Here is a 121273-nt window from a genome sequence, read left to right as displayed (position 1 = left end):
ATATAAAGTGAAGTTGGAGATAAAATAAGAAAATATTGTGGGAAAATAATTGCACATTTTTAACTAGGAAATTATTTTTGTTTTCAATATAAATACAACACATACTGCACAAATTGTACACTGCCAAAATAAATTTGACCATTTTATTCCTGTCCTATTGTCCAGGACAGACATAAAAACATCTTAAATCAAGGTATAAAATATTGTTTTCTGAAAAAAAAGTGAGATGATGCTTAAAATATGAAACATATCTGCCAAAAATAAGCTTGATTCTACTTTCAATGCTGGGTAAATATGAATTAAAAAAAAAAAAGAGTTTATTTTTATTAATTCACAGATATTTTACTTGTTTTAAGCAAAAACTTATATAAATATAATAAATTATATATTTTTTCCAGAAAACAAGAGTGATTTTAGGTCATTGTGCTTCTCAAGTAAATGTATCTTGATTTAAGAATTTTTAGATATTTGTACAAAACAAGACAAAAATACAAAGAAATTATATTTTGCTGTGTAGCACAAGAACTACGGTATGATGCTCCACTGAACACGAACAATATAAATCAACATATAAAATCAAGATAAACAACATGTGTTAAAGATATGCAGAGTCAGTGATTTTTAAAGAGAATAAAAAAGCGTCAGATGAAATAATCCACACCACGTGCTCTCATTCACAATTAATCTGAAGACTGAAGGCTAAGCGTTTGTCTCCAGCTGTTTTACTCATCAATGACTCTCAAAGGACTCGAACCTGCTCTTCCTGCACACAGAGGGCAACAAATAAAAAGCTTGAAATAAACCTCTAATAATGGAGCTGAAAGATCTGCTGGAGTGCACCGCTACAACCTCCTATAAGAAAGAACCTACAGCGTGTCCTCTCTGACCTTGCCTTCCATACTCACAGATAATGGGACAGAGATAAAGTGAAAGATCAAGTAAAGGTACACGGGACTAAACATTACCTTCTTGAGTTTTAAAGGAAATATTAGCAGGATACCCACAGTCCTGTCCAAACGTTTTCACTTTCAACATCATACAGAAACTGGCTCAAGACAAACAAGAGAATCGTGAACTACTATCACAAAACAGAAAACTATATCATTTTACATACAGTGAAAGCATCCGCTTGAAGGCTTTATGGCTATAATCATTTATAAAAATGATCTTTCATGAAATTGACTTGGTGCGAGTCTCATTTCGGTTCAAGAATGTTCTAAAATTGTGTGCTTATAGAGCTGTACCAGAGAAGAATAATAGAAGCTGATCTCACTGTTCCGCATGAGAGAAAAAAAACGTCTTTTTTTAAGCCTCTGTTTAAGACGTTTTTTACTCAAATTCAGTCATTTTCATCACCATTTGACATTATTATGGACTTTTTCCTTAAAAGCTGAGATGATTGTTACACAGCGCGCACAGTTTCTATGTATGTACCACTGATCTATATAAATGACTGGATTGCTCATGACGTCATTACACTGAAGCTACCGCGCCGCCATGTTGGTACGACCAAAACGTTCTATTCAATTAATAGGAAGTGATCACATATTAATGATAAAACAGTAACTTAGCAGTCCCCGTTTTTATATGTAAAGTCTCACATTACATTCTTACAACGCAAATGTCTTAAGCATGTAAATGGTTAATGATTTAAAGTCAGGATTTTCCTGTCTTATTAGATATAGAGTGAGTTACGTTCATTTTTTCATTACATCAGATCAGCAGACAAACGAGACACCTCAACATATGACAAATATGCTTATTCTGAAATCTCAATACAGATAGATACAGGCTGTATGTTCTTTAAGTCATGAAGCTTTATTTCTAAACATTTACACATGTGCCATACGTGTGCAATACACACTCACCTCATACATTGATTTCTATATGTCGCTATTCTGTCCAAAATAAACATAAACTTTGGAAAAAACATCAGAAGTAACAATTAATTTAAACACACATGTGAACTAAAAACTTATTGTGTGCCTAATAACCTGAAAAACAGGTTTTTTTAGATCGTCATTTTGACTAAGTCAATGGCGCTCTCTGTCAGTTGGGCATACCAAGATGGCGGCGCGATCGCTTCCGGTGGCTTCACCTCCTGCCATTGATTTAGCGTTCAAGGCGCAATCCAGTCATTTATATAGATCAGTGGTCTGTACACATCTTGTGATATGAGGTAATCGCTGTTCAGTTTTTGATTGGCTGTTCGTAGCTAAGAGTCTGGTCGAATGATTCTAACCCGGGGTTAAGTGCAGTGCGAAAAGCCCTTTTATGTACTTCTCAGAAATATTGTATTCTTTATGTGCTAGTCAGAAGTATGCTCAAAATTACACTTAAGTATACTTGACTTGAGATATGCAGTACCTAAAATCTACACCAAAAGTACAGTTAAGGGGATATTTCAAGTATTAAAAAATGTCTAAATAGGAACATAGTAGTATACTTACAGTGCAAAACCTATATTTAAATAATATACTATAAGTATGACGTTAAAGAATACTTAAAAGTACACTTTTATAAACTAAAGAGTCAACCAGTCTTTCCTAAGCAGTATTGAAATGGTACTCACAGTACAAGAATACTACAGTACTAGTACACTGACTTACTATATAAAGTATAATTGACAATATACTTGAACTTTACTTAGGTACGCTTAAATTAAATTTGAATTATACTAAGTTTTTATATAAGGGACATTCAGTACTGACAAACGGTTGCCCAAAATCTAGATAATGAACATGGGCAAAAATAAGGTACAAATACACACTGGACTGACGTAAAAGTACCTCAAAGCGGTCACATTTCGTTCTGGCGGTGGAAATACAAGCGCATGTTCTTGTTCACTTATAAATAAATGCACAATGGTGGAAAGATTTTCAGGACGATGTGAAACAGGACTTGTGCGTCATGTCGTGTTTCAATCGGGACAGTCGCCAGCGGATGGTTACAAGTGTAAGAATTATCCGACCCAGTCTGGCCGTCACACATGTACACCACTGTTTACCGCAGCCCGGGACAGTACACATGACCCCTTTGCCAGGCATAGCGGCGAGTCTTATTTCCCAAGTGGAAAAAATAAATGCAGACAACCAGAGGAAATGCACGTGCGTCTGTGCCATTGCGTATTTGTCACGGTTTACGTCACGGCTCCCCAGACTCCATTCTCTATAATCCCACTCTTTTGCCAATATTTCTGCTCAATCTGGTTTCATCGGGTCAGGATTAGCAGAGATTAGTCAAATGCCTAGCGGCTGGCGCACACATGCACACACTCATTAATGATGTTAATGTCTCTGTCATAAGAAGAGCAACACGCCCACTAACATTGTGTCGATTTCACAACTGTTTTTTTTCTCGTTCGGTTTATTCGCAATAATTACACAAACTGCAAATACAAATCTGTCTGTCTGAACTATTTTTCTAAGCAATGGGATTTACGTTTCTTGTCTGGCGGATGATCAAATCCAATAGATTTGAATTGCAGACGGACCTGAGTCTATCTAGAGACCAGCAAGTCCCAGCTGCAATGAATGGTCTGCACCGCTGCATCAACCTAACAACGTCATAGCAACCATTTAAAGAGATACAGTAGTCTACCCAAAAATGAAAATTCTGTCATGAATTACTCATCCTTAAATTGTTCCAAACCTGTTTAAATGTCTTTGTTCTGTTGAACGCAAAGAAAGATATTTGGATGAATGTCAGCCACTGAGATTTCTGAGGCACCATTGACTACCATAGTAGAAAAAAAGACTGCATATTTTTGTTGTTAAACACAAAATGAGATATTTTGAAGAAATTAGTTCCGGGGCACCTTTGACTACCATTTTTTGACTACCTCAAAAATCTCAGTTGCTCACATCTTTCCAAATATCTTTCTTTGTGTTCAACAGAACAAAGAAATGTATATAGGTTTGGAACTACTCGAGAGTGAATAATTCATGAGAGAATTTTCATTTTTGGGTGTAGTATCCCTTTATGAACATATTAGAAACCACGTGCTTACAGTTACAGAAAATTATGTTAAGGCATAATTTACAAAATCCAGGAATGTTTAAGAACATATGTAAGTGAGTGTATGTGAGATGCCATAACTTGCTAAACAATGCAATATAAAACATGTAATATAATAATATTTGAAATTTGTATGTACTTGAATTATTATTTTGAACTATGTATTGTAAAGTAAAATTACCCAATATGTATGCACAGACACTATCGTTCATGCACCATTCTCTATGCTATTTGCATCAACTTTTATCAAATTTTATTAACCACTGTAATATGCACATCTGCAATATTTCGATAATTTTAATATATTGTGCAGCCCCACCGAAAACACTGTACTGATGTTTTCTGTACAGCAAAAGATAAATACCACTCAGAACACCTTCGCAACCACACCAAAAAACCTCCCACACAACACCCTATCACCGGCGCCGCAATTATATCATAAAATGTACAATTCATCTCTCTCGCTTACTTACTCTGTGAAGGCAATCTGGTCAGCTGCATCAAGATCATTAAAACAATTGTCAAATCCGGATACAACACATGTGCATTGGACTCTTCGTGATGATGTTTCAGACCTCTCATTAGCCAACAGTACACCTACACAGACAGCATTTTACAACATGTCACACTATAATGCACATTAATATGTTATTCATAAATAATTAAAGGGGTCATTTTACGCAGCTAAAACGAATATTATTGTTTGCTTTAGATGTATTACAATGTGTCAAGGCTGGCGTGGAAAGAACCCAATTGCAGGCAGGCGTGAAGGGGTTAACACAAAAGATTTTAATTAATAACAAATAAAACACCCACGATGGGGAAAAACTAAAACTAAACAAAGGCAAAATACAACAAAACAAAGACTTCCCACGGGGGGCCAAAACAAACTAAACAGAACACGACACAACGTCTTAAACAGGACAAGGTATAAAAACTAAGGGACCAGGAAACAGGAACACGACACGACACGACACGACACGACACGACACGACACGACACGACACGACACGACACGACACGACACGACACGACACGACACGACACTGGCATGACTTACCGTGTGACAGGTATTCATACACACACACACAACGCAAGAGCCCAGGACAATGAAACAAGAGGGCATTAAATAGGGTAAGACAAACGAGGGATAATGACACAGGGCAGGTGGGAAACATTAGACACGGCAGGGAGGCAATACACGAAACGAGAGGGGCGGGGCCAATGACGAGACACGAGAAAACACATGAGATGTCAAAAACATCTCATGGCTTTCCCACATATAACCTAAGGGCTCCGTCCCGATCCTGCCACATGACTAGAAATACAGAACCAGGAAGGCAGGACCGTGACAACAATGTGTATACATGATTTAAGGTTAAAAAACACTGTATTTTCCACATACCGTGCATGTTTGTATCTCCTCTTTGCCCCGCCTCTCTGAAACGCGAGGATATTTTACAAAGCTCATGGCTCTGAAAAGCGAGGTGTGCTATGATTGGCCAGTTCACTACTGTGTAGTGATTGGTGGAATACTGCAATTGTGTGAGGGAAATGTAACGCCTCTTACCATATTTGGAACATCAGGTTCCAAAGCAATTGTACTGACAGGTACGCCCACCTCACTTGTGTATACATTTGGGCGGTTTTAGTCAAATCACTCCACGAGCTGACGTCAAGTTGTGGGGGTGTGGTTACACGAGGCGTTTCAGGCAGGTCTGGGTGAGCATTCGCTTCTAGATAAAATACATCTTTTGTTCCGACACTTAAATTTTTGCAATTTCACGTGTCTAATACATGCATGGGCAACTTATAACACACCAAAGACAAAGAAAAACACGTACTTCCGGCGAATGACTCCTTTAAGACTCATGGGCTAAAAATAATTTATAAGTTTGTTTACTGCAATCCATAACAGTTGCCTCTTTCTCACATCTCTGTTAGAAACATGAAATTGCAGGTTACTTCTGTACTGTTCTTAAAGGTACAGTTCACCCCAAAATAAAGAAGGTCATCATTTATTCACCTTCATGTCGTTTAAAACCTGTATGTGACTCTTTCTTCTGTGGAGCACAAAAGAAGATATTTTGAGTGATGTCTCCGAGGTTTTCTCTTCATACAATGGAAGTCAATGGCATCCAGTGTTGTTTGGTTATCAACATTCTTCAAAATATCTTCTTTTGTGTTCTGCAGAAGAAAGAAAGTCAGACAGGTTTGAAATGACATAAGGGAGAGTAAATCATGACTATCCCGCATATCTGACAGCTCAGTTTGTACATATGTATTATAAACTTGCCAATGTGAATTGCTCGGCAACTGATGTTTGTTCATTCTTTAACCAATTAATAAAATACAAATTAAATTTGAAACAAGTATGAACTTTTGTAAAAACTTACAAATGAATCAGGATTTCTGCAGGAATACATCTGCACACTGCATAGGTTTTACGTGCAAAAAATAAATGGCATGTCTGAAAGCTGCGTTCCATGCTGATTGTGTGCAACGTGGATTTTCCATCAAGAGGAAAAAAAACACTCAACATATACAGTGGTTGACCACAAGGTCACGCCGACACCAACATCACTCAACTTCAATCATTTCAATCAACCGCCCTTACCCGCTGTTCTCATACTCGGGCTTAATGGTCTTTTTCTCGCTCTGACCCTTCTCAGGCAAACATTTCTTGTTTTATTTTGCTGTTAACTAGCCTTGCTCCTCTGCCACCCTGCCCCAGCCCTGCCATGTCCTCGCTGAACCACATCCTTTTTTTAATCTCTCCACTGAGCACACAGGACCAAAGCTCAACAGGCTCATTAAATGGGTCAGAGTCTATGTGTCAGTCTCACAACTCAAACAGGTTCTCAGGTAAAAAGAACCAGCACACATTCATTCAGCCTGCTTTTCTAATGTGACTGTTCAACTACCTCTGCTCATTTTCCTCTGGACGGCACTGTGGACCCTCGCCGCATGGATGCTGCCGTGTTACCGTGGCAACGTTGCATCTTGACGTGAACGTGGGCTTCAGGTGATCATCCGGATGCTTTACGGCCGGTCTGTAGTGACAAAACACATCTGCCGCTCGCAACTCCTACAGCATATGTAGTGACACTCCACGCCATCAATCTTCTAAAATGATTCTAAAATGTGAAAAACTGCAGAGAAAAATACATACATCACTTTTGTAGACGCTGAAGCTGGAGAAAAAAAAATCACTGAACTGCACTTTGAAAATCCCAAATAGTTTACAGTACAGTTTTTATTTATCAAGTATCTTGTATAAAAAATATTTGTCTCTTTGCTCCGTTGTGCACCAGCAGTTTACAGTTTTTAAGAAAGTTCTGTGGTTAGGTTGTTTCAACAATCTTTAAGAAAGATTTAAGCAAAAATATATAGAAAACAGTGCAGTGCTCTATATTTTGTGATGTAGTAATGTATTCAACACACTGTGTTTGTTGTCATTTCCCTTTAATAGATCAGAAAATTAATTCTGTCTGTCTCTAAATCTTGCATTGTGTGTAGTCCTTTCGATCGAGAGAGAGAGAGAGAGAGAGAGAGAGAGAGAGAGAGAGAGAGAGAGAGGTCGTAAAGGATGCTTGCAGTGTTTCGCGTGCAGATGATCGCGCGTCTTCTTTTCAGTCGCCTCAGATGAGTCTCGCACCAGTCGTTCCCGATGGAGTCACACACAACAGTCTGATGTAGCGTTTTTTAACAAGTGGCAGGTTCAAGGTTCGAATTCCCGGCAGCATGAGTGCGGATTGCGAGAACTATTATAACGCGGAGAACGTGTTTGTCAGCGCCTTCACGTGCCCCAAACCTGAGGGCGACGAGCGCGCGATCTTCTGCTGCGGGTTCAATGACGTCAAATACTGCTGCGACGATCCCAACAGCTTCTTCCCATACGAGTATGGATACATGTGGTGGCTCAGGTAAGATCGCTAAAACTTTATTACAGTTTTATTTCTTGAAAACACCACCGTTTGTCCACTGCTGTCATTATTAGCCCCCACTGTCGTAAATAAACTGACTAACATCAGTACATAAACCCTATTATGAGAAGCGATTTGTGCACCTTATACAACGTTTTTGAATGTGCATCATTTTTATAACTTCCGGATAAACACGGGAAATGTCCGAACTGAAGCCATGTTGCTTTCATCCAAAATTAACCATCGTTTTCAATGGACATGTTTAGTAGTTATGACATGTTTAAACTAATCATTATAAAGTAAATTACAAAATTTGTTTTACTAAAATGCTATTTTAAATCTTATTAAATAGTTAAAATTGCTTTCGTACTTTTGTAAGGAAAGTGATATAAGATTAAGCTTTAAAACATAATTGAGTCACTGAGCTTGAGTGGGCTTTTTTTCTCCTTTCTAAATTCTTTTCCTGGTGTCTAGGAAGAGGCTGAACAAATTCTTCAGCAGGAAACCATGGCAATATTCGTCATCAGAGATGCACAAGCAGTATCCAAAGACATTAGCATCATACTTGAGGGACAATAAAGGATGTTGTTTTCTAAGGTCAATGTTTGCCAGCTCTTAGAAGTAAAAAATCTGATACTTGAGTACAGAAATTGTGGATGTATGGAAGTAATGTATAAGTTAATAAATATTGATGTAATGAAAATTATTGGTGTCTTTTTTATTAGATTTTGGATAGGATTAAATATTAATGTTCCTTAATGCAATCATGTTTTATTAAATCCATATCCTTTTGTTTAAAACAAATAATTTCTATTAACTTGTATTTTTTAATGATAAATAATTGTTTATTTAGATCTATATATATTTGTTTGGATAAAGCAAATAATTACTAATACATATTTCTTAAATGAGAAACAATTGTTTGATTAAATCTATATCTATTTGATTTGAGAAAACAAATAATTATAAATATTATTTCTTAAATAAGAATTTTTGTTTTGATTAAATCTATATCTTTTTGTTTGCATCAAAAATAGAATTTAAATTAATTGACTTACTTCAACAAGAAATATATAATTTGTGATAAGTTGTATGAAATAGTTTTGATAGACATAGAAAATACTATTTAGAGCAAGTTATTTATTTTTCATTGGATCAACTTATAAAATATAGATGTGAATCCTTACCCTAAATGTTTTAAGTTGTTTCAATGAAAACCTTTTTTCAGTGTACAGACAACTGTTTAAACAGCTATTGCTAATACACATATACAAATTGTATTTCTATACTGTTTAGGGATGCACCGATACCAGGGTATCGGCCCGATACCAAGCTCATGTACTCCTACTCGTAATGACACACCGATACCAAAGACCGATACCTCACGTGACATACATAGAGCCCTATGATTTCCGCAATGCGGAAAACGCGGACGGAATCGAGGAATCCAGGCATAAAAACAGAATTTGCTGTACAACACGGAATGACACGGAATCTGGCAAATGTATTATTTCCTAACAAGAAATTAGCGCGGAACCGCTAACAGCTAACGAAATATTCAGATACTGTTTAAATATGTATTCTGCTTGTTTTGCGTGACTGTGTGTGAAATAGTGGTGCGGTTGTGTGTACTGAACCTGAACGCATTGTGTTTGTGAAGCTTTCAGAGCCAGCGTTTCACTGCACGAGGACACGAACACATAACAAACACCATTTGCGGCGATCCGTCAAAATAAAAGTCCGGTTGACTTGAACAAGTTATAATACACTCACATTTTACCACACCACCCCCCTTGAATTTTTTATAATTCAACCACAGAGTATATTGTTTACTTTAGCAAACTGAAGTAAATGTGCTAATAAAATTGTGCTACTTATCATAAAAAAATTGAACTTAATTTAAAAATAGTACTTAAATTTAAGTTGACCTAAAAACAAAAGAAAAAAAATGTACCAGTAAGATACTGGTTTATTAACATAATTGTACATTATACAGGCATCGGTTATAGGTATCGGTATCGGCGAGTACCAGAAAAAAAGTATTGGTACTCGTACTCGGTCTTTAAAAAATGGTATCGGTGCATCCCTAATACTGTTTTTTACTTTGTGTTTATTGCTAAAATGTTTTTTTTTTCCTTTAGAAATAACCTGAATTACATTTGTGTTTTGCACATGAATGCAAACGCTTTGCTATGTAATACATAGTATTATTTATTTTACGGTTTTATTTTGTTCACCACTCTGTTTCTCTCGTTCTTATTTTCTACCTTTGCTTTTATTTCTAATTGTCTTTTTAAAGCTCTTCTTCACACACGCATCAACATCATTTATCGATTTCAAACCTGCATGAATTTATTGCTTCCATGGAACACAGAGTTCTGCTGCTATTCTCTGCAATGAAATGTTCAGTAAAAACACTTTTCTCTTCAACATGCTTCAGTTATTCAGAAAAGGAGCATTTGCAGTATTTTAAGTAAGACGCTCATTTCAATGATGGTGACCTCAAATAAGACGTTTTCTTCTTTTTCCTCTCTATCGCCATCTTTGTTTGAAACAAAAAATTGCAGGGTACTAAAATACACACTCATTTCAAGCGGGTTAAAAACATGTTTTCCTGCAAATTCTAACTTGACAGCTCAAATCATTATTATTATATATTCTCAGCTTTAAGAATATCTAAATGCTACTCATCCTGTACGCAATAAAACTTTTATTCGTTTCTCTCTCTCTTTGCAGTTTGGGGGCTCTGGTGGGTCTGTCTATCGCGGCGGTGGTGCTCCTAGCATTCATCATAACTCTCTGTGTGCTTTGCTATCTGTTCATTGCCACTAAACCCAGAGGACTGGACAACGGACTGCCTCTGCGAGCTCCAAGTATGAGTCACACAAATACACAACTACATCTTTTTTTATTATTAGGTGACACTTTTCCTAAAGCATTGTACATTTGAGGAAAAACGCATTCATGTATTTTCCTGTTTACTGAGCAAATCTGTCAGACTAGCTGGACAATCACGCATGAAAAAATTCAGTTCTAAAGCAGAGTTCAGCAGGTTCAGAGTCTCTTGGTGAGGCGGTGAAAGGTTGATAATGGCACTGGCGATGCTTTCAGGATGAGAGAAGAGTAAACGGTCTGTTATTGGAGGAAGCGATGGTCCTGATGTTGTCACTCAGTCTCCTGGGAAATCGTCTATTGTTGAAGTTTTTTCCTCAAACAGAATATTTGTGGGCATGAGGAGATACAGAAGGATATGGGAGTTTAGGTGGCAACACAAACTTTCTAAAATGCCAAATCGATTGCTTATGTGCAAGAAATGTTTTCAGACCGGCGAGAGTCTCACATCAAATATCACGAGTTCAGCAAGGGCATTCATTTGTTGGAGTAAAGCTATTGGCATCACGCAAGGTTCATGATGGATGTGCGGACCGATGTTTTTATTAAAGTTTATAAAATAAACCGACAAATGGCACACAGCATAGGCATTATTAACAGCAGTTAAAAGACCTTTCAGCAATAAGAGGTTGGCGATTTTGTCTCTGTCAGTTGATTCTTTGTCTTTATTAAAGCATAAAGGTGCTCAATAAAGCTCTTGTCACTATTTGTGACTGCAAAGATATTGACTGCAAAGGTAAACAGAGAACCGGCATTTACCTTAACTTTTTTGCAGTTAAATATCTAAAAACCACTAGGCCAGTGTTATATACAGTATTTTGTTTATTTGAGTACTTGCAATATCTCAAATGTTTCCAACTATTTGTAAATCGTGAGAAAATTGTCATTTTAAACAGTGACACGAGGCCGTATCTGGCAGTCGTCTGTCAATGGCGTCAAATCCGCGTTACCAAAGACCAGAGGTGTAAAGAGTACCTGAAAACCATACTTAAGTAAAAGTACAGATACCTTGCAGTGAAAATTACTCCATTACAAGTTACAAGTCACCAATTCCAAAACGACTTGAGTAAAAGTCTTTGAGTATCTGATTTTAACAGTACTTGAGTATTTTACTCATACTGAATGTAGGCTCAAAGCAGCACTAGTCCTCAACACTTAAGAGACACATCAGTGAAAAACTAGAAACAGTTGATTTGTGAGGTGAGCAATCGCATTTATTTTCTTAAATCATAATAAGACTGAACACCTCAAAATTGCAACAAATCATGGTCGACACCATAACCTACGTCATTACAAACACCCTAAGTCTCATTTAAGCTCAAGTGCTCATAAGTAAACCAAAGTCCTTCAAAAAGGTCTCTTCAATATAACAGATAAATAAAATAATGTTAAGTAGAATTAAAAAGTCAAAGCCTTTTTGCACTGGACATGCTGGTTTGGGCCTCATGGCCAGCTGCAGTCATGTCCTCATTTCACATACACTGTTAGCCCTTACCTGCCATTTCTACAGTAATACATTGGCAACACTGTTGCCAGCTAGTTACTGTAGGTGTTTTACAGTAAACTACTGCAATGGCTGTTTGAAGATACATTATTAAAGAATCTATTAACGCACTTAAGTCACACAGTCTTAGATGAACAAGTGTAAATAACAGATGAACACAATAAATCTGTCAAGATTTCACCAGAGGAGAATTAAACACAAACATCAATAACATCTTCACATATTACAGACACCACTTTCACTTTATTTCTGTCATCTGTGTAAGATCTTATTGAGATTTAACTCTAGTTCATAGTGGTTCAATTATGTTTTAAGTCACCATTATGGCGATCAGTGTTTGCTTTGGTTGGACTCTTTGACTTTCTTGTAGCTTTAAAATGTACACTTATACAATAACACTGAAAGGGACTTTACAGGAACCGCAACTTTATGTTTGCTTAGTAACTGAAGATACATCTGAAAGAATTCAATCATTAAATAATAATAATATAGCATTTAAGATTTATTAAGATATGTTTGGTAAAGTGATTACATGTTATAATGGAAAGATCTCTGTCAGAAAATCTTTCTTTGCAATTGAGACACAGTTAGACACTTGACATACAAACCTCATCAATGGTGACAAACAATCATGAATGAGTTTTGTACTATGTACCCAGCATGCATTGCAGCATGAAGCTGTTCAGTTGATTGTCACCATTGTTGAGATTCATATGTGAATTGTTCATTTCTCTGTGTCCGACTCATTCTATAGGTTAATATTTTGTCTATATAGTGTGAGAGCACTTTTGAAAATTGAAATACTATACATTCTTTTTACTGGTTTACATCACTTCATGGCAATAGTCCCACCATATGGTCAAATTTTGAGCAAACATGTTTAGAGCACATTTAGGAAGAGTTAGTTTTAAAAACAAGAGCTTTTGTAGATGTGTGACCTACAGTAACTAGCTGGCAAAAGTGTTGCCAATATATTACTGTAGAAATAGTGGGTAAGGGCTAACCATGTATAAACCGCCAGCGATTGACATCTACCTGATACTGCACTCATATTCATATAAAGAAGCCATGTTGACAAGTTTTTGTAAGTTATGGCAAAATCCACAAGATTGAAGTACCTTCAATGCCCTGTGAATGGCAATATTAATTATAAGATACGTGGCATGCAAAATGTAATGTGTAATTGCATTAGTCATTACAAATGTAGTGGAGTAAAGAGTACATATACTTGTTCAAAAATGTAGTCAAGTAGAGAGTAAAAGTTGCTAATATCTTTAATACTCAGTACAACTACAAAGTAGCCAAAAAGATACTTAAGTAAAGTAACTAAGTACATTTACTCCAATACTTTACACCACTGCCAAAGACACTAGATGGAAAGCCTACAACCTTCATTGGAATGCAGGAAATGAGACTATAGAGGCTGTTATGGCGCCATTCCACTGCATAGTAATGCACCTTTTTTAGTACTAAAAGCCTTTAAATATGAGAAAATTGCTGCTTGGCTAGGGGGTTGTGTTTTTACACCCTAAGTGTTTTCATTTTTAGCCATATGGATTTTAATGCAAAGGTCCAATGTGTATTTTTTTGGAGGATCCATTGACAGAAATGCAATGTTATATACATAACTATGTCTTCAGAGGTTTATAAGACCTTACATAATGAAATGTTATGTTTTTATTACCTTTGAATGAGCTATTTTTATCTACATACACCGCGGGTCCCCTTACATGGGATTCGCCATGTTGTTTCTATCATAGCCCTAAATGGACAAACTGCTTTACAGAACGCATTTCGGCAAAGCAGCGAAAATGTGACGACGTCTTAGTGCTGTGTCAGTCACTGTAGTGCTTCCAAAGGTAGGGGTGGAGTGAGCCGTTGGTTGCATTTCACAACCTCACCGCTAGATGCCGCTAAATTTCACACACTGGATTGAAAAGGTTCAAATGTCACGCTTGATTCATTTCTGACTTCTGAGAGAAGTTGAATGTGCCGACACAGTTTGGCTATAAAAACATTAGTAAAGATTATTTAGTTGTTTCAGTTTGTTATTTGGCTTATAAATGACAATTACACTTTTTGATAGATACCTAAAAAAAGTCTCTTTATTATAACTTTCCCTTTATTACAACAGGTGGTCTAATAATCTTTTTAGCACTGTATGTACCTTATGAAGGTGATGTGTTGAATCACAGTTAAAGTGGCATATCAAGCTCTTTATGCTGAGCTGTGACATTGTCCAGAGACCTGAAGTGTAATTATTGCTTCTGTTAACACTTTAACATGCAAAAAAAACTAATTTGTTTCACCACTCATCAAAATGAAGTGTGTTCTTATAATAACTACTCAGATATGAGAGGGAGAGAGAGAATGAGAGAGCGACATTAAAAACACACACGCTGGTATTAGACGGTTCGTTACCAGTCGACAGGCTCTCAGAAGATCTCGGTTCACAAGTTTATGAAAGCCTTAAAGCCAGGCAAAAAGCGCTGAACAGATTCAGATGCTTTTGAAATGTTTATGTAGCATGCTGTTGTAAGGTAGAGAGATTGGGTTAAACAAAATGACTTTTTCTTTGAGATAGTTTCAGATCACTTCATTATTGACCTGTTTTTCTATTCAAACTGAAAGCATTTGCATTGATTTTAAAGACAAGTACCACTTTGACGCAGTGTTTTCAGTGCTACTTGTGCGTGTCGTTCGCCCCTCGCTTTTAAAGAATTGGACCACACAGAACGCTTCAACACTTGCATAGCAACACTCATGGCAACCACCCCAGCGTCATGATGATGTAAGTTTTGCTCAGTCTGCAGTTATCATCAAACTTCAATTTGTAAAGTTTTGACGTTTATAAACTATCCTCAACATACACATTGTTCGTCTTCCCAAACTCTGAAACGAGCATATCCCTTCGTGTAATTTAGCAGACACTTTATAGTTTTCTTTCTTATTGTGTAGCGGATAAAAGGGCTTCGATAAAGGCTCTGCAGATCGATGCTGTTTTTCTTATTCTACTTGCCTTTTTCAAAGCCTCGTGTGTCTTCCTTTCTCCTGTCTGCACAAATGCCTGATTTAAAAGGAAAACATGGGTTATAAAATACCTGTGTTAGATATTCAGGCAACAAATCTTATGTTTCTTCAGCATTTACACAAGAAAACAGCCCAACCCACAAGCAAAATAAGATACATGCCACTTTTCCTTTTTCACAAAGATTTGTTTGTCATATTTTCCCTTTCAAAGTGACATAATGACCCTCAAGGTTACACTGTACGAGATATACTGGCCAATGAGAAGAAATAAATCGAAAGCTTCATTCATGTGATGTATAGACCGTAACATCTGATGTGTGACAAAGAGACCCAAAATTCATCCTCATGTCATTCAAAACCTGTATTTTGAAAACCTGGTTTTGTGTTCATACAATGAAAGTCAACGTTCTTCAAAATATCTTCTTTTGTGTTCCACGGATGAAAGAGTCATTTACCGGTTTTGAATGACATATAAGTGACTAAATGATGACAGAATTACTGTTTTTGAGTGAATTATCCCTTTATTGCAGTGTTTTGTAAATGGCATCATTTGGGCTTCCAGTTGCATAAACTCAAATATCTAGCTGATATACTCTCAGTTTATCCTTGGAAATAAAAGCTTACATACACATGATAATATTTAGATGTTATGAACACAAGTAAAGTGGATTTTGTTATTATTATCTCTGGTAGTGGCTCTTTTTTATAACATGCCCTAATTTGACTCTTATATATGGTAATGGATTTCTTAAAAACTGTTGTGTCCTTGAGCAAAATACTTAATGTTAAATTACAGCAGGTATAAAATGAGCAGATGATTATTAATGAGTGTATCAGTTCATTAGAGACCCCTGTAACTCACCGAAAAACATGAGTAACTCATCTGCATTTCTCTAGATGGCTTTTCTATCCACAAGCTTCCTATGCCCCGTGACGCTTTGCGCGAATGATGGGTTGTAACTTCCGGTTCAATGTAAACAAACGCGTTTCTGCTGTACTTCAAGTCATTCGTTTAAAGCAAAATGTAAACTTACACATTGACAGCACTACATCAACATACTGTCCACCACTTTACAGAGGAATGGGATGATGATTTTAATACTTGATGACGGATATTTAGCAATTTTATTGATTCAGTTGTTATGACAGTAAATCATCATTCTTTTGCATTTAAAAGCGAACTGCAAAGCGTTACACGGGCCACATGCACATATCATAAAGCTGCTGTATCGTCGGCTGGCCATTAATCTGATAAACGTTATACAAAAGATCATGTGCAAAAGCTGCCTTTTTACATTTTTAAACATTATACGTTTTCCTTATTGCACATTACATGATGTGATATATTCCAAAAGATTTTTGACAACAAGTTGGTAAAACACAAGAATCCTTGTAAATCCAGTTTACGCACAGTGCACAGACCATACAGTTCACTGATGATTTCATAAATCTATTTGAACTCTCTTTTTAAACTATTAGCACATTAGTTTCATGATTGTTATCTATTTGTTTGAGATAAGCGGTCCACATTTTAAAGTTCGTCTTTTAAAAACTGTACAGAGTCCCTCACAGGAGCAGTCCGTCTTGACTTAAGATCTGTGTATGAAGCGCTCTTTTTTTTTTTTTAAGACGCGAAATAAGCTTCACGTGGTTGTAAATGCAGCCAGGAACAGCAGGTGTCGCTCATTAGTTTTGAAATGACTTTTTAATCCAACAGTATTACAATTCAAAATATGAATCACAGTCTCCCATCCAAAGTGTTGCTTTGCGTTTTTGACGATATCCTTACAAATGAATTAAACCATTCGAACATGGCCCTGTTGGCTGGGCTAAAACTTGCAGTGTTTTAAATGATGCTGTATAGATTACTGTATATGCAGGCAGGGTGATGACGTACTTCCATTAAAATCTCAGCCGACTAAGGGTTTGGTGCTTATATTGGTGTGTATAAGAATAATTTTCACTGTATTCATCCTTGTGCCTTTCGAAATCTGTATGAATCGTTCTTCTGTGGAAAACAAAAGAAGATATTTTGAGAAATGTTTCAGTGGTTTTGCGCACTGTCCACACAACTAGAAGTCAGTGGGGATCAATGTCGTTTGGTTCTCAAAATTCTTCAAAATATCATCTTTCGGTTCTGCAGAAGAAAGTCACGAGTACATAATGAATTTTCATTTTTTTGTTGCACCATCCCTTTAATAATAATGAAAGAATTGTGTACGTGACGTGTATTGTATAATACAGTTAGAATCATTACTTGAGTAAAATTGTTAATGAAATCAGTAAATCTTCAATCTCTCATGAATGCAAAATGCATATTCGTAGTTTTCTATTGGACCTTAGTTGCTACAGTATGTGTTTTTCATTTCTAGGTTCTAGTCCCAGTCCTCAGGAGGGCCCGAGTCACCCTAGTGCACCATCAGGACCGCAGGGTTTCCGCAAGCATTTCCTGGGCGGTAAACTGGACTGTGACAACCAGCCACCCGACCCAGACCGTCTGTTCCAGCGCTGCTTCATGGCCACGGTCACCACCATCAACGTAGAGGGTCCTTCATAAATACAAGAGCTGCCCATACAAAGAGGACATTACCCGTAAGTCACCTGTTTTATCCAGTGATCAGATGTTTAAACCTGGAAGATGTGGTGTATTCCAACAAGTGCTGTCGGACAAAGTAAATGATATCGGTGAACTGCCTCAATGACTTGCCTTTAAACTCATTTTAAACCAAAAAAAGAAACTCTTGTTTCCTAGAAACAAACTTTGTGAGACTCTTTGAGAGGCGTTCTATCAGTATCTGAACTTCAGGAGGTAATAACGCCGCGTTGGAGCTTTGTTACCCTTGACTCAAACTCATGTGAAGTGCTTTCTCAACAGCGGAACTGAAATGAACCAGATGAAAAGTGTTTCAGGTTCTTGCTGTGGCCATCAAAAAGAGTTGACGAAGCTCATTACACCAGCATGTGTCCTCTCCCTGTTCTAATGCCTTTAATTCAGCTTTGAGCTCAAGTTCAACTTCAGCAGGACTCCAGACTTACAAAGATGTTTTAATTGTACTGCATTTCTTGATGTGTTTGAAGTGTTGCTTTGTTGACACGTTTGGCACCAGACTTGTTAAAAGCTGTTTTTCCAAATGTTACACCTGATGTTAAATGTTAAACACATTTTTGCTTTGAATGTAGAACTGTGGTTTCTTTTAATGAGTAAAGAAGATTTGTGGCTTTTAGTCCATGTGTGCTATCTAGTGTACATACAATAGTGGGCAAACGTGATGTCCGAAGGACATATTTGCTTTTTTAATATTTGCAGTGTTTGCTTTTAATGCCCCCTCAGGGGCCCGTTCTTCGTACGTGGCTTACTACATCCAAGATCAAACGAAATATCCGAGATGACCTAATCCCGCTAATCATGATCTGGATAATTCGGTTCTTCGAAAACACCTGTTGTTGATGATTATCTGGATTAAATTGTCTGGGATCATTGGACGCTGTTTGAAAAGGCAGCATATATCGATAGAAGAACCAGTGATGAGCAGGGCTGCTATTGGCTGGTTGTTACGTCAAAAGACGTACAGTAGTTACGTCCATATTATTTTACCGCTGCATGAAGATTATGACAACATTTTAAACCTTATTAACTCTTCAAACGATGCACAGACAGATTACTTTCAGAGATATTTATTAAATTTTAAAGCAGTTGTAAACTGAAGTTGTATAACTGATAAATTAACTTTTAGTTTTTTTTTTATAAATTCTCTTTTGTAGTGGTTAATTGCAATGCGATGGTGCCCCCCCCACAAAATAAAGTTGGATAAACTTAGTAGCAGTTGCAGGAGTCCACATCATCTGAAAGGCATACATCTGCTGAGTCTGCACAGAAAAGTGGTACAGAGATGAGGAAAATATGATTTTGGTGCTATTTTCTTGCTTTTAATGTATTGTGAATTATTGATTTCTCTCTACAAAAGGCACGAGCCACATCCATGTATAAACTTTTTAAAGTCTTTAAAGGTTGAATATATGCAAAAAAAGACAAAACTTCAATACACTGACCTTACCAATATGAAGAACACAAACCTCAAACTGGTGATTTAGTTTTAAAAAGATTGGAGATTTAGAAACTATTTCTATATTGTTTACTGACCTAACATCTCTTATTGCAGGTAAAAGATGACACTGATACCTGCCTATTATCCATGAAGAATCAAAATAAAATGCATGTGGGCCTAAGCATGTTGGTGTTGTTTTTAATTTAAGTATAATAAAGAAATGGTATTCCAAAAGTTCTATCTCATGATGCACAGTGTAGTGGTTTAAGTGTAGTGGTTTGGAGATCATCATCATTAGGCTGCGCCTCCATCACAGGTCTCCTCTCTTTTTTGATAGGTGTAGTGTAGCACATGCAACAGTACCGGCCCTGTCAGGTTCATTCCTTAGACGTTTTATACACTGAAATCCTTCATTCCTATCAGTTGCCCAAAGGTCATTTCACGATCCTGTCCTGGCTAGAGCTGCAGTTTAACAGGTTTGGGTCAGGGAATGGTGTGTTCAAAGACGGTCCCATCCGAAATGTGACTGAAGATTGTTGACTCGTGCAGATTCAGGTCACACACCATCTAAGAGATTTAATCAGTCAGCTTCCCTATCGATTCAATTCCTTTTTGCTTAATACTATTACTATTAAAATGAATATTACCTGCAAATATTATCATTTATTTTCAGAAAAGAACCCGAGGCCTCAGAGGCATATGACGCAGTCTATGACAGTTCTGAATGATGAAGGCGAACAGGGTTATTTTCCTCTCTCTTTCTTTCTCTCTCCCCCACCCAACACCTTCACCGTCTCCACCCTTTTCCTCCTCTCTCTGATTGATAACCAAAACAGGAGCAATGTGCAGGACACGTTTACCTTCATCTCTGTTGGCTGATATTAAAAATACACATCTGACCTCTGTTGGCTCTATTAAAAACTAATTTCTGATAAAGACTATCATTCGCTACGGTTTCAGCAGCTGATATTATATCAAACAGATAAAGACCTTTCAGCATATGCACTAAGAATAAAATCAGATCTGTCCACAGATGTAATATATTCCCAGAGAAACAGCAGCTAACTGTCGAAGAATCAGATCACACCTTTAAACAGACGAACACAGAGTTACATGTCTGAGGTGGTGTGATACACATCTAACAAACCAAATCTAACGTTACATTACGCAATACATTTTCATTTGTTTGTACACATTTACGGCACACATCTAAACACGTATTACAGTCTGTTTTATTGATAAAATAAGCAAATTCAGTCTAATGGGTCTCTTTTCCACCACGGTAAACCAAAGGTCCAATATACTGTATGCTGACACTAAATTGAGCTGTCAATAAATATCGACTATTATCCACAAACCGTTCCCACAACTAAAATATGATGAACATGTCAATAATATTCTGTAACACAGAATACAACTCAGTGTTTTATTTAAGTGTGAGTTTACTGCACACTGTTGTTGCTAAGGAATGGAGACGAGAGACAATAAAGGAAAGAAGAGTGTCATCAAGCACCAGTCGGCTGTCCAAACCTTGTGCTCTCATGAGCTGACCCTCATCGCCGGGACCCGCTCGCCCGCGGGCACATTGACACACGTGTCAAATGACTCAGCGGTGAACAATACAGTGTTTTAAAGGAGCCGTGTGCAGTCATCTAAAGCACTGACCTGTCGTTCTGTGGACACAGCATTCCACCTGTTCTGTTTCAAATCAACTGAACTCAATTGTTGTACAGTCTTCATTTAGTTTATTTACTAATAAAGCAGGAAAATGTTGCTCTTTCAAAGACTCGGTTTCATTTAAGTCCCACGTTTATCCTAAAAAGGAAAGAGGTGTGTAGTGCTTTACATTCAGTCAAGAGTATGGATAGAGGAAAGGAGGTCAGAGGTTTCACTGGGTTCGTCGGGTGGGCATCCTCTGTGTTTGGGGGATAAATGATTATAGAAATACATAGCATATTTATAATTGCCTTATCAGAGAGACATCTCATGTGTCCGATCCCACTTTCATCACATCCATTATCCTGGGTGAAAGATGCCTTTTGGTGAGGTGCTGCTGATAATGGCCTTTGTATGGTTCCTGCCAGTGTGACACATGGTCAGTTGTGCACCTCAGCCTCATTGGGCGTTTCGGCCCTTTATCACAAGACACCCTCAGCCAAGGGAGGCCCGCCGCAGGTCGATCAGACCTGGACAAACAAACCAAAATAACGAGTTTAATCCTTATTCTCCTTTACGTGTCTCTGTTAGGGCCCACCTGGAACCTTTCACGCCTCCTCTGCTTGCTTTGAAGCTCGGGAGGGATCGTAAATGTCTCATGGAGGGACCACGAGGTTAGCAACGCTCTCAGGGGAGAACCAACCTGGCCACTGGAGCCAGGCCTGGCTCTGGTCCTTTGATGTTGGCATCAAGAGACCAGGACCAAAGGGAGTGGGGGTTTATAATGGCTCTTCTTTTAATGATCCAGACACAAGATCCAACTATTTGGCCATGCCAGGCTCTACAGGTGTAAAATAAATGTAGAGGTCAAATCATCTGGATTTGATGAGAATTGTTTGAGTTCATAATAAGATATTTAATAATATTGACTTTTGATTGCGGACTTGACAAATCTGAGCTCAGTTTGACACATTATTGACATCTCTTCTGGAACTCTAATGACAGACATTTGTAAGATTTCTAACTCTTTTTCTCAGGAGAAATATCTGAGACACAGTTGAGACTTAATGCAAGTCTCTATTTGTTCTCTATTAAATCTTATTGACACCTAGGAGAAATAAGTAAAATGTTCAAGAGATTTCACTCATGTTTTTCTTCCGTATGGGCGTGTAAAGACCAAAGTGCTCCATAATATAAAACAAAACAACCAATAGTAACAAAATTAAAAGCGGTGGACGAATTAAATTCATCAGATTGAATTCAAAGCTAAGGAATAAAAGTGTGTGGAGATTGAATATAAAAAAGGTATTTAATGCAAAGTATAATTTCTTATCTTTGTCAGGGGGAATATGCCCCAGACATATTGACAGACTTTGTGAGATTACATATATTTCCCTTCTATTGTGCTACTTCTGATTATGCAAATTCATATTCATATTAGATTCTGCTCTACATTCTAATACCGAAGTTTTGTAACTCCGAATGGATTTTAAATATGCAAGACTTCAACAGGTCAGTAACGTGACATGTTTGCAGATCAGGAAGATTTTATTCCTGCTTTATTCTTCTGTGGTTTTTTCGACCTTCTCAGCTCTCAGTTCCCATAACAGCGCAAATGAACATGCTGATTTTTTATCAGTTCTTTCATCCCTTATCTCTACCACACTCCCTTTGTTTATACACTTTTCATCGTGGATTTTAGAGTCTGGCGGGTTTACAGAGCGGTTTGTTTGTTCATTCAGAATGCATGATGTATTTCCTCGCTCGTGCTCAGGGTTTGTGCCTAACATGAAATGTGCTTCATAAATCAATGAATGTGTGGCACTTTTGTGCGTCATCCTGCATACATTATACCACAATCAGTGGCGTTGACGCTTGAAAACACACAAAAACAGCATGTGGATAAACACATAAATACGGATGAGATATGGATAAGATGAAGCTTCTCGGTTATGAATATATTCAGAATTTATTTCAAATGGTCACGTACCTGCATGTGACTGCGCACATTTGCTTGATGGTTTTGAGTTGCATACACATTCTGAACCTCATAAGGGTAAAAAAGTGATGACAGATGACAGTTTTATTTTAGCATGAAATATCATTAAAACATAAGATGGTTAAAGCTCATTCTTTCTGTGGCCTCCTACATTGATTTGCTTTAGTTATCATCATCATTGCATCAAAGAGCAGAATAGGACCCTTTTAAGAACTTACATCTCCCTAGTTTAAAATTGTATTTTTATTCTTTATTTGGCACATTCTTGCACTAATGAAATGTATAAAAATGTTCGGTCCTTAAAACCTCCGTGCAAGAGCGATAAAAAGATTTGAATCTGTCCTTGATTACGTCCTTACCAAATGTTCTGCTTTAAGTGTGTATAAAAAACAACCGCACAGTTAAGCCTTAAGAGACAAAATAGGTTTTGGTTATCATGTATGCGTTTATGCAGTTCAGACCTCACGTTGTGCATATTGCAGTGATCAAATGTATGATTTACATGTAAAAAAAATGGCATACAGATTGCATGCTTTTCACCTGGGCCACAAAAAATACAAGTAAAAGACAAATACAAGTAGTTTGGTTGCTCACATGGTTCCATTAGATGGGGCGTGTGTTATTCAGCGTATCAGAACATGAGTAAGTGGTCCTAAAAAGTGGTCTTTTATTGCTGAGTTCCTCAGTGCTTCTTTTTTTTATAAATCACCCAACAAGCCTAAGAAATGCTTCCGACAGTCTCTGATCATTGAATCATAGCTTGCACCAAACTAATCTCACACTTTGTGCTTTAAACAGACTTGAATTAGCATCTGTTTCTTCAAAGACATCGATTTCTGAGGTCTGAGCGTTGACAGATTTCAGAGTTTCTCGGAAACTAATGTGACACTACAGCTCCACCTTCCTCTTGATGATAAGCTTCCGAACCATATCCGCTATGCGGGGGCGGATATCCTTCACGGAGACGTCATGACCCCACGCATCCACCACTTTACCATCTGTGTCGATGAGGTATTTCCAAAAGTTCCAGGTTGGCTCTTTTCCTGATGCATCTGTGATCAGAAGAGAGCAAATTAATCAGCAGATCAGATGTAATGCGAAAACGAAATGTTTCTTTAATCATATTTTGTTGTGCTATGTAATATAAGGATGCGACAGATATACATAAGCAAAACATACATACACGTTACATCTCAAAGAGAACAGATTCTTAAAGGTAATATCCTATAATATCAACTTCCTCAAGAAATATAATTTGCTTGCTTGCTCTTTGAGGTTGCAGTAACATCGACCTCTTGCTGTGGTTTTCAAGCCTAGAAGAACTATACAGTTCCACTCACCCACGAGATATTTGTAAGCATTATTGGCCCCTGCACCGGTCACAGCGATCTTGCTGAATAATGGAAAGGAAACCCCGTAGACTCGCCGCACATAACTGTCGATCTCTTTATCGCTGCCGGGCTCCTGCTGGCCGAACTGGTTGCAGGGGAAAGCCAGCACGTTGAAATGGAAAGGCCCGAAGTCTTTTTGCAGCTGTTGGAGATCTCCGTAGTGTTCATCGGTGAATCCACACTCACTGGCCACATTCACAACCAATGAGACCTACACAAACACACAACTTTCATTTTTTGATAGATAGATTATGTTAGACCAATTATGGTCTAAAAGCCAAACGAAGCCATTAGACTGAATCTCCAGCTGCACTCTGAGTCACTAACAGGTGAAACAGACTTGAGTGCCACTGCTAATGGTGCCCTCATTCTCCCTCTCCAGTCCCTGTTATTTCAGCTCTCTCTTTTTGCCACTTCACTTTCTTTTGTTTTCACAATGACTTTATATAGTAATGTTCATAGTAGTACAACTAGTTATGATTATAGTAGTTCTGGTAAGATTTTTCAAACGCATGCTGGGGGTAAGATATGGACAAACTCAATTGTTGGTTTAAACTACCCAAACATTGATTGAAACACAGCATTTTAGATACAATTTTATTTTAAATAGAGCCCGTGTGTTTAAACTCAGGCCATCAAACGATTATTGACAAATGGTCAATTCCAGCATTATGGATGTGACATTTTGCATCATGGATGTGACATTAAAACGCTCAGAGAATGTATTTGTTACAAATATACTGAACCATTTGTTAATATTTTACTGAACCCTTGTTGATAGAGTTTAAAAATCAGAAAAATATCAGTCTGTGCACAAGTTTTCTATTTTAAAAAAGGGAAATAAACAAGCGTTATGGATGTGACAAAAAATGGACAAGGTTTTTACGAGACAACAAACTTTGTAGGATTTCTGTGAATTTATGAGGAATATGAACCGTTATGGTTGTGACATTCCTGATAATGGCACTTACCTGACTATGACAAATCATGCACTAAAAATAAAAGAAATGCTTAAAAAACTTGGAGAGACCTCACGTGGGTATTTGAACCACCAAATGTTAATGTCTGTGCTGTTAATATAGTAAAAACCTTTGGTAAAACTTTTTTTTTCATGGTGGTGAGGTTGACATTTTCACGGAATCGCCCAAATGATAGTTTCACGCCTTTTCTATAAAACCCGGACCTTCGAAGCCTTATCAGCCAATGAGATGCCAGTGATCTCACACTGCAAAATTATCGATAGGCAAAGAGAATTTCTGATTATTAGTTCTTCTTTAACAGAACTCGGGGTTCTTTAACAGAACATGGGTTAACAGAACATATCCAGGCAAATAGTGGGTCTATATAATAAAATTCAAATCATGAAAACATGTTAAATCACAAAGCAAAACTTTTAACGTAAGTCTTTTAGCGTTAGTCAACAGCGACATCTAGCGACTCAACACGCAAAATATGCAGTTATTGTACAATCAGAAGACTACAATTTAAGAATTTCTCTCACTTTTTTTTGTTAATTTGAATAATAATAAAAAGCCTACTTATTTTATGCATGTTCAATAAATAGGCCTACTGTGTTGGCTACATAACGTTTAAAAAACAGATGAAGGCATGCATATTATATGTGATATTACCAGCCTTACACTTTACATACATTACTGTTAACATTATTTAATGTAGCAGTAGTTAGCATTATTAATGTTATGAACAATACGTTCCTTTAATAATCACTCAAAAGAAGTAGCCTGAGATGCATCGTAAAATCGAGCCTGCCACGTAGACACACCGACAGCATTGAATGAATGCACAACTCCAGAGAGTTTGTTAGTATTTTATTAAAACTGAGGAAATCACACCATGCACTTCAAGTATCATGAGGGAACCAGAGGCAACATTAGTAATAAAGTCTTTCTTACATGCATGTTAGTTGCATCTCATGCCTGTACCATTAACGTTATAGTCATTTCAGTCTTTGCACACTTACCGACCCTCTGTATTTTTCCAGAGAGACTAATCTCCCTCTACTGTTCACGAGCTTAAACGTGTAAAAGTCTTTCTGCTTGGCTTCAATCAGACAAGAAAAAGTGAATAATGTAAGCGCCCTTACAATCATCTCCATAATGCTACAATGCAGCACACTCAGTAACAGTTGAGATGTGAACGGGACAGACCAAAATCTATCAACATAGAACGGAAAGCGCGTTCTGAAACAGAGAATCGAAGCCCAAACCAACCAATCACAAACGCTTCCGGTGGCTATAGGCGCGTCGCAAATCGCGCACTTATGCACTATTCTACGCCATTTTGTAGTATAGATAGTGTGAGTAGTGCGTTCACGTTGAAAATTCTCAAAAAAATAAGTGCACTGTAAGTACCCGGATGATGCACTTTTTCAACCGAAAATATGAAGTGTGAAACTGTGGACACTTCACGCACTTGACGGTCGCAGCTTCGCTTACGTAGAGGAAGGGAGGCGGGGCTATCAGACGCGGCTCGAGCAAAACTCCCGCAGAGTGATAACGCTTCGTTCTGATGATGACTAAAGTAATGCTGGGAAAAACACACGAAAACTACATTAAATGTACAATGTACACATTGGTTTTTATTCACACGCAATGTGCCGTGCAATTGACGTCATTTGCGCTCGTCTGGGAAACCGATATACTTCCGGTTATTATAAAACCGTTTAGTATCCCGGATCGTGTACCGACAACTACCCTTCTAAAATCCATACACTACATCGTTGAGTGCATAGTGCATAGTTTAAGTGCATAGTGCATATGTCATTTGGGACTACTTATAAAATAAACGTCTAATTTAATGTCAAACAAATTATATATAAGTATCTTATATACATATATATGTATTGTATATATTATATTTTTAATATAAAAAAATATGAAACTAGAAAATTATTATATTAAGATTTGGGTGACATATTTACGTGTTTATTATCAATATAATTACGCATTTTTCTAATTGATCATTTTCATGTTTTTATATGATTTATTTTCCCACTTTTATATTTGTTTATGTTGTTTCTTCATGCAAATTTATGAAAAGAAATACATTTAAATTGAATTGAAGTTCAGTTTATAGACCTGAACAACATATCCACACACAGAGATATCTGTTTATGTATTTTGTATTTTATTACATTAACATCAGTGAACACTTCTTTTTTTTCATGTGGGCCATAGCGCGTCTCCTGCACAGCAGGCGTTGGCGTCGTTATGAAGCGTTGAAGCGTCGCGTTGGAGACCGCGGTTGCGTTTTTTACAATGAACAAACTTATTTAAACAAAGTAAAAATAAAAACATATAAATACATATAACCGTAAAAAGGAAAAGGAACAAAAATAAATATTATATATACAATATATAATAATTATATTGTTTACATTACATGAAATACCTCTATGTGTTTTTGCTACAGGAATACAAAAATTACTTTAGGTTTAGGTTTAAAATAACAAACATCTTTAATACATAGACATGTTTATTTAAAAAAAAAAAACAGTAAAGAAACTCAGATCATTCCAGAAATTTGAAGACGCATTATATGAAAGAAATAACTGACAAATGCTTTCATTCTCACTACTAAGTGCATATAATCTATATCAAAGTAACAGTTACTTGCCCAAAAATTCATTGCAAGGATAGATTCTATGCAGAATTAAAAAATGTACTTATTATTGGATGACCACGGTTGTGGTTTCGTTTTCTCCGCTTGACGCAATGACGTGAGCATCGGCCCACAATGCTTCGCGCGAGCTGAGTTAACATGGCGTGCGTGCTCGCTGTCTCGAGCAGGGCCGAAAACAACAACAATCTGAGGGCAGCGATTTACGGCGTGTAACGCGCCGCCGAAGCGACAGCGCTCACCAACGCACCCCCTGACGCCCGCGTTCGGCATGTACTGCTGATTGATCGCACGTTAGAGAATTCAGGTAAGAAGAAAAGTCAATAAACGAGAGTGGGGATGCGCGAGGCGTATGCAGCGCGACGCGAGAGCTAAGTCCGTATAAATAGACAGAAGTTGTGAAAGTGTTCATAAAATTCGTTTTCGTGAGATGTTAGACGGCTGTAAGTATACAAAACTCTCACACAAAGAAGTTGTGAATGCAGTTAAAGCGAGCTGTTGTCGTCGTGTCTATGCGTTGTCAATGTTTTCCTCATTGCAAGGTTACATGAAGCGAATGTTTTTAGCATGCTAGCGGGTAATCAATAAACAAACAGCACTATTCTGAGTGATGACTCTGGACAGATTCATTTAGAAATGCCATCATTAATGTTTGGGCACTGTGTAGTTTTTGTTTACCTGTAGTTTTGTATTTCTTGGGGCCTACAGGTCATTTACTCTTGCAGCTGGCAGGAGATGAACGGATACACATTTGTGCACCTGAAACCAAAACGCAGATGTTCAAAACTAAAGCAAATGCTCATGTTGAACTCTTAACCATCTTGCTCTTTTAAACCTAATGCTTAATTTTATGAATAAGTTTGTGATTTGTGTCATCTTGCAAAGTTCTAATAATGTCGACTTAGGTCATGGATGCTAATGTTTATCATCCTTTATCTCCGTTTGAATCTTTATTGTTCAAAAATTGTGAAATTACTTAAAAATCATAGTTTTGACACAGGGTGTGTATTCAGTAGCTGTCAATCAGCATTATATAGTATTGTGCTGTTTTTGTATGTATAAAATACCTGTACTGTGAGCACAATGCATTGAATGGTGTATGCAACAATACAATGCATTTGACTCGACTCCTCCTTTCTATTGTGATATCATGAACCGAAAGTATTATAAGATGTAATAATTTTTTAAACGCATAGTTTTCCCTCAGTGTTTCCATTCTATTGACATGCTTTGCACACATACCTTATTTACAAGAATATACTTTCATCCATAAATTCCACCATTGACAATGAGCTGCATTTGAAGACAACACCACACATGCTAGTATGTTTGTATATATGCTAATATGTAAATAATATTTTTTATAGTAATTATTGTTATGAATGTCTGAGCCTCACATCATGCATTTCAATGTACAAGTGTCACTGACATCTTGTGCACATGTCGAATAACTTACTGATAATGAGGTCATATAACAATAGTGACAAAAACTGGGCTATTAAAAAAAATAACGCGCTATACTGTGTTGCTATGTGATACTCTATTCCAAAAATAGCCAGAATTTCACAGATTTGTTGTCCAGTTCCGTACAATTTAATCTCTTTCTAGGGCTAATCTTGGTAACAATTTATGCTTCCCACAATTAATTGAGCATAATCGTTGTGATATTAATGTTTTAAAAGCAAGCACAAAACTCCCGATAAGGTCAGAAATTCAGAAAATCATCGCAAAGCTTGAATCTTTTAAACTGCCACTTTACAGGAAATAAAAAAACTGCATTTCTACCATTTTAATACTTTTTTGCAAAACCCACAGAAGGGTGAACAATAGTAATGATTTATTAAAAAAACACAAGAAATCAAAAATGGAAGGTCACAAAATGTTCATTTTTGTGGTTGAGTGTTTCAATAATTGATTGCGTGCTTTGAAATACGGTGTTGAAGAAGTTCAATGGCAGCAGATTATAACATATTCATTGGCTGTAAAGTAGGGATGGGGAGTCGACTCCAAAAGAGTCGATTCCTCGACTCTTAATGTCCCTAAAGTCGGAATCGACTCGTCGACTCCGTAATTTTTAATGTTGTCATTGACTCAAATCGGTTACATTGTCTTTGTGATTGGTGCAAAGCAACGAATAACATTTAAAAACCAATCAGGTAAAAGTCATACCTCTCTCTCTGATTGTACACGTTTACAGCCGATCGAAAACACTGCGGTAATCAGAGCATGAGCGACGCCTACTTGTTCGCTCACAAAATTACACACAATATTTCCCGTTCCTTCTTCACTTCAATCCGATCTCATTCAGTTCTAAATAATTCTTATTAAAAACTCTCCTATATTTCGTCTGTCCCTCTTCAAGCTTTTATTTCTCTAAACGACTGTTAAGACTTTGTAAGTTGCTTTAAATGAAAGCGTGGCGCTATGCTTAAATATGAGTCTGTGCGCATAACTGGACACAAATCAAAATCAAGTTTGTGGAAACAAATTATAAAGTGTTTCAACCATCTTAAAAAAAAAAGTAAAAAAGAGCAACAGTCAGGAAGTCACTAGGGCTGCAACTAACGATTATTTTGATAATCGATTAGTTGGGCGATTTTTTTCGATTAATCGGATAAAATTAATTACATCTTTTGCTTATAATAAGTAAATCAGATATGGGAAAAGTATACACAACTGAACTCATTAGCCTTCTCCCAAAATGTTGTGAATGTCTCCAAAATTAAAACACCTGGTGAGTTGATTCAGGTGTGTCATATTAGAAGCAACTGACAATAGTCTCTCCCAAACGTGGGAGCGAGGGGAGGGTCGGCCAAGGAAATCATTTTTTTGTGCCATGAAAATTGAGATATTTGTCATTCAAATGTAGTGAAGTACAGTAAAAAGTAAACGGAAAAAGTAATACTTATGTACAAATACTCAAAAAGTGTACTTAAGTACAGTACTCAAGTAAATGTACTTCGTTACCCACCTCTGAACTAAATAAACCACCAAATCAGGGTATTTAGCCTATTATGTACTTGGCAAACGCCACAAATTGGGTTTTACTAATATAATCTTTAATTTTGTCATTTAAAACACCTCTCCCCTTTAAACTTTAAAACTGCGCAGCTTGAAGAGATGCATGCAAAACACATCTGACTTTAAAACTGTGCACCTCGCGCTGCACGGAGAGACACGTGTGACTTTAAAACTGCGCACCTCGCGCTGCACGGAGAGACACGTGTGACTTTAAAACTGCGCACCTCGCGCTGCACGGAGAGACACGTGTGACTTTAAAACTGCGCACCTCGCGCTGCACGGAGAGACACGTGTGACTTTAAAACTGCGCACCTCGCGCTGCACGGAGAGACACGTGTGACTTTAAAACTGCGCACCTCGCGCTGCACGGAGAGACACGTGTGACTTTAAAACTGCGCACCTCGCGCTGCACGGAGAGACACGTGTGACTTTAAAACTGCGCACCTCGCGCTGCACGGAGAGACACGTGTGACTTTAAAACTGCGCACCTCGCGCTGCACGGAGAGACACGTGTGACTTTAAAACTGCGCACCTCGCGCTGCACGGAGAGACACGTGTGACTTTAAAACTGCGCACCTCGCGCTGCACGGAGAGACACGTGTGACTTTAAAACTGCGCACCTCGCGCTGCACGGAGAGACACGTGTGACTTTAAAACTGCGCACCTCGCGCTGCACGGAGAGACACGTGTGACTTTAAAACTGCGCACCTCGCGCTGCACGGAGAGACACGTGTGACTTTAAAACTGCGCACCTCGCGCTGCACGGAGAGACACGTGTGACTTTAAAACTGCGCACCTCGCACTGCACGGAGAGTCACGTGTGACTTTAAAACTGCGCATCTCGCGCAGCACGGAGAGACACGTGTGACTTTTAAACTGCGCATCTCGCGCAGCACGAAGAGACGCATCCACGGAGAACCACATCTGACTTTAAAACTGCGCAGCTCATGCTGCACTGAGAGACACATCTAAAACGGTAATTTTAAAAGGGAAGACGATGCGCTAGATTTATAACTGCGCAGCTCGCAAGTGACGTCACAGACCAACTAATCGATAATGAAATTCGTTGACAATGAATTTCATTATCGATTTTATCGATTAGTTGTTGCAGCCCTAGAAGTCACAAATCATATATTAAGTTAATGTTGCTGGGTTATTATTATAACATATTTGTTGGTTTTAAAATTACATGTTGATATTTTGAGTTATTTTGCAATGAGTTACATTAAGAAAAGAACACAAGGTAGGCTCAATGCCTTTTTTTTAAAGTGTTGAACTTAGCCCTGGGTGAATATATAAACTCTTAAACGAAAATAAATAAATGTTTTAGGCTTGTTTAGCGCACATTTACGGAGCCTCAATTCAAAACAATGAAACGCGGTGTCTTTACGTACAAAACATATTCATTTGTGTAACTGTAACTCTCCAAAATCGATGCAATAAAAAATATAAAAACAATAAAGGAAACGAAATGTCTTAGCTTTACCATAAGTCTACAGCTACGGTTAGACCTGGGCCGTCATGTCCTTGCGCTGCGTGCGCTTGGAAAACCACATCGGTTTAGGACCAGAAAGGAGTAACTGGTCTGACAGCATAAAAAACTCTCTGTGATGGTGTTATATGCACAAATGCATGTGTATTTGCTAGTGACTTTGGAGATTGGTTGCCAGCCCAACGTTCCCAAGCTGAAGTTCATTCATTTATTTTATATTCGTATTCCTGAGCCCGTTTTGAATGACAGTAAATGGAGTCGAAGTGTCGATTCCATCGACTCCCAAAAGTGGGAGTCGAGAATCGGAGTCGACTCCAAAAAACCCGGAACCGAACACCCCTACTGTAAAGTATAGGCCTAATAAACACGCTGAAGTGAAATTAAAAACAAAAGTACTGAACTTACAAAATAACCGTGCTTATTAACCGTGATTAAAATTTTGAGCGAAATAATCGCTGTTATCATTTTTCCCATGATTGCGCAGCCCCATCTCTTTCATTGGTCAAACATTTGTAGTTATCTATATTCTAATTCTTTCCCGTTTCATTTCCAGAAATCTTAAATCCAGAGCCCTTTGGGCTTTTCTTCAGTCTCGTCGGGTGAGTAGTGGAGCGATATGGAGGACCCCAAGAGCCCCGTGAAGGTGGTCAAACCATCCCGTTCAAACCGGGGCAGTGGTTCTTCCTCCAAACCACAGAAGGACAATACAAAATCCCCCCGCCAAAGTAAAGATGCTGTCCTCCGAGTGAAAGAGGAGTTTCAGGGCGGCCATAGCGGTGGCAGGGCCAACACTGGCAGCACTCAGGAACAGGGGAGGGGCAAAGCCCGCAGGCTCACGGGCAGAACCAATTCTGGGGAGAGGGGGAAGGGGAAGACCCAGCAGAGCGATGCCCGTCAGCAAACCCCGGAGAGCAAAATTCCAGGCCGAAACAGTGGACCGAGTAAAGACGTAGGAGCAACACCACTGCCCAGCACACCGGAGGAGCACTCAACGCAGAAGAACATCGTCATGGCTAGAGACAAGATGCCTGGTGAGAAAATGAAAACCCATTCCCTTGTTTTTGTGTGTGGTTGCGTGTTATTTTAAGCTAGCTTACTTAAATTGCTCACACACATTGAAATGTCTCTGGTTTTGTGTTCATACAATGGGGTTCAATGTTGTTTGGTTACCAACATTCTTCATAATATCCTGCCTATTTTGTGTTGTGCAGAAAAAAGTTATACAGGTTTGGAATGACATGAAAATGAAAGAATTTTTATTTAATGTGAGCTATCCCTTTAATGGTTGGCCTGTTCCTTTAAATCTCAGGTGTGGAGGCAGGTAGACAAAGGGGCGGGTCTGTAGCAGAGGTCACAGAGGTGGGAGATCTGACCTCTGACCAGCAGCTGGGACTCAAACAGGCTGAGGACAGACTTCAGAGAGACTACATTCACCGACTGCTCAAGGTCAGACATACCATAGATGTGTTCAGGCAATACTTGAGACGTCTTGGCACAATGTTTAGCTACGGTGTTATAAAATGATAAAACGGATAACACTAACTTGGTCATTTTGAATCCCGTAAATGGCTCTTAAGGAAAAGACAAGCCTCATACGAGTTTCTAACCTGCCAAATTAGATAACGTTTTTCAGCTTGGGTGAGCTTAAACAAAATGTTTCACATTTCCACTTCTAAAACAACAGGCTCTTTTTGCTGCCTCTGAATTCTGAACTACAAACCTCGAACATTCATTTAAGGTTTTAAGTAATCGGTTATTTGCAATGTTTAGCTGTTAGTAACCGTTAAATTTGAGGGAATGAAGTGGCTACTATTACCAAACTATCATTGATTATCTTTGACCTTTAACTGTGCGTTCAGTGCTACGAGGTGGTTAGAAGACGTTCTTAGCTTTGGTTGCTCTATTAAGATTTATAAACAAACCCTGCAGTAACTGACGAGAGATGATGACGTGAGCTCCGCTGCTGTCCTCCTATTGGTCGTCGCGTCCGAAAGTCGCATAAAGTTAAGCAAATCTCAACTTTGTCGCGTCGCTAGACACGCCCACCTCCTATCGCCAACGGTCACTGTCGCCGGCTCTCCATTGAAAGGAATGACATCGCCTCGCTTTGTCGCTGGCGGTGTGAATGCACAGTTATGTAATTTCAGTAGGAATGTAAATCAGATCAGCAGTAAGTATCAGTCAACACTCACAGGGTGATTTGTTTTTGAATGACTGTGGGTCGTTCACTTTTCTGAAACAAACAAAATCCCGTCAACGGGCCATTGACGCTCTCCCATTCGCACGTCTGCTGACCGTGTGCATTTCTGATGTCTTGCGTGCGTTCTGATGGGTTTCCGTGTCACTGTGTATTCCCACAGCAATCTCCAGAGTACCCAAATTTCCAGTATCTATGCAAACTGTGTTCAGTCCACGTGGAGAACATCCAGGGTGCATACAAGCATATTAAAGAGAAACGACACAGGAAGAACATTATGGTAAGAACACTGGGCTTTATCTTATCAAGTCTAAACTATAATCCCGGATTGAGTCTTAAACTAGTGATCTTTTTTATTATTTAAATTGCTCACACGTGTTGTTTAGTTATACATTCTCACCGTGTGATTGGCTGTATTGTGTCTCTTTGCAGGAGAAACAGGAGGAGAATGAGTTACGGGCGCTTCCTCCTCCCTCTCCCGCCCAGATGAAGGCGCTAGACTCCGTCGTGCTGGAGGTGGCAAAGGTGCACGGCATCTCAGAGGAAGACTTCCAGCAGAGGCATGCCGTGGCGCTCCGCATGGAGGACATTATATGTAAACCACTCACCAGTACGCAAAACGACTTCCCTCATGCATGTCTGTAAACTCTGTATGTTTTTTCAACCGAAGGTCAGGGATGTTTCTCTTTCTCATGCAGCGTGTTCTCTTCGCCTGTACGGCTCCTGCCTCACGCGCTTCGCCTTCAAAACCAGTGACATCAACATCGATGTGTCTTATCCCTCCACTGTGAGTGTGGACGTATATTTCACATATATGACCTTTCTCTACTGCACATAAATCACTGAATGATCACGTGATCGCGTGCGTGTTTTGCAGATGACTCAGCCTGATGTGTTGATCCAGGTGCTGGAGATCTTAAAGAACAGCGGTGGGTGTGCCTTCATTTACCTACAGAAGCTTTTAGTTTACGACGTTAGTCAAACATCTGTCCTAACGTCTTAGAGAACCTCACGTTTAATGAACGTTTAACTGCACATCAAACAAAAATGGGATATGACTAATAGCGTTTCTTTATTTAGGAATTGATTCCTTGCCGACGATAAGTTCCGCATATTTAGCTTGACTACCTATCACTTTACGCGCAAAAGAAAGTTTCGAGAGCTCAGTTTAACTCCAGTTTCACTTTTGTTTCCAGAGGAGTTTACAGAGGTGGAGTCTGATTTTCATGCCAAAGTCCCTGTCGTCTTCTGCAGAGATGTGACGAGGTCAGTTTTACAACGCCAACAAAACAAACAAACGTACTTCAAAGGCTTTTAAACTTGCGAAAAATAGCAGAATAAATATTGTAGGGATGTAGCAATATTATCGATATCGTGTTATCGCAATAGCAAAATTGTCTCAATAGTACCGTGGTCACATGACTGTGTGAAACGATAGGTCTTCCGGGACTAACATAGAGAATGTTAGGAAAAAATAATAGATGTTACCTTTGTCATGGTCCATCTGGTGCAATGATTTTATTTTATTAAAGGCATTTTTAGGGCATTTGACCCATCTCGTACTATAACTCATACCTCTAAGCAACAGTTATGATTAGAGGATAAAGAAAAGAGGATCCCAAGTCATCATTTGTCATTTTAAATAGCGCAATAAATACCGTTCCGTGGAGCGTATACCGAGGTATTATCGTACAGTGAGATTTTGATATTGTTACATCCTTAAAATATTGTGATGGGTGTATTAAAATAGTTGCTCAAAACTGATGTGAATTGTTTTGTCTCCATAGTGGGTTAATGTGCAAAGTGAGCGCAGGCAATGATGTCGCATGCCTTACCACCAATCATCTCGCAGCATTGGCTACACTGGAGCCGAGACTGGTGCCTCTAGCGCTGGCGTTCCGTTACTGGGCCAACGTATGATTCGCTTACACACTCGCCTACGATGTGTTTCTCATTGTGACTGTGGACTAAAGTTTTTTTTTTTATTTGTAGCTGTGTCACATTGACTGTCAGACGGAAGGTGGAATACCATCATACTCCCTGTCTCTGATGGTCATCTTCTTCCTGCAGCAGAGAGAAAATCCCATCCTGCCTGTTTATCTGGGGTCTTGGGTGAGAACAGACGTCTCTCAAATTCTTTCTCTGATATTACACAAGCTTAGTGCAACATCAGAAGGGAAAACGAACGTCTAAATGTGTTTGGCTCTTTTGTGTGTCTGAACAGATCGAGGGCTTCGATGTAAAGCGTGTGGATGAATATCACCTGACAGGGATGGAATCGACTCTGTTTGTGGGATGGGAACACAGACCCGCTCCTCCATCTGAGGGCCGCGGGGAGAACAGAGGCAAATCGGGTCCCAAGAGCTCCGCGGTTAAGACCGAAAAGAAGGGAGACCGCGCGACGGGCAAGGTGACCGCCTGGTGTGACATCTTCCTCATCCAGACTGTTTTAAAGACTCCTAGAAAATGACAATGTGGGTTTCGTTGTAGGCTCGTCTGACACTGGAAGAAGTCGAAAGTGTGTCTTTGGGTCAGCTGTGGTTGGAGCTCCTGCGTTTCTACACGTTGGAGTTTGCGCTGGAAGAACACATCATCAGCATCCGTCTGAAAGAGCTGTTGCCACGGGAACTGAAGAACTGGCCACGCCGCAGGCTCGCCATCGAGGGTAAGAGAGCTGTGGTTAGCCAATCATTTTCCAAATGTAATGTATACGTTAAAAGAAAGTACAGTTTGTAAATGAGCACATTGTGTGGCTTGATTCTTTTAGACCCGTTTGCGTTGAAGAGGAACGTGGCTCGTAGTCTGAACAGTCAGATGGTGTTCGAGTATATACAGGAGCGTTTCCGCACAGCGTACAAGTACTTCGCCTGCCCTCAGAGCCGGAACGGTCCGAACGGCAGCCGCGGCTACCTGAGGAAAAAATCCAGACGCAGAGCCAGGGCTCGTCGGCACGCTCGCGACGGCACCAGCCGGGATCTAAAGAATGCTGGAGAAGCGGAGGATGAGGAAAGCAGTGATGATGAGGAGGAGGATGAAGATGAGACTCTAAGGGCAGGTTTTAGGAAGCTGCTGGCGAGTGCTGTTCAGACGGACGCTGGGCTGCCAGATGAAGCGGCTTCTCGAGAGCTCTCGTCCACTATCATGTCCTCTTCGGCACAGAACGGCCTGATGATGATGGACAGTGATGAGGAGGAGGAGGAGGAGAAAGAGCAACAGCTGCAGGTTGAGAGTGTTGCTCCGGAGGACATGCATTACATCTTTGACAGGATGATCTTCACCGGGGGGAAGGTAACTACTGCCGACAATATTATAATTATATTACCTTTTGGTTTGTGTTTTGTAATGAAGGAAATCGATGTACTTTGCACGTGAAAAGGATGCACTTTATTTTTGTTTCTTCACTATGGTCATTTTTCTGGTAAACATCGGGTGCCTGGTTTATTCCGCAGCCTCCGACAGTCGTGTGCAGCATCTGCAAGAGAGACGGCCACCTGAAGGACGAGTGTCCTGAAGACTTCAAGAAGATCGAGCTGAAGCCCCTGCCGCCCATGAGCGAGCGTTTCAGAGACATCCTGGACGGCCTCTGTCTGCTCTGTTACCGTAAGTGCCCAGCGTTCCACCCCGCACCAGATGAAAGACACACGTCTGTTTGTCGACACGTTCACAGGTGATGTTTATGTGTTTGTAGGTGAGCTGTCACCGTCTATCGGGGAGCAGCAGAAAAGAGAACAGATCCTGGCCAGTCTGGAGCGCTTCATTAGAAAAGAGTACAACGGTGTGTACAACGGTTTTCCTGAACTTTGCCAAATAATAAAAAGATCCAGAATGGTCTTTTACTGATTCTTGGACTCCGTTTATCCTCAGATAAGGCCCAGCTCTGTCTGTTCGGCTCTTCGAAGAATGGCTTCGGCTTCCGCGACAGTGATCTGGATATCTGTATGACGCTGGAGGGTCATGACACAGCAGAGGTGCTTAACTGTTGCTTGTTTTTACCCCCTTTGCTCTCTCGGTGTCATTTCTTTGTTCATGTGCCCACTTCCTTTTTTTACGATCAATAAATCTCTTTCTCTGCTGTAATATCCTTAGAACCAGTGGTTCAGATTTTCTTTTATACGTTTAGCAGATGCGTTTTTCCAAAGTGGCTTAAAAACCAGAGAGAGCAGTAAGATTTTGTCATCAGGTACCAGCTTTGGTAAAATTAGGCATTCCAAATAGAACCCACTCACCACCATTTGAAAAACACGAGCATACTACAGAAAAATGATAAAAAAAACTGCATAAAACCATATTGAAATTGCACATAAATCGGAAAATCTTTCTTTTAATTTCCTGTCGTGTCACGCACCACCAGGGGGTGCTACACAAACAACGGTTTGAACCAAGAAAGTCTGTTCCTGTTTTCAAAACGATCAGCTTTGCTGTTTTAAATTACAGCCTGATCTCTAACCTCTGTAGTACATGTTTACATTTTCTTTGTGTCTCATACATTGCGAAACAGTTTTTTAATACTTTGAACCTGCCGAGACTCAGATTCGCTATCGAAAAACAATTTCCACACTGTTCCGTTTCTCCTCACAGAAACTGAACGGTAAGGAGATCATCGAAGGTTTGGCGAAGATTTTGAAGAAGCACACAGGTAACGAATGTTTCTCATAAGAGAAACACAGTCTCAAGAGTGTTTCTTCAACTGAAACTGATCTCTTTGTTTGTGTGGATCAGGTCTGAGGAACATCTTGCCCATCACAACTGCTAAAGTGCCTATAGTGAAGTTTGAGCACCGGCAGAGCGGACTGGAGGGGGACATCAGCCTCTACAACACACTGGTAAGAACGCGCACGCTTTCTTGTGTGTGTGTGTGTGTACGTAAATCCGATTCTTATAGATGCGTTTTGTTTATCAGGCCCAACACAACACACGGATGCTGGCCACATATGCGGCTATAGACCCTCGTGTGCAGTTTCTGGGTTACACTATGAAAGTATTTGCAAAGGTAAGTCACTTTCAGTTTGTGGATGTTGCCTGCATGCTAAAGCTGTGATGCTATAACTCAGGTTTTTGTGGATCATTTGTTAAACGTTGATGCTTTGGCATTGAAAGGCTGTGAGCGTGTGCTTTGTGGCACTGAATCTGTGTGTTCTTCTAGCGCTGTGACATCGGCGACGCCTCCAGAGGAAGTCTCTCGTCCTACGCTTACATCCTCATGGTGCTTTACTACCTCCAGCAGAGGCAGCCGCCGGTCATACCCGTGCTACAGGAGGTAAACACACCTGCACATCTAAGAAATGTCTTGTGGACGGGTTCAGGTCAGCTCTGTAATGTTCTGTTGCTGGTCCTGCAGATCTTTGACGGGAACTCTGCACCTGAGAGGATGGTCGACGGCTGGAACGCCTACTTCTTCGATGACCTCGTTGAGATGGTGAGCGTCGTTTCAGAATGTACTGTATCGTTCTTATGGTTTAGTTCACGTTTGACCCGAGTGTCTGTGTCTGTGCAGCGACGGCGTCTCCCGGAGCTTCATCAGAACAAGGAGTCGGTTGGAGAGCTTTGGCTCGGCCTGCTGCGTTTCTACACGGAAGAGTTTGATTTTAAAGAGAACGTCATCTCCATCCGCCAACACAAGCGCCTCACCACCTTCGAGAAGCAGTGGACGTCCAAATGCATCGCAATCGAAGGTCCGAACATCTGTTTAGGCTGTCTGAGAATTTTTTGTGTGCGGATGAAGAACTGACATTTTTGGTTTGTTTTTAACAACAGATCCCTTTGACTTGAACCACAACCTTGGTGCAGGCGTCTCTCGCAAAAGTGAGCAGAAAGAATATTTCTTTACACCTTCACCTGTCAAAAGATTGATGTTGAGAGTAAACATGTGGTTTAATGTTGTCTTTTCTTTGCGCAGTGACCAACTTCATCATGAAAGCCTTTATCAATGGCAGAAAGCTCTTCGGCACCCCGTTTTACCCTCATCCCGGAACAGAAGTTGTGAGTTACAAACATGCACATCGATAAAAAGGTTTCAGTGCGAAAAGAGATGTGTAAATGACTTTTAATGTATTGCTCTCTCTGTTCCTGCTTCTCTCTCTGTCAGGATTACTTCTTCGACTCTCAGGTGTTGACAGATGGTGAGTTGGCGCCGAATGACCGCTGCTGTCGGATCTGCGGAAAGATCGGTCACTATATGAAAGATTGCCCGAAAAGGCGCAGGTGAAATATTTCTTTATATCTAAACTTTTTCAAGAAAAATGAGCCTCTTGAATGCTGGCGTGAGTGAAATTGCTCTCTCATTTCCAGCACATAGGGTGATTCAAGCAGTACATGATTTTAGATCTACTGCGTTGTGTTTTCAGAATGAAGAAAAAGGAGAATGAAAGAGATGAGGATGCGCGTGAGGAGGACAGGGAACCCAGAGAGAGACGCTGTTTTCAGTGTGGTGACATGGGTCACGTGAGGAGAGACTGTCCGGATTATAAACACCTGCGTCAGAGGGCGGCAGGTACAGATCAATCATTTATACTTTTCAACAGTAAAGGTTTTCGAAATAGTATAGTGGTTTTCTTTAACAGAGTTGATCTTTTGTTTACAGTACCTCATATGGTTCAGACAATGGCGTCTTCTCAGTCCATCCCCATCCCTCAAGGTGCACCAGGCCAGGATCGAGTCGGTCGGAACAGACAGCCCTCTGAATGTGTACGTGAACAAAACCTTTTGGTGACAACAAAATTCGATACATGACACGATACCGGGTTAACGATTATGTATTTCAACATTTAGAACAACATTTAAAAATATGAGACTTAATATCCAAATAGCAGATTTATGTCCAAAACATTAAAAAAAATGTTTTTTGCACGTTGCAGAATTGACGACATTGAAGGTTCAATCAAACTTTCTGAATGTAAATGAATCAATTTTAAATAGGTCCGTCACTGAAAGAGAAAACTAAATTTCAACATAAAGCTAAACCTTAAGAGACGACTTCTTAAACCAGGAAAAGCACATAATTATTGAAAAAAAACACGTTAATTCTGGTCACATGTTAGTAGCTCAACTAATAGGATTAAATATGTCATGTCGTATATCGTCACAATGTCACCACAGCTCTACAGCAACATATGATGTCTTAATATTTTGTATCACAATATATTGTTACACACCTAGTTGACCTTGTTTTTCATCAATTTAATTTTTATATATTTTTATTTAATGTATTTATATTTATGTATTATATTTATTATACAAATATTTGCTCTAAAATGGATAAATAGACTCAAACCAACATCCACTGTTGTCACAATATTAAATGTTAAAATATAGTACATCACAAAAATGATGATGCATTGATTAAAAAGAATCTTATTTATGAATTTATTGTTCATTTTATATCTATATAACAAAATCAGGGTTAATACTGTATATTGCAGATATTTATATATATCACACAACCAAGGTAAAAACATTTATTGCATTGTTCTTTAGGAATTGTAGACTCGCCTCTAATCTGTTTTTCCATCTCTCTCTTCAGTCTGATACACGTCAGACTCCTCCATACTCCCCCCAACCCTCTCCGTACAGCCAAGGGTCCGTCTCGCCCCAGAACAGCAAGAACTCCCCGTCCTCTTCTACCTCCGCTGGACACCCCAAACCATCCCAATCGAAGAAGGTCCAACCTCACGTATTCAGCTTTGCGCACCCTCACCCGGACCAGTTCCGCCCCGGACTATCTGCACTGGGTCTGCTGCCCTCCCACCCCTCACAGCCACCCCTGATCCCAGGTCCCTGGCCCGTCCACGGTCCTATCATTCAGGGCTCAGGGGCGTCGTCCTCCAAACCTGTCCAGCACGCTTCCTCGCCCGGCATGAAGTTTGCCGTGCGGGGTGGGGGTGGGACCGGAGGTGGGAACCTAAACGACCCCAGCATCATTTTTGCCCAGCCCTCGGCGGGACGGGTGACTGGGGGGGTTGGCGGTCCGGGAAGAGATAGGGGTCACCACTGGCAAAATCACCATCTCAATCCAGGGCCACTAGTGGGAAATGGCACAGTGGGAAATAAGACAGGTACACGGATGTGGTTCTCACAATCACTGTGTGTGTGTGTGTGTGTTCAGTTTTATTTATATTTGTGAAGGTTAAATGTTCTCACTAACACCAATGTCATGACAATCAACTTGTGTGGACATTTCGCTGCTCTCTTCACTAGATAAAGAAAGACATGTTGTGTTTGAGCTCAGGTAAGTCTAACAGGTGTGTTGGGCTCACTTGGTGATATCACCTGTTTAAGACTGAGCACTTTCAACGTGGTTTTGGCCAGGGTTTATAATATTGCAAGATTTGATCATCGCTGTGGTTAAATTTAAGAAAAAAGCACAACACGTAGATTATACTGTTTGAAATCCGTGAAAGCTGATGACTTCAGAATGGCTTTGTTTGAATGATTCTTGTGTTTGGATTATTTTATACATCTGTTCACTATTCTTTTTTTCTGTTTGTTACAGATCCTAATTTCTCATCTCAATATGGGGCTGTGAATCAGGGCTCTCGGTCCTGGGAGGCCGGCAACGGTGCTCAGTATTCACTGTCCCCATCGTACATGCCCTACCACGTGCCACCCTACCTGCAACCGCCCAACAAACCCTTCATCTCACAAGGTACGTCGAAAGAGACAGGCGGGAGATGCAAGCGTAAGTGAACTTGTGTTTGTGACAGTGCATTTGTGTTTTCTTTATGGCTTAATTTCTGTTGATCCATGTTGTGTCCATCTGTCTGTAATTTATTTTAAGTACTTGGCAAGATTAAGGATGGAAATGAATGCTTGTGGGTATTGACAGCAGGTCACAGATGCTCGGTTTATATTAACACACAATATTTTGCAAGCTCTTCTCTGCTTTTCTTGCAGGTTCGGTGGTGGCGAATCAACATTATCCACTTATTCAACACAATCGGCACGGCAATATGAACTACATTCAACAGAAGAAATAAAATGACACTTTACTTTTTAAACCAATGCCCAAGGTCCTTATAGAAAAAAATAACTTTGCATCATTTGGTTTTGAAACTTTTAAAAAAAGAATTTTATCATTTTTGTACAGTTTTTATGTTTTATTTTCCTTTCGTTTATTTGTTTATCATCGCATTGATTTGTGATGCAAAATGTCAAATATTTTAATACCCCTATTTTTGGAAGGGGTCCAAAAAGTGTTTTATTTTGTGTGTAAAATAAGGATTTAAAATGTATTCGCTTTATTTTTATTAGCTGTATTCCTATTTTGCTTGCATAAGGACAAAGGCTTTAGGTAGGAAAATCGAACATTACGGCCAATGAGAAAATTATGTAGTGCCAAAAAATCTTGCCTATAGCAAACCAAGAAAATTGTAAAAAAAAAAAAACAGCAGAAAAAAATCAAGAAAAGACCAAAAAAATAAAGAAAAAGCAAACCAACATGCCAGCGTGTGTTATTTTGTGGATTGTGTCTATGGGGTCTTCTGTTTTTTTTTTATTTCAAGTTATATTATTATTGCAGCATTTTTTTATTAATAGTTTAATTGTAATAATTCAGTAAATGCTTTTCAGATTTTTTTCACAACTTCAAGATGCACTTCGTTTCATTCTTATTTGTTAAATCTTACATAAATTACATAAATCTTCGTTTAACATTTTCACTAGGTTATAAATGTTCTGTTGGTTTTATATTGTTCAGACATTGGTGTTAAAAAACTGGATCATCGATGCTCACCTTTTCCGAAGTCTATACATTGTATTGGCAAAAACGTGATTATTGCTTTTGTGTTAATACTACACACTAATAGCAAACATTATTCGGTGCCAATATCTGGTTGATACTTGGTACTGCACCCTTGATTTATTTTGCCCACAGTGGATACGAACTCTGTCCACCTTACCTTATGTATTATTGGCCTGAAAAAAAACTAAAAGGTGACTTTAATTGCTATCTCGATAATTAAGTATAGTTTTGACCACAATATAGTGAAAATCTGGCTACTTCATATCTTGTCAGATTTTGTGATGCATAGGACCCCCGATTAAGACAAACCTTGTGAGGGACCCCTTTCTAAAATACTTATGCGTCTATAAATTTGTTGTGTAAAGTAACATGTACACTTTGTAAGATGAATAGAAAGTGTGATATTATAAAGACAACATATTGTTTCAGAACTTAAATACTCACACTACCACTTGTGGGAGGAACTATGGTAAGAAACTTACCAGAAAGATACAATATAATCAAATCAAACTATAAACAGTTCTGTAAACTATGCATGTTGCAAAAACGCAGATGAACACTTCATCTAAATCAAATAATTATAATGTTCAGTAGGCTGTTTGCTGTATCTTTTGTTCCCTGAAATTTTTTTAGGGGGGGCCTCGCAACCCCCTAGAGCCCCCCTGGGGGTCCTCGGACCCCAGTTAAAAAAAACCCTGACCTAGAAAACCTTTTTGGTTTAATATTTGAGGGGTTTTTTTGCGGAAATATTTTGCGGTAACAGCAGGCTCCTCTCAATCTACTAGAAACAGTCTCTGAAGAATTCTTAATAAACCAGTACTAACAATTTATTATGCCAGGCAGGTACAACATCAATTAAAAAAAATACAATTCCATTTCAATTTATAAAAATGATCAGCAAGATAAACAAAGTCATACCTGGCAACAAATACACACAAAGTAATTATGTGGGAAGTTCTGGCAACAGAGTGCTTCCCCGAGTCTTTTGCCAATGCACCTTATATACCCAGATGAAACAAAGAGTCATAAACTCAATGGTCATTGTGGAATTTAGGAGGAGGGGAGAGGTGTGATTAGTTTCCGGGTATCCGCAACCCCTGGGGAGAGGGCAGGGTTTCATTCTTCAGGATCTAGCAAAGAATGTGGTTTTATTGTTTTGTGACCCAACGCCGCAAACAAACTCAGTTCTTATCACTTTTCCCGCTTCCTTACACACTCCGCTATTTTTTTCATGTTCGTTTTGTATTTTCATTGCCAGTATTCTTGGAACGCTGTCATACTTCACCTTTGCTATCATTTTACTGTGTTTTTCACCCTTACACACATTTTGCATCATGTCATTATTCAAGGTAAGATTAGACAGCACAATTGTTCATTTATAGTATAAGTTTTACATTGGCAGAGAACTTTGAAGTGTGGCTCAATCATTAACTGAACTTTAATCAGATTTTAGATCAGTTTGAAACAGATATAGGCAGATTTTGTTTTAAAAAGCTGTTCAGTCAGAATGTGTTGAATGTAGACATTCACGAGCATTAGCAGACGGGACATGAATAGGCTTGTCGAACTCTCTCTAGTTTTGTTCCCGGTCTCCTCCCTCTCTTCCTCTCAGGCTTTATAAAGCACGCTGGGTGTTTCACTCTTGTGTCTTGAAGCGAATCTGTCACCATGTGGACCGCTCTGAAGAGTTTAGACGCGAGCTCTGTGGGCCTGGCTTTGATTCTGGGTTTGGTGTTTCTGGCTCTATATGAAATGTTCCGGATGAATTCCTTCAGAGCTCAAACCCCACCCGGACCCAGACCGCTGCCTTTTGTGGGAAACCTGCCAAACGCTTTGAAGGACCCAATAAAGTACATTAAACTGGTGAGTCTTTGTTATCTACACACAGGGCTTGTTGTTTTAACCTGTGGTTGAGTAAAATATGGACAAAATTGAACTCGAAAATCTCCATGTTTAACCCAACCACGAGTATTCTGAAAAAGAAGTCTGCATACTGTTAAATTCATTGATAAGCGAGTGGATCTCTAACTTGTTCAATTTTGTGGGACAGATGCCTCAGTATGGAGAGATGGCCACTGTGTACATAGGAAGGAAACCATCAATAATCTTGAATACACTCCAGATCACAAAGGAAGCTCTGGTCCAGAATGCTTCGTCTTTTTCTGGAAGAACAAATGTGCCAATTCTAGATTGGGTTACAGGTGGATATGGTGAGTAGCACTTTGTTGTCTATTTATGTACACTATCGGTCAAACGTTTAGAACAAAAATGTTTCTTTTGAGCTTTAAAAACGTTTAATGTGAAGGTGTGTTTCAATTAGAGCTGTCAAACGATTAATCGCGATTAATCGCATTCAGAATAAAAGTTTGTTTACATAATATATGTCTGTGTACTGTGCATATTAATTTTGTATTTATGAACATATACACATACATGTATACATGTTTAGGAAACATTTTGATGTATTTATATTTGCCACTATTTTAAATTATATATAATTATTTTTTATATTTTTCTTACATTTATACATGTGTGTATGTTTTTATAAATACAAAATTAATATTCACAGTGCACAGACATATATTATGTACACACAAACTTTTATTCTGGATGCGATTAATCGCGATTAATCGTTTGACAGCCCTAGTTTCAATGTTTGAAATTATTTTTGTAAACAAGAGTATAATTGTGTGCACATTCATTTCTTTCATTATAAAACTAAATGATTTTCAATGGATTACCTAGACCAAACAATGAATAAAATGCAGACAAAAAGAGTCCGGCATAGATAGAAATGATTTTAATACTGTTTAAAACGAGTTATTGACATATTTGGGACATTCAAGGCCCAGCATTTCTTTATCATGTGGAGTAGTATATTAAGTCAATGTCATTGTTTGTTCGAGGGTTGTCTAAACAGGAACTTCGAACAGCCCAGGAGAAAATAACAAAAATCTTTAAAACAACATATTTACAGACATCACAGAGTCTGTTTATTAATGATGTTTGTTGAAGATAAAATATAGCATAGGTTGTGAAAATCTAGAAAGCAGTTATCAACCTGTGAGGCACAGTCTTAAAATCAGATTTTGTTTAAGCTTGGTAAAGGAGCATGAAAATGTTTAAATGCTAAATGCCAGTACAACCTGCCTTTTCCAGCAAGGTCTGAATCGATGTAAATGAGAAGATTAAAGGCAGACAGTGACATAAGACACTTTGAGTGAGTTCTTAAGTAACTTAAGAAGACATTTTATCTCTTTAACTAGAAGACCGAAAGCTGCGGCCTACTTTAAAAGTCGCTGAACGAGTAAAGGCTTTATCAAAGACAACGATAGTAGCGAGATTAAAATGCATCTGTTTATGTTTTCATACGTTCAGGAATAGTGATGGCTCAGTTTGGTCACTCGTGGAGGCAGCAGAGAAGGTTTGCTCTCCACACGCTCAGAAACTTCGGGCTGGGGAAGAAATCTGTGGAAGAACGTGTTATAGAAGAAGGACGTTACCTGATCGCTGAAATGTGCAAAACAAAGGGTTTCTGAGAATTTTTGTCTATCTTTAAATACATTCCTCAATGTTCATCTCCACATCCAGTCTTAAACATATATACAGTATGTACTCCTAAACACTACTGTTGGGATTGCGGATTAACTGTTGTTCAAGATTTGCTTACATATGGAAACATTCTCCAAAAATATTCATTATCAAACTGTCTTTGGTGTAACACAAATCTGAAGAGACTAACACATGTTTTTGTTTGTTTGTTGTAGGAACGGCATTTGACCCTCAGCATGTCATACAGAATGCAGTTTCAAACATTATCTGTTCCATCGTGTTTGGAGATCGCTTTGAATATGACAACAAGCTCTTCGCAAATCTTCTGAAAATCCTCAATGAGAACATCGTGCTGGCAGGGTCACTCATTGGACAGGTATGAACTGGTACCAAATGTTTTAACTTATATGGGCTACTTGTAGCAAAGTCCGTTTACGGAAGTCGTGCCACTCGGCGGCCATGTTTGCAACGCCTCTGGGCAGCTATTTACGTCATAGCAATCTAATTAAATGGGGGAAGGCAGATCTGTATCATAACTCTGGTTTGCTAAGCTTAAATTGAGCTAGACTTACCTTTTTCGAGATCGCCTCATCTACTGCACCTGCGCACAAGCTGGCAAGCGCCTCATGAGAGCCCCGCCCCAGGAAATCGTCAGTCTTTACTGATTGCCGATTGGCTCGTTTTACTGGAAGGCGGGACTTTCTTCACAAGAGCGGCCATATTGAGCTTTGCATTCGTCGCCATTCATTGTAACGGCATTGGCGTATCTTGTTAATATTCATATCTTTGCTTGTAGCTAGCCAAACGTAATGCAGTGGACTCCACCGTCTGCATTTTTTCTGTGTTGAATTGTTTAGCATTAAACATAAACACAGTCTGTTTCACTAAGAACTTTAAAAACTATACCTTAAAAATGACAGCCGGTAAGCAAAATGTATTCACCTTTAACCTGTGCAATAAAAACCAGCAGCGACAGTTTAAAAGAAGCCTAATTCTGCTGGAAAACTGCAGACCTGGCAACCTGGAGGTACATTTTCTGTTTTTCTTTTCAGATTTTTAACTTGGTGCCCTTCATCAAACACCTCCCAGGGCCGCACCAGAAAATACACCAGAATGCCGAAGAGCTGAAAGGTTTTATCAGGGAAGCTGTTGAAGAACACAGAATAACTTTAGACCCAGAAAACCTGCGGGACTTCATCGATGCCTACCTGGTGGAGATGGAGAAAGTGAGATATCACCATGATTCTTTATTAACTTTATAGTTTTTGATGGGTATGCAGATTTGCTTTTGGAGGGAGCTAAGGTCTTCAGGACTTATACAAAATACATGAGCAACTTTTAATCCGTACGTCCTGACATGCGTTTTTTTTCCACGGAGCAGCAAAAGTCGCACGAAGACTCCACGTTTCATGAGATGAACATGGTTATGACTGTGAGTGATCTCTTCTTGGCTGGAACCGACACGACGGCGACCACTATCAGATGGGGGCTTATCTTCTTGACTCAACACCCAGATATACAAGGTACACATAAGATTGTCCAGTGTAGCAGAAAATCAGTGACATGAATTGAGAGGAACATTGTTCACACCATTTGGTAAGACCAGAGTAGTGTACACACAGTCCAAAAACTTCAAAAGATAAGTTTGGTTTAATTACGTTTTTGTGTTGAAATGTTCTGTTTTGACAGAGCGATGTCAAGAGGAAATTGTTCAGGTGTTGGGTTATGACCGTCTGCCCAGCATGGATGACCGCGACAAACTTCCATACACATACGCCACTGTTCACGAGATTCAGCGCTGTGCTAACATCGCACCGCTTGGTGGAGTTCACGAAACCACTCAGCCCTCAAAACTACGAGGATACGACATTGCAAAGGTAATAACACACAGGTGGATGTATGTGCTTATGCTTTCATGATTTAAAGCATTTCCAAAACGGGTGTTAATTTTTTCTTTGTAACACTGCGCTCTGGAATGCTTGATTCTGATTGGCCAGCCGAGCCAGATATTTACAGATAATGACCGCTCAAAAAGAATAATGTCATCCTGATCCTTTTAGTTACAGTTTAACATTACACAAAAATAAAATATTAATATACATTTTTAATAACATATATGAGATTGTATTTACAAATGATTAAACCAGATTGCATGTTTGCCTCGTCTGTGTTTTGCCTTAAAACCGAAAGTGAGTAAAATAGGTTTTGAGCTAATAAAATATTTCATATCAATATTTCATGTTTAAAGAAGCCATTTGAAGATTTTAGCGGCATCTACCAGTGAGGTTGCGAATTGCAACCGCCGGCTCACTCCACCACTCACCCCTCCTTTTCGACGCACTACGATGGCTGACACAGGACAAAAATGTTATCACGTTTTCGCTACTTTGCTAAAGGCAAAGCAATTTGTCTCTGTAAAGCAATTTGTCAATTTACTGTAGAAACATGGCGGCGCAACACGGACCCTAAGTGTATGTAGATAGAAATAGTTCATTCTAAGGTAATAAAAACATAACGCTTCATTATGTAAGGTCTTTATACACCTCTAAAGACATAGTTATGTATATTATATTGCATTTGTGTCAATAGACTGTCCTTAATATTCCACACTGCCCCTTTAATAACTAAGTAGCTGTGTAATAAGTGGCATTATACAGGGGACTGTTTTAAAAACAGTCGTTCCCCTAACAAACTTTGTGTCTTTCTAGGAAACTCAGATAATGGTGAATTTAACAGCAATTTTAAGCGATAAGGACCACTGGAAATATGCAGACACTTTTAATCCAGAGAATTTCTTGGATGATAATAGATGTTTCAACAAACCAGAGTCTTTTCTACCTTTCTCCTTGGGTAAGTCTTCATCTCTTTATTTTTTTGGTCATATCTACTAATTTTAGTCACAGTTATTTAGTTGTAGCTATTTTGGATTAGCTTTTATTTGTATATTTTTCGTTTTTACGTTACATTGTTTGCAATTGTTTTATTGTTTATTCGTTTTTATACCATGGTCTGTTTGAATACTCGATTCTGATTGGCTGGAAGGTGTGCATTTAAACTGTTTAATGCACGGGTAGTTCCAGTCAGTTTGATCAATGTTTAAAATGAACTGACGAAAATGTTCACCTGTCTGATCAAACAATACAATGTAAACATCAATAACAGCTTTACCTTGGCAAATGACCACGGTATAAACAGGATAATCCACGGCTATAGCCTTGCGTCGGATGGTTCTTGGCCTCCACATTGTGCATTAAAATCCTTTAATGCACGGCTAGCCGTGGATTATCCCTTACTTAATATCACTATAAAGGTTTCATTTATTTATTTCAGTTTTAGTTTTATTTCCAGTTAATAAGCATTAGTTTTACTTCTTTCAAGTAAGATTTAGGTCTCCCTTTGATTTGATTTCAATCAACAGAAGTTTTCGTTTTAGTGAACAATAATGACGCTGGACCAAGAGCCGAAGCAGCACGGCTAAAATTCTGTTCCATTTTTTCATTCTTCATTGTTCTAATCTTCATTCCTCAGGTCCAAGGGGTTGTCCTGGTGAGACCCTAGCAAAGACCGAGCTCTTTCTCTTCATCACTTATCTTCTACAGCAGCTTCGTTTCTCATGGCCGGCAGATGCACAGAGTCCACACATGGATGGGATTTTTGGTATGGTCCGCTCTCCCCAGCCGTTCAACATCATCTGTTGCAGCAGAGGAGCTGATGAGTGACCATCATTATTTAAAGTCCTCCTGTGGTTAATAATTTTATCCCTTTAAACCAGAGCCGATTCTTCCTATACGCAGTTTACACAGGTTGCATAGGGCTGCTGCGCCAACAGGGGGCCCCCTTGAGCACCAAATCAAAAACACTATTGAAAACAAAACGCTATTTTTATAACTTGTGGATTCAACTCTAGAGGAATCATTTGGTAATTTCTTTTTTAATACTTAATTTATTTAATTATTATTACATACTCGTATATCACGCAGTGGGCGGCAGCCAGGTAATGACATGCGCATGATGTGCGTCTTATGAACATGGCTTCAAAACGAAGCTATACGTCTGGAGCTGAGAAACGGCAACAATGCAAAGCAAAAGAACAAGAAGCCATGTGTTTTGTACTATTTTAAAGTCTTATTTAGTTTTGCCAAATTATGCAATGTACAGATTTACAAATTCAATATCTGTATTTCGTTTGCCCATGACAATGTCATTTTTAGTTTGTGCCATCACATTTGGAGAATTATTGATGTGTTTTCCTAAGCGTCGTTTTCTTGAGTAAACTGTATTTGTCATGTTTTATTTTTGTTAGTAAATCACTCATTTGATCAGTGAAAAAATAGCTTTTGCATGTTTTTTGACAACTAGATGGTTCCAGAACCACGTGTTTTGTCAATCAGAATTTGAAAAAAAATATTCTTAATTGTTCTTACTGTCAGTTTAATGGGTTTTTTTTGTCTTTCAGTCTTCATTCCTTTAAGTGCGTTAATTGATTTATTATTTTTTACAGTTCACTGTTATGTTTTTATACGACGGGGCTGTTGAATGCTTCATTCTGATTGGCTGACGAACGTTCGACGGGTGTGCATTATTTTTCAGTTAAACGCACACCTATGAAGTAGTTCCAGATTTGTCGACCGAATTACAGTTCCATATCACTGCGCCCAGTTTAACTTAAATGTAGCCTACTGTCCACCAGTGAATACGTATCTAACAACAGACAAAGTGACAGGCAAATTCCATTGTCTGAGAAGAAATAACTATTATTTATGGACAGCATTTGAACAACAATGGCGAGAGCACTGAACAGGACTGTTCAGAAGAAAAACTAAAGCATATATCAAAGGTAACGGCAAACTACATGACACAATCATAGGGTTAAAGATAAAACACGAAGCACAAACATAACAAAAACAACATGTTAAATTCGTCTGTGGAATGAGTAAACGGGACTTAAAACACACAGCAGGAAGCTTTCTATGCCACTGAGAGAACCGCAGCTGGCGCAGAAACCTCCGTGTCACATTTGTTCTCTTAATACTTTTCTTATACGACAGGGGTGTTAAATACGACGAAAACAAATCAAATAAAGATACTTGTCTTTTCACTCTCAGTGAAGCAAACGCGTGTGCATGTGCACTGTCTGTCTTCCTCTCGCTCTCGGAAAACTGCATATGCAGACTCAAGCAACGCCTTCAGATGAGATGCGTAAGAAATTAGTCCTACCAGCAAGAGCATTCCGGGACAAATACCATACAAATGTCTTGACATAAAACATCGTAACAACGTCTTGTGGTATCGGAACAACGTCTTGTGGTGCTGTGACCGTGGTATAAGCGGAATAATTGACTCCGGGCCGTTCAATTATCGAAAGTTAATGCACACCCGAGGTGTAACTCCGCTTCGCGTCGTGGCCGCATTACCACCTCGGGGTGTGCATTAACTTTCGATAATTGAACGGCCCGTCGTCAATTATTCCTTACATATCTAATGGTAATTATTTGCACAAGGGCCCCTCACGAGTTTGCTTAGGGCCCCCCCGACGTCTAGGATCGGCACTGCTTAAAACTAATCTTTGACCATCAAAATGACATATTTATTAGTTTTTTCCTGTGAAAATATTTTTTCCGGATTTAAAATAGCTTGAATGTAACTCAAACCACATTTATTAAACTGTCTTTGGTAAACTTCAGTTTTATTGTGAAAAAATGCTCGGCAATGGTTAAAAATGATAAATATGCACATGGTTTGTCTTAAAGCATATTAAAAACACCACATTAACCTATAAAAAAAATTAAAAACTTGATTTTCACTACAGGGGGTATTTAAAAAACATCTCTGGAATATCGAGGATCATGAAGTTCTCCTACATTTATCTTGAAAACTTGACTTGAAAACGTGTATAAAAAGACTGAAAAAGGATGTGTCAAAGATACTCTATACCTGTTTGTTAAACTGTATGTTTTTTGCCACTGTAAAAGACAGGTGCTGTAATATCAGTGGAACGCTGAAGGTTTTTTATCTCTCGTGATTTAATCTCTACCTACAAACATGTCTATACAGGTCTAAACATGTTGCTATCTGACGGTCAATGGTAACACACCCTGATGATGGAGACGAATATTTGCTTCGTTTGAATTATTCTGTTATGCTGTATGCACATTCTCGTTCGATTCTAAAAGTACATATACATTGTACATGTTGTAAAGCATATATTACATTTTAAAATTTGGGGTAAATGTGTTTTAAATGTGTAACACTTTTCAAATCCCATTTTACCCTGAAAAAAGGAATTTGTGTAAAGACAACTATGACCTGTTTCACCCCAAAATTAAAAACAAGTGAAGTGAAAGTGACCTGTTAGTCAGATATGGTGACCCATACCCGAAATGTGACCTCTGCATTTAACCCATCCAGAGAGTAGTGAACACACGCACAGCAAGTGTTGTATAGAAAAAGATTTTGTTTATTAATTTTTTGTATTCTCAAATTATTTCCATGACAGTTATAGTAGTTCACCGCAAAATTAGTCCCCATTGACTTTCTATAGTAAGGAATAAAAATTACTATGGAAAGTCTACGGGGCCAAATTTTGACGTGAACTGCTCATTTAAGCACCTTCCCTCATTTGGAATTGAAGACATTTCAAGATTGATTTTCACTCATTTAAGTAAACCTCTCTAGTCCCAAATTCTCAGACCTCAAATACATAAAAACATTTTAGAAATAATGTTTCTTGCGTTAAGAAAACGCTGTACTTGTTCAAACAACAATAACTTTATTTAAGGACAACTTTACCCTTGAAAGACGTTCAGCTGCTGGGGATGGAGCCACGAGGTTTTACTGACAGTTTGAGCGTATCCAACAAGATTTAGTCACGAGCTCTTTTTAACCTTTCATTGGCTAAATATTTGTAAAACAGGCAGACAGACATAAAGGGTGACCAATAGCATTGACTTATTGAAGAAAAACACCACCACAAAAGGGCACTTCAGAGTGTAAAGGCAAAAAGGGCATGTGCTCTGCACAGGTTGAGCCCTATCTGAGTTCATGTACCTTCTGCATTTTGCTAAAGAACATGCACCTTTAAAGATTTACACACAACATACTTTGATATTAGGAATGTATGGATACAATTCATGATATTCAAAACGTATAAAATGTTTTGTTGAGGTATGCGATATTTGTCATCCTGAGTTTGAGAATTCCAGGTACAGAAAGGTTCACATCTGTATTTTGGTCACCTCCGAAGTCTGCTTATAGACCGACAAGCATTGTGGGATAGTTATTGTAAACAAAAGCTACCGTGCGGTTGTGGGAAAGAGGATGGTTTGGACCCCGAATCCACAGAGTCTCACCACATCAGGCATGGACTGTAAGAGCTGCCGGACGGAAGCGTGGTCATTCAGCACCTGTGGGTTGAGGATGAGCGGACAGGATCTTCTGACTTTGCTCAAATGGATGCCGTTAGGATGCCTGGCCAACAGATTCCGAAGGTCTATCTTCAGCCTTGACAGGTTTGTGTTTATTGCTGAATGAGATAGATATAGAGAAGGGTGTGTGATGTGTCCAAAAGTCACTTTACAAGTCATGGTTAAAGCACCAACCAAATGACAACACAAATTCTACTGGTTCCATTACAAAGGTCGAACTATTTGTGTGTTTTGGGAGCCAGATAACATCCCACCAACTCATTATAGTGGACTCATATAAAAACCTATACGATTCCCCTTATAACCATTAGAATATCTGTAATGTTGTTTTTCAGCCGAATTATTATTAAGCAATCTAACTTGATCATGTACTCACGTCTGTCAGGTGTAGATTGTAGTCCGGCAGATGCTGCTGTACTGTACAATCTCACGTTATCCGCTCTTCCGGCGGCGTTTAGTGTCATCTTAACGAGTAGAAAGTGAATCTTCTCGAAGAACCCCGCGAATATAAAGAAGAGCTACACACCTGAGAGATCAGCCGGTAGAATATAAACAAAATGCGTGACGTTTGTGGAACAAACACGCCCCTTCTGGCTTTTGAACCTCTCGAAACTTAAAGCGCCACGAATCCGACTCACGTGATCAAATCCACTCGTTCAAACATCAATTGGCTCTTTTGATTTAGTGAGCCGTTTGGACGTGTTCAGAGAAGCTTTTTGCGATTCGTTTTTGGGTTGAAAAGTTAATATTTTACCCTACGGTTTGTTTCAGTTGGTATTTTTGTTAAACCCTTGCTTTAAGACTTGATACATCACCAAAATGAATGAAATAATGTAGTTTTGTAAAGAATTGTTTGGCAATATGAATTTTGCGGTCAAAGCCTCGTGATCTACTCATCCTAATTTGCGGTTCAATCGATTCATTAAAAAGATTCGAGGCAAATGAACGATTCTTTCGTCACTCAAGGACAACGCTTTCGTTTTCTCATTCGTTTCCTAGGAAGTATGCAAGTGTTTTGATGTTCTGTATTATTTAAGTTTCGTTTCATTGAAAAGAACTGCAAAGACTTTACAACCCTAGCTGTCGTCTTGTGTTCTTTATAGATTAGCTTATTCAAGTTTTTAACGAACCCTCGTTTTGTAAACAGCTGCTGACCTGAATGTGCTATATAGCCTAACCCCTCACTGACATTTTTAACTAATCAATAACTTACTTATTTACTTTACCTAAACGTTCTCGAGAATAAAACAGCCCTACAGGCTACACCTTTTCTTTAATTAATAATTCAAATTCTACTATTGAACTAGTGATGTCTAAATAAAAATGTAAATGTTTTCATTAAATCACATTAGGACATAAATGTTCCCTGATAGCACATATACATCTGGCAGACATCTATTAGATGTCTTCACTTACATCTGCAAGACATTTTTCTTACTGTTTGCTCATCTGCAATCTCTGAGATATGGGATCAGAATTGTTGCATTATTCTGATTCTGAATAAATAAAATATGATCCGCAAATAAATATAGAGAGTTTCACAAACATTTTTTAAATCTGCATATGCACAAAAGCGAACCATAAATATATGTTAGATGTTCCACAAAAAGAAATGGAATTCACAAATAAATACAATGAGATTTGCAAATGAAAAATATTTACGAATTTATTTTAATGGCATTTATTTGTAGATCGCTTTCTGCGCATTTGTGGATCGCTTTCTGTGCATTTGTGGATCAGTGCACGCATTTGTGGATGGTGAAATCATCAGCACTGTGAATTTGTATGTCATTCATAATTCAAAATAAAACGTAATTTAATCAGTCGTCTCGGTTTATCCCATTCCTGAATGATCTCTGCTGTGGCTAAACTGTTCTGTTTACTGTCTAACTTTTTGCCATGACAAAACTATATGATCACTGTAAGAAACACTACCCATAACATTAACAATAGTAAGCGTTGTCTTTATAGTGGTAGCAGCGTATATTGCAAGATGACCATGTGGGACAATTCTGTCAACAATTCCCCACATAGAAATACTGTAGTAGTATAATACATTTACTATATCACATGAACAGCTCATATAAAGTTTCCCATAATAACGCAGAGAACATACATCAGAATCAGAAGGAGCTTGACTGCCAAATGTGCTACGCACGAGGAATTTGTCATAGTGACAGAAGCTTCCAGTGCATATACAGTTGAAAGTGACAAGTGACAAGACACAGGTAACAAAATAGTAAAAAATAAATATGTAATATAATACAGGCATTGCATGCGGTTGCATCAAGTAGCTAGTATCACTAAACACCTTTCTTTACCTTTGGCATAGTTGAAATGTTTCACCTTGGCACACCTGTGCAGGTCACGTGACTAATAAAGAGTAGAATTCTTGGCTGTTCTAGTGTAGTGAGATAATCATTTAACATTTGTTCAGGTTTCTGTAGCATGTTTTCCCTCTTCGTCAAATTCATATCTGAAATATGAAGAGTTTCTTAAGAGTACTGGAATACAGGATATGAGTATTTTCCTGCTCCTAGAAAAGAAATCAGTGTCTAAAACCTGACTGAACATTCACAGGTCATATTTATACTCTGTATCACTATTTATGTTTATTTTATAATAGATGTATTGGTGGGAAGAGACTAATAGAGATATACCTTATAACATTAATGCCAAGAAAGAGTTAACACAACAGGATAAGTTTGACACTCCCTCTCCGTAAGTGTCTCCACCCTGTTCCTCTTGTACAAAAAGAACAGATATCACGAGCATTTGTATGTGTTGAATGTGTTGCAATGGGGACTGCTCTGATGAATGTAGACCAGAACTCAGTGATACTGGCTTTGGTTCTGGGTTTGATCTTTCTGGTTTTATTTGAAATCTTGAGGATTCATGTCTCAAGAGGCCGAACTCCACCCGGACCCAGACCTTTCCCTTTTGTGGGAACTTTACCATATTTTATAAAGGACCCAATGGGATCTGCCAGATCAGTGAGTCTTTACTATATTCCTGGTTGGTTTCTTACATCTAATTCACCTTCTGAAATTTGATGTTAAATTTCACAACAGATATGTGTTCAGAATGTGCACAAATATCAGTGTAGTTTAGACTTAAAATCTACTTTCAGATCCATCAGTATGGAGAGATGGCCACCGTGTACATTGGAAGACAACAAGGGATAGTTTTGAATACACTCCAGATCACCAAAGAAGCTCTGGTCCAGGAGGCTTCAACTTTTTCTGGAAGACCAGCCTTACCTCTTATAGACTGGATAACTAATGGACTTGGTCAGTAACATGTTTGGTTGTTTTGGACATGTGGTTATGATACTGTTGCATAAGATCTGAGTTAAAAGAAAAGACTCAAGAAATATGGGGAAGAAAATTGAATTCACGCACTTAAATGTTCTCTGTCTTTCTCAGGTATTATAATGGTCACATTTGGTCACTCCTGGAGGCAGCAGAGAAGGTTTGCTCTCCACACGCTCAGGAACTTTGGCCTTGGGAAGAAATCTGTGGAAGAACGCGTTTCAGAAGAAGGCCGTTACCTGGTTGCTGAGATGCTCAAAGAAGAAGGTGTGGAGAGGTGTTTTATCTTGAATGTATGAGTGTAAACTTGTCTTTCCTGGCTTTCAAATGTCACAAAACCTCAAGCAGACACTATCAAATGTGACATATTCCACTTGCATTGGTTATAATAGTGCTTTCACATACTCTTGCACTTTTTTGTTGAAGGAACAACATTTGACCCCAAACATGTCATACAGAATGCAGTTTCCAATATAATCTGTTCCATCGTGTTTGGATATCGCTTCGACTATGATAACAAACGCTTCGCTTACCTGCTGAAAGTCCTCAATGAAAACTTCATACTGACAGGGTCAGCTGGAGCACAGGTATTGTCAGAAAAGTTTAGTGATGTGAATCATTAAAAATTAAATGATCTTGTCTCAGACTTTGGATAATGTGAGATTTCCTCAAAATAATCAGTAGAACCATAAATGATCCAAAGTAGATTTGGTCTTACCTGAAAATGTCCAAACACTGAGGATCTCTCTCTGCTTTAGATGTTCAACTTGGTTCCCTTCATCAAGCACTTTCCTGGACCGCATCAGAAGATGCTTCAGAATACCAATGAGTTACTGCGTTTCATTCGTGAGGAAGTTAAAGAACACAGACAAACTTTGGATCCAGAAAACCCACGAGACTTCATTGATGCCTACCTGCTGGAGATTGAGAAAGTGAGAAACACTTGACCACTCAAATCAGACCTTTCATGAAACCCAGACCAGATTTAGGCTACTATCTTTATTTTCCTTTTCTAAGAATTTTAAATAAACCAAACATTGTTTTTTAACCTGCTTTAGCAAAAGTCTCATGAGGACTCCACATTTCACGAGGAGAACATGGTCATGTCGACAGCTGACCTTTTCTTGGCTGGAACGGACACAACGGCAACCACCATCAGATGGGGACTCATCTTCTTGATGGAAAACCCAGAAGTACAAGGTGATATGAGTTTACATTATCAAAAGTAATTCTTATGAGGGTTATGGACTTCCAATTAAATTGCCATTCACAAAAATACATTAACAGGCACAAACGTATAGTACATATTTACAATCTCTCAAATCTTTAGCAGAAACTTCAAATGTTTGTGCCTTTGTTCATGATATACCTGTTGCAAAGACCATTTGATGATGCCACGAAGTAGAGCTGCCCTTTTCCCCTTGATGTCATGATTCTTCTGTTTAGTTTATTTTTTTTGTCACAGAGCGATGTCATGAGGAGATAGTTCAAGTGTTGGGTTATGACCGTCAGCCCAGCATGGATGATCGTGATAAACTTCCATACACATACGCCACTGTTCATGAGATTCAGCGCTGTGCTAACATTGTACCTTTTGGTGTCATTCATGCAACCACACAACCAACCAAACTAAGAGGATACGACATTCCCCAGGTAATAAATGAATTATTGAAAGAATTTAGGTGAGTAATGTTGTGATTATTTTTGCTGTGAAGAATCACTCTCAAAGCTGTGAGTTCCATTGCCAAAGGAAGACTTTAATATCAAAGATATAAAGCCGAGTTGCCTGCAGAACAACTGAACAACTCTGGTTGGGGGAAAACCTTTATAGTGGTTCTCACACACACACATACACACCCAAGTTATTGGGGGTTACCAGTATAACTTGAAACAGATGTCTGACCTCAGCATTCCTAGCTGGGGAGGGGGGTTAATAACAAGGACTCTGGTATTTACGACTAGAGATGAACTAACAAAGACCAGACCTTATGTAGAGATAAACTTATAATAGTAAAATAACGGGTACATGATTCCTTTAGATTTTGGTCAATAAAATCTTCAACAGTAACTAATGTATTGTTTGAAGTATACATTAACATTGACTCCTTTTGGGCCAAAATGCTATCTGGACTTTGTGAGATTCATTCATAGACCTTTATATTCATAGACCAGGTATATTCAGATACGCACTACTTTCTTTTGTAGGGAACCATGATCATGACAAACTTAACAAGAATTTTCAGTGATAAGAAGCATTGGAAGAGTCCGGACACGTTCAACCCTGAGAATTTCTTAGATGAGAACGGACATTTCTATAAACCTGAGGCGTTTATCGCTTTCTCACTCGGTGAGTCAAGTGCTTGTGATAGTGACAGATTTGATCATAAGCAGAAGTTATTAGACTGATATTGATTGGGCGTCTGTGTTTATTCTTCAGGTCCGAGGGTCTGTCCTGGTGAAACCCTGGCGAGGACGGAGCTCTTCCTTTATATCGTCACTCTACTACAGCGGCTTCATTTCTCCTGGCCTCCAAACTCACCGCGTCCAGACATGGATGGAATCATGGGTGTAGTGAGATTCCCTCATCCCTTCAAAATTGTCTGCTGTAGTAGAGATGCCAAATACTGACCGTCAGCTCGAGTACAGTTACCGCACCAGTAAGACCAGTCTAGGTCACGCACAGCTGTTATTGGGTCATTCAGAGAACTGTCTGCAGTAACACTCAATGAATTTCAGCTGGTGCTCAAAATCTACAGATATGTCTTGTTAAAAGCCCTAAAGGTGACGTTTTCAGCCAAGACATTTGTATTAACTTTGTCAAGAATACTTGAAACTATTGTGTTGAGCTATTATATATGTTTGTATTCTGCAGTGATTATGAATGTTTTCAAACTGAAAAATTTAAAGTACAAAAAATTGAAAACAGTATGTATATTAATAAAATACATTATTTTCACCATTTCTTTCTTTCTTTCTTTCTTTCTTTCTTTCTTTCTTTCTTTCTTTCTTTTTAATCTAAAGAACCTTTTTTCACTACAAATAACTTTTTCTAAAACAAGAAAGGTTCTTTGGAGGTTCTTTATGGAACCATTCAGCCAAAAATTGGTATCCTATGGCATTGAAGCATCTTTTGTTTAAGAATGTATACACTCTAAAAATGTTGGGTTATTTCAACCCATCAATGGGTCAAAAATGGGCAAACCCACCGCTGGGTTCAATTAACCCATGAATGGTTTATATTCGAACCAACAATAGATTGTTCTCTCAACAGGTATTGTTCTGGCTTTTGTTGAAACTAGTAACTTTGTATGAGCACCTATTGTATTATTGCTCCTGTATGACATATCGCTTATTGCTCCCTGAACTCTCTGTAAGTCACTTTGGATAAAAGCGTCTGCTAAATGACTAAACATAAATGTAAATGTAGATTAAAACAACACAGCATAGGTTAATTTATAACCCAACAGTTGGGTTTTTCCATTTTTGACCCAATGAGGGGGTTGAAATAACCCAACATTTTTTGAAGTGTAGGTTTAGAGTTTGCGCCCAAACTTTTGCACTTGTCTTGACAGGATCATGACGTCACAGCATGCAGATCTGATCCTGACACTTTAGTTCAGTCTTGTTTGTGGTGTCAGGCTCTGTGTTTTTTTATCAGTGTTTTGTTGTGTTTTGTGTTTCTCAAAAAAAGTCCAGAAACATGTTTATCTATTCCTCCATTCTTTGAGTGATGTGGTTGTTTTAATAAAATGTTTGACCAAAAATCACACCTACACGTAGTTTAGTTTGGTGTAGCATTAGCAAAACTATGACCCATGAGCAAAGCATGATTTACAACAACTCAGTCACATGCACAATATGAATCCCCCCCAAAATGTAGAATGTAAAAAAAGCATTGCATGAGGTTGCATTAACTAGTATTTCAAAATGCTTTCGTTCTTTACCTTTGACGTAGTTGTAGCTCACCTTTCACCAGGTTACTGCACCTTTAAAGATCATGTGACTAATAAAGACAGGATTAGATAGTAGAATTGTTTGTCACTATGGATTGTTCTAAAGTTTAATATTAAAGCAACACTTTGGAACATTTGCTCACGAGTTCTCCCATGTGGTTGATAAGCACAATTGACCCTTCTCAAAGCCCGCCCCGTTTTGCTATGTCCGACATCAGCCAAAGCGCTCCCACTGCACTAAAGAATATTTATTGTGAAATAATCATTTCTGGAAAAAAATGACGTGTACTCTCATCCAAAAGCAATAAGAAAGTCTGCAATATGCATTTGAAGTATATATTCAGGATGTGAAAGTGACTCGGAATAAAGTAAACAAAATATCGGAAAAAGATTGAAGCTAATGTACTGTGCTTGCTGTAACGACATAACGTCTGGATGGCGCCATTTGTTTCTGACACGTTTAGGCAATGGGTGAAACTGTGATTATGACCATAAAGATAATTTTACCTCCAATTAAATTTTGGCAGTGTTGATGAGTGCAGTCCTTCAGCGCGGATCGTATGACAGTCAGTCTATGAGGTAAAACTCCGGACAAGTCTTCTTGTATGAGTCTGTTTTAAGAAGTCTTTATTGTTGTCTTTATTTATTGTATTGTATTTCTTAATTTTTTATACCCATAGGCCCTTATTTAAATCATTGTGTACTGTATTCTATTGTGTTATGGTCTCTGTGTACTGTTGTTGCTGTTTCTGTGTTCTGGATGCTCCTGTCACCAAAACAAATTCCTTGTATGTGCAAACATACTTGGCAATAAAGCTCTTTCTGATTCTGATTCTGATTGTTGTACATTATGACAACTAAGATTTCACAGTGACATGAGTTTTAGCTTGGATCATGTTCGTACAGTGTGACGGCCAGCAACAATCGCGAAGGACTTTTTAAAACCGCCTAATGTGCAGCCGGTTAAACTCTATGGTTTAATTGTTGGAAAAATTGCGAAACGCAACAGGGGTCGCATAATGTCGGCGTTATGATTGGTCCGGTTGCCTGTAGTTGTAAATACTGTTGCTGTATAAGCTTCCCCGTGTGCAGCGCAATACACGTGAATTTGTTGACTAAGCTGATGGAACAGAAACGATGGAACAAATGCAGAAACGTCGTTTGGAAACTCTTCCGCAGGCAGGGGATGGGCGGGGCTGTGTCATCATACTGTGTCATGCAGAGAGTGGTTGTAGCCGCTATGAGGCTGCTCAGGTAGCAGCAATAGTAGAATTCGTCTGGTTAAGAGTTGTTCTACCACTGATATAATTTTAGAGACATTATTTTAAGGTCGAAAAAACTAAAAAATGTTGCTTTAAGCAATAAGCCCTAAGAGGCAGTGGGTTACAGTGCATTTATACCAGCTTCGCGTCATTCCTAACAACGCCCCTACCTGTTATAAAATACACTGTAATCCACTGCTTCGCTGGGCTTATTTCATTTATAAAATGGTTATTCCATATGTGTAGCAAGGTTTCATGAAATAAAACACAGCAAATAAAATGTAATTATATAAATACAAATGTTATTCTTCCGTCAAACAAAGTAGTTCCTCAGAAACACAACACAGATGCAGCATCAGTTGTGCAGTGATACTTAGGCTATAATGCTGTGTTCACACCAAATGCGAACGCGTTCCTCGCTCTTTCGCGAGCTGACAAATATTTTCAATTTGCGCGGAAGACGAGATTGATACGCGTTCGTGGCAATCGCGTCGCCCGATTTACATCACCTCTATTTGCGTCTTTGCATTGACTTTGTATGTAATTTACTCGCGCAAATCGCTTAATTCGCGTATGGTGTGAACCCCCCCATTATAGACGGTTTCAACGCAACAACAAAAACAAACATTACTGCGCATGTGCGCTTTTGTGGCCCAAACTCAACTTCCAGGACACATCCAGCAAAAGATATAACAGGGAAATTACATTAGCTAGCAAGGTACACAACCCACAATTTATTAATTTAATAAAATTAACATGCAATAAAATGTATCAAATTGTTTATTTAATACAATTACTATACAACAAAACATTAATATAAATTTATATAACTTCAATAGAAACAAATAGTTATATTATTAGCCACTAGCCAGACCGATCAACAAACACAAACCCGGAAGTTACCAGGAGTTATAATTACAGGACAGGGGTGTGTTTCCTGCTCCTAGAAGAGGCTAAAACCTCTGACTGAACATTTGTAGGTCATGTTTATAGTCTATGTAATTTTTTACATCACTTGTTATCTTACAGATAATGTATTGGCAGGAAGATACACACAAATCCCATAACATTAAGACCAAGAAAGAGTTAACACAACAGGACAGGTTTGACACTCCGCCCTCTCTGTCTTTGTCTCCACCCTATTCCTCTTCGGTTTCAGAAAGCACAGAGTTCATGTAGTGTTTTTGTGTGTTGATTGTGTTGTAATGGGGTCTGTTCTGAGGATTTTAGACCTGAACTCTGTGGTTCTGGCTTTAGTTCTGGGTTTGATCTTTCTGGTTCTGTTTGAGATCATGAGGATTCATGTCTCCAGAGGCAGAACTCCACCTGGACCCAGACCTTTCCCTTTTGTGGGAACTTTACTAGATTCTATAAAGGACCCAATGGGATCTGCCAGATCAGTAAGTCTTAACTTTTCATCCTACATTTAATTTTTGTCCTGCAATTTGACAATTCATTTCACAACAGATATGTGTTTAGGATGCTTTAACATAAAATAAATGTGTGTTCTTAAAACGTTTATGAACACTAATTTTGGGCATGAGAAACAAAATGTAAGCTTTTTAACACACATCTGAAAAGAAGACAGTGTATAGAATGATGCACTAGTGTCCCCTGTAGTGGTTGATGCGCAACTACACCAAAACTTCAAGTATGTTCTCTTATGATCAGATCCATCAGTATGGAGAGATGGCCACCGTGTACATTGGAAGACAACCGGCGATAATCTTAAATACACTCCAGATCACCAAAGAAGCTCTGGTCCAGGAAGCTTCAGCTTTTTCTGGAAGACCAGAATTACCTGTTATAGACTGGATAACTAATGGACTCGGTCAGTAACACACTGCTTAGATGTTTCAGGAATTTGAAGTTAAGACAACATTGTGTGAGCTAATCATTTAGCAGAATATGCAATGGGCTAGTGCTTTTGTTTTTACAAAGATAGTGAGTAAGGACAGACATTGGACTTCTTTTATTGTACCTTTCATCATTATTTCATGGAGAAAAACATCTACTCAACAGCACTTGAATGTTCTCCGTTCTTCCCAGGTATAATATTGGTAAATGGTCACTCCTGGAGGCAGCAGAGAAGGTTTGCTCTCCACACGCTCAGGAACTTTGGCCTTGGGAAGAAATCTGCAGAAGAACGCGTTATAGAAGAAGGCCGTTACCTGGTTGATGAGATACTCAAAGAAGAAGGTGTGGAGATGTGTTTTCTCTATTTAAACTCGTCTCTGAATGTCTTGGTGTAAGAATATCCATGTAATTTAAAAAGTTGGTATTGCGTATGGTATAAAACATTTTGAAAGCTAACTCATATCTGTATCAAACGTGTCATTCACATCACATACTTTTTCATATTGTTTGAAGGAACGGCATTTGACCCCCAACATGTCGTACAGAATGCAGCTTCCAACATAATCTGTTCCATCGTGTTTGGCGATCGCTTCGAATATGACAACAAGCGCTTTGCATATCTGCTGAAAATCCTCAATGAAAACTTCATGCTGACAGGGTCACCTTTAGGACAGGTAATTTCTGATTCCTTGGGTGTGTTTTTGTTTAATTATTTTCTTGTTTTACTGTTTTATGATCAGTTATATTGGTCAAAATCAAAAAGTATTAAGAAACTGTTAAATAACATAAAATAAATAAATTAAAAAATTAAAAATACTTGGTTGGACTATATGTTTATTAATGGTTCCTTTGGATTTTTTACTTGAACGTGCTAAAGAAATAATCAAAGTAGTTTGTTATTAAGCCTAAAATGACTAACATATTTTTTAGATATTCAACATGGTTCCCTTCATCAAGCACTTTCCTGGACCGCACCAGAAGATCCTTCAGAACGCCAATGAGTTACTGGGTTTCATTCGTGAGGAAGTTAAAGAACACAGACAAACTTTGGATCCAGAAAACCCACGAGACTTCATTGATGCCTACCTGCTGGAGATTGAGAAAGTATGCATCTTTGAATTTGTATACCAGATCTATTAAAGCCTAAAAACCTTGTTTTGACCTGCTTTAGCAAAGGTCCCATGAGGACTCCACATTTCACGAAGAAAACATGGTCATGTCGACTGCTGACCTTTTCTTGGCAGGAACGGACACAACAGCGACCACCATCAGATGGGGACTCATCTTCTTGATGGAAAACCCAGCAGTACAAGGTGATTCAAGTTTACATTATCAGTAGATCATGTGTAAAATCTAAACTAAAATTCAGTGTCTGGCGTAACCTGCAGGTAAACTCTACTGTTATGATGCCATAATTATTTTGTCTAGTTTATGTTAACATCTTTTGTCACAGAGCGATGTCATGAGGAGATTGTTCAGGTGTTGGGTTATGACCGTCTGCCCAGCATGGATGACCGTGAAAAACTTCCATACACATACGCCACTGTTCATGAGATTCAGCGCTGTGCTAACATTGTACCTTTTGGTGTCGTTCATGCAACCACACAACCAACCAAACTAAGAGGATAAGACATTCCCAAGGTAATGAATGAATGAATGAATGATTGATAAATTATGTTATTACGATAGACAGATAGAATAATTTGTTAACAGGACTGTGACTCTGATGACCTAGACTTTGTAAGATTCATCTATACATTGCCCCTCATATGTTCATAGGCACATGTACAAATCTTTTCTTTGTAGGGAATGGTGATCGCGACGAACTTAACAAGAATTTTAAGTGATGAGGAGCACTGGAAGAGTCAGGACACGTTCAACCCTGAGAATTTCTTAGATGAGAACGGACATTTCTATAAACCTGAGGCATTTATCGCTTTCTCAGTTGGTGAGTCATGTGCTTGTGATTATGACAGATTTGATCATAAGCAGAAGTTATTAGACTGATATTGATTGGGTGTCTGTGTTTATTCTTTAGGTCAAAGGGCCTGTCTTGGTGAGACTCTGGCAAGGACGGAGCTCTTCCTTTTCATCACGTCTCTGCTACAGCGGATACATTTCTCCTGGCCGCCGAACTCACAGCGTCCAGACATGGATGGAATTGTGGGGTTGGTGAGATTTCCTCAGCACTTCAAAACCATCTGCCGTAGCAGAGATGCCAAAGACTGACCGTTCAAGTAGTATCACTAAACATGGTCATTGACATAGTTGTACCTTATTTTTCACCTTTCCACACCTTTACGGGTCATGTGACTAATAAAAGAAAGTAGAATTGTTTGTTTACTATTGACTATTTTCTGAAATCTCTGTATCATGTTTTTCCCTTTACAGCAAATCAGAACTTGGAACCTTTCTAAACTTTTATTTCCTTGAGGAAAGAGCAAAAAAATTCAAGAAAGGGGGTGTTTTCCTGCTTCTAGAAGTGAATACCTTTATAAAAACCTCTGACTGTATATTTATATTAATAGACTGTAATTATGTACATTGTTATTTTATACTCTACATGATGTATTGGCCGAGAGATAGACATAGATACACATCTCATAACAATAATTCCAAGAAAGAGTTAACACAACAGGACAAGTTTGACACTTCCTCTCTGTCTTTGTCTCCACCCTGTTCCTCTTCGGCTTCAGAAAGCACAGAGTTCATGTAGTGTGTTTGTGTGTGTTGATTGTGTTGTAATGGGGTCTGTTCTGAGGATTTTAGACCTGAACTCTGTGGTTCTGGCTTTAGTTCTGGGTTTGATCTTTTGAATGAAATATTCATGATAAAATATGTAATTATGGTGGACTGATTGAAGCATTTGTTAAAAGTACAGACTGACTGTCAGTGAGCCACAGCTGAAGAACAACAGCCTTAATTGAATGCTCGGTATTAGCCTCATTTATCCTCTTTGAGCGCTCATTAACAATGGTATGACTCTATTAAGGGGTGCTCATGTTTATTTTTACGTCATTTTTAGAGAGCGTATGTATAGTATGTAACATAATATGTAAACATTTCATATCCATATTCATATTCATTTATTCAGCATATAGTCATTTTACATAATTTTTATCACCTAAGAAGGATGAGATTTGTCGTTTTTTATATCGTGACATTTTAAAACTTACTTTTTATTGTGAGGCTGTTAATGAGACAAAGAGTGGAGGCAAGATGAACTTTTCCATCTCCTTGAGATTTTCGTGTGATTTGTGCTGGGTAGTAAAGAATATGTGACCCTGGAGCAGCACGGGAATATTTGTGGCAATAGCCAACAAAACATTTTGTGCATCAGTTTAAAAAACTCACACTTAGGTTCAAAATGGACAAAAATATCCATGTCCAAAAGGGTCGTAAAAATATTATATACATCCATATTTCTTCCCCACTTTCAATGACATGATTTTTTTCTCCAGAATCAGTTCTTATCATAACAACCAAACATTCATTTATCTTCAGAATTTTAACACTTTAAATGCTAGTTTGTTTACATGGTGCCCCTGTTGAATAATTCTAAATATTTTCTATATACTACATGTGTCATGATCGTAGTGGTGAGACAAGGGGACAAGGATAGAGGACCCAGGTGCAGACAGTGGGAAAGGGGTTAACAAGACATTTAATAATAATTAAGACAAAACCAAAAACCTACAGGGGGTAAAATAACAAAACAGGGGAATATAATGACAAAACAGGACTAGGACTAGGACTAACTACACTTAAACTAGACTAAAGTTAACACTTGACATAATTTACAAATGACTACACTAGACTAAACTTGACAAGACACAGGAACTCACCATACAATCACAATGAACCAGCACAGGACAGAAAACACAGGGGCATTAAAAAGGGATCAAATCAAGAGGGGAACAGGTGCAGGACATGAAATCATTTACAAGCAATAATGAGGAAACGAGGGGGCGGAGACAAAGACGAGACCAGAGAGAGTACATGAGATGTCAAAACAAACAATGGCATGTCTCTCTCTACACAAAACATGAGGCTCTGCCATGATCCTGCCACAAGACCAAGAAAGACATGACATGATGAGGCAGAATCATGACAACATGTTTAAAGAGCCACCCATTGGCCCAACGACAGAATCCAATGGCTTAGGCGAAGGTATCTTGTGGGTTCTGTCTTTCCAATGTGCTCTTAATGGAAGTAGCACTATAGTTTATTTTATCTGACTCCGATTATAATATAAATAGATTCGGACAAAATCCCAATTAATTTCTGATCAAAATTTAGTCAAATAATTTAGGTTTTATTAAATAAATTCTCATACTCAGTTATCCTTTGGTTTGGGACCTGGTGTCGCACAGAGTCTCATGCCGGCAGAGTACGTGGATCTCACGGTCACAAAACTGTCAGTCTGATCTTAGTCAGAGGTTGCCAGGTAAACTAATATCATTAAGTCTGGCCGCTCCATGCTTGCTCAGAAACATAACAATAGTTAATTTACACTTTTATTACAACATTAATTAAAAGAATATTATTCAGTTTCAATTCATAAAAATGATCAGCAAGATAGAAAACAAAACAAAGTCATACCTGGCAATAAATACACACAAAGTAATTATGTGGGAAGTTCTGGCTACAGAGTGCTTCCCCGAGTCTTTTGCCCATGCACCTTATATACCCAGATGAAACAAAGAGTCATAAATTCAATGGTCATTGTGGAATTTAGTTTGTTTGGTTTCTCGTGACTGAAGAGAGCATCAAATGGGATCTCAATCTTTCTGTAAACAAGAATCCCTGAGAAAGCCACACCTCTTAGAGGAGTGCAGTTGATGTCCTAAAGCTCTAAAACACTCTTTGTTAGGTGTGAAGGAATTAGACCCTTTTACCCATCGCACCATGACCTTTAAAACGATATCAAACATGATGATCAAGATTTCACGACATGACAATAAATGATATACACAGCATTAAATGTGTAAGCACATTTCCAGTGGTCAGGGCCTGAAGAGATGAAGGGGAGAGGTGTGATTAGTTTCTGGGTATCAGCAAGCCCAGGGGAGAGGGCAGGGTTTCATTCCTCAGGATCTAGCAAGGAATGTGGGTTTTACTGCTTTATGATACATCCCCCAAAGTTTCTCCTGTTGTATGTTGCAACTCCACAACTACATCCAGTGTTGATTACTTCGCCAGCTACCTTACACATGCGAAGCAGAACTTTTTTATTTTGATTATTACCGTCTTGGATGTTAATAATTAACAACAAAATTCATTTGATGCATTATTATTTTTTGAGCAGTGTCAGATTTTCAAAAAAAAAATCACACTTTGGTTGAAAATGGTCAAAAATGTCCATGTCCAAAACCCTCATAAAATTATTATACATTCAAAATGTTTCTACTTTTACTCACTTTTATTTTTTAATCAGATCCTTCTGATCTGAACATTCATTCATTTTCAGAGTTTCACATAATGCCACATATACAATGTTTTAGTGACTTGATGACAGTATGTGCCAGACAAATGCGACCTCTGGAGGACGTAGCCTTCGAATTGAGATGCAGCTATTGTTTACATATCTTGGTGAGATCACGTCCTCTGGTGCAGTTGTTAGTGTGTGATGTGACAGGAGTTTAAAATCTTGTGGTCACAGCATGTTTAAGATTTTAAAGAAGAAAATCTGTAAAGATTCTCCTTATGTGTGTGCGGAAACCAGATTTATAATTGGTCAGAATTTTTTTAATCCTGTAGTCAGAGCCTGGCTTTACAGCGCTCTGAAAGATCCGTGACCATCATGTTTCCCGATTTTTGAAGACAAAGAAACTGTTACTTGTTTTACTAAATTTGTGCCCTTATGTCTTGTTCAAACATTTTAAATCATGCACTAACTTTTCATAAGGTATTTCATACAAGGTTATACATTAATTTTGTTTTTTACCTGCAATAAGTACTTTAACACAACAGGGTATGATTGACACTCCCTCTCTGTCATTGTCTCCACCCTCTCTCTCTTTTACAAAAAGAACAACATTTGTGTGTGTTGAATGTGTTGCAATGGGGCCTGCTCTGATGAATGTAGACCTGAACTCTGTGGTTCTGGCTTTGGTTCTGGGTTTGATCTTTCTGGTTCTGTTTGAGATCTTGAGGATTCATGTTTCCAGAGGCAGAACTCCACCTGGACGCAGACCTTTCCCTTTTGTGGGAACTTTACCATATTTCATAAAGGACCCAATGGGATCTGCCAGATCAGTGAGTCTTTACTTTACCCTTCCTACATCTTAAACACCTACACAATCTGATGTTTAATTCCACAACAGATATGTGTTTAGGATGTGTAATAAATAATAAAATGTTCAAGATGTGTTCTTAGCACCTAGGTTTTTACACAAATATCAGTTTAGTATTAAGTTGAGTTGAGTATTGACTTGATTTGAATCCACTTTAAGGTAGCACTTCAAGCATTGTATGCTGTTTTCTGATCAGATCCATCACTATGGGGAGATGGCCACCGAGTACCTGGGAAGACAACCAGTAATAATCTTAAATACAGTCCAGATCACCAAAGAAGCACTGGTCCAGGAGGCTTCAACCTTTTCTGGAAGACCAACTTTACCTCTTATAGACTGGATAACTAATGGACTCGGTCAGTAACACACTGATTGGATGTGAATAAGTTCTGAAATAAAACCAATAACACAGAAGTATGGGTAGGAAAATTGAACCCACTTCACTGTGAATAAAAGTTCTCTGTCTTTCTCAGGTATTATAATGGTCACATTTGGTCACTCCTGGAGGCAGCAGAAAAAATTTGCTCTCAACACGCTCAGGCATTTCGGCCTGGGGAGGAAATCTGTGGAAGAACGTGTTTTAGAAGAAAGCAGTTACCTGGTTGCCGAGATGCTCAAAGCAGAAGGTGTGCAGATGTGTTTCCTATATTCGTACTTGTCTCTTCACGTCTGGCTGTAATCTTGTCTTTCTGGGCTTTTAAATGTCAAAAAGCATCGAAAGGGCTTTTGTTGTGTTCATACAGTCAACATGATTTGTTTGTTTGTTGTAGGGATGGCCTTTGACCCCCAACATGCCGTACAGAATGCAGTTTCAAACATAATCTGTTCCATCGTGTTTGGAGATCGCTTTGAATATGACAACAAACACTTTGCATATCTGCTGAATATCCTCAATGAAAACTTCATGCTGACAGGGTCACCTGTAGGACAGGTATAGTTAATTGATGTGAGTCAACAGAAATTTAATAATTCAGTCTCAGACTTGGGATCACAGTTCTGTTGATTATTTAGTACGGTTGAGAAAAAAATTATGTTAACTTGTACCTGAAAATGACCAAACACTGAGGACCAGTCTCTGTTTTAGATGCTCAACTTGGTTCCCTTCATCAAGCACTTTCCTGGACCACACCAGAAGATCCTTCAGAACTCCAGTGAGTTAATGGCTTTCATTCGGAAGAAAGTTAAAGAACACAGACAAACTTTGGATCCAGAAAACCCACGAGACTTCATTGATGCCTACCTGCTAGAGATAGAAAAAGTAAGTAAACACTACTCAAAGTAGACCCTACATTAATCCATTCTTGTATTTAGAGAGATCTAGGTTATGCTATCTTTCTTTTTCCTATTTTCTTTTTCTATGAACCTTAAGTAAACCAACATTATATTTTAGCAAAAAATTCATGAGGACTCTACATTTCATGATGAGAATATGGTAATGTCGACATCCGATCTCTTCTTGGCTGGAACAAACACAACAACGACCACCATCAGATGGGGACTCATCTTCTTGACTGAAAACACAGAAGTACAAGGTGATACATGTTTACTATTATCAGTAGATAAAACCTCAGCATACGTTCTTCCAATGTCAGACCTGCCAACATGTACGCATTTTGCGTAGCGGTTATGCATTTTTTACCTCAAAGTACGCTGGTATGATTTGTCACTCTACACTACACAAAAACTTGGTGACGCACCTGTGTACGTACAGTAGTCAAATCAAGCAACAGCAAAAGCAAAGTTTGACCAATCGTAGTGCTGGATTAATTCTCCAAATAGCAAGCGAGGATGATTGACAGATGGGTAAGGCCTATCACTAAAAGGAGAATGCAAATTGACAGCAACACAAAATCCGACAGGGGAGCTCGAACACCCCCTTCCACTCTTGCCATCTGACTGATTTCTTAAGCGAGGACAGTACACGTCAAGGTAATTCTAACTTTAGGCAAGTGAAAATTGAAGTTATGAACTGAGTTAACTTAATCCAACATTGCCAACTTTATCATTTAGCGACTTTCAGACCCCCTTTGAGACTTTTTTACATAAAAGGTGCAAAGCGTCAAATCTAGCAACTTTTTGGTATTCAGTAGGAAAATGTCACCACTATTGCCGTGCAAACGCGATGTCTGGCTTTTACCGTTGCAGAATCGCCTCTATTCTGTGCCCGTGAGTGATAGAGAGAAGCAACACAGTGTTGACCATGCCTCAGCTGACTCGAAATTGAACGTGGCATCTGGCACTGTTACTGACTGTTTGGACATTTTTGGACGTTTTGAACATGAATGAACACAGTTCGTCTGTAAATATGCACATAGTTTGTTACTCAGACAGAGGGTTTGCGCTGCATGATAGAAATAATAATTAAGTAATATAGCCCAAATCACCGCACACAGCTGAGATTAATTTTGTAAACTCAACTCAACTTTATTTATATAGCGCTTTTTACAATTTTCATTGTTACAAAGCAGCTGTACATGAGACATATTGACTACAAGCAAAACAATTAAAGTTGTACCTGTAAAAACAAGAAAAAGGTGAAAACACAGAAGACAGACAAACCCACATACAAAACACTCCACACGTACAATATGCACACGTACTAACACACATAGACACACACACACGGATGCGCACGCACACACACACGTACACAGACAAGTACACGCACACGCGCACACACACGCACAATCAGAGCACACATTTAAGATAAAGGAGAGAGAAGCACAGGTCAAATAAAACAGACTATAAATTCCTATATGCAATATTAATTACAACTTTAAAATTCTAATTCAAATTCTGTCAGACGATGTCATGGTAATAAACCAGGATGTACTATTAATAGGTCGTGTTTAGTTATGTTATACTCGTTACATGTCCTGACAACATAAACAAACAAAAAATATGTACTTTATTGGACATTTAGTATTACAGTGACAGTTTACAGGTATGAAGTGCCGACACTGAATGCAAAATACAATGTGATGACGTTGCACATAATGTTAATTAGCATGTGATGTTTTCATTCAGCACCATACTCTCGCAAAATCCTGTTTTAAAATATTGTGAAGCTTTAGTGATGTTCTGCTCAGAAAGGCCAAGTCAGCAAGCTATGAGGCAAATCAGTCAAGAGCAAGCGCCACTGCAAGTAGAGGTGATGAATGATGCACAAAATGGCAGCTCAACAACTGAAGTTGTTTCTTCCTAAATGCAAATATGTTTTTTTCTTTGAAAGAGTTATTCTGAAAAATGCGACCGTATTGTTTATTAACATTTTTAACCAATTTCTATGTTGAAAATTTTGAAAATATATGGACCCCCACAAACCCTGTGTCCCATCCCGTTACAATGATGGTTCTCAAAAAATGTTTCCAAGATTGGCAGGTCTGCAATGTGTAAAATCTTCTTAAATCTATTTAAGTAACGTGTGGTTTCCATGAAAATCATCTTTTCTAAGTTAAGATGTCATGGTTCTTCTGTCTAGTTTGTCATTATTCAATCTCTTTTGTCACAGAGCGATGTCATGAGGAGATTGTTCAGGTGTTGGGTTATGACCGTCAGCCCAGCATGGATGACCGTGATAAACTTCCATACACATACGCCGCTGTTCATGAGATTCAGCGCTGTGCTAACATTGTACCTTTTGGTGTCGTTCATGCAACCACACAACCAACCAAACTAAGAGGATACGACATTCCCAAGGTAATGAACGAACTAATGAAAGAATGAATTACTCACATTATAAATATAATGTATTAACAGACGTATGCCACCATGTGAGCTAGAATTTGTGAGAATCCTTCATAAATAATTTCAGATCTGCACTTTCTATTGTAGGGAACAATGATCATGACAAACTTAACAGCGATTTTCAGTGATAAGAAGCATTGGAAGAGTCCGGACACGTTCAACCCTGAGAATTTCTTAGACGAGAATGGACATTTCTATAAACCTGAGGCGTTTATCGCTTTCTCAGTAGGTAAGTCATGTGCTTGTGATTATGACAGATTTGATCATAAGCAGAAGTTATTAGACTGATATTGATTGGGTGTCTGTGTTTATTCTTCAGGTCCGAGGGTCTGTCTCGGGGAGACCTTGGCAAGGACGGAGCTCTTCCTTTATATCGTCTCTCTACTACAGCGGATACATTTCTCCTGGCCGCTGAACTCACAGCGTCCAGACATGGATGGAATCTTGGGTGCAGTGAGATTCCCTCATCCCTTCAAAATCACCTGCCGTAGCAGAGATGCCAAAGATTGAACATCAGCTCAAGTACAGTTGAAAAATAATTTTAAAAACATTATGGTACCAAGCTTACACAAACTGTTGTCAGGTTTTCAGAGAACTGTCTGCAGCAACATAAGCAACTGAATTTCAGCTGGTGCTCACTATCTACAGGTACTAATTGGTGTCGGTCCAACAGCGCCTGTTTTTATCCAAGCCATATATTTTCATTAACTTTGTCAAAAAGATTGTAAAACTTCTGTTTCAAATTGTTGAATAAAATTGTTGTGTTCTGTGCTGTCTCAAAATGACTTCTAAAAAAATAGTTCTCAAAAAAAGGGAGAACAAAAAGAAAAAATCACATATACACATACTTAGTTAGCAGTAGCATTAGCAAAATTGTATGACCCATGAACAAAGCATAAATGACACCCGGTCAGTCACAAGGACAATGTGAATTCCCACACAAAATATAGAATGTATTGCACGATGATGCATCAAGTATAGTATTTCAAAATGCTGACCTTCTTAACCTTTGATGTAGTAGTACCTTATATTTCACCTTTCTGCAACTTTATAGGCCATCCCCTGTCTTCATAATGAGGTTGGCCCCCAAGTCACTAAAAGACAAGTTTCTTCTCATGACTCCATTCTACAGCAATTCGTCGGCCTCATTTAGATTTTTGGGAGTATGAGCTAATTTACAGTGACTAATATGCCTATTTAGTCTTCCCTAATATTTTCACTCAGAAGGGTTAACCAATCGTAATCCTGTCAATCCATATTTTGTCAAACGAGTTTTAAAAGTGCTATCAAATCTTTCAATCTAAAAGTCTTTAGATTTTTGCAAGAGTGATGAAATCTGATGAACACAGAAAGATATTTGGAAGAATGCTTATAACCAAATAGATCTTGCCTCCCATTGACAACCATACTAGGAAATATTACTTTATCATTTTTGTGTTCTGTTGAACAACAAAAGATGATATTTAGAAGAATGTAGGACAGCAAACAGTTCTGTGGCACTTTTGACTACCATTGTATTTTTTTGAGACACAAGATTTAGTGTCAGTAGCCGGGTTTCCATCCAAAGTTGCGAATTTAGCTTATGCGCAAAATTGGAATATCGCATAAAACATTTTCGAATAAGCACCGTTTCCATCCAAATAGTCAACCGCCACTTCCTAATAAACTGCCACTAAATATCAGTAATAAAAGTAAGAGAAGCCACTGAATATAATGATTTTCATATAGAATAATACTTGCGCAAGCAGACGATTACGAAACACAATAAATGCGCTGCTTTTGTGGATGTCTGCTGTTTGGGAAACACAGTCGTGACAGTTCTAAGAGGCAATTACAGAAATACTTGATGACTTTGCTCAGGCATTTAAGAATGACCATCACAACATTTCTGATGCTGTGTAACAAGATCAGTACTCTGGTTAGTCAGGTTACGCCGTCTAATAATGCAATTACGTGACTTTTTGGAGGAATTTATTCGGCAAATGCGTTTCCATCTCCCATTATTCGCATTAACCCTTTTTCGCAAAAATGAAAAACCACCTCAAGCGAGCGTAAAAACTTTTTGCGAATTAAGGGTTTTTAATTCGAAATTTGGAGTTTCCATCACTCGTTTCTGATGCGAAACTTCAAAATGCGAATAAAACCAGAGTGATGGAAACCCGCTTTGTCAAACAAGCTGAAAAAGATAAAGAGCAAAGTAACATGCCTGTTCTGCCTGAAATTGGAGATTGTGTAATGTTACTACGAGTCTCTCCCTTAGGTCCAAAATGTGATGGACCTCATCAAGTTTTGTTGACTACTTATACTTCTGTTCCCCTAGACAGCATTGTTTAGAGAATTTCAGCTGGTGCTCAGAATCTACAGAAACATTGTTGAAAGACCTAAAGGTGATGTATGTGTGGCAAGGTGGGTGAAAGATACTGGACAAGGAAAATTAGTAAACTAAGCTACTCGACTACAACACCCCGGAAACACTGGGAAATCAGTTTAGGCACAAAGGTTTATAGTCAGAGGTGGAGTGAGCATAAACGAAAACAAGTAGGTAGAAAAATATAAAAGCTTTATTACAAATCACACAATCCAAAGGAAGAACAATTTTGCACAAGGCCTCATCAAGTAACTTCAAACAACCAAAAGAAAACAACTTAACCATTATATCAGTAAGGAGAGAGGTCGCCAGCAGGGGTCGCTAATTCATCACCCCACGCTCGATACACCACACTCGTGAAACACAGCTAAATCTCAAGCACAGCAATCTGTGGACATAAACCCACAGCCAACGTCTCTCACCTTACCAATATGAGTTAATTGAAAAACAAAACCACAAACATATACACACACAAAAAACCAATGGTGTGGTGGGGGTGGTTGTTGTTGGTGTGGTGGTGGATGTTGTTGGTGTGGTGGTGCATGTTGTTGGTGTGGTGGTGGATGTTGTTGGTGTGGTGGTGGATGTTGTTGGTGTGGTGGTGGATGTTGTTGGTGTGGTGGTGGATGTTGTTGGTGTGGTGGTGGATGTTGTTGGTGTGGTGGTGGATGTTGTTGGTGTGGTGGTGCATGTTGTTGGTGTGGTGGTGCATGTTGTTGGTGTGGTGGTGCATGTTGTTGGTGTGGTTGTGGATGTTGTTGGTGTGGTGGTGCATGTTGTTGGTGTGGTGGTGCATGTTGTTGGTGTGGTGGTGCATGTTGTTGGTGTGGTTGTGCATGTTGTTGGTGTGGTTGTGCATGTTGTTGGTGTGGTGGTGCATGTTGTTGGTGTGGTGGTGCATGTTGTTGGTGTGGTGGTGGATGTTGTTGGTGTGGTGGTGGATGTTGTTGGTGTGGTGGTGCATGTTGTTGGTGTGGTGGTGGATGTTGTTGGTGTGGTGGTGGATGTTGTTGGTGTGGTGGTGGATGTTGTTGGTGTGGTGGTGCATGTTGTTGGTGTGGTGGTGGATGTTGTTGGTGTGGTTGTGCATGTTGTTGGTGTGGTGGTGCATGTTGTTGGTGTGGTGGTGCATGTTGTTGGTGTGGTGGTGCATGTTGTTGGTGTGGTTGTGCATGTTGTTGGTGTGGTGGTGCATGTTGTTGGTGTGGTGGTGCATGTTGTTGGTGTGGTGGTGCATGTTGTTGTTGTGGTTGGTGTGTCCCCAGATCTCTTCCCTGGTTTCCCCGGACTATCTCGCTCATCACGCAGTGGGACTTGTTCCTGCGCTCGATGGCTTCCCAGCCATCCAGTTACAGTGTCGGTACGGAAGGCAGCACCTGCCATAACCACTCGGTTCCCCTCATGGAATTAATGAGACGTATATACATTCTAATATAAACTGGATTTATTTTACGTTGAACCACATAACAGCACAAAATTCTCCACAGTTTGTTATAAGAATAAACCTTCTTGGTTTTGGGATGAAAAAGTGTCCTTTGTTTTATTCAGAATAATACAGAATGCATTTAGCTACAGTATAAGAAAGTAAAAGGTGCAAGATTCTTCTTTTCATGCTGCTTTCATAGCATTGTTTTGCTATATTCGTAAAATTAGTATTAGATTTCTTTTCTTTTGCTTTCTTTCGTTTTTGAGCACCGCTTTGATACGTGCGCTTCATTGCGTATATCCGAGTGTCTAAATCAAGCGTCAAATGATTTTACGGCTTGTAGCCACTAGGGGGCCCACAAGCTTGCGGGGCCCTACGCGTTTGCGTGGTGGTTAAAAACGCTACTGGCCAGGAGGCTATCATACTGGCCACCGCTGAACTCTCCGGGCTGTCCTAGCCCTGCACCTGTTAACCCTTGCCTCACCACTGCTCTCTCCATCCTCCTGCCATGTGTTCAAGTCTGTTTCCCCATCCTGAACTGTTATGCTTTGTTGAGCCTTTTATTTTTTGCTTGTTGTCTAATAAATTCTGTTACCCCGCAATTGAATCCAGACCCCTTTCGTGACAGTATATTTTAAAAAGAATAAAATATTCCAATCCAGTTGTATGTGCATAGTCTAACCATGAGCATCCCTAATATTTTCAGCATTTCCTAATAAAAACGTTTTCATAAGTGAAACGTTTTTCTGTTTAGTAGGTTTAGGGGTGGAGTCACAACTCACAATCACACACGTGTGTAGAACTGAGTCTGATGTCAAGTCCGAAGTATGTGTTTTATCTCCATCATCTTGCAGTATTTTAACACTTTAACTGTCTTAAAAATGACTTGCTCTCACAAAAAAGGATAGAGAACAAAAAAAACTTGTTTAGTTGTAAATAATCGTTTTAAACCATTTTAAACCTGTGTGACCCATGAACAAAGCATGAATGTGAATCCCCCCATTGCACAAAATATATTTTTGAGGCATTGCATGAGGTTGCATCAAGTAGTATCACTAAAAATGGTCATTCTTTACCTTTGACATAGTTGTACCTTATTTTTCACCTTTGCACACCTTAACAGATCATGTGACTAATAAAAGGAAGTAGAATTGTTTGTTTACTATTGACTATTTTCTGAAATTTCTGTAGTGTTTGTCCCTCTACAGTGAATCAGAACTTAAAACCTTTCTGAACTTTTCAGTATTTTCTTGTGGGAAGAGTAAAGAAATACAGGAAAGGGAGTGTTTTCCTGCTTGAAGTGAATACCGTTTCTAGAACCTCTGACTGTATGTTTATATTTATAAACTGTAATTATGCACATTGTCATTTTATACATGATGTATTGGCAGGAAGATAGACATACACATGTAGATACACATCTCATTACTACCAAGAAAGAGTTAACACAACAGCACAAGTTTGACACTCCCCCCTCTCTGTCTTTGTCTCCACCCTCTTCCTCTTTGGTTTCAGAAAGCACAGAGTTCATGTAGTGTTTTTGTGTGTGTTGATTGTGTTGTAATGGGGTCTGTTCTGAGGATTTTAGACCTGAACTCTGTGGTTCTGGCTTTAGTTCTGGGTTTGATCTTTCTGGTTCTGTTTGAGATCATGAGGATTCATGTCTCCAGAGGCAGAACTCCACCTGGACCCAGACCTTTCCCTTTTGTGGGAACTATACCACATGTCATAATGGACCCGGCAGGATGTGTCAGATCGGTGAGTCTCATAGTTTCTTATCTATCACATCTAAATCACCATCTGAAATTAGATGTTTGAGTTTACAACAAATATGCGTTCCGAATGTGGTAACATCTAATGGGCACTATTTTAATGATCTAAGCGCATGGTCTAAAGCGCACGGCGCAGGTGCACTCAGGGTGTGTCCGAATTCACTTTTGCTATAGTTTAACGACGGGAAAAAATATCCATTTAAATAATATATTAAAACTAGTGTAGGAACTGACAAATGTAATTGATATAATTTAATTTTTATTTTCATTTTGCACTTAATGTTGCACATATGTTATTTAAAATGTNAACTCCACCTGGACCCAGACCTTTCCCTTTTGTGGGAACTATACCACATGTCATAATGGACCCGGTGGGATGTGTCAGATCGGTGAGTCTCATAGTTTCTTATCTAAATCACCATCTGAAATAAGATGTTTGAGTTTACAACAAATATGCGTTCCGAAACATCTAATGCATGTTTGAAGTGTTAAGTGTGAGATATGTTTATGTAATATTAAAGTCATCAAGAACTCAGTTTTGGAGTTTAAGTATTGTAAAGTGTTTTCTGGTCAGTTTCATCAGTATGGAGAGATGGCCACCATGTTCCTGGGAAGACAACCCATGATAACGTTGAACACACTACAGATCACCAAAGAAGCTCTGGTCCAGGACGCTTCATCTTTTTCTGGAAGACCAGCTTTATTACCTATTACAGAATGGATGATTAAGGGATTCGGTCAGTAACACTTTGTTCGTAAGTTTTGAAAATTTGATGCTGATATGTCAATAAAGCTGTTGCATTATGTGAGCTAGACATTTAGCACAATGTCCAATGGGCAGGTGCTGTTGTCCTTAAAGATGAGTGAGGTGAGATGAGATGAGTGAGGACAGACATTGGACTTCTTTTATTGTACCTTTTATCATTGTCAGTGTCAGTCCCATTCATTTACATTATAGCGATACATCTACTCCAAAGGGTCTGAAAGTTCTCTCTCTCTCTTTAGGTATAGTAATGGCCACATTTGGTCACTCGTGGAGGCAGCAGAGAAGGTTTGCTCTCCACACGCTCAGGAACTTAGGCATTGGAAAGAAATCCATGGAAGAACGTGTTTTACAAGAAGGACGTTACCTGATCGCTATGATGCTCAAAGCAGAAGGTCTCTCTATATCTGTCTTTGCTTTTTCAGTATCAGATGCATTGGCTAAAATAATGCTTTAACATTCCTTCATTGAAGAAACAGCATTTGACCCCCAGCATGTCATACAGAATGCAGTTTTCAATATAATCTGTTCCATCGTGTTTGGAGATCGCTTCGAATACGACAACAAGCGCTTTGCACACCTCCTAAAAATCCTCAATAAACACTTCATGCTGATGGCGTCTGCTACGGGGCAAGTATGACTTTGGTTCTTGCACGATTGTTTTATTTCTTTACAATGTTTAAGGAAAATGGTTACACACTGAGAAGCTTGTCTGTTTTAGATTTTCAGCATAATTCCCTTCATCAAGCACTTCCCTGGACCACACCAGAAAATGCTCCGGAATGTCGATGACCTACTTGGCTTCATTCGTGAGGAAGTGAAAGAACACAGACAAACTATTGATCCGGAAAACCCACGAGACTTCATCGATGCATACCTGCTGGAGATTGAGAAAGTGAGAAACCCTCTATCGCTCAAATCTGAGCTTTCATGAAACTGTTTCTTCAGTTAAACAGCCAAACCTCTGTATTTGGAAAATATCAACATTGATTCTTTTTTAACCTGGTTTAGCAAAAGTCTCGTGAGGACTCCACATTTCACGAAGGGAACATGGTCATGTCAGCAGTTGACCTTTTCTTGGCTGGAACGGACACAACGGCAACCACCATCAGATGGGGACTTATCTTCTTGATGGAAAACCCAGAAGTACAAGGTGAGCATGTGTTTACATTATCAGTAGATAAGACCTCTACGGATGTGTAAAATCTAGGCTGAAATCTTTCCCAGACTCATTAAAGTTACAGGCAATATTTCCATGAAAAAGATGGTTTGTTTAAAAGTTTAGGTACACTTGAATGTCATGATGTCGTGGTTAATTCTTTAATCTGTTTTGTCACAGAGCGATGTCATGAGGAGATTGTTCAGGTGTTGGGTTATGACCGTCTGCCCTGCATGGATGACCGTGACAGACTTCCATACACATACGCCGCTGTTCATGAGATTCAGCGCTGTGCTAACATTGTACCTTTTGGTGTCGTTCATGCAACCACACAACCAACCAAACTAAGAGGATACGACATTCCCAAGGTAATGAATGAATGAATAAATGAAATATTCGTGATAAAATATGTAATTATGGTGGACTGATTGAAGCATTTGTTAAAAGTACAGTGACTCATGTTAAGCTAAAATGTGATTTGGACTTATACTGTAGGTCTTTGGCACATATTCAAATCTCTTTTTAGGGAACTATGATCATGACAAACTTTACTAGAATTTTAAGTGATGAGGAGCACTGGAAGAGTCCGGACACGTTCAACCCTGAGAATTTCTTAGATGAGAACGGACATTTCTATAAACCTGAGGCGTTTATCGCTTTCTCACTCGGTGAGTCATGTGCTTGTGATTATGACAGATTTGATCATAAGCAGAAGTTATTAGACTGATATTGATTGGACGTCTCTATTTATTCTTCAGGTCCAAGGGCCTGTCTTGGCGAGACCTTGGCAAGGACGGAGCTCTTCCTTTTCATCACGTCTCTGCTACAGCGGATACATTTCTCCTGGCCGCCGAACTCACAGTGTCCACACATGGATGGAATCATTGGTGCACTGAGATACCCTCACCCCTACAAAATCACCTGCCGTAGCAGAGATGCCAAAGACTGACTGTCAGTGACCCACAGCTGAAGAACAACAGATTTTATTGAATTCCCTTATTTAGCCTCCTGATTTGTCTTTTTTTCATATTGTGACTTGTTTAAACTTATTTTTCTATTATAGGACTGTTAATGTTTCCCAAAGGAGTTGTTATATCATTTTAACATTTTTATGGTTTTATAGCTTCTTTAGCACCTGAAGAACTGAGGCGCGATGAACTTTTCTGTCTTTTTGAGATTTTCCTGTCACCTCACTGATCTTTAATGGCTTGATCCCTTTCTATATAACCTGCAAACAAAACACATGATCAAAATGTTTGAATGCTTATTGGGTGGTAAAGATTGCACGTGGTTATTGCCAGTGTTCTAAATACAACTAAATAAAGAAACAATTCACCCAAAAATGAAAATTCGTTCATCATTTACTCACTCTCAAGTTGTTCCAAATCTTGAAGGTCCTGAAGGTGACATGTATATTTCGAGCCAAGTCAGAATACAGGAAAGGGAGTGTTTTCCTGCTTGAAGTGAATACCGTTTCTAAAACCTCTAACTGTATGTTTATATTTATAAACTGTAATTATGCACATTGTCATTTTATACATGATGTATTGGCAGGAAGATAGACATACACATGTAGATACACATCTCATTACTACCAAGAAAGAGTTAACACAACAGCACAAGTTTGACACTCCCCCCTCTCTGTCTTTGTCTCCACCCTCTTCCTCTTTGGTTTCAGAAAGCACAGAGTTCATGTAGTGTTTTTGTGTGTGTTGATTGTGTTGTAATGGGGTCTGTTCTGAGGATTTTAGACCTGAACTCTGTGGTTCTGGCTTTAGTTCTGGGTTTGATCTTTCTGGTTCTGTTTGAGATCATGAGGATTCATGTCTCCAGAGGCAGAACTCCACCTGGACCCAGACCTTTCCCTTTTGTGGGAACTATACCACATGTCATAATGGACCCGGTGGGATGTGTCAGATCGGTGAGTCTCATAGTTTCTTATCTATCACATCTAAATCACCATCTGAAATTAGATGTTTGAGTTTACAACAAATATGCGTTCCGAATGTGGTAACATCTAATGGGCACTATTTTAATGATCTAAGCGCATGGTCTAAAGCGCACGGTCGCAGGTGCACTCAGGGTGTGTCCGAATTCACTTTTGCTATAGTTTAACGACGGGAAAAAATATCCATTTAAATAATATATTAAAACTAGTGTAGGAACTGACAAATGTAATTGATATAATTTAATTTTTATTTTAATTTTGCACTTAATGTTGCACATATGTTATTTAAAATGTATATTTAAATACACAATTGCATTGTCATTTTACATACTGCATTGCCATTTTGCGTATTGCATTTCAAATTGAAAATAGCCCTGATCTAATGAGTCGAGTGCTAAGCCATGCACCGCAGAGCCGTGGGACCTTGTTAAATCAACTGCACAATGGTGCCGTTTCATTTGCAGAGCAAAGTTCAGTGAATTGCATTTGATGCCACAATGGAACAGGACACCGGTCCATCAATTTTTCTTAAAAATTACTCCGGTTGAAAGGGAGATGCAAATTATTCTGGCCCACCCACAATTTTACAGGCCCACCTATCATCTACTTTCTGTATCCGCCTCTGTTTTCTACTAATGTGCTCTTTAATTTTAAACAAACAAAAATATTGTTGGTCTATGGCCCAGTCTATTTTCAGTTGCTCCTGAAACACTGCGCCTGAAAGCACCTCTTAGACCAGCACGCCCATGGGCGCACAAATGAGCACAAATGCATTTGCCATTTAAACAACGCAGCGCAGGACGGGAAAATGAGAATTGCGTCGGGCTGAAACTAGCAAAAACACTTGCGCTGCGCCTTGCGCCGGGTGTACGATAGGGCCAATGTGTTTAAAGTGTGAGATAAGTTTATGTAATATCAGTTTTGGAGTTTAAGTATTGTAAAGTGTTTTCTGGTCAGTTTCATCGGTATGGAGAGATGGCCACCATGTTCCTGGGAAGACAGCCCATGATAACGTTGAACACACTCCAGATCACCAAAGAAGCTCTGGTCCAGGAGGCTTCAACTTTCTCTGGAAGACCAACGTTACCTATTATAGAATGGATGACTAACGGATTTGGTCAGTAACACTTTGTTTGGATGTTTTGAAAAATGTAGATTTGATGCTGTTGCGTGAGATAAAAGCAATAAAGCTGTTACATAATGTGAGCTCGACATTTATGAGAATGCCCAGATAGCAAACTGACTCCGGAACGGATCCGCCCCGGGAGTGTCACAAGCTCCGGAACGGATGCGCAAAACGGGTCCGGAACGGAGTCCACTTGCACAGCGCAGCGGATCCGGAACAAATAAGGATTGCGGATCCGGACCAGACCCGCCCTGTATCCACTGATAAAGCAGCTGATCCGCCACGGATCCGATCAGGACCCGTTTATAAAGCAGCTGATCCGCCACGGATCCAATATGGACCCGTTTATAAAGCAGCTGATCCGCCAGGGATCCGATCTGGTCATTCTGTCAGGATACCTTTCAGATCCCTCATTTAAAACTAGTATTCTGGCCAAAACTAGCTAAAGAAATATTTCAAATCGAATGGACCGACATTGGATAGACTGGATTGCTCTATAATATTTAATATGCCTGCCTTTATTAATAAAACATGATGAAATCATTCAAAACTTGTAAATCAAAATTCAGCCATTTTAGCCAGTAACAATTATTTATGTAAACAATTAATAGGTATTACAGAAAATGAAATGCAACCATAAATTGTCCAAAGAACATTTTTTATTTAATGAAAAAGAACACTTTTTTTTAATGTAGCTCAAGATACATTTATTCTTATTAATGTTGCACTGCTTATTTTTTTGTGTGGAAACTGGGTTTTTTGAAGATGAATAGAAACAAAACTATTTAAAGTAGTAAACTTTATCTCAACTGTTACTACTTAACTGTTAAACGAACACTTCAAAACACAGAAGTTAACTGTGAAACACCGAAACGCTACTGTTGGGTGCTGACAGTGGGACGGCTCCTTGAGTTTCCCCTATCTGCTGCCAAGTTGAACCACCGTATTACGTGTTTTGTAATGTCATCATCAGTGGTGGCACGGGAGACATGGCTCTTTCTCACAGCACCTGTGATACACAAGCAAATTTTCATTAAACAAATTCATGAAATCACATAGGAGATACCAGTTTTTTTTAAGGATACACATAACCACTGTCTTTAAAACAAGAGTGTACAATCTGACATTTATAGGTACACTATGTAACTTTTGGAGCTCTAGCCGTTAATTAGCCGTTCTTTTTAAGTCTGTAGGCAAAGTTTACATACGTACCTTAAAGATGAAATTCTCCAAAAACAGACCAGTGGCACTTGAATGAGCTGTAAACTGCAAGTGAACACACACGCACAGTAATATGATTTAATATCTTAATATGACATGAAATAATTAGTCTACCAGAACTAAAGTTTACTGATACAAGTGGGTTTTTAAACTACGAAGTAGTTTATAAACCTAAAAACTTTTAACTTTAAATTATTGGTATAAATCTTTTGAAATTGCACATTTATTACATGTTAAAAGCTGTAGTGTGGACCATTATTAGTATTTTGACAAAATAGCTGACTAAATCAAGTTTAAAACAGTATCAAATCTTACTTTACTCGGTTGTTTGGAAAAGATGAAATACTGCAAGACCAGTGGCACTTGAATGAGCTGTAAACTGCAAAATAACACACACACAACAGCACACACACACACACACACACACACGCACAGTATTTTAAGATTTAATATGATATGAAAATTATCTGAAACAACATTACATGGGGAGGTGGAGAATATATGTCAAAATATTAACAAAAGACTCAAACTATACCAGAAGTTCAGTGTAAAAAAACAGGTAACGTTAATGTTAGGCCTAACATCAGTTTATCTCGCCTGCTATTTTACTGGAAAGGGGAGAAAACATGTGCTCAGGATTGGATTAAAATCCGATTGAATCACTCCACCTCCTAGAGAGATAAAGACATTCCGTCCAAAAAGCTTTTACTCAAAAAGTTATCTACCAAATTAATTTTACTCAACGCTAATGACAATGTGCTGAAACTTGGCTTGCAAAAATCACTTCAGAATTAAAAACATCAAGCAAAGCAATCAACAGTAATGTTACTGGCTACGTAACTGTACAAATAAAGCATATTTTAACTATTCTTACCGTGTTCCGTCCTCACCGACCTGCCAGCTCCAGCGTTTCCACTGTGTGAGGAGATGGATTAAGTGACTGTGACGGTTTAAAAAAGGCGCGTTCGGTCAGAGAATTCGCCCAGCGTCAGTTGCGAGTCCGCGAGTTGACAGTGCGTTGTGCGGAGGCGGGGCATATTCTGTGCGTGTGGCCGAATTGAATCTTGAGAGTACAGCGGACCAGGCGACTTGAAGGCGGATCCGCCCCGGAGTCTATTGCTATCAGGGTGTCCAATGGGCAGGTGATGTTGTCCTTACATAAGCCTCGTTTCCACTGCAGGAACTTTTCCCAGGAACTAGTAGGGACTTTGGGGCAGGACTCGGTGTGTTTCCACCGCAGAAAAGTTCCGGGTAAAAATGTTCACCTTAGGAAGACCCTGCATGCGAGGTAGTACTTTTTCAAAGTTCAGGAACTTTCGGTGGTGGGAGTTGGGAGCTAAACATGCTGATTGGTTGAGTTCGTGCAGCATTGTACACTGCAGTGTCACACAAAAATGATGATTGTCCGTCGTTTTGTGTGACGTTATCGTTGTCCGACATTACCGCACCCTTCTGGACTGGACTTTAGACTGTGACGGAAACGCAGACAGCATGTCTGGGGTGAAAATGCTCCTGGGAAAAGCGTTCCAGGACTAATTGTTCCAGGTCATTTCGGTGGAAACGCGGCTGTAGATAGTGAGTGAGGACAGACACTGGACTTTTTTATTGTACCTTTCATCATTTTTAATGTTACATTGCATATCTACTCAAAAGCATCTGAATGTTCTCTTTTTTTCTCAGGTATAATAATGGCCACATTTGGTCACTCGTGGAGGCAGCAGAGAAGGTTTGCTCTCCACACGCTCAGGAACTTTGGCCTTGGGCAGAGATCCCTGGAAGAACGTGTTTTAGAAGAAGGACGTTACCTGATTGCTGAGATGCTCAAAGCAGAAGGTGAGGAGATGTCCGTCTTTGCCTTTCACTATCAGATGCTATAATAATGTTTCCCATTACTTTGTTGAAGGAACGGCATTTGACCCCCAACACGTCGTACAGAATGCAGTTTCCAACATAATCTGTTCCATCGTGTTTGGAGATCGCTTCGAATATGACAACAAGCGCTTTGCGTATCTTCTGAAAATCCTCAATGAAAACTTCATGCTGATGGCGGCTGCTGTGGGGCAAGTATGACTATGGTTCCAGAAAGGTCGTTTTGAGTATTTCTTTACAATGTTTAAGGAATTGATTTTACATCGAAAAGCTTGTCTGTTTTAGATTTTCAGCTTAATTCCCTTCATCAAGCACTTCCCTGGACCGCACCAGAAGATCCTCCGGAATGTCGATGAGTTACTGGGTTTCATTCGTGATGAAGTAAAAGAACACAGACAAACTTTTGATCCGGAAAATCCACGAGACTTCATCGATGCCTACCTGCTGGAGATTGAGAAAGTGAGAAACCCTCTCTCGCTCAAATCTGACCTTTCATGAAACTGTTTCTTCAGTTAAACAACCAAACCTCTGTATTTGGAAAATATCAACATTGATTCTTTTTTAACCTGGTTTAGCAAAAGTCTCGTGAGGACTCCACATTTCACGAGGAGAACATGGTCATGTCAGCAGCTGACCTTTTCTTGGCAGGAACGGACACAACAGCGACCACCATCAGATGGGGACTCATCTTCTTGATGGAAAACCCAGCAGTACAAGGTGATTCGAGTTTACATTATCAGTAGATCATGTGTAAAATCTAAATTAAAATTCAGTGTCTGGCGTAACCTGCAGGTAAACTCTACTGTTATGATGCCATAATTATTTTGTCTAGTTTATGTTAACATCTTTTGTCACAGAGCGATGTCATGAGGAGATTGTTCAGGTGTTGGGTTATGACCGTCTGCCCAGCATGGATGACCGTGAAAAACTTCCATACACATACGCCACTGTTCATGAGATTCAGCGCTGTGCTAACATTGTACCTTTTGGTGTCGTTCATGCAACCACACAACCAACCAAACTAAGAGGATACGACATTCCCAAGGTAATGAATGAATGAAATATTCATGATAAAATACATCATGTACTGTAATTATGATGGATTGATTGAAGCATTTGTTAACAGGACAGTGACTCCTATTGAGCTAAAATGTGATTTGGACTTATACTGTAGGTCTTTGGCACATATTCAAATCTCTTTTTAGGGAACTATGATCATGACAAACTTTACTAGAATTTTAAGTGATGAGGAGCACTGGAAGAGTCCGGACACGTTCAACCCTGAGAATTTCTTAGATGAGAACGGACATTTCTATAAACCTGAGGCGTTTATCGCTTTCTCACTCGGTGAGTCATGTGCTTGTGATTATGACAGATTTGATCATGAGCAGAAGTTATACTGATTTGTGTGTTTATATTTATTCTTCAGGTCCAAGGGCATGTCTTGGTGAGACTCTGGCAAAGACGGAGCTCTTCCTTTTCATCACGTCTCTGCTACAGCGGATACATTTCTCCTGGCCGCCGAACTCACAGTGTCCACACATGGATGGAATCATTGGTGCACTGAGATACCCTCACCCCTACAAAATCACCTGCAGTAGCAGAGATGCCAAAGACTGACTGTCAGTGACCCACAGCTGAAGAACAACAGATTTTATTGAATGCTCGGTATTTCCCTCATTTATCCTCTTGGGGCGCTCATGCATTAACAATGGTATGACTCAATTAAGCGGTGCTCATGTTTATTTTTACATTATTTCTAGAGAGTGATGCTGAAAATGTTCACTAACATAGTATGTAAACATTTTATATCCCCCCACCTCTTGTTTGACGTCCTTTGACAAAGCTTTGTTTTGGGGATCTGATCTGTCTTTTAGATGTAGATTTTAAGGAAAGATTGTGTACACTTATACAATGAAGACTAAAGCTCGTGTTTAACGAAAAATAAAAGATGTTTTATTTTGTGCCTTAGGTTTATTTATCATCTGTTTGATCTTGTAGCAGAGATGAGAAACCTACCAAACTTTCTTTAGTAGAAGTACTTAATGTGTAAGAAAATTTAAAGTGGGTATCAAGGTTGGATTGTGAATTGTCATCTACAGTAATAAATCATCTTGGGTGAAATTGTGAGAAAGCCATAGGCCGCCCTCTTGTGTTCATTTCATGTATTGCATATGAAGATCAACCTAAAAACTATTTAAATTGTAATATTTTTATTCCTTCATTCATTATTTCTTTGAACATTGAAAATGTCATTTGTTCTGCACATAGTCAATTCACATATTTTCTTTTACCTACGAAGGATGTGATTTGTCGTTTTTTTATATTGTGACATTTTAAAACTTTTTTTTATTGTGAGGCCGTTAATGTTTACCAAAGCATATTTCTTATAAAAAAAATGTATAGCTTTATAGCTCCTTTAGCAGCCGTAAAGCTAAGGCAAGATTAACTTTTCCATCTCCTTGAGAATTTCGTGTGACCTCATTGATCTTTAATGGACTCAGATTCAGATGAAAGATAAGACTGCAGTTGTGTAGCAGACGTTTGGCTTGATCTGATCTCTTTCTACATAACCTGCAAACAAAACACAAGATCAAAATGTTTGAATGTTAAGTGGGTGGTCAAGATTGCATGTGGTTAGTGCCAGTGTTCTTAATACAACGGATACCTAACTTTCTTAAAAAAAAGATGTAAAAATAACTGCAAACCTGCAGTTTTACGTGTTTAAAACTAATTTATCTTAGTTTGGTCTAAAAATACACACACACTGCCAGTTATAACTGCATTAATGCTTTCATATTATAAATCTACCATGGAAACAGACTTTATTTCAATGAAGATACTGTATTAAGGGTTATACCTGTATTTTTGGTGTCACACATTTGCATAGCCATTTCCATTTTCTGAAACCTGTGATGCCACGATTCCTGGTCTGCAGTCATATTGCTTCTCTCTCTCACTGATTCCAGGTCAGTACTGGTGACTGACACATGCCAGATCTCTGCCTGAGTGAATCACATTTAAAAACAAATCAATCTTTTCCTGACACCTAGCGATTGTAATAATTTAAAACCAGCATTTGTTTGACAGACCTGCAGATCACCCTGATGTTTCTTGTCATGAGATGCTCTCTGTATAAACTGCAGCAGTTCCTTATAGTGAACCTGCAATGCAGTACGGTAAGAAAAATGTAAAATCACTTAATAACGGTAATGTGGAATAGTGTTAAGATTGATTAGAAGGACAGAGTAGTTAGAAACTACATGATTAAAGTAAAGAATTTGTTTAATTTCTTGTGTATATTGAATAATACTAATGTAGTGCAATGATCTAAATAACATTATTTGCAATATCACATCATTGCTGCGTTATATTTTTAATAAGGTTCTGCTGGATCTCTAGGGGTCTACCTGCTCCGGGATGGTGGTATCGCTGAAGGATTTGAAGATACAGGCAAGTGTTGTGAGTTTCAGAGGAATCTTGTGTTTGAGAAGGAGATATGTAAGTTCTGACTGATGGATGATTCTCGAATGTGACAGGTCCAGTGCAATCACTTCCTCCTCGATGTTCTCTGTTATCTGTGATTCCAGACCCTGCAATTCCTCTGAGACGGCTGAGAGGAGCCAACTCTCTGGACTTCGTTTCATTAGTGCCTCTGTCTGAAAAAGAAAAGTTTGGGCTTTAGGACACTAAGAAGCTTTTTTTTATTCAGTGGCTTCATAAAAAGATTAATATGATAATATGGAATAATGAAGATTTGTGCATCACCCTCGTACACTAACCTTCTTAACAGGATGGTTTAGAAAAACATAAATATTTGCTTTGAGTTATACTTATTTTATGTGTGAAGAAATATTTCAGGTTGATATGAGAGCTGTAGGAAATTCTATGCCTGAGACAACAGTTGTTTTGTGTTTGTCATGTTGTTTGTGGTTGCAGAAACTGTCTTCATATGTATGTAGGATCCAGAGCGATCTCCACATGGTGCAGTCACACACTGTCTGTCTGGAGCCTGGGGAAAGCAGAACATTATTTTATTATTTATATACGGCAGAGCACATTCCTTCTACGCTCATAAAAAAGTGCTTAAAAGAGTCACAGAAAAAACATCTTTCTTGTTTCTGTCTTCTAGTTTGTGGAACCTTTTTTTTACCACAAAGGACCTTTTGTGCAACATTAAGGTTCTGCGAATGTTCAAGATTCTTTGTGGAACAATACAACCTGAGTGTAGTAGAAAGTTGTGATTTCAGAACCACGGACAGTGTTAATATCACAGTGGACAGTGCCCACCACATAATCACTGGGGTCCCTCAGGGATCGGTGCTTGGACCGCTGCTTTTTTCCATCTACACGACATCCTTGGGACCCATCATACGGGCACATGGCTTCTCGTATCACTGTTATGCTGACGACACCCAGATCTACATCTCGTGTCACCCAGACGATACCACTGTAGCAGCTCGCATTACAGCCTGCCTAGAAGACATCTCAGCTTGGATGAAAGAGCATCACCTCCAGCTGAACCCTGCCAAGACAGAAATACTCGTGTTTCCGGCACACCCCACGGTGCAACACGATCTCACCATCCAACTTGGCCATACCACAATCACTCCTTCCAAAACAGCCAGGAACCTCAGAGTCATATTTGATTAATCCTTCAATGATCACATTGCAAAGACAATGCAGTCATGCCGATATGCCTTATTCAAGATTAGAAAGGTTAGACCCTATCTCACTGAGCATGCGGCACAACTGCTTGTCCAGGTGCTGGTAATCTGAAGGTTGGTCTACTGCAATGCTGTCCTTGCTGGTCTTCCTGCAAAGGCTATCAAACCACTCCGGCTGGTTCAAAACGCAGCAGCACGCCTGGTCTTCCAACAGCCCAAAAGGGCTCATGTGACGGCCCTTTTCGTCTCTCTCCACTGGCTACCGGTTGAAGTCCGTATCAGATTCAAGTCACTAATGCTTGCCTACAGGACTATCACTGGATCTGCACCGGCATACTTTCACACCCTCCTACACCTCATCAAGATCCCTGCGTTCAGCAAACCAGCGGCGTCTTGTATTGCCTTCTCATAAGGGCAGTAAATCGCTTTCTGCGAAAAACTCCTTCCTGGTGGAACATTCTTCCTAACTCGGTCCGGTCAACCACATCTCTCACAACATTAAAAAAACTACTTAAAACCTATTTCTTCTGTAAATACTTGACAGACAAATTAAAGAAAAATGAAAAAATCCACGAACCCTCTCTCTTTCTCGCAACAGGTAGTGGTCGCAACAGGTTTCTGTTGAAACAAGTAACTTATTGTATTATTGCTCCTGTGTGACATATCGCTTATTGCTCCCTAAACTCTTTGTAAGTCGCTTTGGATAAAAGTGTCTGCTAAATGACTAAATGTAAATGTAATATTTAATGAACTGACATTTCAGCACCATGGACAGCACAGCTATTTAACAACTGACCTTCAGTCTCATGCTTCAACCACACAATGATCACAGCTTTATGGTTGGGTTAAGAACCAGCATACTTTAGAGCCGGCCTTGAAAATGACATACAAATATAATTTTGCGAATGACAGGGGAACGCGGAAATTAACACATTTATATTGTGAAATCTATATTGCATTTGAGATGTGTAGTGTGTATATTGTTTGTCACTACCTGTCTGAGGGCGGCCAGCAGCTTCTCTTTGTGTTCTTCTGTTCTTAAAGCTTCTAGGTTTATAGATGATTTTCTATTTAAATCTTCATCATTGATTTGATTTCGAGGACTGTGTTTCTCCTCTGAGCTGTCATCAACTGGTGTGAACTGTAGAACAAGGAATAGATTTTTATTTGAGTTATAGAAAAACAGCAAAACTGACCATAAACTTTTCATCCTTAATAAAATGTAAATACATTTGGTTATTTTAGTACGTTTTATTTAGGAACAAAGTAGAAATGTACCTGGATGCATCAACGAAATTCTTAATTTGTTTGCCACCAACAATCTTCACCACCAGCTGAGGCATGGCGCTCTTTCCAGATTTTTGTACAGCCATGATATGTGAGATCATTCTGAAGAAACACAGACAAGTTATTATACACATGCACACAGTCGCCACAAATGTATTTATATTTGAGTCTGAATTTCTTTGTATTATATCAAACTAAAGTGTAGTTCATCACATGATAGACATGTTTGACCAACAGTTGATAACCACAAAGTTTCTTAGCACATCTATGTTGCAACCAGTATTTGTATTTATATCTGTGTATATATAGTGAAACATTTAACTACAAAACTATACCAAGTATAAATAATTAAAAAATATGACTAAATATGTCCTTTATATAAAAAGTATTTGGACATAAATAAACACAATCATTCATATACAGATACACACAAACTGTAAAACCATACACTTACCCACTTTCACTGAATCCCTGTTGTCTGTGTCTTTTAGGTCAATAAAGCAACTGTAAAAAAACACTTCTGATCGTCTCTTGAACTGATATGAGCTAGAGAAGACGTCAGGTAAGATCTACAGAAGAAACCTCGAGGAATAAGAGCACACAGTCTGTTCTCCCAGGGGTAATCTCAACTCCTCCATGGATACCGGTCCAGCCCGAGCCCGTTGCACCCGCTCGCTTCCAGCACAAACACAGATAAGAGTGATTTATGACACACACACTCGTTCAGTCTGACCATACACTGATAACATCATACTGCTGAGCAAATGCTGTGGGATCCAAAAGAAAAGGGCAAATGCCGTAAAGTTAACGACCTGCTCTTATTGTTCTTGTTTGTCATTTTTTCTTGATGCTTTTTGGATTTCAGCTCTTTGGCCTAATATAGCACCACATAGCAACCATGCAGAACTCCCTAGCAACTATCCACACCCGATCAACTTTTTTGTATAACTTTTTAGTACAGCATGCTCATCTCTGTCCCAGTGAAGAATTGAAAATCGGTCAGTTAAAGTGCACTAACACTGTGAGTAAAACTGAAGGTCAAGTAGTCCGGCTATGTGCTTCAGCTGTTGTGACATGACTGACCTCTAGGTGGCGAACATGCACAGAGAATGGATATCATCTTCATTTTTCCAGCCTTTATAGCGTTTCCAGGCTAAGACGACATTAGTTATTAACATTTCTCACACTTGAAGAATTACGTATTGTTTTCCAGGACAAATAAAGTCATCACATTGATGCTATAATGACTTAATCTCTAACTGCAGTAAACACAGAAGGCTGTCAATTGAATTAGTATTGAATTTAAGATGTATTCCTGATAAGAAGTCCCAGTAGATACATGGAGTACATGTATCTGCTCCTTCTAATTCTTGTTTCATTCTTAAAGTTTTATTGAGGTGCCTTGAAGTGTGCAACTTTGTTTGATGCGTTGACAATTGTTACTGAAACCGAACATTAGGGCGGGACATTTCGAGTGGCCCCGCCCCTTTGTTAAAAGTAGCCAATAGGGTTTAGGTTAGTTTACCTCATAAACTGGAATCTGATAAGATGCTTTAGCGTATAAAAATTGTTAATCTGTATTGGCGCAAGTGAGAGACTGTGTTTTGAATGCTTTTATCTTCTAAATTTAAGATGTAAATGCTAAAAAACTTCCATTTCCATTTTATAGGGACTTGAAAGTTGCTTGTGTTGAATGTTGAATGCAATCAAACAATTCCAATTGAATTCTTTAGGATTTCTTCCAAATTAGGACAAGAAAATCAATTAATGAGCTGTATTTTTGATAGATATAGACAGATATAGGTTAATTGCCCACAGAAAACTTCAATGCAGATGAGTTTCTGGACGTCTGGTGGTCAAACGAAAGCACAACCTGTGTTGGAGAAATAACACAGCTCTAATAGGTTTCCTATTTTCTTTGATTTGTGCAAATGAAGGCGTGAAAGTGGCTGTTAATGGATAAGGAAACGGCTAATTTTGGGACACATCAGTAGTCGAGGCACATCAGCGTCTCTGCCTTTCTAAACGGCTTAAAGGGTTGAAGTGTGAAAGTCAGACGGCTAATGATCAGAATGCGACCCAACCAGACTCCTCAAAGGAGAATCACAGGATAAAACACAGAGATCACGCCATCTTAAGAGGAAGCGAACAGAAAGATGAAAGATGGTGGAGTTTAGCAGTGGCACATCTGCGTTACTGAACGATTGTAAATTCAAAGACGCCAGTCAGACATTGTACCTCCTATCAAATAATCACATTTCACTATATCTTTATTGAAAGAAACACCAAAACAAAGAATATGTCCAAATATGTCAGATGCTAACGCTATAAAAAAATGATCAAAGAGAAATTCTATAAAAAAACCTGAAAAGTGAAAAACTGAATCACCACTTTGCTTTTTATTTGATCTTTTTTATCACGTAACATTTCAAACACCCACAGTTCTGAGAGCGGCATTTCTAGTGTTTTCACGATGCGGAAGTCGGCCATGTTGGAACGTAAATAATGCTGTTGAACCGAACAGAAATCGCACATTTTGCTGGCGAAAAAATGACTCTTCTTTAGAAATGACTGTGAAAATAAAGCTCTTTAATGCAAGTCGATCACACCCGAGAATCGCTATGGCCATATACTGTGACATCACGTGTAGTATAATTCATTATTTTCTACTCTGAACTTCATGAGACAGCATATATGGCCATAGCGATTCTCTGGTGTGATCGACTTGCATTAAAGAGCTTTGTTTTCACAGTTATTTCTTAAGAAGAAGAATGTTTTCGGCACATTTCCATTAGGCTGACTTCCGGATTGATGACGCGTCGTGAAAACAGAGAAACATTTACTGTGTGCAGTACATTTGTGTGTAATGTTTGTACTGTAACATCTCTGTGTGGCAGAATCAATAAAATCAGGAGAATATTGAATTTGATGCACTCAAAGATTGTGTTTGTGTTTTCGTGTGTTTACAACAGCATCCATTACTGCTGTGTGTGTGTGTGTTAAGACGTCGCTGTACTGATGATGGTCTATAATGATGATGAATGGAGGTGAATTGGTGATGTTTGAGAAACGTGCTGTGTCTCACGATGCTTTTTCAGCTAAGTGCTGACTAAATGCCTTTTTTAAATGCATTTAAAACTTTTTTTTAAGAAGTTGCATATTTAAACAGTATGAATTACTGTACATTATCTATGTTTGTTTTTTTGTGAGATCAGCCTGCAAAGCTTTCAACTTTTTATTATTATTTTGTGTCTGTAATGGAAGCAGGTCATTCTTGGATTGTGGCTATTTATTAAATGATCATTTATTTCATTCTTACTTTTAAATTCTATATAGAAATCAGAGATTTCAAATTGTCCCCCCAACTTGTGTATGGATCGACTTGTATATAGAACAGACTTGGCTAGTTCTCACCCTGAATATAGAGATGCTGGAATGGATGAAACAATGAGTAAATAAAAAGATCAGATCCTTTGTGACAGATTTACTATATTCAATGGAGTCAAATATTGCAGATTCTGGACATCAGACAGAAATTATACTGATATTTTTCTCTTCTTGATAAGGCAAAGAATTAAAGAAAAAGGATCTGTCTGCGCTTTGACTATTCGCACTTTCCTGTGAAATCTCATGTCAACCTTTCACGTCCTTCCACTTTAAAACCCAGAGGCGAGCTGACGTGTCTTGCATGGGACGTGTGTGTGTTCATTGTATAAGTGAAATATAATAGAGTATAGACTAATGTCTTTATCTGTTTGATGTATTCAGTACAAAAGCCTCAATCTCTTTGAGTTTGTCAGTCTTGTTAAAGATACGAGTCACTGCGATCAGCCATTCAGGTCTCTAATTAATCAGGTGGACAATTAAACACACAGGAGCCGACGGAACAACACCTGTCTCTGTTTCTCTCTCTCTCTCAAAGCCTGTGAATCAGGTTATCCGCAGACTGATAATGGATCATGCTCCCTAAAGCCTGCTCAATCCCTCCAACAAGATAAAGCCCACAATTACATAGCCAAAAAAATCCTCTGAAACAACACAGCTCATGGAGAGAGAGAGAGAGAGAGAGAGAGCTGTGAGAAACAAAAAAGGACAGCAAGGATGTACCGCATAGAAAAATATTATTGCTCAGCTGTTGCTCTTTCATAGCTCAGGTGATTTGATGGAGTTCTCAGTTGTGTTTCATTTAAGTATCAACTTAGTTTCAGATGTTTCAGAAATTGTTTAGGAGAAATAAAAAGAAAAACAAAGGACAGAGTAATTGTTTAAATCTATGAAGAATATGGAGGTGTGAAATTAATGTAGATCGTAGAGGTAAAATGATCTGGATTTGATTAAATTTGATGAGAAATGTTTGAGTTCATATTGAGATCTTCAATAATATTTTGACTGCAGACTTGACAAATCTGAGCTCAGTTTGACACGTTGTTGACATCTCTTCTGGAACTCTAATGACAGACACATTTGTGAGATTTCTGACTCTTATTCTCAGGAGAAATATCTGAGACGCAGAAGAGACTCAAGCAAAAGTTTCCATTTGCACTCATTTTCATCTCATCATGAAATGGATCATTAATATTTTGTGCAATAACATTCATTTAATGACTCGAGTACCCAAAAGTGTCCAAATGCGGTTTCGCTGTTGTACTGTGTGCAAGTTCTAATCTTTGCCAGATGTCTGTATGATGAAACATCTGTGTAAATGAGGACAGAAGTGAGAAAATAAATGTGGTTAGAGATTAATTAATATTTTGATGTCTGATTCTTTCGCCATTAACCTTTAGCGCTGCGCAAATGAAACGTCACTCAGTTTAAGCAATGGGGTCGTCCGGCGCGATGATTTGTGTATCTGCTGTCAGTGTGACGGTGTGAGGACACTGTGAGTGTGTAGAAGTCCCTCAGAGCTTCAGTCATCCATCACGAGAGCTTCCCGGCTGTCCGTCATTATTAACGTCCTCCGTGAACCGCCGAGGGTGAGTGTACGTGCATCTCTACTTACCCAAGGTCTTTGAGAGTTTCAAGTTAACAGCTAATTCACAGCATATTGTGATTTCTTACGATCATGTCATTGTGATTTTTCCTCCTTGTGGATGGTTGCGTAAAGATGACACACAATGGTGTTTTTTAAGTTTAAGGAAAACTTTAGCTCTGGGAGTTTTTGCGGGGAAAAGAAAATGAGATGCTGACCTGATTAAAAAACTTCCCAAAATTGCCTCAATTGTTTTCTCATGCAACAGAGAGATTTTGTTGGAGAGATCTGGAACAGGTCCACTGTGACATAAATATTCAACATGCATTGTGGCTAACCTTCAGAAATGGGGCCGTTCATCCATTCGGAGCTTTGCCTTTGGGTGGGAAAAGTAGCAGGACCCGGGTTCAGTTTGGGACCTCGGATGGCAACGAAGCGGGACGCTTCCATCTTCCTGAAGGTCATCTGACCTACACCTGCCTCGGGAAGTGCATGCTTTTTTCCACGTCTGTACAAATTCATCACTGTCATTTCTTGCAAAATTCCTTAAAGAAGTAGTTTGGCCAAATATGAACTTTTTCTCATGATTTACTCATCCGCATGTCATGGCAGATTACCTTTCTTCAGCTCAACTCGAATAATTTTGTCATGTTATTCAAAGCGACTTACAAAACAGTTTTTTTTTAACAATAAATGCAATCTACAAATGTATGTCTATGAGTAGGATCAGAGTTGAAGCTATAGAGAAAGGTGAACGTCTTCAAGGCGTCTTGATGTGATTAAAAGGCCAAACATGGAATATAAATGCGCATCATGTTGTTTCTGGAACATCGCTGAGGTATTTTTAGTTGTTATAGAAAAGACAATAAATAATACAGGTGCCCCCTTACACATGTCTGGATTTATTATTTCAGATGTCCTAGTAGAGAGGCAGTTGACCTAGAAACAATGGGCGGAACAGACGATAAATAGTAGAGGATTTAAGACAAGCGTCGCATTGTAGTCACGCTATACGCTGAAATGCAATATACGGTAAGTTCCAGTTATTTGAAGCCGTGCTGTGTGTGTTTTCCTGTGGTGTTGAAAGTCACCGAAGACTCGAAACATCTCTAACATTCACAACGAATTCTAAAATACTCTGCGTAAAATGCACACAAAGATCAGTTCGTATTTTCTTCACTCACTGCTGAGGTTTTTTTTGTTTGTACTGTTTGCGCTGCAAATCAAAAAGCCAAATTCCATTTTTTTCTCAAATCAAATAACTTTTAGGATTGTAAGTTGTCACTATATACCAGCACACGGACTACAATAGCCATTCAGGTCTAAAAATGAAGTTTGATGTTGAACTGAATTGAGTCCCTGAAATCCCGCAGTAAAGTGTTGGATTTTCAGAGATCAGTGACCCGTGAATGATTGCTTCCCTCTGTGTCATCTCATGACGGCATGTGAATGTGCCGGTGATGGAGAAGCTGACAGAGAGACTGACGGTTTGGGTAAGACTGTCCTGTGATCGGCTTTCAAACTTCAGCTAAAATAGGTTGACGTTACATTTGCTCTCATGCATTTCTATGCAAACCGATGGAAATAAACTTCTTTGTTATCTCTCGATTATGCCAAATTATTAAAATGCAACAACACCTTTGATACATATTGTATTTGGCAGCTGCTCTTCAGAATAGAAAATGCTTTTATGGGCTGACGAGTTGATGTTTTTTTCTGTACGGGTCTTTATCTCAGGGGAAGAGAATGGATAATGGAGGTTCAGGGCCGGAAAGCTCAAGGGTCGCCGGGGACGCCACTCGCCCATTCCCACTGGATCCACCTGAAGAGAAGCTCACAAACATCACTGACAGGCAATGAATGCCATTCAAAGCATCCAGAGGCAAGGATTTTTTTTACATCATTTACATTTTTTCCTTGATTGATGAAAAGTTGGCTGGCTGGTGTATCATGTTTTGGACTTTCTATACCGTCATTGGGTTTTTCCCAGGTATGCTAAAGCAGACGGCAATGCTTGGTCCATGCATGAACAAATGCTTCTGTTATTCATGCTTTGACACACACACACGTGTAGTATTAAAACACTTTTTGAGGACAGTACCCTAAATGAAAGGTGCAAATAAACAGAGCCACACCAATCATGCATTGAACTAAAATGTAGGTCGGCTCTTCAGACACACAACGTCCATCTCAATGTGCCACACAACTAATGTGTTCTGTTACGTATGCATGATTCATAAGGGAATCCATCTGGAGCTTTCTGAGTCGTGTTTTATCTTTTTATAGCTCAAAGACTTTGGCAAGAAATTTGCATAGACAAAACAATGTCACACTTGATGTACACAGCTCTGTTCCACAGTCTAGCCATCTTCCTCATCTTTGCAATGCATTATGGGACGCCGCCTCTGTGAAAGATCCAAGCAACTTAAATTAGACCTTATCACGAACTGTAATTTATTAATTTGTGTCCATAGACACAAATTTCCCCTTTTTTCGTGTCACCCAGCACGACTTTCAGTCTAACATATTTTAATACGTGGTATCTTTCATATGTATACATATATATCAACACAATCTGATGGTGTCCATGAACACGAATACATAGATTCTAAATTTCGTGCCAGCTGCCTTGAGACTGGGTTGTGCCATAAAATGCTTTTTTTTGTGAAACAAGTTTGACAATTACATAAAGCAATTCCACGTTTACTTTAGTATTTACTGTAGTAAATTGTAGTATACTATAGAATACTATAGTATTCTGTAGCATTATTTATAGAAACTTGATTTCTGTAGTAAATACTGTAGTATACTTTAATGTTTATTAGTAAGTTAAGTACACTATAGTATCTACGAATTTTACTGGGGTTAAATACTAAAACATACTGCAGTCGGATGGATATATTTTCAATATCATACTGCTAAGTGGCGAAATGTGCGGCATGTTTAGTTTGCATAAAAATTGACTTTAAAACACTGAAATTGTAAGTTCAATGTCTGCACATTGCATTGTAGGATAAGCTATGATTGCATACTCCACATTTTTGCAAACGTTGATCATGCTGGTGCAAATTTGCTCCTCTGCTATGCAAAGTATATACTGCATACTGTACTCAAACAAGTTTTTGTTAAGTATTGAAGTTTGTTGTGTTCAAGTATCGAAGTGCACACATGCATGAATTGCTTTCATACTAGATTTGCAAAGATATGGAATATCATAGCACAATGTGTAAAACATCGATTAGATTTTTTTAAATTCAATTCATGAAAAATTGCCTACTATGCACAGTGGGCACGTCTGCATGCTCGTGTGCAATAAAGGTTAATAAGAACGTCTTTTCGCTCCTACAAAGACAGATCAGACTCCAACAGGTCGTACCACATGTCTTGGCAGAATATTTCAGAATATTAATTGCATACTTGCTATGCTGTTGTCATATGGCTTTTATTAGTATTCTATCAAGCCAATGAGGCGTGAGACCACCAGATGCGGCTCAAATGTCTCTCGCTGAGGGAGTATCGCGACACGTCGCGTTTGATGTGTCAGATCAGCAGCACGTATCTCCTGTTCATACTGTCACATGTGAGATTAAGATCACAGATAGAGATAAAAAGCAATGAGCTAAGAGTTTAAGATCTTTAATTGTGAAATCTAAATGTGACCCTGGATCACAAAACCAGTCTTAAGTAGCACGGGAACATTTTTAGTAAAAGACAAAAATACATTGTGTGGGTCAAAATTATTGATTTTTCTTTTATGCCAAAAATCATTAGGATATTAAGTAAAGATCATGTTCCATGAAGATATTTTGTAAATTTCCTACCTTAAATATATAAAAACTTTATTTTTGTGAGTGGATGGTCTGCCACAGTGCCCCTGATTAACAACTTCAAAGGCAATTTTCTCAATATTTTGATTTTTTTGCGCTCTCAGATTCCAGAGTTTTAAACGGTTGTATCTCAGCCAGATATTGTCCTATTCTAACAACTCATATATCTATAGAAAGTTTATTTATTCAGCGTTCAGATTGTGTAAAAATCTCAATTTCGAAAAATTGACCCATAAGACTGGTTTTGTTGTCCAGGGTCACAAATCAACATTTACATTTGTACATTTGGTAAGTGCTTTTTCCACAGTGTCTTGATCAGTTGATCAACCCATGAATGAAACCCATGAACGTCAGTTTTTGTTGTTTCTCTTAAGGAGCTGATTCTGTAATTTAGGAGCATGTCAGGTTCTATTGCAAAGAACAATTCTTCACCCTATAGGGTTTTTAAGTCGCTGTGTATGTCTCATTTTTTTATTGTATTTTTACAGTTTGTACGAGATAAGTGTGTTGTGGTGGCACCAACCATTTGGAATTATTATGATGTCATTTCTGTTTGTCTCCTGAAGTGTGTGTGTGTGTTTTCTCTTCCTCTCATCTTTGGCAACTGAGGTCAGTGCTCTTGACCTGCTAAAATGCCACAGTCACTGAGTCGCTTTATCTACACCACACACAAATGATCATACCTCTCATCTGTATTCAACACACACACGCTATCCTGTGTACCACACAGCTACTCAAGCACAACAGAAGCATTATCTTGCGCTATCACTCGTGGTCTTTTGCACCATGAAAGTTCAAATGCAGGTACAAATATGAGGTGTGTTTCCTGTGGATCCACACTCTTATATAAAATACAGTAAGGAAAGCAAGAGGTTTTGCACTGTTGTGCTTTTTGGATACCACAAAAAAATAGTCGTCTTTTGTGTTCTACAGAAAAACGGACAGCTTACAGGTTTGGGAACGCCATCAGGGTGAGAAAATAATGGCAGAAATGTCATTTCGGGGGTGAAGTGTGCTCTGGGGGGATTGCAAAATCATTCCCTGTGTCACAAACACTCCCTATCTCTCCTACTGTAGGCCTATCTATATAACAATAGCCATTTTTTTAGTTGTGTGGTTTATAGTGAACTATTTCCTATATACGTCCACTCTTTTTACCCATAGTGCACTCTGATTTTGAGCGTACGCTCACATTTTTTAACATCATCAGTTTGAGAACACTGACAGTAAACCCTTAAAATAAGAAGATTGAATAAATGTGAAGTAGTGTTTTGTTTTAACTAAAATAAATATTAAATTTAATAAATTAACATTATAGTAAATAAACACAACTAACCGTTATTAAAGGGGTGATATGACACGGCTAAAATGAATATTATGGTTTGTTTTAGATGTAATGCAATGTGTATACACGATTTAACGTTCAGAAACGCTGTATTTTCCACATAACGTGCATGTTTGTATCTCCTCTTTGCGAAAATGTGGTCGATTCAATATCTATTCTCAAAAGCGAGGAATCGATTTTTTTTCTTTCATATTTCCGCAAGCACTGAACGTTCATTAACGTGATGTTATTGCTACTAGTATGTCACTTTTCCTTTTACAACGGGTGGATGTTACAACAGGGAGCATATCCTTCATTCATTGCTCAATTAACATGGCGGATGCGGGTGTGTAGTCGAATTTAGCATCACCTTCACATTAAAGGCAGCGGTTCATATGATTGCAGCCTCTCTTTACAGCTAATTTTGTTTGTTATGTCTCTTAAATGTAAAATAACCTGATCCTGTTTGATCAAGGTATGCGACTGTTCTGTTTCATTATACTTAAGTGTGTTTAAAGTTTAATGTACAGGTTTGTGGCTCTTCATTCAATTTTTTTATTCACCATTGTTATCTGACATTTACTGATCTTTTTTAGAAATATCTATAGGATTTGTATTAAATCTATAATCTGACTCAAATCAAGAATCGAATCAAATCGAGAGCTAGTGAATCGGAATCGAATCGGAACATCAGATCAATACCCAGCCCTAGTGTCCAATATTGTAAACTCATTTTCTTTCACTTCTTTCCCATATAGAGGACTAAAGCCTGATCTCCCAGGAATTCTTAACTATTTTACGAGTTCTAGTTTGTATGAATTCGTACGATGTGAATGATACAAAAACTTACGATTAGTAAAAAAAAAACACAATCTCACGGCAAAAACATAACTATTTTACGAGGTGGCTAATTTTGGCTAATTAGTATGAATCATTACAACCCGATTCGTATTTTAGTACGATTCGCTTTCGCACCAGTGACGTTGGGTTAAAGGTTGGGCTTCGGTATTGTTTTTTTCTGGTAATCGTACGTTTGTGCACGATTCATAACGTACGAATTAGCCACCTAGTAAAATAGTAACAAATTCACGTGAGATCAGGTTGGAAAAACACTGAAACTGAAATACTGGTTTTGTGGACTTTTGACAATATCAGATTTTCACTACATAGTTATTCAATTCACGCTAACAATATTATCGTGATATAATCAGGATTCAGTCAGATTCATCTTTAATTTTCTTTATTTTGTTCCCTCTATTTTGCCCAATGAATCACACTCAAATTACAATGTTTTTTAATTTCATGATTAATATCTTGGAATATCTACTGGAATTTGACAACGTTTTCTTTACATTTAGCAGGTGCGTTGCTATAAAAAGATGAATTTTTCCTCAAATGTTAGTGTGTGAAAGCACTCATCGCCATCGTCTGTAATTTAAAAACATTGACTGGAATCTCATCCCGTGTGTTTGTGTAATATCATCTCACAGCTGTGAATGAACAGAGAAGGCTGTTTGTGTAATCGTGAGCCTGATGGACTGATAACCAGCGTCATTATAACCCAGACATGAAATTACACAACAACCAATCCAACGGCACCAAATCACATCTCAATCTGTTCAGACGCTCTCCTGAACTATCAAGAGAGAGATGCTTTTACACGCGTCTATGTGTTTATCACTTCTTCTGATTTCAGAATGAGGAGCGGCTAACTGTGAGGTGTCTTACCCTATAGTGCTGAATATTCATGAGCGTATACAATCTGTCAGCTGGTTGGCCGCCGTCCTGGCGTCTCTATCAGTGTGTGTCATTTCTCTGGCTCGGGCTTGGAAAGGCCTGATTAGTAATTATGTTGTTAGATGTCATGAGGCTGTTGACTACGAGATGCATGAGGAGGAATCTGAGGGGCAAGGACACAGTCAGGATCAGATGGAGATGTATGGGCACGTGACACGGAACCTGTGCGTTTTTTCTTTTTTTTTTTTAGAGTTGCAGATATATGGAAATATAGATCGAAGTTACAACATAAATTTAAAGGTCTGATTTCATAAAAAACACATTTTCCCCAGGCTCTTGTGACATAAGAGAGTTTGATGTATGTGGACAAACTTTCATAACTCAAAGCTCCACAATCTAAAATCATCGGTTAAAACTATGATGCATTACGATGATGTTTTGAAATTTGTGCTTTTGTACTGAGCCCCTCAAGGGACAAGGGATATTGTCAAAAAAAGGGAAATAATACGTTTTTTAAAATGTGTTTCTTAACTGAAAATATTTTGTGTTCCTTCAAAAATATTCTATGTTTACTCCTACCAAACATGTAACTGTACATCTGGGCCGCAAAATATGTTTGCGAGATGATGCAAAATATTGTCAGTGATACAGAAAATATTTTTGGCGGAACACAAAATATTTTGGGGGGAATGCAAAATATTCTCCAAGGGTACACAAAAGAACGCAAAACATTCTCGGCAGACGAAAATGTTTTAAAATAGATTTTTCCTTTTCCTATCCTACTTTTTCCCACCTCCATGTGCCTTAAGGGTCTTTGTACTTTTGAGATGTTGCAGCCGTATTTAATATTCATATACAACATCTTAAAATTAACATACTGTATATTGCAGTTTACAATCGAACAATCTGTTAAAATCTGTTTGTTTTGGCACATTTCAGTTCAAATAGTTTTTTATTGAGTTTAGTGCAACCTGGTCTCATAATAAGGTCACCGCTGTACACTTTTTGCAGCGTCACAAAATACGTACAATCAGGTACATACTGCAATCCGGTATGTCCAACAACAGTAACGTTAACAACACCATATTATATTATATTGGGGTGTAATGATTTTGAATTCAATCAGACTGGCTGCCCACAATGACAGAATTAAAAAATTGCCGTACTCGGACCATAAGATGTGCTCTGAAAATATATAAATATTTTTTTATTTTCACATTTACAATGTTTTATAAATGTTGCACATTACAGGTTACAAAGCAAATGCAAATTAAACTGGATTCTGATTTTGATCCAACTGAAGATTTTTGAGACTACGTTTTATTGTTTTGTTTAAAAAAAACTGGCTTCCTAACAATGTATTTTAATCTTTCACATGATCATACCTAGGGCTGGGCGATATATAGATTTTTAAGATACAGTATATCGATATATTTTGTCAACGCGATGCGGGATTAGACAATATCGTTAATATCGATATGGGGTATATTCAACTTGAAGCGGCTCTGTGGTGTCTGACATGCGCAGTACCCATGCGCAGAGTGAGCAGAGCACTCTCGCTCTGCGCGCGAACTGGACGGACCCCGCAATTTACATGTTTTAAACAAGTGGTGTGCAGCTGTATGCAGGCTTTTCCTGCATAGAGAAATTGGAGGCGGCAGAATTAAAAATTGCCGTAGGTGCGTGAACCGTTTGGCACGAGTGGCTCTCGTGTGTCTTGTGACTGGCTGCGTCATTACGCTATCTTACGTTATGAAACATATCCCGCTCCCATTGCGTCACGATTGCGTTTGTAATACTTTTATACTCTTTTTGGTCAGTGTTTGCTTCTATTGTTTACCTCATTTGTAAGTCGCTTTGGATAAAAACGTCTGCTAAATAACTAAATGTAAATGTAAAGTGTTTGCAATAAATACCTGTGTGTGATTTCTATTTCCTTGTTGGGTGTTTATGTTGTTGGGAAAAGTGTAGTTTTAGGTTTAGGGTAGGAGTGGGGTTAGGTGCTCCAAAATATCTAATAAAGAACAAATAATAAGTATTTATAAAATCGTTTCAGAGGCAAATCGTGACACTGACACGCATTCTCTAGCGGACCAATACAGTTCTTCTTCTTAGCGCCCCCAGTGGACTTTTGTGTCTCAAAACTGTAACAATATGTACCTGATGGTACGCATTTTGTGGCGCTGCAAAAAGTGTACAAAGGTACGTATTTTTTATGGGACCAGGTTTAGTGTGTTGCAGGTTTTGCTGATATTGAAAAAAGGACAAATTGAAAACAATGACAGTATTGATTCTCATTTTACAGTCTATCATAAGAAGTCATAAACAGTACGTAAAGGTCTTAAATGTATTGTAACAATAAGATGGTTTATTTGTTTCGAGTCCGAGACATAATGAAAATGATCCTGCACAACAAATCACGACTGTAATCGTTTAACTTCTTTTTGCTGTCTCTTAGTATCCTTTCCCTGTCACCCATGCAACACGTCACACACGTGCACGCCCGCTGATCGTCTATACCTCAAGACACAGACAAATTGCAGCTGTACCTGAAACAAATTGGCCTCAGGTTAAGAACACGTGCGTGAGGGCGTACGGCTTTTATCGTCCTCTACTGTCGTCCCTTCAGAATTGCTGACAGTCACTTCACTTCATCCGGCACATATTTCACTCTCTTCACTCCCCTCAGCGAGGATTTCTCATTTCAAAGCTCATTACCTCGCCTGACAATTAATTAATAACAGCGTTCCAGCGCTCTGCTCGGTCCGTGGGACGGCGGTCACGCAAAGCCGCTCCTCTGAGGGTCGGCTTCACGTCTGACCAGCGTTTCGGTGTGTGTGAGGAGGATTGGGGTTTGAGATCTTCATGGTTTGCCAGATCTGCTGTGATTCCCAGTTTTGGATGATGGTGGGGATTTCTTATTGGCATCAGTTGGATGGATTAAGGTGTTTTTACTAGGGCTGTCAAATGATTAATCGCGATTAATCACATCCAGAATAAAAGTTTATGTATACACATGTCTGTGTACTGTGCATATTAATTTTGTATTTATAAAAACATACACATACATGCATATGTTAAAGAAAAATATACAAATTAAGGAACATTTATATATAATTTAAATGATTGGTAAATAGAAATAAATACATGTAAATATTTCATAAATATATATACAGTACCTGTATGTGTTTAAAAATACAAAATTAATATTCACAGTACACAGACATATATTGTGTAAACATAAACCTTCATTCTGGATGCGATTAATCTGAAAGCCCTAGTTTTTACAGTTGCTTTGTCCAAGCGCAGATCTCGGTTCTCGAGAGAGACGCAAATTTTGACTTCAGTGTGAACGTTCTAAACAAGCTCGGACCATAAGATGTGCTCTGAAAATATATCAATATTTTTTTTATTTTCACATTTACAATGTTTTATAAATGTTGCACATTACAGGTTACAAAGCAAATGCAAATTAAACTGGATTCTGATTTTGATCCAACTGAAGATTTTTGACACTACGTTTTATTGTTTTGGTTTAAAAAAACTGGCTTCCTAACCATGTATTTTAATCTTTCACATGGTCATACCTAGGGCTGGGCGATATATCGATTTTTAAGATATATCGATATATTTTGTCAACGCGATGCGGGATTAGACAATATCGTTAATATCGATATGGGGTATATTCAATTTGAAGCGGTTCTGTGGTGTCTGACATGCGCAGTACCCATGCGCAGAGTGAGCAGAGCACTCTCGCTCTGCGCGCGAACTGGACGGACCCCGCAATTTACATGTTTTAAACAAGTGGTGTGCAGCTGTATGCGGGGTTTTTCCTGCATAGAGAAATTGGAGGCGGCCGCCTCAGGCTCTCGCCAAAATTATGTTGTGAGTCTTCACAAGAAATGCTGCGTGCATTTAACAGACTGTCATTTGTAGCTGCAGTTGCGACATTACGCCACAGTGGAGGCGCTGTTTCGTTATCAGCACACTGAGGCGCTAAAAAGAGTTGCAGAACAAGAGCCAGCCTGTGTTTCACGGCTGTTTGTTTTGCATCCAAGTACGCTTAATTTCTTTAAATTGATTCAATTAACATGACGTACATCATTGTAATGTCTTTAGCTGTGCAGTTGGATCGTTGAATCAGCGTATACTGTACACAGCGAGTTCGCCAGTATGAACGCACATTACGTTTAGAACGACTCGCACACGAATGACTCATTTGAACCGATTCATTTAAACTATTGAACTTTTCAGTCACGAGCGAATATAAGAGATCGTTGAGTCATTTAAATTGAACCACAGAGAATGCAAGATGTGAATCATGAGCTTTGCTCATTTTGAAAGACTGGTTAATTCAGTTGGCTATTGTGGGCTGAAAAGTTAGTTGAAAATGATAAAAATACTTTATTTGATAAAAAAAAATTCTGTTTGGTTGAATTAAAGTAATGTTTTATATAACTTAATAATTGTCATTTTTATCTAATTTTGTTAGAACTTTTAATATGTCAAACTCAAAGTCACTTTGCTTAAGCCACTTAAAGGTACGGTAGGCCTACATGTGTGTACAAGATAGCACCACCTCCGCCTCATTTTGAGCCAGGAAAAACCCTGTGTATGTTTTCAAATAGGGAAAAAAAAACCTGTCAGTCATACCAAGTCGATATTAAAGATATCAAGGTAATGTTTATACCTACAGAATGTTATTTACAATATGTAGGATCCCCACAAAATGATTTGGTTGGGTTTGCAAACTGGTTCACAAATGTCATTTCTGCTTGTATTGAATAAATGGTGGATTCTTATAAGCGTGTGCAGTTTAAATGACACGTTCTGTCACACACAGTTGTGTTGTGTGTTGTTGCAGTGTGTTGTAATAATGGAAGTAGGCCACAGGCTAGGGGGGTGTGTATCGCATTAGATGTGTGTAGATATACTCCAGAATAACACAATTCATCGGGACCGTCTAACTGTCGACAGTGATAATTACATTTTCGAGAATGACAGGTGTCACTGTGACATAGGGTTATCACCTGGAATATCTCTCTCTCTCTCTCTCTCCTACTCAATCTCTAGACAAACGGATAGTGGAAGAGTGAAACAAATGTGTTTCATTAGGGGACCTCATGCCGCAACGGATGCTAAAAAACCCTATTTGCTCTGAGTTGCTCTTTATCAGCACTGCAGGTGAGATACGGGCCGGCTGAGGAAGGTTGTGAAATGACCTAATGTATCCTGTCCAAACTGCATGAGAAAACTCAGTGAGGCAGGCCTCAATAGTCCACGTGAGAGGGTTTCTGAAATATGCTGTGTTCTATCTCACTACATCTAACAGTCATTAAATGCGTGCATACTGATAGATCTGGATAGAAACATACACTTGTTTCTTGTTTTATTTCATTTTATTATTCTATTTCATTTATCTCATTTATTACATTATTCATTTATCATATGTATTAATTCATTTAGTTTATTATTCACTTTTATTCGTATTATTTGTTACATATATTTGTTTAACCTCGTTGGGAGTTGTGTTGTCTCTTATGCTGATATGAGTATCCAATGGTCTCCATCTCAAGGTTCATAATAACGTCAGGAGACGATGTTTTGATACTGTAATCTTGCATGGTTAACAACACCTATTGAATCTGTTTCTAGTCAGACGAAGTTGGACAGAGCTGGACTGAGCATTAAAGCACAACTGAGATTATTCAATAAATCATTTTCAGTTTATTTAACATCATTTCGTCTCCTGCCTGCTGTTCTTCCCTTCAGCTCTGTATCTCCCTGGTGGTTGGGTTAAATTATTGACTCACAACGTAGTGGATATTTCCGGATTTAATAAGTTCCTGACGGGGAGAGATCTAGTGAAACTGGACTCAAATTTAAGATCTATAAGATCTGCAAGCCATATCCCATAGTTGGATCAATCAATACTGTGTGTGTTTCGATTTCTAAAGCAATGTTCTTACAACATTGAACATCACTTAAAGCGGCAATGTATAACTTTTTCCTGATTACACAAAAACAAAAATCAGTTATTGAGCAAGAACATAAAAACATTTGTGTTAAATCTGTCTCTTTACCTTACTCTGATTTACAACGATAAGCTTATGATATATAAGTTGAGCTGTTGGGTATGACTTCACGCATAATGTTAGTTTGACATCCTTTGACTTTAACACACGTGTGTGTATAAGCTGCAGTTTAATGCTTCATAGAGAAATGGCCATATAAAACTAAAAGTTACAGATTGCAGCTTTAAAAGCTGACGATTCCAAGGTCATTTCTTCTAACCACCCGACTACCTGCCCGATAGATCCCATACACACCCATCTCCTCCAGGCCATCTCTCCATCGGTTGTGTCTGCTCTGACCCACATTATTAACTAGTCTCTAACCACTGGTACATTTCTCACAATCTTCAAAGAGGCCCGTATTACACCGCTACTGAAAAAACCCACTCTTATTCCTGCACTTTTAGAAAACTACAGACCGATTTCTAATCCCCTTCACTGCCAAAACTCTTGAGCATGTTGTATTTCACCAGCTCTCTTCCTTTCTCACGCAGAACAACCTCCTCTACAGCAACCAGTCTGGTTTCAAGAGCGGTCATTCCACCGAAACTGTGCTGCTCTCAGTCATTGAAGCCCTGAGACTGGCAAGAGCAGCCTATAAATCATCTGTACTCATCCTACTGGATCTATCTGCTGCTTTTGACACCATTAACCACCACATCCTCCTCAGGTAGGTCATTTAGAGTATCAAATGACCTTTGCATAATGTTGCTTAATTGCATAATATGCATAAAAGCATAATGTTGATTTGGATAACTTAAATAATTATCGTCCTATATCAAATTTTCCTTTTTCTTGTGAAAATTCTTGGACGTGTTGTGACTTTGCAGCTACACAGTCATTTTACACTAAATAATCTTTTCGAGCCCCTTCAGTCTGGCTTTTGAAAAATTCATAGTACTGAGACAGCCTTGGTCACGGTCTCCAATGATCTGTTAATAGCCTCTGATTCTGGTTCTCTTTCTATTCTTATCCTTCTGGATCTTAGTGCTGCTTTTGATACGGTCAACCACAACCTTTTACTCCAACGTCTGGAAACTGTCTTTGATGTTTCTGGGACTGTCTTAACATGGTTTAGATCTTACCTCTCCGATCGTCAACAGTTTGGATGAATGCGTGGTCACCGGTCTGAGACTGGTTTTGTCTGAAAGGGTGTTCCTCAAGGTTCAATTTTAGGTCCCCTACTTTTTAGCATTTATATACAGTATTTCCACTTGGATTGCTTTTAAGACCACATGGGATTAATTATCACTTTTATGCAGACGATATTCAGATTTATATTCACTCTAAGCCTAGTCAAAATTGGGATGTTCCTTTTTTTAACACATTGTATTTCTGAGATAAAATCATGGCTGTCCCAAAACCTTTTGTGTCTTAATAGTGATAAGACTGAGGTTTTGTTTATTGGCACCTCCCATCAGCTTCGTAAAGCTGGTTCACTATTTTTAAAAGTTGATGGCTCTGTTTTGGAACCACAAACCAAATAAAAAAAATCTAGGAGTTATATTTGAATCAAGTTTGTCATTTGTCTCTCATGTTCAGTACTGTCGTGATCTCAGTCTTGTATTGGCTTTGTGTCTCGTGTGGGTGTGTGTTTGTTTTGTCGAAAACGTGGAGTGCCTTTTTGACAGCTCTACACGTGTCCGGTGTCTGCATCACTCGCCCCGCCCCCATGTCTCCCCGCCAGGCTTTCCCCTCACCGGGTTTCCATCACCTCATCACCTTCACTCCTGTAGCTCGTTCCCCATCAGTAGTCTCCCCTGGTTCCTCATTATGTTTCACCTGTAATTCATTCCTGTCTTTATGTCCCCTCTATTCAATCCCTTTTGTCCTCTTGTCTTGTGTCAGACCGTTGTTTATTGTTCACGTCCCTGGCCGTTCCTAGTCTGGTTATCCTAGTCGTTTTCATAGTTAGTTGTTGTTATAGTCATAGTCATAGTCATAGTCTTGATTTTTTTTTTGCCTTTGTTTCTCTCTTGGACACTCCCCTTGTTTTAGTCTCCAGTGCCTAGACCCTTTGCTCTCAAGTTTTCTGTTCACTTCCCCTTTAGTTTTCGTTGGTGTCCCGGACCTCCCAGCTCTTCTCACCCCGGCATCTCTTCTCCTGCGGTCGCCGCTCTCGTCTCAGGTCGGCCAGCGGGTCGAGGCTTCTCCCCGCCGTGCATGCTCCCTTCGTGGGTCAGGAACTCCTGGACTGTGTCTACTGCCGCTTCTCCCATGAGTGCCGTCGGGTCGAGTCCTCTCCCCGCGGACTCTCGTGGTTCTCGAGGGCCATACTGGTCCGGATCTCCCGAGGTGGATTTGCTCTCCCGTAAGTCCCGGTGGGTCGAGTCCCCCTTCCCCCTCGGGCTTACGAGGTTCCTGTGTTCGAAGCCGCTGTCGCCTGGTGGAATTACTGGACTGTGTTTGTAAATAAAGATCTCTCTTTGTACCCGCATCTGAGTCTCCGCATCCTCTGTTCCTCCTGCAGTCATGACAAGTACACTGTAAAGAACTCCTACTTTCATCTCAGAAATATTGCTAGACTCTGCTCTATGTTATCCCTTTCCATGACTGAAAGGCTTATTAATACTTTTGTTTTCTCCCGTATTGACTATTGCAATGCACTTCTTGCTGGGTTTCCTAAAACCACACTTAACAAATTGCAATGTGTGCAAAATTCAGCTGCTAGGATCCTGACCGGAGTGAGGAGAAATGAGCATATCACACCAATTCTAAAGTCTCTGCACTGGCTTCCGGTCAGGTTCCGAGTTGATTTTAAAGTCCTCATGCTCACATATAAGGCACTGCATGGTCTTGCCCCTCAGTATCTATCTGCACTTTTAACCTTATACACACCTAAGCACCATCTACGCTCCTCACAAGCAGGTTTATTGGTAGTCCCACAGACACGGTTGCATTCTGTAGGGGACAGGGCTTTCTCATCCTATGCTCTTAGGCTTTGGAATGCACTGCCTCCTCACATCAGAGATGCACAGAATTTAAATATTTTTAAATCTTATTTAAAAACTTACTTTTATGTATTTATTTGTTTATGTTTATATGAATATAACCTGTTTTTTGTGTGTGTTGTATTATCATTTGCTTTTTTATGTAAAGTGCCTTGAGAAGCTACTTTAAAGGTGCTATATAAAAATAAAGTATCATTATTATTCTGGAGAGGTGAGGTCTCTGAGTCCCAACATCAAGATACAGGGGTGCCTCAGGGCTCAGTGCTTGGACCGCTGCTCTTTTACATATACATGACATCCCTAGGTTCTGTCATTCGAAAACATGGCTTTTCCTATCACTGCTATGCGGATGATACACAACTCCACTTGGCATGTAAGCCTGACGATCCAACTGTTTCTGCACGCATTTCAGCATGCCTTCACTCTGGATGAAGGACCATCACCTGCAGTTGAACCTTCCAAAATAGAACTGCTTGTAATCCCGGCCGACCCAAAGACTCATCACAACCTCTCCATTCAACTAGGCTCATCAACCAGAACGGCCAGAAACCTGGGAGTGGTAATCAATGACCTTTCCTGTCCGAGTATGCTACATAAATCCTAGTCCAGGCTCTTGTCCTGTCCAGACTGGACTATTGCAATGCACCTCCGGCCTGGACTTCCAGCTTGCACAACCAAACCTCTACAGATGATTCAAAATGCAGCGGCAAGAGTGGTCTTCAATGAACCAGAGAGAGCACACGTCACTCCTCTCTTCATTAAGTTACTTTGGCTACCTATAGTCACTCGCATCAAATTCAAAGCTCTGCTCTTTGCCTACAAGACCACCACTTGTTCGGCTCCCCCATATTTTCAGTAATACAGACCTATGTACCCGCCAGATCCCTACACTCTGCAAATGAACAGCATCTTGTAGTGCCATCCCAAAAAGGGAAAAAATCATTCACGTTATATACAGTATCATATGTCATGAACATATTTATATTCATAACTTTTTTGTCAGGACTAAACAGATCACCTGTGAGCACAAACTCTTTTCTGTCCTCATCTCTCTGTATTAAAACTCTGTTTGGATGATTCAATTTTCTTCTGCTAATTTGCTGCGGCACAATGTTAGTATTCTTTGACCTTGTGTGATTAAAGTTTCTTGACGTGGGTGGACGGGGAATGACTAAATCAAAGACTGTTCATTTTCATTTTTAAATTATAATTTCTCGGCTCGTGTCGTGTCTACTCTTCCTTGTGTTTGTCACGATATCAAAAAAGATCTTGTCTGAACACTTGCTGTGTCTCTAAGGATGTTTACTTTAATTCTGTTTCTATATGCACAGAAAAAAAACAAGAATAAGGAAATAAATAAATAAAAACTTCTGTTTAAATTAATCTGGCAGATAAAGTTGATGCTGTGTCAAGATTTCATTTGAAAGATTTCTGCTCGTGGTGAAGTTTCTCAAATCATCATTTGTGGTTGTAACTTTTTCACTGAAAAACATTTAAGTCGCAGAAAACAGAGAGCGCCATTCGCTCACGTTTCTCTCTGACTTCAGGGTTTGTGCGAATTGTTTTCACTGCTTGTCTGTGCTGCAGATTTTTGACCATCGTCACACATATACGTCTTAAGCCTGGTTCACATTTTTCTCTTTCATCTTGAGGGATTCAGGTGGCTGGAATCACACATCAGTCGTAAGTGACCATGACAGCACTGCTGTCACATGAGCGGACTGCAATATTGAAGAGAGCTCTCGATGAAATGTTTATTAGTGTTTGGGATGAAGCGAAGACAGAATCTCTGCAGGTGGACACCAGGACGGGATACGAGTGCTGAGTGCAAATGCATTATGGGAGTACAGAGACAGAGAAAATAATATTGAATGTTGTACGATGCAGACCCGTGTTTGGCTTGTGAATATAAGTAAAACAGATTTTTTAACTTTACCTGAACTGTTCCTTTAACAAATGCTGTGTGCATGCGTGTGTGTTGAAAATAACGTGAAGGTTTTCTACACAAGGCGCTCTGAGGCTTCGCGTGAGTCATCGTTTTGATTATAATTTCCTGCGAGGGCGAGCTTGCGCAAAAGAGATTTTCACCTCCAAATTCCTCTGTGATCATCAGGAGCGGATGAAGGTGGTCAGGGGCCGCTAGGCTGCTCTTTTTCCAGCCTAGGGGACGGTTTGCATGAAAAATCGATAATGTAAAAGCTATCACGCTCAGATGCGCACCAGGGTACCGAACCCTACGCATGCGCTTTAGCCGACTACAATGTATTTACTTCAATAAAACGCATGTAAGTGATGATAGCGTTGGTAATTTACCTTGGATTTGAGCAAGAGTGAGCCTGCATTGTTTTGCGTGTTGCGAGTGGAATGAGAGCGGCAAATGAATGCTAATACGATGTTTCAAGATTCTTAAATAGTCCTGATAAATAGTCTGCTTGCAAGCAGCAGAAAGCTCTGCAAGCGAACGTACAGTAAGACCAAGTGTTGATTAGTCTGCGCTGCTCATAATAGCATCAAGTGAATAAAAAACACAACATATTGACCCGTGTTCTGTTTACTATCATGTGTCATGCACGTTCGTGATGACGTAAGATGAATGCAAACGCACCAGGGTTCGAATTAATCATGTTGAGTCACCATACCAACACTGTGAGAGACGTCGAGAGCAATCGCACTCAGATACACACACGTTGAGACAGCAAATACTAGTGTTTCCTCTACATTCCTGGTTGCTTAGCAATGGCAAACACCAGGAGAGCGCAAGCTCCAGTTTTATACAAGTATACGCGAAATATGAACGGCCCCTAAAAACACCTCGATGGATCTTTACTGAGACACAAATATACACACAAATTTGTGTATAAAACAAAGCCATAATTAAAAACCAACCTGTACCCAAATGTCACATCTATCCAATCACTGGCTTATTTTTTGTTTTATTTCTTATGGGCCAATGTCTATTTTTTGTTCGCACTGAAGTAAATTTAAAATAAAATGAAAATCTGGCCAATCAAAGGCCCCTAAACAAATGGGGCTCCTAGGCTTCAGCCTATCAAGCCTGTGCGTTAAACCATGCCTGGTGATCATAACGCTACAAATCACATCAGACAGCGATGCCTCGATCCATTACGGTCATCTTATTCACCGCAGTCGTGACTCCTCTCGCTTTCCTTTTAATCTTTGTCCTCTGGTTTATGTACTGCACTTTAATTCCCTGAAACCCCTTAGGCGTGAAAAACTTCTGGGATAACTGATGAATTGGCTGTTCATGACAGGACTGGTAAAGTCTGATGTGAGCAGCGGGGGGTGGGGTTGCAGGGACCGGCCCGCGCTCTCTCATCAGGACCGGATGTGTGAAGATTCAGCTCTCGAGGGGGATTGTATTGTTCTGCGGTAAGATGAGGTGATGAGTAACACACGTACGCACTATTAAAGGAACAGTTCACCCCAAAATGAAAATTCTGTCTTCATTTACTCACCATCTAGTTGTTCCAAACCTGTATACATTTCTTTGTTCTGTTGAACACCAAGAAAGATATTTGGAAGAATGTTAGCAACTTTTAGTTTGGGGACATCGTTCACTATAGTTGAAAAATATTGAATGTGTATGTGTTCTGTTAAACACAAAATGAGATATTTTGAAGAATTTAGGAAAACAAACAGTTCTGTTTCTACTATGGTCATCAATGATGACAGAAAGTTCATTCAATGTTCAGGTCATTTCATGTCTGCTTTACAGTATATAGGAAAAATATTTAATAAAAAAATTCAATTCTTACAAAAATGTGACATAAATTTGTATAGTCAAAATATATGAAAAATGATCCTGTTGTGCTTCACAAAACAAACAACATAGATTCAGCAGACATGAGGGTGAGTAAATAATGTACAAATTGTTGTTTTGGAATGAATCTACATGCTAACACTAATGCAGATCTGTGTATGTGGTCCTTTTAAACTCTAATCTCCCCACAATAACATGTTTTTGACATTGTGAGGACATGTTTGTCCCTTTGAGGAAAACACCTTATAATTCAAACTCAATTATATTTTTTGGTAAATGTAAAAATGCAGAAAGCTTTGTGTGATGTTGTGTTTATGGGTAGGAGATAGTCTGTACAGTATAACATAAAGTCCCCATAAACCATGAAAATCTGGCTTGAGTGCAGCAGAGTTTCATCTCATCTGGAGAGAGCGAGTCTCCGTCACGTCGTCGGGACACGCAGCTCTGAGTCACGCCGGCTGCACGGCTCTACGGTTCTGCTGCATCGCTGCAGAGTCGCCGTCATGCGCTGCTGGGTTGCGTCTCAGCTGTCTAGCATCACTGTGGTACGCGAGTGCTTCCCTCCTGTGTTCTGTAAAGTCTATTCATATTAATCTGTTTATTTATAGAGAGGAATGAAATAGACAAGCCATCACATGATATATTTCACACCCTACAATGAACATTCTGAACCGATAACCAAAAGCCATCACATGATATATTTCACACCCTACAATGAACATTCTGAACCGATAACCAAACATTCCGTTTGGTTATCGGTCTAGCTAGTGGCTAGAAATATAACAGTTTATTTTATATTTGATTTATGTTCATATTTTATTGCATATTAATTGCATTAAATTTGTTTAAAACTACTCAGTCGTTGATTCTTTGCGGAGGTCAACTGAGAGTAAAGTTGGGCCACATAACGTTTGTCTAAGTGGTTGCTGCTGAAACAGTCTATTAAATGGGTTTTTTAAAGTTTGTATCAAAGCATTATGGGAATGATTACTGTATTTCTGAAGTATACATGCACTGCTGTTTTTGGTCAAATCACGTTGTGCAGCTTTAAGGGAG

The 121273-nt window shown here is 38.9% G+C and overlaps 9 protein-coding genes, 1 long non-coding RNA gene and 1 pseudogene across 17 annotated transcripts; 8 read left to right on the top strand and 3 right to left on the bottom strand.

Annotated features, from left to right (window-relative positions):
* The first annotated feature begins 7605 nt into the window (after positions 1-7605).
* Positions 7606-21765, top strand: LOC130545203 (protein shisa-like-2A). Of its 4 annotated transcripts, none has more exons than XM_057319590.1 (4): positions 7606-7943; positions 10680-10816; positions 17742-17961; positions 21663-21765. In XM_057319590.1, the coding sequence occupies exons 1-3, from the start codon at positions 7762-7764 to the stop codon at positions 17924-17926; spliced, it is 504 nt and encodes a 167-aa protein (XP_057175573.1). In that variant the 5' UTR covers positions 7606-7761; the 3' UTR covers positions 17927-17961; positions 21663-21765. The 4 variants fall into 4 exon arrangements, with proteins under 4 accessions (XP_057175573.1, XP_057175572.1, XP_057175571.1 ...); XM_057319589.1 differs by lacking the exon at positions 21663-21765 and adding an exon at positions 19530-19593; XM_057319588.1 differs by lacking the exon at positions 21663-21765 and adding an exon at positions 19132-19587.
* Positions 21766-23047: 1282 nt separating this feature from the next.
* gpx7 (glutathione peroxidase 7) lies at positions 23048-26645 on the bottom strand. The gene is made up of 3 exons (XM_057319557.1): positions 26443-26645; positions 24411-24672; positions 23048-24122 (listed from the first exon to the last, which is right to left on the bottom strand). The coding sequence occupies exons 1-3, from the start codon at positions 26575-26577 to the stop codon at positions 23959-23961; spliced, it is 561 nt and encodes a 186-aa protein (XP_057175540.1). The 5' UTR covers positions 26578-26645; the 3' UTR covers positions 23048-23958.
* A 1559-nt stretch (positions 26646-28204) lies between these two features.
* Positions 28205-44233, top strand: tut4 (terminal uridylyl transferase 4). Of its 2 annotated transcripts, none has more exons than XM_057319840.1 (30): positions 28205-28407; positions 33167-33644; positions 33923-34059; positions 34974-35090; positions 35243-35420; positions 35509-35597; positions 35688-35739; positions 36007-36076; positions 36598-36724; positions 36803-36922; positions 37035-37220; positions 37301-37475; positions 37578-38098; positions 38260-38410; positions 38499-38585; positions 38675-38778; positions 39389-39446; positions 39530-39633; positions 39711-39800; positions 39954-40067; positions 40149-40226; positions 40305-40482; positions 40565-40612; positions 40707-40789; positions 40896-41011; positions 41155-41300; positions 41391-41494; positions 42330-42861; positions 43299-43451; positions 43700-44233. In XM_057319840.1, exons 2-30 carry the CDS (start codon positions 33230-33232, stop codon positions 43780-43782), a joined length of 4416 nt encoding a protein of 1471 aa, XP_057175823.1. In that variant the 5' UTR covers positions 28205-28407; positions 33167-33229; the 3' UTR covers positions 43783-44233. The 2 variants fall into 2 exon arrangements, with proteins under 2 accessions (XP_057175823.1, XP_057175822.1); XM_057319839.1 differs by having other exon boundaries at positions 43299-43484.
* Positions 44234-45505: 1272 nt separating this feature from the next.
* On the top strand, positions 45506-52910 carry LOC130572006 (cytochrome P450 2B4-like). The gene is made up of 10 exons (XM_057363403.1): positions 45506-45895; positions 46159-46409; positions 46597-46756; positions 47925-48077; positions 48314-48474; positions 49151-49324; positions 49480-49621; positions 49788-49975; positions 50807-50948; positions 51627-52910. The coding sequence occupies exons 2-10, from the start codon at positions 46215-46217 to the stop codon at positions 51815-51817; spliced, it is 1506 nt and encodes a 501-aa protein (XP_057219386.1). The 5' UTR covers positions 45506-45895; positions 46159-46214; the 3' UTR covers positions 51818-52910.
* A 5278-nt stretch (positions 52911-58188) lies between these two features.
* On the top strand, positions 58189-61482 carry LOC130572005 (cytochrome P450 2B4-like). The gene is made up of 9 exons (XM_057363402.1): positions 58189-58515; positions 58653-58812; positions 58948-59100; positions 59260-59420; positions 59592-59765; positions 59892-60033; positions 60299-60486; positions 61039-61180; positions 61271-61482. The coding sequence occupies exons 1-9, from the start codon at positions 58321-58323 to the stop codon at positions 61459-61461; spliced, it is 1506 nt and encodes a 501-aa protein (XP_057219385.1). The 5' UTR covers positions 58189-58320; the 3' UTR covers positions 61462-61482.
* A 3701-nt stretch (positions 61483-65183) lies between these two features.
* LOC130545445 (cytochrome P450 2B4-like) lies at positions 65184-68248 on the top strand (annotated as a pseudogene).
* A 3720-nt stretch (positions 68249-71968) lies between these two features.
* LOC130545374 (cytochrome P450 2B4-like) lies at positions 71969-76633 on the top strand. Its single transcript, XM_057319826.1, has 9 exons — positions 71969-72163; positions 72398-72557; positions 72675-72827; positions 72972-73132; positions 73286-73459; positions 73592-73733; positions 75713-75900; positions 76036-76177; positions 76268-76633. Exons 1-9 carry the CDS (start codon positions 71969-71971, stop codon positions 76456-76458), a joined length of 1506 nt encoding a protein of 501 aa, XP_057175809.1. The 3' UTR covers positions 76459-76633.
* A 2119-nt stretch (positions 76634-78752) lies between these two features.
* LOC130545307 (histidine-rich glycoprotein-like) lies at positions 78753-79553 on the bottom strand. Its single transcript, XM_057319742.1, has one exon. It carries the CDS (start codon positions 79551-79553, stop codon positions 78753-78755), a length of 801 nt encoding a protein of 266 aa, XP_057175725.1.
* Positions 79554-81221: 1668 nt separating this feature from the next.
* On the top strand, positions 81222-84770 carry LOC130545376 (cytochrome P450 2J2-like). Of its 4 annotated transcripts, none has more exons than XM_057319831.1 (9): positions 81222-81500; positions 82089-82251; positions 82520-82672; positions 82751-82911; positions 82999-83172; positions 83289-83430; positions 83617-83804; positions 83963-84104; positions 84195-84770. In XM_057319831.1, exons 1-9 carry the CDS (start codon positions 81306-81308, stop codon positions 84383-84385), a joined length of 1509 nt encoding a protein of 502 aa, XP_057175814.1. In that variant the 5' UTR covers positions 81222-81305; the 3' UTR covers positions 84386-84770. The 4 variants fall into 4 exon arrangements, with proteins under 4 accessions (XP_057175814.1, XP_057175812.1, XP_057175811.1 ...); XM_057319829.1 differs by lacking the exon at positions 81222-81500 and adding an exon at positions 81828-81903 and having other exon boundaries at positions 82757-82911; XM_057319828.1 differs by lacking the exon at positions 81222-81500 and adding an exon at positions 81828-81903.
* Positions 84771-85082: 312 nt separating this feature from the next.
* Positions 85083-91790, top strand: LOC130545373 (cytochrome P450 2B4-like). Its single transcript, XM_057319825.1, has 9 exons — positions 85083-85357; positions 86342-86501; positions 89412-89564; positions 89635-89795; positions 89886-90059; positions 90176-90317; positions 90458-90645; positions 90806-90947; positions 91030-91790. The coding sequence occupies exons 1-9, from the start codon at positions 85163-85165 to the stop codon at positions 91218-91220; spliced, it is 1506 nt and encodes a 501-aa protein (XP_057175808.1). The 5' UTR covers positions 85083-85162; the 3' UTR covers positions 91221-91790.
* LOC130545379 (uncharacterized) lies at positions 86510-88903 on the bottom strand. Its single transcript, XR_008961639.1, has 4 exons — positions 88606-88903; positions 88047-88110; positions 87723-87776; positions 86510-87519 (listed from the first exon to the last, which is right to left on the bottom strand). It is a non-coding gene; the product is annotated as an uncharacterized LOC130545379 (long non-coding RNA).
* Positions 91791-121273: the final 29483 nt, after the last annotated feature.

Source organism: Triplophysa rosa, linkage group LG21 (assembly GCF_024868665.1).
Source record: "Triplophysa rosa linkage group LG21, Trosa_1v2, whole genome shotgun sequence".
Classification (NCBI taxonomy): Eukaryota; Metazoa; Chordata; class Actinopteri; order Cypriniformes; family Nemacheilidae; genus Triplophysa; species Triplophysa rosa.
The sequence above is the reverse complement of the archived record's forward strand: the minus strand, read 5'-3'. Positions and strand labels throughout refer to the sequence as shown.

Coding starts and splice junctions, on each gene's coding strand:
- LOC130572006 (XM_057363403.1), top strand. CDS start 46,215: ATGTGGACCGCTCTGAAGAGTTTAGACGCGAGCTCTGTGGGCCTGGCT. Junction 48,475..49,150: donor CAGGGTCACTCATTGGACAG/GTATGAACTGGT, acceptor TTTTCTTTTCAG/ATTTTTAACTTGGTGCCCTT. Junction 50,949..51,626: donor TTTTCTACCTTTCTCCTTGG/GTAAGTCTTCAT, acceptor TTCATTCCTCAG/GTCCAAGGGGTTGTCCTGGT.
- LOC130545373 (XM_057319825.1), top strand. CDS start 85,163: ATGGGGTCTGTTCTGAGGATTTTAGACCTGAACTCTGTGGTTCTGGCT. Junction 89,565..89,634: donor TGAGATGCTCAAAGCAGAAG/GTGAGGAGATGT, acceptor ACTTTGTTGAAG/GAACGGCATTTGACCCCCAA. Junction 90,646..90,805: donor GAGGATACGACATTCCCAAG/GTAATGAATGAA, acceptor ATCTCTTTTTAG/GGAACTATGATCATGACAAA.
- LOC130545376 (XM_057319831.1), top strand. CDS start 81,306: ATGGGGTCTGTTCTGAGGATTTTAGACCTGAACTCTGTGGTTCTGGCT. Junction 83,173..83,288: donor ACCTGCTGGAGATTGAGAAA/GTGAGAAACCCT, acceptor AACCTGGTTTAG/CAAAAGTCTCGTGAGGACTC. Junction 83,431..83,616: donor GGAAAACCCAGAAGTACAAG/GTGAGCATGTGT, acceptor GTTTTGTCACAG/AGCGATGTCATGAGGAGATT.
- LOC130545374 (XM_057319826.1), top strand. CDS start 71,969: ATGGGGCCTGCTCTGATGAATGTAGACCTGAACTCTGTGGTTCTGGCT. Junction 72,558..72,674: donor CTGGATAACTAATGGACTCG/GTCAGTAACACA, acceptor TGTCTTTCTCAG/GTATTATAATGGTCACATTT. Junction 72,828..72,971: donor CGAGATGCTCAAAGCAGAAG/GTGTGCAGATGT, acceptor TGTTTGTTGTAG/GGATGGCCTTTGACCCCCAA.
- LOC130545203 (XM_057319590.1), top strand. CDS start 7,762: ATGAGTGCGGATTGCGAGAACTATTATAACGCGGAGAACGTGTTTGTC. Junction 7,944..10,679: donor GGATACATGTGGTGGCTCAG/GTAAGATCGCTA, acceptor CTCTCTTTGCAG/TTTGGGGGCTCTGGTGGGTC. Junction 10,817..17,741: donor ACTGCCTCTGCGAGCTCCAA/GTATGAGTCACA, acceptor TTTCATTTCTAG/GTTCTAGTCCCAGTCCTCAG.
- gpx7 (XM_057319557.1), bottom strand. CDS start 26,577: ATGGAGATGATTGTAAGGGCGCTTACATTATTCACTTTTTCTTGTCTG. Junction 24,673..26,442: donor TGGAAAAATACAGAGGGTCG/GTAAGTGTGCAA, acceptor GTGTTTGTGTAG/GTCTCATTGGTTGTGAATGT. Junction 24,123..24,410: donor TGCTTACAAATATCTCGTGG/GTGAGTGGAACT, acceptor TTCTGATCACAG/ATGCATCAGGAAAAGAGCCA.
- LOC130572005 (XM_057363402.1), top strand. CDS start 58,321: ATGGGGACTGCTCTGATGAATGTAGACCAGAACTCAGTGATACTGGCT. Junction 59,101..59,259: donor TGAGATGCTCAAAGAAGAAG/GTGTGGAGAGGT, acceptor TTTTTGTTGAAG/GAACAACATTTGACCCCAAA. Junction 59,421..59,591: donor CAGGGTCAGCTGGAGCACAG/GTATTGTCAGAA, acceptor TCTCTGCTTTAG/ATGTTCAACTTGGTTCCCTT.
- LOC130545307 (XM_057319742.1), bottom strand. CDS start 79,553: ATGCACCACCACACCAACAACATGCACCACCACACCAACAACATGCAC.
- tut4 (XM_057319839.1), top strand. CDS start 33,230: ATGGAGGACCCCAAGAGCCCCGTGAAGGTGGTCAAACCATCCCGTTCA. Junction 35,091..35,242: donor GACACAGGAAGAACATTATG/GTAAGAACACTG, acceptor GTCTCTTTGCAG/GAGAAACAGGAGGAGAATGA. Junction 36,923..37,034: donor CTGTTTATCTGGGGTCTTGG/GTGAGAACAGAC, acceptor GTGTCTGAACAG/ATCGAGGGCTTCGATGTAAA.